Genomic DNA, 144,179 nt, shown 5'->3' on the forward strand with positions numbered 1-144,179 from the left:
CTCTATGCAGGTTCCACATCTTGATTAAACACTGGCATTATAAACAGGGCAGCTGTCACTTCCCTTGTCAACCTCATAAGGGCGGCTATATGATGCAATCTTAGAATGTATCATTGCCTTCATCCCTACATTCACTGCTGACTAATATTATTTATTCACTAATATCAATTTAATGGTTCTATCCCTCCCCCTCACCCCTGGAGAAATGCGGCACCTGTAATGATAGCATATGTTTGAAATAGATTATGTAAACACATATCACAATCTCTCCATGCCAACTATTTCTCAACTATTGCAGTTTCCATTGAAGCACTTTCCAGCTTTGATCCGATTTTTCCATTTACAGGGCCCAAACTATAGAAGTCTGCTTGGCATTGGTCTTACCTGCCTGCCTCTGGAGCTGCCTTCAAAGCACACTCCAGCACTGAGGTCATTTACATTTTATTTTAATTTGATTCCGCACAGAAAGCATAAAGTCTTATATGAGTGTAAGCCACCACTTATAGGTGTAGGTTATAAAATGACAATCTGCATGAATACATGGTGCTAGTTAGATTTATAAGTCAGCCAGTTCTGCAAACCTACACCTGTATTCCCAGCCAGTTTAATAATCCTCTTGATCCAATTTTCTCTTTCTGGCATCATTCCCCTCCTCTCCCCCCTCCACACCATTGGCTGACATCTTCCTGCATCTATGTCTTTCTGTTTGGAAATTGCAGATAGAGAAGCCATTTTAAATCATTATTTTGCTCGCCCCTCCTCTTTTAAAAAAAAAATACAATAAAGCTGATGTCTAGATAAGACACCATTCTGTATATTGTATGTTCATGGCCAATAAGGTTACTTCCTTTAATTCAGGATTGCTAAAATAGCTCTAGGAGCATCACAGCATCATGGCTTGGTCTTTTAAGAAGTACCTTACAGAAAAGTAAATGTTTTAATTGGACTATAAAAAGTGACTATAAATTTAAGTGGCCCCATGATTATAATGTTATCGCCCTAAGGCTGGGAGTTATCAATACCACACAAGGTTATTTATGAAAGGGTTTTTTAAAACACAGATTTATCATTAAAACTAACCTGGATGTGCTTGGTATATAGGAATGAGACTTATTATAGGCAAGTTTTTCTTAATTCCTCAGGATCATTAACTTGTAGTGAGGATTGTGATGAGACACCTGCACTAGTGGTTAAGCTAGGGTTACCAGACATCCTCCTTTTGAGGACATGTCTGGGCATCCGGATGTCTTTTCAAACCCGGCACTTTGTCCGGGTTTTGAAAAGCTGTGTTGGGCAGGTAGGAAATCTGCGCATGTGCAGCCGTCATGCGATGATAAAACGTAGCGCCCACACAGGCGTGGACTTCCTTCCTGCCCGACACGAGCAGGCAGTAGGGGCGGGGCTAGGGTGGGCTTGGGGGCGTGATCAGGGTGGGGATTGATGTAACTAGGCGGGCATGGGGGTGGGGCTAGGTTGTCCGGATTTTCCGAAAGGAAAATCTGGCAACCCTAGGTTAAGCATACAATATGCAGAAAGGGGGAAATTCTATAAATGGCAGCTCATAGGTATCCTCCTCGCATCTCTTCCTATGCTCCTCCCCGTGAACTTTGTTCATTGAGTAAGTGTTTCTTATCTGTACTCTTCTCCTCTACTGCCAACTCCAGACTCCGCCCCTTCTATCTTGCTATACCATATGCCTGGATCAGACTGCCTGAGTCAGTACATCAAGCTAAAAATCATTGACAAGATGCGGGAATATAAATATAAAATAAAGGAGAAGCATAGGTTATATTATTCCAACTTGATAGGACAGAATGTACTTGATACTAGACTACTAGAGAGTTGTTTAGATTAGTTTCAAATTTGACAGATGTCTCTATTTGTAAATGTTCATTTCGAGACCGCTTTCTCTCTCTTGATTCTTTGGCATTTTATTTTTGTTCTAAAGTGAGAGAATTGAGAAGAGCTTTTACTCAATCCTCTGAATATGCTTCAAATTCATTGAATGTTATAGAGTGTTCTGATCGAGATAATATGTCCTAGAGTTTGTTTAAAGAACCAGATTGGTTGCTATTTAAACAGCTCTATAATAAATATGCAAATTCTTATTTGCCTATAGATATTTGCCCTGCTGCTCTAATGAGATATGCTTCTTCTAGGTTTCTTGTTGATTTATATACTTGGATAGTGGAACTGTTGGAAAAAGGAATTTTTCCCATGGATAGGGACCACATTATAGTAACATCAATTATTAAGGACAATAAAAAAATCAATCTCTCAGGTAGAAAATTATAGACTTATAGCGTTGATTCCTCTTTTTATCAAGGTGATGGAAGGATTAGTCCATAATCGATTAATGGATCATGTGAAACAATTTCTTCTGTTGCATGATTCTCAGTTAGGCTTTAGGCCACTTTATAGTACAGAAACAGTTCTTGCATCACTTTTGAATGATATGTATGGAATATTAAGTAGAGGTTTAAACGCTTTGGTGTTACAATTAGATTTTAAGTTGTGCATTTGACTTTGTGGACCATGATTTATTACTATTGTGATTAGATTCATTTGGATTGTCTGGTAATGTTCTCCAATGGTTGAGAGGATTATTGCCAACTCATAGTTGTCAAGTAAAATGGGAGATTTATTCTTACAGATGGAGAAATCCATGTAGTCTTCCCCAAGGCTCTCCTTTATCTCCCCTCCTTTTTAATATCTATCTTTCTTCCTTGGGTGTATGTGTAGCAGATTTATACTCCCCCTTTTATGAAGCTGCATTAGCGCTTTTTAATCGCCGGCCATGGGATAAAAGCTCCAATGCTCAAAGAATTCCAATGAGTGGTGGAACTTTTATCACAGCACCGGTGATAAACCCCCCCCCCCCCCCCCCACTAATGTAACTTCATAAAATATGGGATTAGATATTAAAAATTATAGTTATGCTGATAATATCACAATTGTCTTTCTGGTCACTTTTCTTTCACTTTCTGAGATTCTAAAGATGGAATTTGTTTTTATCAACTATAGAATGGATGTCTGACTTGGTTGAAGTAGTTGGCGAAAATTTTGTTTTTTCTCTATTCAAGTTTAACTAAGTCTGATATCGACAGTATAACTTTAGGAGGGAATATTTATCCTTTAGTTTCTTCTATTAGAATCTTTAGGGTATCCTATATAATAAAAAGCTAGCCGCGCATGCGCACTTCTATTTGCGTGTTCCGTGCGCTGTAGGTCTGTGGCCGAAGGAGTGTGCATGCGCGCTTATACGTCACCAGCTGATCGCCTCCACAAGCAGGACCGCAGTCAGCCGCCGATCTCCGTTCCTCCTGCACCATGGCACGCCAGGCATGTCCCTGCCTCCCCCGCCGCCGGCCTCGGGCTTCTGGGGGCCGGCGGTGCGAGCCGCCCGGCCGGTGCCGAGGCCTTGCCTCCCCGCTTCCGCCCTACACGGCGCCACCAGACCCGACAAAATGGCCCTACACTCACAGACCCGCGAACAGGGTTGCCATGGAAACCCAGCCGGAATAACATGCAGTCGCGCAAAGGTCAGTGAGAGGGGAGCAGGAGCTAAAGAGAGAATGAAAAAAACAAACAAACAACAGTGGACAAGGAGAGAGAGACACACAGACAGTCACAGAAGGACAGGGGGCTAAAGAGACAGATTGAAAAAATAACAAAACACAGAGGACAAGGAGAGAGAGAGAGACACAGGAAAAAAATGATAAACAGACATACAGCAGCCAAGGAGACAGACATACTTACATACAGCGTCCAAGTAGACAGACAGAGAGACAGTGGGCAAGGAGACAGCAAAAAAAAATACAAACAGCCAAGGAGACAAACAGAAAAAAATAAAAAATACAATGCCCAAGGATAAATTCAGGGAAAAAAAACATACAGACATGCAGTGGCCAAGGAGTAAGACTGCAAAAAAGACATACAGACATACAGCAGCTAATGAGACAGACAGACTGACAGCGACCAAGTAGACAATCAGCAAAAAAACACAAACAAATACAGAAAGCAAAAAAAGATAAACATACAGTGGCCAAGGAGACAGGCATGCAACAAATAGGAACAATATAAAAACTTTTAATAAATCAACCATACGTAAAGAAGGAATAAAAAAAAAAAGGAAGAGACACCTACAGGGAAACACAGGATCAAGAGCATACAGAGAAAACAGAAGTTTGCAGGAATCAGGAACATATAGAGAAAGGAGAGCAGAGACCCCTGCAAGAAGAGAAAAATAGCAAAGAGACTGGGGATGAGAAAGAGAGCAGAGATGCTTGCAGGGAGAAAAAGCTAAGCAGTAATGTTACAGCTTGAGAGTGCAGACTGAGGAAGAAAGCAGAGACAGCGCTACACAGGGAAATGGAGGGAGGAAAGAGACAGAAAGAAAAATACAGACAGACATAAATTCTAGCACCCGTTAATGTAACGGGCTTAACGACTAGTGTGTTAATAAAAATCTATCTATGTTGTTGCAAGCTGATCATGTGCAAAATGGATTTTTATGCTGTGGAAACTAAGATCTAATAGATCTTATTTTGATAGAGTTCCTTTTCAATTACTTATTCAATTGTTAGTACTGACTTTTTAAGACTGCTATTCTGACAGGTAAACAATATTACAATAATCTCTTTTGGTAAATTATGTATTGTTCAGAATACAGCAGTTAGATTCATTTTTAATTTGAAGAAATTTGACCATGTATCTCCATTTTATTGAAAATTGCATTGGCTCCCTATAGAGGGTAGAGTTTTATTTAAACTTGGATACTTTATTTATAAAGCATGATATGGTTTAATACCAAAATATTTGAGGAATCACTCCATCCCCCTGCTGGATGTGCTGAGACTGGAATCGGTCCAGAGAATGGCCACCAGGATGGTCTCGGGACTCAAGGAGCTCCCATACGAGGAGCGGTTAGGGAAGTTGCAGCTCTACTCACTCGAGGAACGTAGAGAGAGGGGAGATATGATCGAGACATTCAAGTATCTCACGGGCCGCATCGAGGTGGAGGAAGATATCTTCTTTTTCAAGGGTCCCGCGGCAACAAGGGGGCATCCGTGGAAAATCAGGGGCGGGAAACTGCACGGTGACACTAGGAAGTTCTTCTTCACTGAAAGGGTGGTTGATCGCTGGAATAGTCTTTCACTCCAGGTTATTGAGGCCAGCAGTGTGCCAGATGGGATAGACATGTGGAATCTGTCCGCAAAGATAGATAGGGAGGGTCATTAGAGTGGGCAGACTTGATGGGCCATGGCCCTTATCTGCCGTCTATTTCTATGTTTCTATGTTACTATAAAGTCACACAAGTGGTTGCCACGCGGTAACGGCCCTGAAGCCCATAGAGATTTAAAGGGCATCGGGGCTGTTGCCACTTGGCAGCCGCTAGTGTGGCTTTGTAAAAGAGGGTTTGCTTCTCAGGGTTTGCTTCTCAGGGTTTGCTTCTCAGGGTTGTCCTTTGCATAATTTAATTTCCTTCAAGTTCTCTGCAGTTAAAGGATTTATAAACCGGCAATTATTTTACCAAGCTGCACATTGGGACTCTGAGTTTGGGCCATTGGTTAGAAAGTCTACAACTTATGTGCATTTTAGAAAGATTTTAAAAATGTATCTATTTTCTAAATATTTGTAGTTTATTAATGATATTGTAAGTGTGATTTAAATATAATTTGCAAATAATGTTCAATTTTATTTTTGTGTATACCACATAGAGCCATCAGGTATTTGCGGTATAGAAATAAATTTTTATTTTATGTTATGCACACCTACAGTACAGGCATGAATGTGGTGTAGATGGGCTGGGTGGAGCACTGGTCAAAGACCAGTGCCCTAACTGAGACTAGCCTTACCTGCGTACGTTCCGGTTTAGCAGGAACATGTCTAACTTTGTCTTGAATCCCTGGAGGGTGTTTTCCCCTGTAACAGCCTCCGGAAGAGTGTTCCAGTTTTCCACCACTCTCTGGGTGAGGAAGAACTTCCGAAGTCTATTCCCTTCAGTATTTTGAACGTTTCAATCAAGTCTCCTCTTTTCAAGGGAAAAGAGGCCCAGTTTCTCCAATCTCTCACTGTACGGCAACTCCTCCAGCCCCTTAACCATTTTAGTCACACTTTTCTGGACCCTTTCGAGTAGTACTGTGTCCTTCTTCATGTATGGTGACCAGTGCTGAATGTAGTATTCCAGTTGGGGGCTTACCATGGCCCGGTACAGTGGCATGATAACCTTCTCTGATCTGTTTGTGATCCCCTTCTTAATCATTCCTAGCATTATGTTTGCCCTTTTCGCCGCCTCTGCACATTGCCTGGACAGCTTCTTCATCTTGTCTCTCCGAGTACCGCACCGAACATCCTGTATTCGTGTATAAGATTTCTGTTACCGACATGCATCACCTTACATTTATCCATGTTAAATCTCATTTGCCATGTCGTGGCCCATTTCTCAAGCGTGTTTATGTCACGTTGCAGGTCTTTGCAATCCTTTTGCATCTTCACTACTCTGAATAATTTTGTATCATCCGCAAATTTAATCACCTCGCTCATCGTACCAATTTTCAGGTCATTTATAAATATGTTGAGGGGCACGCGTCCAAGCACTGAACCCTGTGGCACTCCACTTGTGACGCTTTTCCAATCCGAGTATTGTCCATTTACCCCCACTCTCTGTTTCCTATCCACCAACCAGTTTTTAATCCACGTGAGTATTTTACCCTTGATTCCATGGCTCGCAAGTTTTTGAAGTAGTCATTCATGCGGGACCTTGTCCAACGCCTTCTGAAAATCCAGATATACAATGTCGACCAGGTCACCCTGGTCAATCTGCCTGTTTACTTCCTCGAAGAAGAAAAGCAAGTTCATCAAGCAAGATCTTTCTTTGCTGAAGCCATGCTGGCTGGTCCTCACAAGATTGTATCCATCAAGGTGGTCAATGATGCAGTCCTTTATCAGTGCCTCCACCATCTTTCCCAGTATGGAGGTCAGATTCGCTGGTCTGTAGTTTCCTGGATCTCCCCTCGAACCTTTCTTGAAGATCGGCGTAACATTTGCCACTTTCCAATCTTCCGGAATCCTTCACGATTTGATCGACAGATTGGTTATTAGTTGAAGCAGCTCTGCTATAACCCCTTTCAGTTCTTTGATTACCCTCAGATGAATGTCATCTGGTCCAGGGGATTTATTGCTTTTAAGCCTATCAATCTGTCTGCATACCTCTTCTAGACTTACCCGTCAACCCAGTAAGTTTCCCATCTTTGTTTCCTGCATATAGCCTGCTCTGGTGTAATCACTCTGGCATCGCACGATCAAGGCATTTCTGCACCTAGAGTGACCCTGGCACAGCTGGGATAGTACCTTGAGTGAAAGGAAGTCATCAGGGATCGAGAGAGGAGCGAGCAAGGGGTTGACGTGCAAGGACTGATGTTGGAATTTTATTTTTTCATTTCTGGAGGTTACACTTGCAGCTGCACTTCCTTCCTGTGTTTTCTCTATCTCTGTAGCATGAGAAAAACATTGGGGGTGCTCATGCTCCCTCAGCACCCACAGAGCTGGCGCCTATCTCTTCTCAGTCAGACTTACTGTGAGTGCCTATTACAGAATCGTGCCTAACGTAAGACGTAGGTGCCAGTACTTTAGGCCAGGGTTTTAAAGGTCTACATTATAGATGCCTAAGTCCTTTAGAGCAGTGGTTCCCAACCCTATCCTGGAGGACCACCAGCCATGTCAGGTTTTCAAGATAGCCCTAATGAATATGCATGGAGCAGATTTGCATGCCTGTCCACCTCCATTATATGCAAATCTCTCTCATGCATATTCATTAGGGCTATCCCAAATACCTGACTTGGCTGGTGGTCCTCCAGGACAGGATTGGGAACCACTGCTTTAGAGTATTGTGCCTAGCAGTGCCTAAGTCCTTCTCTGCCCCTAAACTCACCTACTTTGGAGTTAGATGCTACTAGGTGCCTATCTTTTGTAGAATCATGCCTACGAAGCTAGGTAGCTATCATCTCATTAGTTTTTATTGTTTTTAAATTATGAGCTTGTTAAAACTCATAATTTAAGTTAATTTACTAATTAAGTTAGGCACCTGTTTATTTAGCGCCTATCTTTAGGTGCATCTTATAGACTCTCCCCCTAAGTGCTATTCTATAAAATGCATGCCCTTTATAGAATAGCGCTTCTTAGCACCAATTCCTGTGCCTAACTGTAGGTGCCAGACTTACCCCTGCTGAAACCTGGTGGTAAATGATGGCACTAAATTATGTAAACTAAGGAAAGAAGGGCGATTTAAATCTAATAAATATCTCAAACACAACCCCACACAGAACAAATGAACCTGCTCAGCAACGCTACAAGGCTTAAACATACATACACCCAACCATCCGCAGCAGGAGAAACACTCAATCAAACAGAACACAGAAAAAGAAGTGGAGAAAAGCCTCAGTTCAGCTTCATTTGGCAAAAAACTCCACTTCACATACACTCCTACACAAACAAACCGGTAGGGTGAAGAAAGCACTGTAATAGCTTGCAAAGTCAATGTTCAAAAGCACCAGGGGTACATAACTCCACACGTGAAAAAAATGTGGCAACAGGGCCCAAAGGCACAGTGATCCGAAATCATAGCATTAGGCCAAAAGAGCACTTAGCTGCCAAAGTCTATCAGATATGTCTCAATCCAGCGTAGTAACACAGCAGCTAGAGTACCCAACGGGGAATCTCCCGTTTTGCCAGTTCTTGCTGCGTCAGGGGTATCCACATGGCTTCATCTGCCAGTCCACGGATCCTTCGGTGCTCCTCTAGTACACCCATCATGTCATGAATCACAAAAAAGGTGCAGGAAAAACAGTAAAGCACACACGCTGAAAAAGCAGCACAAACTCCTCCCCTTGCTGACATCCACCAATCCAGTAACCTTCAGGACCCAAAGAAAGCCACCCACTCAATCCGGCCATTCAATCCATCAGGCTGCACCGATTTTAACAGATAGATCCACCTTTGCTCCTTCTGCCACAGGAGACGTCTCCAGTTACCACGGCGAGTGGAATAAACCACCTGCTCAATCACAGTACATTGTAAAGATCCAAAATCATGACAGAACTCCAGACAGTGTGCTACCAGAGGCTCCTCTATACGCCGAGTGTTCAAGCAAGATCTATGCTCAATCAATCTGATCTTCAGCTGTCGATATGTGTGTCCCACGTATATTTTCAAACAGGGACAAACAATAATATATATCACCCCTTCTGTCAAACATGAGGTGAACCGGCGTAGTTTAAACACCCGACCAGTCTGGGGATGAATAAACACATCAGATACAATCATCATGGAGCACACTGAACAATGGCCACAACAACGGTGACCCCCTGGAGTCACTGTTTGTGAATCTGACAAACCAGGTCTCAATGTACTTGGACTTAAAATGTCACTCAAATTTTGATTACGCCCATATGAAAATAAAATCCTAAGATGTTGAAGGCTGGGATGTAATTGCAAAATGGGTGTCGATGAATTACTCCCTGAGATCTCCTGGACAAATGATTAAAAGTAGACACAAAGGGGACCCTATCTTGGATAGACCGTGCAGTACGATATTCCAATAAAGCCTCCCGATGGTTATTCAGGGCTCTTTTCCGGGAGGCTTTATTGGAATATCGTACTGCACGGTCTATCCAAGATAGGGTCCCCTTTGTGTCTACTTTTAATCATTTGTCCAGGAGATCTCAGGGAGTAATTTGTCGACACTTACCCATTTTGCAATTACATCCTAGCCTGCAACATCTTAGGATTTTATTTTCATATGGGCGTAATCAAAATTTGAGTGACATTTTAAGTCCAAGTACATTGAGACCTGTTTTGTCAGATTTGTAGGAGTGTATGTGAAGTAGAGTTTTTTGCCAAATGAAGCTGAACTGAGGCTTTTTCTCCACTTCTTTTTCTGTGTTCTGTTTGATTGAGTGTTTCTCCTGCTGTGGATGGTTGGGTGTATATATGTTTAAGCCTTGTAGCGTTGCTGAGCAGGTTCGTTTGTTCTGTGTGGGGTTGTGTTTGAGGTAAATGATGGCACCCAAGTTAGGCACATTGAGGCAATATTCTGTCACTATGTGACTACAACTTTCCATAAACCCCCCTGACATGCCCATGGCCAAGCTTCCTTCTGAATTACATTAAGTATTATGCTGACATTATATTATTTATTTATTATTAGTATTTAAATACCACTTAAAGCCTAAGTGGTTCATATTCAGGTACTCAAGCATTTTCCCTATCTGTCCTGGTGGGCTCATACTCTACCTAAAGTACTTAGGACAACGGGAGATTAAGAGACTTGCCCAGGGTCACAAAGAGCAGCATGGGATTTGAACCCACAGCACCAGGGTGCTGAGACTGTAGCTCTAACCACTGAGCCACACACTCAAATGATATTTCTCTTATTTGAATTTCAGTGTTGTCAAATAAGTATATATTTTTTTGAAACTGTTTCATGGTAGTCCTATTATTAAGTTTCAATTTGCTGATTTTAAGTTGATCTCTTTCGTTGTATTTATAATTGGTCATTTTTCTATTGTTATGCTGTTATCAAAATTGTAAGTTATGTTGACCTGTACTTGCTGTTCACCATCGTGAGTGAATCTCTTTATAAAGGTGGTTTAATCAAACATCTTTGGGCTTATGCCAGTATTCTATAATGATGTTCGTGCATACAGATGCCACTGTAGAGCTAGTGTTCAGCACCCCCCTCCCCCCCCCCCCCTTTATGGTGCCTAACACATGTTGCCTAGTTCTAGAATTGCTCCTAAGGCATAGTTTGCTCATCGATTGGAATTATTATTAACACCTTTTCACTGTGTTAATAATAATAATAGTATGAAACCTTAGGTATTTAAAAAATATATTTATTCTCATATGCTATTAGAGCCCTTTGTATATATGAGGGGATGCTGAAAATTTCTCAGCCCAACTTAGAAGAGAATGATGTGGATATGGTTCAATCAATTATCTGAAACAATGTCAAAAACATAGAATTTTGTTTCTGCAAATTAGCACTTAATGAAATAAGATAACACTCTTTTTGATACAGTGACAAAATAAAGCTCAGCATTTAGGAAGTTGGTGGGTTGGGCTGAGAATTTTTCAACACCCCCTTGTATGTAATAAAAGTGAGCCAAGTATAGGACAATCAAGCCATTGTGACATCACTGATTAGGTTGGCTCTTAGACATTGGTGGAATGAAGCATTATGACATCACAGTCTAAGCTCTGGAATGTTGCTATGAGGGGGGTGCTGAAAAGTTCTCAGCCCATGAAGAGAATGACATGGATATGGTTCAAACAATGATCTAAAACTACTAGTACTATTACTACTATTCATTATTTCTATAGCGCTACCAGATGCAGGCAGCGCTGTACAACAATGTCAAAAACATAGCATTTCATTTCTGCAAATTGGCACTTAACAAAATAAGGTAACACTCTTTTCAGCTAGAGTGGCAAAATAATGTTCAGAATTTAGGAAGTTGGTTGGTTGGGCTGAGAACTTTATAGAAGCCGCTCATATTGACAGTGCTATAGACAGTGGCGTACCTAGGGTATGTGGCACCCGGGGCCCATAATTTTTTGACGCCCCCCCCCCCACATGTAAAAAAATATTTTTTGTAATAACCATGAAACTGAATAAATGGTCATAATAGAAACAGGCAGTGAAAATTTTCTTTTATTGAACCTCATATATGTAACCATTATTCCAAACATACCATAACATAACATAAATTATGTCTGAATTGTCATGACATCAGAAGTATATATGGAGTAATTGCAGGTGATGCTTGGGACAGTTCTGATTGTGTTAGTTCAGTTTTATGTGTTTTTTGAATGGAAGGGTTTTTATTTCTTTTTTGAAGGTTTTGTAGTTTGTGGTCGAGGTCAATAGGTTGTAGAGTTGGGGGTCGAGTGTTAGGAGGTTGTCGAACAGTTTTTTTCTTTTGACGTTTTTGGTTGGAGGGTGTGTGAATGGTGTGTGAGTTCTCCTATGTCTGGTTGAGGTGGATTTATTCAGCTGAAGAAATTAGTTACCCCTCCCCCCCCTCAATTCCACACACATTAATTCTCTTCCATTTTTGTTCCCATTATAAAAAACACTGATAAGTTCTCAGAAAAAAAATACATTAAAATAAGAAGTGAATACAAAGGCCCCTACAGATGAGAACATAACATAAGAATAGCCTAACTGGGTCAGACCAATGGTCCATCATGCCCAGTAACCCATTCTCATGGAAGCCAATCCAGGTCACTAGTACCTGGTCAAAACCCAAAGAGTAGCAACATTCCATGCTACCGATCCAGGGCAAGCAGATGTTTCCCCCATGTCTTAATAACAGACTATGGACTTTTCCTCCAGGAATTTGTCCAAACCTTTCTTAAAACCAGCTACGCTATCTGCTTTTACCATAACTTCTGCCCACTTCATTTTTAAGCTTAGATCTTTCCTTCCAAACAGAGACTTTGCTAGATGTCAAATACAGTACAAGGTAACTTCACATGGACTTAGCTGTGCAGGAAATGTGAATCTCCTCATACACCCACCATATAGTGCAAAAATGTGCAAAGGTCTGGTTTTTTCTTTCGATCACTACATAGACTAATGCCACACAAGCAGCGCTGTTACAAACATATTCTGTAGGTCAGTGCTAAGGTTAACAAAGTTTCCTTCCTTGGACCAGAAGGAGATACTGACAAACCACTGGAAGAGATCCCAAAACAACTACCCAGGAACAACACCCAAAGACCCACTCAGTGTGTGAACCAGTTGAGTGGAGTGGACTAACTGGGGGATGGAAATGGGCCCGGAGTTTACTCAGCAGAATTTCCCAGATCACCTCTTCCTCTCAACACATTGACACGCTGCAACCACCACCACTAGGAACACCTCACTTGGTAGGCCAGCAATGCTATAAACTTTATAAAACACATTATTATATTTTCTTATAAAGCACATATTTTAACTGAACTCTGACATTTTCAGTCTTTCCATTCACAAAAATAGAAGGAAGAAAAGTTCCCATTTCCTGCTGTCTCATGTCCCCGGCCTATACAATATTTTTCTTCTGCAGAGTGCAGACCCTTCAAAAATCTGACCAAATCCTCATTTCACTTGCATTATAAAGTACTGAGGATGCCATCTCTCCCCAATCCCAGGTCCCAGTAGCGCAAACTAGTGCTGCCAGATTCAGGAAAAAAATTTCGATTCGATTCAGCCTATTGAATTGGTTTATCAATTCGATTTTCCTGCCCAATTGGGTTTTTTTTCAAACATCCCGGTGGGTTTATTTTATAGCTTTTTCACCCCCCTTTGGCTTCTCCTAACCACACTGGCGCTGTGGTGTAAATAAAATAAAGAAACAAAAAGGACTTTTCCTCTCTCTGTTAAATCCTAGCTCACGTTTGCGGTCTAACACCAGCTCTGGCAGGATACACATTTCAAATCTGACATATTGTAATCACAAAACAGAAAATAAAATTAGTTTTTCTACCTTTTTGTTGTCTGGTTATTTTTCAAATCTTGTTGGTCCAAGGCTCTGGTTGTCTTCTGATAACTTGCTTGCCAGGGTCTCCTTCTTTCTTCTTTCTCCGTGCTAACCATCCATCTGCCATCTCTGTCCTCCCCTTCCATTTCCCTTCTCTCCCCCGGATGTCTGGCATCTTTCCTTTTTTTGTCTCCCTCCACAGATCCACCTTTTCTTAACTACCCTTTCATCCAGCAGCTCTCCCTCCTTCCCCACCACCCCAGGGTCCACCATCTCTCCCTTTCTTTTCCCAACTACCCTCCTAACCAGTATCTCTATCCCCCCCCTCCACACCATCCCTTGTGTCCAATTTCTCTCCCTTTCTGTTCCTTCCCTCCCTAAAACCCATGTCCATCATCTCTCTCTCTCCTCTATTTTCAGACCCATTATTTCTTCACACCCAAAGTCCAGCATATGCACATCTCTTTGAACCCCTCCCCCTTCCCTCCGTGTACTTCTACACCAGGGCCCTCCCTCCCCTGAAGGCCTGTCCTCCCCTTAAAGGTCTGCATCCCACCCCTGAAGGCCTGTCCCCCCTTGAAGGCCTGCCTGCTTGCTCCCCTTGAAGGCCTGCCCCCCTGAAGGCCTGTCCCCCCCCTTGAAGGCCTGCAACCCCCCCAAAGGCCTGCATCCCCCCGAAGGCCTACACCCCCCTCGATGGCCTGTCCCCCCCTTGAAGGCCTGCCTGCCTGTTCCCCTTGAAGGCTTGCCCCCCTGAAGGCCTGCCTCCCCAAAGGCCTGCACCCCCCGAAGGCCTACACCCCCCTCAAAGGCCTGCCCCCCCTTGAAGGCCTGCACCACCCCGAAGGCCCACACCCCCCTCGAAAGCCTGTTCCCCCCTTGAAGGTCTGTGCCCTCGCTTGAAGGCCTTCCCCCCCGAAGGCCTGCACCCCCTCCCGAAGGCTTGTCCCCCCTTTGAAGACTTGCCTGCCTGTTCTTCATGAAGGCCTGTCCCCCTGAAGGCCTGTCTCCCCCCCTCAACAAGGTCTGCCTGCCTGCCCCACCCTGAAGGCCTGCTGCCCCCCCCCCCACTACCTCGAAGGATCGCTCGGCTTGGCTCGGCCCCACCACCACCACCACAAAGCACTGCTCATTCCCCCGGCCTCCACGCTTCATTTCCCTGGGGAAACAGCCTGCAGCAAGATCGCACGATGCCAGCGATCTTTGCTTGCTTCGGCTGTTTCCTCCGTCGCGGTCCCGCCCCTCCTCTGTTTCCAGACACGACACTCGGTGCAGGAGGGGGAACCGGACCGGACCAGGAGCACCCCCTCAGGGCTTGGCACCCGGGGCGGACCGCACCCCACGCCCCCCCCTTGGTACGCCACTGGCTATAGACCCTGATTCTATGGCCTTTGAACCTTCAAACTAGAGAATGACACGGTGACAAATTCATCACCGTTCCTGTCCCCGCGGATAACCGCGGGAAACCATCTTCATGTCATTCTTTAAGGAGAGAGGGAAGAATCAGAGCATGAATGGCCACAACCACTGACCCACAAGTTTTGCTTTGAAGAATGCTGGTGTAGAAGGACTGAGGTTGAAATAGGCACTAGAAAATGACATAGGATTATTTCCCGCGGTTATCCGCGGGGACGGGAATGGTGATGAATTTTGTCACCATGTCATTCTCTACTTCAAACATCTGCTTAGATGCACAGTGTCTCATTGTTTAGCACTGTGTAAGCCTGGCTTTAACCCACAAAAAATCAGAATTGCCTGGTTTTGGTAGAGGAAAATTAGTCCAGTAATGGCACTCAGTTCTTGGTAGCACTATCACCCTATAAGAGTATATAATTACCCTGGTGATTTGGACTGACTCTGATCTTACTGACTAGCCCCTCAGTCTCAAAGTTAGGCCAATCCTCCCCCACCCCCCCTTGAAATGGAGTGATCATCAACATTCCAAAACACTAATGGAAAGCATTCCTGAGGCTGTCGTCATGCAGACTTTCATTACATACTTAGGGCTCCTTTTATCAAGGTGCGGTAGGTGGTTAACGCGCGGAATACCGCGTGTTCAACCGCCTGCCGCGCTAGTCGCTAACGCCTCCATTGACGAGGCGTTAGTTATTTTGCTTGCCGCAGGGGTTAGCGCGTGATGAAATGTCCGACGCGCTAACCCCCGTAGTGCACCTTGATAAAAGGAGCCCTTAATTTTCATTCAGTACTGGATTAAAATAGTCTAAGATCTATAGGCATAGAAGAGGGTTTCTCCAAACTTAATCTTTGCGACCCCCCTCTTAGGTCCCATAATATGCAGATAAATTAGACTCTGATATAATATATGCTTCATGAATATTCACTGTGTTGAGCCTAAAAACGATCAGCTGTGAGGCTCCATAGAACTGAATTTGGGGAAAGTGTACTGTATGTCAATTAGACCAGCAATGTGAAAACAGAATACAGACATAATTAAGAAAAAGTGATACAGAGTACAGAAGTAATAAACACTGCTGAGATTTAAGAGGCAGACTTAAATCAAATTGGGAGGCAAGGGGGATTTAACTAGCAAGAAGAAAACAAGAGGTAATTTAAGTGGAAACATTTTTCCCTATTGCTTTTAAATAGCCAACTAATCGCTTACATCACACTCAGTTACCACGAGCAGACATTAATTACAAGTAACTCATTCCTTTATGACACTGTGTATCTCCAGGCATCTTGTTTACTTGGAAACTTTCATTTTGTAGCCATTTCAACAAATTAATCTGCACAAGAAAGGGGATATTTTCTGTTTATCTGATCCTGTTGGTGGCTGTGGCTCTCATTTCTTTGGGAAGGGGTAAAACGCGGACCTCACGGACCTCGCGGATCTAAAACCGCTCGTCCTTAAAAATCTGAGGTCCGTGCCACTTATAGTTTCAGGCTCTGACAGACCTCGATGACAATTTAGCGCTGACGGATCCATGTCAGCATAAGGAGGGAAAAGTATTAGGATCCGTCAGCACTAAAATGTCATAGAGGTCTGTCAGAGCCGCAGACCTCAGATTTTTTAATTTACTGGGGCTGCAGGAAACTGGTTTAAAGGATTCGTTTTAGAGCCGCTCCAGCACTAGTCTCTGGCTCTGACAGACCGCGACATTTTAGCGCTGACAGATCCTAATAATAGCCATCGGAACTGGGGTTGACAGCATTTAAAGAATAGAATGGGAATGGTGGTTGAAGTGAATTGGGGTGGAGATGGAGGTGGGTATGGAGAGGGATAGGAATATGATGCATTTAAGATCTGGTGTTAAAATGATCATAATAATTACAAGTCAAAGATCTTGATGCTTTTTTGGAGTATGTTTCTGTTTCTCTCTATGCTTATTTTTATCTCTATTTTGTTTACTTTAATTATTATTTTAATTCTATCTTTAAATTATTTATTCATTACTTGTTGGAATATTTAATTTCTATCTCTGTCTTTTTTATTTTTATTTTTCATACTATTTCTTCAGGTACTTTAGTTAGATTGTGAGCCTTTGGGACAGTTAGGGAACTTCCAAGTATCTATCTTATTTATTTAGTTTTTATTTATTGTATCTTTAATGCATCATTTTTGTAAACCGCTTAGAAACCTCACGGTTATTAGCGATATATAAGAATTAAATTAAATTAAAATTAAATTATATTTAGATATCCAGAGCTCTGGTGGCACCCAGAAGTTAGCCGGGTACAGTCAATATTCAGTCACATTCCCACACAGCTAACTGGGCAAAATTAGGATTGTTTTACCCAGTTATCTATGTGGACAGCTACACTTAATATTGCCAGTGTTTGCATAACCCCTTGCTTTGCCCTGACTCCATTCATGGACTTCCATGGCACCAACTGAAAGTGCCATAGTGGTTAAAGCAGGCAATCAGGGACACTGTCCTGTAAAGTTCTCCGTAATATCCACTAATAACTCACTCAGCATGACTGAACTAGAAAAGAGTCTCTCCTGCCCGGTTAACCTCAAGGTGACAAAATTGGAATGGGGTTTGAGCCTAAAAGGCTAGCCTGTAGCCTAGAGAAAATGAGGGATAGGGGAGTCTACAAAATTCTGAGTGGAGTAGAAAGGGTACAAGTGCATTGATTTTTCACTCCATCAAAAATTATATTGACTAGGGGACATTCAATTAAGTTACAGGAAAATACTTCTAAAACCTATAGGAGGAAATATTTTTTCACTCAGAGAATAGTTAAGCTCTGGCATGTGTTGTCAGAGGTTGTGGTAAGAGTGGATAATGTAGCTGGTTTTAAGAAAGGTTTGGACAATTTCTTGGAGGAAAAGTCCATAGTCTGTTATTGAGAAAGACATGGGGGAAGCCACTGCTTGCCCTGAATCGGTAGCATGGAATGTTGGTACTCTTTGGGATTCTAGAATCTTGCTACTCTTTGGGGATTCTGCATGGAATGTTGCTACTATTTGGGGTTCCGGAATCTTGCTTACTCTGAGATAATGGAACTCTTTGGGTTTCGGCTAGGTACTAGTGACCTGGATTGGCCACTGTAAGAAAAGGCTACTGGGCTTGATGGACCATTGGTCTGACCCTGTAAGGCTATTCTTATGTTCCTATGAGGCAAATGTTTGTATCTCAATACCTTTCAAGTATTTAAACAAATCTTTTCCAGAGATTTATCATTTAGTTTTCATTCTTCCCCTTTCCCAGGGATGGGAAGACAGTAGAACTAAAGAACATGTATTAAGGTTGCAGAGTGGTAGACTTAGAACTAATACCAGGAAATAGTTTTTCATCAAGAGTGTGGTGGATGGCTGGAATACCCTCATGGTGGAGGTTATGAAGACAAAAGCAGTGAAGGAATTCCAAAATGCATGAGGTAAACACAGAAGATTCCTATATAGAAAGAGAACGGATACAACGCAAAACATATGATCTCATGGCAGTTGATAAGAAGATAACAATTGCCGCTGCTGGGTCAGACCAGTGGTCCATCCTGCCCAGCAGTCCACTCATGCGGCGGCCCTCAGGTCAAAGACCAATGCTCTAAATGAGTCCAGCCTCACCTGCGTACGTTCCAGTTTAGCAGGAACTTGTCCAACTTTGTCTTGAAACAGACTCCGGAAGAGCATTCCAGTTTTCACCACTCTCTGGGTGAAGAAGAATTTCCTTATGTTTGTATAGAATCTCGTTCTCCCTACCTTGGAGAGGGTGAACAGTCTGTCTTTATCTACTAAGTTTATTCCCTTCAGTATTTTGAATGTTTCAATCAAGACTCCTCTCAGTCTCCTCTTTTCAAGGGAGAAGAGGCCCAGTTTCTCCAATCGCTCACTGTACGGCAACTCCTCCAGCCCCTTAACCATTTTAGTCGCTCTTCTCTGGACCCTTTCGAGTAGTACCGTGTCCTTCTTCGTGTACTGCGACCAGTGCTGGACGTGCTATGAGGGACAGGAATGGTGTTTAGAAGGCAACTTCAGTAGTAAGGGAAGTAAGGAAAGTAAGGAAACCACCAGGCAGACTTTCACGGTTTGTGTGCTGAAATGGCAAAAGACAGACTGGCAAAGACAGATCCAGAATTTGCTGGAGTGGGCGTCAACTGCAACTCCAGTATTTGGGAAGAAAGGCCAGTTCCAGGTAGACTTATACAGCTGGTGTCTTGAAAATGGTATAGACAGATCAGGACCAAGTAGATATATTTTATTCTACCTTGTAAGGCAGACTGGATAGACCTTGGAGGTCATTTTCTCTATGTTAAGGTCAGTGGAATCAGTAGCTGCAGCATTGAGGGGGAGGGGAGTTATCAATGTAGTTTATTGTTAAGTTAGGTTATCATAGATTATTTTTGCAGAGGGTTTCACTGCATAAAATGTGAGTCTGTGCTGAAATAACCCACCTTATCAGTAGCCCATATTGATTACTTATTTAGAAGGGGGGGGCAGTTATCAATCAAACAACCAAAACAAACCAGTAAGCTGGGTAACTGGGTTTTCTACCTGCTCCTTTCCCTACTGTGTTTAACAGCACCTGTGGATGGAGGTCTCTGCCATGTGTCACCAATCTCATCTGGCAAGGCATCCAATGTATATAGCTTGCATAATATGGTGCAAATTATAAGTCTAAGTTAATGTCCCTCAGAGTAAATGTCACTGTTTGCTAAACAGATTGTTCTTCAAGCAGGATTAATATTAATATCCCAGGCAAAATGTCTGCCTTAAAAAAGCATATAATTCTTCATTCAGAATTAGATGAACAAGCACACACACACTCAAAAAGCTTTTTCTGTGCACAAATTTTTCAGAGATGGAAATTTCCAAAGCCATGTGCCGAGTTATGGTGGACTCTAAGGAGAACAAGCTATGGTTAAAGCCAGTGGTCTCAAACTCAAACACTTTTTCAGGGCCACATTTTAGATTTGTAGGTACTTGGAGGGCAGCAGAAAAAAATAGTTAATGTTTTTTTTAAAGAAATGACAATTTTGCATGAGTTAAAACTCTTTATAGTTTATAAATCTTTCCTTTAACTGTTAATGGAAAGCAGTACCCTTTCTTTCTTCCCCCCCTGTCCAGCAGTACCCCATCTCCCTTCCCTGCTCCCCCTGTCCAGCAGTACCCCTTCTCCCTTCCTCCCCTCCTCACCTGTTCAGCAATACCTGTACTTTGCAGCCACAGTCTGTATGCGATCTCACACACAGGGTATGAAGAGAGGCTCTGGTGCCAGCATCAGCTGACTTGCAACTTCCAGCTGCCATCGCATATGCCGGGACTCCTGCCTTAATGTATCCAGCAGATATATGAAGGCAGGAGTCCCGGCATATACGACGGCAGCAGGAAGTTGCAAGCCAGTTGACGCCAGCGCCAGAGCCTTTCTTCCTGCCCAGCGTGTGAGATTGTGCCGGCATCCGCTGACTTGCAACTTCCTGCTGCCATCGCAAATGCCAGGACTCCTGCCAGAGCATCTCTTTGTGCCCAGAGTGTGAGATCACGGGCACAAAGAGTGTGAGACCACGAGTTGCAAAATAGCACTTGGGGGGCCACAAGCGGCCCATGGGCCGCGAGTTTGAGACTGCTGGTTAAAGCCGATTGGATCCCTGCCCACTGTAGCAAAGGCAGTCATGCACAGTTAATTATACCAAAAACTTGGAGCAATTCAAAATAGAGTCTCACAGTCTCTCCAGTTGTAGTCGATAAGTAATTGCTGAAAGTACTTTTAAGTGCATTACTGTTATAGATATATGTATGATGATTGTATTGGGTCACGGTGTAACAGTTTGTCCATATTTTTATGTGTGTTATCTTGGAAACAGCTGAGATTTTTGGCGGTATAAATTTTTTAAAAAATAAATAAATAAGTGTTGAAACCCAATCGCATCTGCTTATTGTTTCAGCACTTAAACTGTGAGACTCTTTTTTGAATTGCTACAAGTTTTTGGTATAATTAACTGTGCATGACTGCCTTTGCTACCACGGGCAGGGATTCTTTAATGTTATCCTTCTCCACTTCAATTTGATTTTTGGTGATATTTTGCCACACTGGTAGAGTTGAGAGAATGTATGACCGATTTTCCTGAACAAGGGTTCAAATATTTTGTCTTGTGGACAGGATGTTTAAAGCAGTGTGGAGTTTTGGGAGCCTATGATTAAGATGTATATGCTTGACTACTTCAGGCTTTTGCTTGAATTGAGCATTGCACTGTAGACACTGAGGTCTTTTTTTCTCCACTGTTTATCTGCATTGGGCAGGGATTTGAACCCTTTCAGAAGAGAGTACAGGCTGTGATTTGTTGATTGATGTCTTAGTGTCCCCCATGGAAAGCCAAATATTAGTGCTTACCACAGCTTAGTAAAGGTCCCTCTAGAGCAGACATGGGCAAACTACGGCCCGTGGGTCATATCCAGCCCGTTTAGTTTTTTAATCTGTCCCGCCGACTGCAAGCCCTATATACCTCTCTCCAGAGCAGTGTTGGGCTGGCAGCACTCTAAACAGGCTACTTCGTGGCCTTCTCTCATCGCGGAATTCCCTCTGCCGCATCACTGATGATGTTATCAGTAACGTGGCACAAGGAAGGCCTCGATGAGAGAAGGCCGCGAAGCAGCCTGTTTAGAGTGCTGCCGGCCCAACGCTGCCCTGGCTGGGCAAGGGTTCTGCTGCACAGGGGGGATGGAGGGATAGAAAGATGCTCTTGGTCCAGCCCCTCTGTCAAATTTAAGAACCCATTGTGGCCCACGAGTCAAAAAGTTTGCCTACCCCTGCTCCAGAGTGCTGGTAAGTCCTGCTGCAATATCCCCTAAAGATTCCTGAATTCATAATCCATTCAAACCCAACTTCCCCACACAGAAGACCGAGAAAAAAACCAAACAAACCTTTACTAACCACATCAGTACTTGTGTGGAAAGTTTGCAAGTAATAATACTACAACAATATAAATAAATACAAATAAAATAAATCCTGGGTATCAACAAAATTGCAAAAGAAATATCAGTGACCAATTTCCAAATAAAAAAAAAAAATCCACACATACACACAGACTGCTACTTTTTTGAAATTAAGGCAAGAGAAGTATCACTAACTGCTTGATGTATTTTTGAAGTCCTGAGTAATTATTTTCTTTCTTAAGAAATCTGTCTATTGATTTTGTAACATAAATGAAAAGCAGATGACATGTGTAGAACAGTCTATAAAGGTATGAGAAAGTAGCAAGGAATGTAGTTTCCCACACTGCACGGTTTTAGGTAGAGACCGCGTCATTATCGATTGGAAGGGTGGAATTTCAAAAGGACTTAATTGGCAGCACAACATCTCTCCATTACCACTGAACTTGAAGCCATTTGCTGTTCGATTTCTCTGTTATGTGAAAGGTCAAATTAATTAATCATTATAAAATTCACTCTAGGAGTTCATTTGCACAATTTAGTCTGCATTAAAATCAAGGAAGTTAGAGCAGGGACACTAAGAATATTATTATTTTGCTCAAAATTGGTATCTGAAGCAAAGAATGAAAAGACCTCACCTATTTGCTTTAAGATTTACTGTATTTTTTTCCCTTAGCTACACATGTGTTTATACCTCCTGGTTAGATATACAAATCACGGACAAGGAAGTGGGGCTTGAGATATGCTGATATTCATAGAAGCCCCATGCAGGCTTCACTCTAATACATATGGAGGGGCATAATCGAGAGTGTGCCTAAGTCTGAGGTTGGACATTTTGGGCAAGACGTCCACAAATACAGCAGAAAAAATGTCCATTTTCAAAGTTGCCAAATTTGTCTATCTTTTATTTTTCAAAATGAGCTAGGTATAAGGTTTGGTCCTTAGGATGTCTACCTTTTTTGCCCATTTTCAAAAATTAAAAAAATCCACGTGAAAAAGATACAAAAGCAAGTTTTGTAAATGTATCCACCAACTACCATGTCTGATCGCGGCAGAGGAATCCCCATCAGCTGAGCGGGTTTCAGGAATTCCTGGCGGCTCAGCTGATGGGGATTCCCTCTGCCAGGATCAGCTGAGCTGCGGAACCCTACAACCCTCCCCCGACATCCCCGATATCCTGCTGATATTTGAACCAATCAAGGCCTTTGGCCCCTCCCACTGCATCCCAAGATGCATTGGGAAGGGGAAGTCCCATCATTTGCAGCATATGACCCTGTAGGCAGGAGGGAGTGGGCTTCCCTCCTGCCATTTTCTCATCTGAAGGTACGGGGGTAAGTGTTCGGGGATGTGGGAGGGGCCCAGGAATGTTGGGGGGATATGGGGGTAGAGATGTCAGAGGATGTCGGGAGAGGTCGAGATATCAGCAAGATATCAGGGATGTCAGGGGGATGTCAGGGAGAGGGTTGTAGGGCTCCACAGCTCAACTGATCCTGGCAGGGGGGGAATCCCCATCAGCTGAGTCACCAGGAATCCCTGAAATCGACTTAGCTATTGGGGATTCCTCTGCAGCAATCACCTGAATGGAAGCCTACGGGTTGTTTTGGGTTTTTTTTGCTCTTTGGGTGGTGGGAGGGGGTCGTGAACACTGGGGGAGTAAGGGGTGGTCATACCTTAAATCCTCCAGTGGTCTTCTTGTCAGTTTGGGCACCTTTGTGGAACTTAGACGCAACTCAAACAGGTCTAACTGTCAGCGTCTAAGTTCCCTCTAGGAAAACTTTGATTATGGCTGCAGTATATCCAGGTTGAAGCCCACCCGATTCCCGCCCATAACATACCTCCCAACATGCCCCTATGATCTCTGGATGCAAAGCAGCTTGGAAGTCTGCTGCACATCCAGAAAGTTGGTTTTGATTATTGACACTTGAATATGAGCCCCATACAGTATGAATACAGCACAGACAGCTGAAGAGTGGATCTTTACCATGGTCCCAAACTCCACCACACATACACATAGGGAAACAATCTCAAAGCTGATATGAAGTTATCTGAATATACATGTTGAAAAAGTAAACAACATTATTTACACAATCTGGAACTGATGCAGAAAGTTGACGCCAACTTAGCTGAGTGGATACCACGCAGCTAATGCAGAAAGCAGATTGAGCATGGGTTTACCATGTGTGGTACATATGGCCACACATTGTATACAAATGAATACATATGAGCCATGGTGGGGCATAATCAAAAGATATGTCTAAGTCTGATTTGGATGTCGCCCAAATGTGGCAGCGGCAAAATGTCTATTCTTGAAAAGTACATCCAAAATACTGAATATCCTACTTTATGTGGCAAATTGTCTCCCATGCAGTGAAATATGATATCAGCACTTAACCACCCAGGTGACACTGCACATAACTGTGAGTCATGCTGTCCGATATGGCTGCTTAATCTAGGCGGTTAAGTGCTGAATATCATACTTGACCATATAAGATATAGCTAGTCAAATAAATCATGATGTTCAGTGCCATTTAAGTCTCCACTTATATCCCACTTTACACCAAAGCAGGTTTCAACAGTACATATACAGTTTAAAACAATTTATATATATATAAAAACTCAAATAAAATATTATTACCACATCGATTTAAATAAGCCAAAATGAATAAGCCGTATGGAGAGATTAACAATATATAAAAAATATATACAAACATTAAAAATTCAAAATTGCTATAAAGAATAAAATTTGTTAAACAAAAATCCTTCAATTTTCTCTGAAAGCTCAGATAACCTGTTCCTGTTCTTACACTTTGAGGTTAAACTATTCCAAATAGAAACTGAATAAAAATTAAACATGCAGCTGAACTGACACATACAATGCAAACCCTTAGCAGAAGGGTTTCTTAAGACTGACATAAACTAAATCCTTGATGATGAGAAAAATGAAAAAGAAAGAAGAGGGATTAGTGAAGAAAAGGAATGAATGTGAAGAAAATGATAAACCAAGCAAGCTGTTTTAAAACTAATACATGTTTCACAGGGAGTTAATGAGGTTTCTTGGCACACTTACGGAAGAAATATCTGGATGTATAGAAGGGATTCTTAAAACCTTAGTGCAGAAATCAAATAGCTTCAGGTCATACAAGGCACCAAGGACTTCCTGAGCAAGTTAAATAATATCAAGCAGCTATAACCCGGCATAATGAATGTAGAATCTCTATACAGCAAAATTTCCCATGCAGATGGCATTGTTGCATGGGAAAAATTCCTAAAAACATCTACCCTGGACCACCAACACTCACCAGAAGCTATTACAGCATTAATCAAATTCATTCTAACTTACAACTATTTCCGCTTTAATAATGTCATCTATCTACAAATCATGGGCACCAGGATGGCACCACACTCTTTATATCCTTTATCTTTCCAGACTCCAGGATGGCTGCTTTCTGTAACATGGCATGAACCAAGTCTAAATAGCAATGTCTATCTTTTTAGACTTGGGCACCCATTTTCCCTTCTGTGACTGGAGTTGGATGTCCATATTTTGGACCCTCCCTAGTCCAACCCAAAACACGCTCAGACCAAACCCCATTATCATGTCGTCATACTGTAGTGTTCAATGCCCACATCCTGACTTTGTAAAAATGGAATTTGGATATCCATGCAGTATGGACATGCAGATGTCAATTTTTAAACATCCAAAATAAGAATACAGCTTCTAAAATAACCACCATTGACAGATAGATGGAGAAAAAGGGGTTAGACAGAAAATAAGGATGACCAACTTAGGAAAAAATTGGACACGAAGTCAGGAGGTGAAAGAAAATGATCCCAGCTAGAATATGAGTGGATAAGCAAGTCCTGCTACAGTGTGTGCAGCTGGTGTTAGTCCTTGCTTGTGTTACAAGCTAGGGAGTTGTTTCTTCCATAAAAGGCTTGGGGGAAAAGTCAAGCGTTCACCTTCTTCCTGAAATAGAGAAAGTTTTACATTAATTGAAGCCTTTCGGGGGGTGTGCTCTAGAACGGGGGAGGGCAACTCAGAAGGATTGTTGGCAGGCATCACATGGTGTGATTTCCTTTGGAGAGGATCTGGTTAGGGAAATTCCTTGGGAGGATCTTAGCGACCTTGGAGGGAGGGAGGGAGGGAGGGAGGGAGATTCTTTCTTGAGTTTTCAATTTAGCCATGCATTGTACTGGTAGCAAGTGAAGTTTTTCCAGATATGAGATGATGTCACCAAGTCACTTAAGATCTTAGCAAATATTGGCTCATTAACAGTGGTAAAGATGCTGTCAGACAGCTCAAGGTACGAGGACCTATTCATGTTCAGATAACAGTATGACCAAAGAAATAATAAAGCTATCATCCACACTGCAACACTATTTCATTATGACAGCTTGATACTTCTTTTTCTACTCTGAACTTTTGTAAAACATTATTTGTGGCATCAGCCTTTAAGGGTTAGTACATTTTCCAGGCTTAGAAGACTTTTTCTACAGGTAAAGGTTGAGTCCATCAATCAGCATTGGTTAGATCTAACTTTTTGCACCATGCATTAATCATATCTATTGAACAGATAAAATGCATCCTTTCCCAATAATCCATTTCAAAGATGGGAAAAACGAAAACTGGGAAAAGCAGAAAGTCACTGGGTTCCAAGTGAATAGAAATACGCAATCCTTAGACAAAAAAGGTGGAATAAAGTATTTTATTCTGAATTTATAAACTGGCATGTAGCACGTTGAAATGAACATTTCTGATATTTTGCATTTCCGTTTATATTTCTCTAGTATTGTTCTATAAGCAGAATCCAAAGCCTTGAAGTTTCCAGTTCAGTTTTCTGTCTTCATATCTCTACTACTGATGCGTGGTCCCTTGTTTTATATTAGTTGTGGGTCTGTCTGTAGTTTGCCTATACGATCAAGATGTGGGTATTCTGCTAATGAGGGGCATTTTGAAAATGGCCATTTCTCAGGCGTGTTTGTCCTCAGTGTGTCTATCTTTTTGAACACATCTAAAAGAAAGATGCATAAGACAAGTCATTGGGATGTGGTGGTGGTGGTGTTGGGAGCAGCATTTTTAGTAGACCAGCCTAGCAGAGAAATGAGGCACCTTAGAGGGTTCTGTAGCGAACTTCACATAAAAAAGCCAAGGTACACATATCTCACCATAACCCCCTCATGATGTATGGTGAGGCCTCCAAAACCTACTTGACCCAAATGTATAGATAAATAGCCCATCATCTATATGTAGGTACAGTGGGATTAGAGTGAATTTTGGCAGGCTCATATATTCCACCATAAGTGTAGTACTTAAAGTGGGAAATGGGCCTGAGTCTCCATCTCTATGGTTGACTACACTGCCCACTAGGCTACTCCAGGAACCTGCTTGCTGCTCTGCTAGGACTGGCCATAACATCTGAAGCTATCATACATGTAGGTATGTACTTTTTCATTCACATATTAGGGGCGGGAGGGGGGGTCAGTGATTACTAGGGGAGTGTGGGTGTCGTGCCTTAATCCTTCCAGTGCGTGAGAGAGGGACAGAGAAAAGACTGGCTGAAGGCAAATGGGATGTGATAGAGAAAAGAGGTAGACTGGCTGTAAGCTAGTGGGATATGAGAAAGAGAATGATAGGACTAGGGAGAAGCAGACTTGCTGAGGGCAAATGGAACGTGAGAGAGAGAGAAAAAAAAGAGACTGGCTTATGGCTAATGGGATATGTGAAGAAAAGAGGCAGACTGGATGCAGGTCTCTGTGTAGGCATAGTATCATCCTTGAACTTTTTTTCAATCCACTTAATTTAAATTTACTTACCTGAGAGACCACTTTACTTTCTGACATTTGAAACATACCTTTTATTAAATTACGATATTAGATATTACCTGCAACTATTTTGCTGACCTTTCTTTCTGCATGTTATCAGACATTTATGGACTCAGGCCTTGCTCTGTCCCCATCCTCGCCCCTGTCCTGTCCCAACCTACCCATTTTAGCCTCCCCAGATAACTGAGCCACTGACAGCCTATGGTTCATTCCCCTTCTGTGATCAATCTGCCCTTTAACCTTGTGGTAGATGCCTTTGACTAGGCACCTACCATCCAATTAAATGCAATTAATGTCAATTGAGAGCTGTTACTTGACAATTATTGGCACTGATTAAGCCTTTTAAACAATTAATTTAGGTGCCTAGATCAGCTAGGCACACCAATCAAAGCAGCTGCCTTTAGGTGTCATTTAGAGATGTGGAACTTTTGTGTTTTTATAAAATCACTCACTGGAAAGCTGCTACGCAAAGTTACACCTGACTCCACATGCGTTATAATACTGTGCATAGATGTGCTAGTATGAATAAATGCTTAGTCATATATTTTATATCGCATACAAGTACTGATTCTACCTTAGCTCCTCCAAGCATTAGCCCTCAGGAGTGCCTATGACTATACCAGTACGAGTATATGCTATCCATTGGCAGTGCCTACTTTTATTCATGTATACCCGGCAGGCATCTTAGAGGTGCCTACTTCTATATGTGAAATGTTGTTTTATAGTTTAAAAAAAAAAAAGTTCATAAAATTTTCTCCAGAATGATTTTAATATTTATTTATTTAAAAAGCTTCTAGCCCGCTTAAATCCTTAGCGGGTTACAAAATCATACACATAAAATACACAGAGAAGCGAGGGTTAAGTCCAGAGACTAAGAAAGAGGCAGCACACAACCAATGTATCAATGTGTTATAATTATAACTCATTCACTCTGTATCATAACTATTATAACTATTACATAATATAACTATTATAACTGTATTATAACTAGTCACGCTCTATTCAGTTCATCCGTCATGCCCCTTCCTTTACCTTGTTTAAAAGCAGACTGAAAGCCCACCTTTTTTGATTTAGCCTTCAGTCCATAGCCCTACTCCCCTCTGCCTGCTGCTCACGACCCTAGCCAGCAGATTAATCACCTCCCTCCCCTAACTGTATCCCTACCATGGCATCCTCTTTTGAGCAGGGACTGTACAGTGCTGCGTACGTCTGGTAGCACTTTAAAAATAATAGTAGTATCATCCAATCCTGATCTACAGGAAGGGGTCCATCCTGGTGGAGTAATAGCTAGCCTCCCTCCACCCCTATGCTGCTTGTTCATTATTACCAGACACTAAGTGCAAAGGCTAGCAAATTGACCATTAAAACCTTATCCTCCAAAAGATGAGTGCATTTTTTTGTTCAGTTTTTATTAAAAGAGGCAATGTGCCCTGCAGATCCTGACTGCTGGACCGGGTGGATATGAGGGAACAAGATGCAAGGGAAGGGTACAGAAAAGTGGGGAAAGTTATTGTGAAACTAAGGGTAGGAGAAAGTTAATGGAATTATGATTAGACTCTATATTGTGAAACCTCTGACAACCTCAAGGGCTAACAAGGACAAACCACAGAATGGAGACACACTGCTAATTAAGAAACATTTCAGTGGTTCATTGTAAAGGAGACTTTTGCTTACCTATTGGAATCAATGTGATCTTCCATTCTTTGCAAAGTGCACAAATCATAAAATATAATATTGATTGCAGCTGGGATATGAGCCTGCTGCTTTTTGCTGTAAATCAAACAAGCAAAACAAAATAAACATAAAATTGCTTTGCTCCATAAAATCACCCCTTGCAGAGGTGAAAAAGTGCTAATATTTAGCAGGTTATAAGAACTTTCTAAGCCAATTAGATTGGTGAGGTTCTATTTTAATGAAATGTGCTTGAAAAGGTATAGTTTTTACATATTTCAGTGTTGACACTAAAAATATTTCAAAAGCGTAGCTCTCAAGTGTACCAAATATCCAAGTGATTAAAGCTACCATTGCTGCAGGCACCAATTGTAAGAGGTGTAATAGAGAGGGATTAACTAGGCACAGAGACTAAAGGAGCCTTTAACTAAGCAGCAGTAAAAAGTAGCTTTAGCCGGAGTGGGGGGAGACCACCCCGAGCGTCATCTTGTTGGGGGCACTGGCACCTCTCCAACCCCCCACGCCACACTCATGCCCTGTACCTATTTAAAATCTTCACCAGTGTGAGCAACTACTTCTAGTCTGCTGCTCACACTGGCCTGGCTCCCTCTGAAATCACTTCTGGGTCGCAGGGCCAGGAAGTAACATCAGAGGGAAAGCCAGCGCGAGCAGCACGCAGGAGAAGCCACTCGTACTGGCAAACATTTTAAGAAGTGCGGGGGTGGGAGGGGAGGGCACGAGTGTGGTGCAGAAGGAGAGAGAGGGGTGGAGAGGAGGCTTTGGGGGTGGGGTTGGCATGGAACATATGGGGAGCGGAGAGGGGTGAGAAGAGCACGTGAGTGTGCCACCGCCACGGTAGCCTCCTACTCTCACTATGCCACGGGCTTTAGCACACCCTGACACATGTCTTTTCAGCATGCTAAGGCCATTTTTACCATGAGTAAAATGGCTGAATTTCTTAGTTTTCTTTTATTAACGATCATGCCCTAATTTTGCCGTTAGCATGTGGCCACTAAAACAAATTAGTGTGTGAGCCCTTAGCACCACCCATTAACTAGACAGTATGGGATCACATGCTAATCACACATTAATCAATAACGCACAGCAATGTAGCTGCACTAACCAATTAGCACAGAACATGCCCACTATTTGCACCATAAAATAACTTTTATTTTTTAGCATATGGGTAGCGCATGCACATTAACACAACGAGAATGGGACGTGAGGTAAACGGTAAAATCCCAGCAGAAACTAATCCTCATTCGTCATAGATAAATCTCACACAACTTGCATTGTAGATTTTCTTCTTATTCAAAAATCCAGACAGACAATATAGATAATTCTTAATCTGTATCTTTATTGAGTGTTGCTTGCCCCAACATAAAAGGATTAGTTTCTGCTGGGATTTTAGCGCATGCACATCCCATAATTACTTGTAAGACCGGGAGACTAGACATCTAAATGGCAGATGATATTTAATGTGAACAAATGCAATCTGATGCATCTGAGAAAGAGGAACCTGAACTCTAGCTACGTGTTGCAGGGTTCCACGTTAGGAATCACCGCCCAGGAAAAGGATCTAGTTGTTATCGCTGAGGATACATTTAAACCCTCAGCTCAGTGTGCGGCAATAGCGAAGAAACCAAACAGAATGTTAGGAATAATCAGGAAAGGAATGGGAAACAAAGATGAAAATGTTATGCAGGCAGTCCCCGGGTTACAAATGTATTTATTTATTCAATTTTCTATACCATTCTCCCAGGAGATCACAGAATGGTTTACATGAATTTATTCAGGTATTCAAGTGCTTTTCCCTGTCTGTCCTGGCAGGTTCACAGTCTATCTAATATACCTGGGGCAATGGGGGACCAGATGACTTACCCTGAGTCACAAGGAGCAGTGTGGGTTTGAAACCCCAACCTCAGAATGCTGAGGCTGTAGCTCTATACTAGTGTTATCAGATGTCCGGATTTATGGGGACATGTCCTCTTTCTAGAGGACATGTCTGGGCGTCCGGATGGCTTTTCAAAACCTGGCACTTTGTCCAGGTTTTGAAAAGCTTCCGTCTCGGGACACGGTGATGTAACATCATCGCGTTGCATCCACGCATGCGCAGATGCTCTCCTGACGTGATCCTGAGGACGAGAGCAGGTTGAGGAGCGGGACGTGACTTGGGCATAATGGGGCAGAGCTAAGTGGAACTGGGCGGGCCTAGGCGACAAGGCTATGGGTCCATATTTTACAGAAGTAAAATCTGGTAACCCTACTCTAAACCCTGCAACACACTCTCATATATGGTACGGTAGAAGATAGCATGGCAAACATTGTTGGTCAGAGATGGCAAAACATAGTTAACAGAGCATGGTAAAATATAATATGACAAAACATGGTATGGTGAGACATAGTATGGTAAGTATAGTACAGCAAAACATAACACGTCAAAATAGTATTACAAAGCATGGTTAACACAGTATGGTACCATTTAGCAAAAATGATAAGGTAAGCGTGCATGACACAACCTAGCATGGAAGACATGGAGCGGCAAACATTGTGTGGCCAACATGGCATGAGAGATTGTAGCATGGCAGAGATAGTAAGGCAAAAAAACACAATATGGTAAATATGTCATATAGTATAGTAGATACACACACACAGGAAATTCTACCTCCTCAGGGTAGATCAAAGAAAAGCAAAAGATGCCACCTTGGTGCTCAATCTTTTTATTCATTCAAGATTGAGCACCAAGGTTGCCTCTTTTGCTTCTCTTTGTATAATAGGACAAAGATGGCAAACAGTACGATAGAGTGTGGAAGAACATTTTATGAGAAAGCATGGCATAATCAGTCATAGGATGAAGCACATAACATTTGAAATTTGAGGCAGTGGAGAGTTGGGGCACTTTGTCAGAAGGTGCAGGGAATTTGGATTAGTGTACTCTTAGAAAGTCAGGGGAAGAGATGAGTTTTTATTGCCTTCCTGAAGTTCTGTAGACCTTATAATGATCTTATATGGGTAGGATTCATACTTACCAACACAGTCACCCTCTCCTGTTCCCCTCTCCCTCTCACCACATGGTTCTGGTATCTCAGTTCCTCCCCTCCCCGCAGCCTTCCCAATGTGGTTGCGGCTGGCCGGCAGGAGCAGCACTATAAACAGGACATCTAAGGTCAGTTCCATTGGAGCCTTTCTTTTGCTGTATCTGCATCCTATGGTGTTATTTCCTTTAGGCAGATGCGGCAGAGGAAAAGCCCCAATGGGGCCAACCTTGGGTGTTTCTGGCAATTAGACATCGCCACTATGGGAGGGCAGCAGAGAGGGGAGGAATGGAAATGCGACATCCAAATGTTGAGAGGGAGAGGGGAGAAGGGAGGGGGGTAGAACAGAGAATGTGATAGGAAGATAATGCTGGATTCACACAGGTGGAAGAGGAGGATTGAGCAAAAAGACCAGATCCACAAAGGGGAAGGGGAACACAGAGAGATACTGGATACATAAAGTGGTAGATCAAGGAGAGAGAGATGGAGAGAAATGTTGGACAGGGGAAGGGGAAGGGAAGAGAGAATGACCAAGGCCAAGAAGAGGGGAGAGAAGACTGAATGACCAAGGCCAAGAAGTGCGAGATGCTTGAGATGTTAGACCATAGAGGATGGGGAAAGAAGAGAAGGAAGAGTAGTAGGTATTCAAGATGGCGATGGAAGTGACTGAAAGTAAGTGTAAACCTCCTATCTTTTCTTTCTATTTAAACTTTTGTAAGAACTGTTTCATTAATGTTTTCTGTTATAACTGCCTTGTGGATAAAGGATGGACTTCAAGATGTATTTATATTATATCAGCATTTTTCATCGGCACTGATCATATATAAAGATTTTACTTGGGTAATGTCAATGGATAATCATTATTGTGCCCCACTATAAGTGGGTATCTCTAGGATCTGGAGTGGTACCGGAGGACTAGAGAAGGGTGGATGAGGTCCCTCTCCACAAAAGTAGAAGTAAGGAAGAAGTAGGGAACTACAGGCTGGTAAGTCTGACTTCTGTGGTAAGTAAATTAATGGAAACACTTTTCTTTTTTTTTTTTTTATTATTTATTTATTGTTTTCAACTTAAATTTCAAGTATAACACTTGTACAGAAAGCAAGAATAGAATAGATATCAAATACAATAGTAATATAATTCCTAAATTAAACAAATATACTATTTATGCTCAAGTCCACAATTAAGATCCAAGAATTAAAGAAAATTGGCGAAATTATCAAGAAAGAAAGTACCGTAATAATATTAAGAAACTGAGAGCTATAGCACTGAGATGGGGTCACAATATCCCAAAATATAGGGCTCAAGGATTGTTAACATTCAGACGAGACATAGCCACGAAATTTGTCAATTGTAATGGTTCAAAAAACACATATTTAAGAGTACGGTGATATACAATACATTTACACGGATGTCTCAAATAAAAAGTTGCCCCCAAAGATAAAACCCCAGGTTTCAACAGAAGAAATTCACGGTGGCGCCTTTGCGTCTCCCGTGCCAAATCTGGGAACATTTGTATTTTATACCCAAGGAAGCTTTTTTGTCTATTTTTAAAGAAAAGTTTTAACAACCATGTTTTATCAATTGGCAAAGCTAAAGTAATAATCGTAGTGGCTGGTGATGCTAAATCCTTCTCAGATGTTTCTAAAATCTGTGATATATTTAAGGGTTCTTGATCTGAAGATTTTTCTTTTGGTTGTTGATTTTGTTCTTTATCAGGCAAATAATAAACCCGTGAATGGAAACACTTTTAAAACAGAGAATAATGATGTTTCTGGAATCCAGTTGACTAAGGGACCCAAGGCAACATGGATTCACTAGAGGCAGATATTGTCAAACAAATCAGATCAATTTCTTTGACAGGGTGACCAGAGAATGGGATAGTGGGAGTGCAGTAGATGTGGTGTATTTAGATTTAAGCAAAGTCTTTGACAGTGTTCCATACAAGCATCTAATTAATTTTTATTTATTCAATTTTCTTTATCGTTCTCCCAGGGGAGCTCAGAATAGTTTAAATGAATGTATTCAGGTACTCAAGCATTTTTCCTTGTCTATCCTGGCGGGCTTACAATCTATCCAATGTACCTGGGGCAATGGGGGGGATTAAGGGACTTGCCCAGGGTCACAAGGAGCAGCATGGGTTTGAGCCCGCAACCTTGGTATCCTCGGGATAAGCCCGAAAGTGACAAACTGGATCAGAAACTAGTTGAGTAGAAGGCATCAGAGGGCAATGGTCAATGGATATCTCTGAGGAAAGGGATGTTACCAGCAATCAGGCAAATTGGCTCACCTTGTAATTTGTTTTTTAGATATTTAATAAATAGTGTTTAAAAAAAGAAATGTGCAGAATTTTTTTTTAAGATCCCTTGTATATACTATATTTTTAAAGGCTTTTCAGGTGAATAAGGGCTGGTATGAGGTACCAATGATATCAATAATAGCAGACAGTGCATGTGGCTAGATGGTTGAGCTTGTTCCACTCACTGAATACTACTACAATGCTTTTGATTTATTTTCTTTCTCTTTATTTATTAATATTTTGTGAAATTTTATATGGTTGTATTAGTTTTATTGTACTTTTGATGTGTTTTAGTGTGATGATTTTAAATATTTATGTTGATTGTTATTCACTTAGAACTGTGAATGAGAGTGCTATAAATATTATTAAATATTACATTACATTACATAACTGGCTTATATTCCGCCTGTACCTTCACTTTTTTTGTTGCTTTAGTGCCTATACAAAATATTTCCTTTATTTAAATCAGTTTATTATTTCAATATAATATGATGAAAACCAAAGCAAAAGAACAAAACATATGGTAACTTCACAAATGCCTTTTCATATTGCCTAAATATACTGACCTTATTGCCTATGGGCTCCTTTTACTAAGCCGCATTAGGGCTTTAATGCATGGAATAGTGTGCGCTACATTGCCGTGTGCGCTAGACTTTAATGCCAGCATTGAGCTGGCGTTAGTTCTAGAAGCATAGTGCGCGGTAATTTCCTGCATGCGCTAAACACACAAGCGCACCTTAGGGGTCCTTTTATCAAACTGCGGTAGGGGTTTAACATGCGTAATACCGCATGTTAAACCACCTACAGCGCTAGCTGCTAATGCCTGCATTGAGCAGGCATTAGTTTTTTAGCCAGCCGCGGGGGTTAGCGCGTGATGAAATGTCCGACGCGCTAACCCGCGCGGTTTGATAAAAGGACCCCTTAGTAATAGGAGCCCTATGTGAAAATATAATTTGTTTTGAAAGAAACTAGTCACTATCATCTTTTGCCTCCTTTCTAGTAGAAATGCTCTGCATCTTGAGCAAAGCTAAGAACAATTTTCCATCAACCACACAATTCAAGTGCCAGTCAAGCTGTCAAAATCAGTCTTCCTAGCTATCTCTGTTATTAGAAGTGTTTGTGTCCATTTTCCTGAAGTTGCCTCTGGGCCTCTCCTGTTGCTAGGCTGCTGAAGACCTTCCTGTGTGCCACATCTGGCTGCCATGACTGTGCTCTTTTATGTGATGAGGTGGAAATAACTGTATCTCAACATTCAAGAAACTTCAAATTGCTCATAGAATCTGGGAGAAAATACAGTATGACAAACCCTCAATTATCTACCTACACCCGCATCTTGGGGATGACAAGCAGTTTTAAGACTTATCTACACAATACATTTTTCTTTCTTTGTTTTGACCTGGAAATTTTTTTATGATCCCCTAAGCTCCAGCAGTAACAGGATCTCCCTCTACTGGCTATGGTGTCATATATTTTTATTAGCAACTACTCAAAGTTTTACCTTTTTCATTCTTTCTCATCTTCCTCTCATCTAAAGCAGCTATTGCCATGAGTTTATTGGAGAGCAACCAGGCACTAAGACCACACCCATTCCATGCCCACACCTATTCCATTAGGCGTGAGTTTTTCCAATGGACATCCATGAAATTGCGGATGGGCCTACAAAGTGACATCAACAACCTTTGGATGTCCATGTGCCAATTATCGCTCTTTAAGACCCTTAAATGGCTCATTAACCACTTAGTTTGGATGCATAAGTCACGCTCAGTGTTAGGCGGGATTTAGGCATCCTTTATAGAATTGGGGCCATATTGAATAAAAACCTCCTTAGGTGCCTTAAAAGGAAATTAAAGAAAATTCAATATATGTCAATTAGTAGCTCTCATTTGATTTTCTAAGCCTAACTTTTAAATTCAAAATTATATTATTCGTAATCAAAGATACATGAGTAGACTGTGATGCCGACATTGAAGATTTAATCTCAACTAAAAATTATTTCATAGTGAAAAATTCAGTTTCTTCTTATCCTGGTCATGATATTTCCCCTGTAGAATTTTTATTTGGGGACAAATAGCATGACCTAGTTCAGTGACCACTTCCCAAATGCCTCCATTGTTAGGGGAAATTTCAAGCAAGACAGAGATTTTAGGCAACTGACCTTCATTACTTACACAGAGAGTTGAAATATCCACAGAAGCTGCAGGAGTTTTGATTCTTTTCAACCCTCTGTTGTCTCCACTGACCTGTTTATTAACTCCCTTAGTAGCATCTATCAGTTCCCCTCACTCAGTGGAATAGGTCAAATCTCAATCCCCAGGACTAGCAGCTCATAAACCCTTTGGTAGGGAAATATATAGCAGACTAAGACATCAGAGGAAGTGGTTCAGGCTGATGCAGTAGAGTTCAATGATTTGGGCTAAGAGTGATGTTAGATGCTATGGATGTACTCAGCCCTCCTGTCTTCAAGATCCCTCCAACTACTGTTTCTCTGGCCCATCCAGAACAAGAGACACTATGCTCAACAAAATACACCATCAGACAAATCAGAAGGGAAGTAGGGTTCTTCAGGGATAGACCCTCACTTTGCCCCTTCATTTGCTCATAAAAAGGTAATTGGTTGAAAGAAAGAAAAGTGTCCTTGAGCAGTAACTCAACAATTCTCCATCATGACTGTTCTCCTCAAATTCATTCACTTCTTCAAAGGTTTTTCATTTAAAGATACCTTTTATGTCTGTTTCTTGAGATTTATTATGTCTGTTTCCTCCATCCCACCTTCAGTCAATTTTGCTATTCTCCATTTGTGTCTCTTCAGTACCAGTGGTCTTCTTTTAAGCAGCACTTTCAGAGCTTCTCTCATCCTGCTAGAGAGGAGTGGTCCCATATATGGTTTTTTTTTTTTGTGTGTGTGTGTGTGGGGGGTATAATTTTAACATCCTTTTCATGAATACTTGTTCATATTCTTTCTATATTTGCAATAAAAGTGATATTTTTTAAAAAGTGACCTATTCATTTGACTACAAGTCCTTCCCTAGATTGACTTCTGATATTTTTGCAATATTCATATTTCTCAAATATCTGTATAAAGTAAGGGCCAGTAAAGCAGCATTCCCTAATTTGCTTAAATGTATAATGGAGAGAGCAGCTAAGCAAAAGTAGCTTTCCAGCCCTTCAATATCTCCTCACAAGTGCAATATAAATCAGGACAAATAAAAGGGGAATTATAATGATTTTACTTGTTTTAACTGCCAACTGAATCATTTAAGGAACCATTTTACTAGTACTGCTGTGAAGCTGTGTATTAAGTACTATATTCAAGATCTGATTTATCAAAGGTTTTCTCTCATTCTATACCCATAGGGAAACATTGTCCATAAATCAAGCCTCTACTTTGCTTCATTAACATTCCTCTTCCTATAAATTGCAGAAATTCCATTGTGATAAACTGCCTAAATTATGGAACTTTTCTTTCCAAAGTTGCTATGTAACCAAAAACACTCTCTGAAGAGAGTCTTCTGACAGAAATGAGAAAAGACTTTGACTCCTTCAGATCCTGTCCTCAGGCCCACATTTAATCATAGGTCACATAGCCATTTGCTTCTGGCACTAAATTTTGATAGGCACTAGAACATTATGACCATCTGGACCTGCCTTGTAAACCCCAACTCCCCGTACTAGCTTTGTAGCAGCAACTTGAAAAAAGAAAATTTAGCATGAGACCTGCCAGTTCTTATGTGCTGAAAAGCCTTATAGGTACTTTGACTTTTGCATGGGTTCCCATGGTACAACCCCCTAAAAAAAAACTATGCAGAAGGAGGTGACAGGATGCTGGTGACCCTATGCTGAATCACAGCAAAAAAAACAAAACCCACAATCGGCCTTATTGCACCCTTAGTTGAACTTTGTATGACTTTTAATCATTCTTCCAATGATCTGAGATTTCTTGTATTTGCTGTCATAGAAGCCCCTTGGTAAGGTGGCAACATTGATCAGGTACTTCTGTTACTTACAAGAAGGTGATCTTGTCCTGCTGAAGAACAGCCAAGTGCAGTGTAACAGCTGGCCATTGGGCTTCATTTGCAAAACCTTCCTCAGTGAGGATGGGAAAGTTTGTAAGCTGGAAATTAAGACTGTGAACCAAGGAACAGCGAAGACTTTCATTCAACCAGTGAGGAAGAATCGAGAATAATACCTGCATGAAAATGTAGGCGAAGGAAGAATCAGGAATAAGACCTGAATGAAAATGTAGGCGAAGACTCCTGAGACCCCAAAAAATAAAGTTATACTTCTAAGAGAGACATTGTGCTTATGAATTCAAGCCTCTGGACAATCATATTTCTGCCTGTCAGCAGGAGACAATATGCTCTATGAGAGATTCACCTTTGCTCTAGTAACTGGCAGAGATCTGCTGACTGTGACATCATTGGATAAACTCAAGCAACAGTACAGGATAAAATGTTCTACCAAAGAATTATTAGAACTATTCACAGAACTACAATAAAGCTCAGGACAGAGGAGGCCTGTCCTCAGAAATTATTGTCTTAGTATTAAGAATGCAGTGTCAGGGAAATAGAAAGGTCAGTTTTGACACTAGGTGATGTCATGCTTCAGTATGGCTCCATGATAAGTGTATAGACCATACAGCCAATAGAAATGATGCATGTGACAAACCAATGGAAAGTGAGTATGTAATATGTAACTAGGTGATACCCTAGGCTACTAAACTAAAGTATATCAGTGGCATGCTGGATGGCATAGCCCAGAGAGGCGGGGGAAGGAGAGAAGGAGAATGGATCCATGAACAGAAGCTAGACACTTTGTATGTACGTTATCCTTTTAGCCCAATGTGCTGTACTTTTTTTGTTTCATGTAAGCTGCCTTTTGTTTATTGCTAATAAACAGCAATTGGATTGTTGCGAGGTCAGTTGTTTATGAAAAGATTTGCAGCCTGTATTTTCACCAGTCAAAGAAGTGATCTTCCTGCATCATGAAGGAACATGAGACGAGGACGTCATGAACTGTTGTCAATCCTAGAGACTGAAAGACTATTTCTTTTTCTCTTTTTATGTTTTGTTTGTCTGTGTTGTAAGTCTCATTACAGCTCCTGTGAGACGACCAGAGAGAGCTCATCCACATTGGAGATGACAATACATAGAAACATAGAAAATGATGGCAGTAAAGGGCCATAGCCCATCTAGTCTGCCCACTCTAATGACCCACCCCCCTTGATTCTATCCCCCTAGAGATCCCACATGCATATCCCATTGACTTTTAAAATCTGGCACGCTGCTGGCCATAATCACCTGAAGTGGAAGTTGTGGCCACCAGCATAACCCTGAACAGGGCTTAGTTGCAATTCTGATGGCTACACTAAACAGCACCTAAGCGTGTGACCCGGCCTGGAGTCACCCTGCAGGATCGGATTTTCAAAAGTAAAAAACACCACAAATAAAGTTCCAACACAGGGACAGTTTATATAAATAGATCTCTTTACTTAATCCTTCCAATCAGGTAAGTAATACCTCCATCGATTCAGAATTCCAGACAGAAGTCCAGTAAAGAAAAGAAAAAAACACAACACTGTCAAAATGGCAGGGTAATTGAAGCAGGACTAATTAACTCCAACTTTCCTATTCTCACTGCTTCTTAAGTCTCTCCTATTGTTGAGACCTGGGCGCAGTAGAGAGCTCACTCTGACTGCTACCCAGCAGTCCTTTTCTTTACTCAAAAACAGATACAGTTCAGCTTTCAAGTTTTACTTAGATTCCAGTCCATAACAGAAAATAAGAAAGCCTCTGGCAATTAATAATTAGGGTTGCCAGGAAGAGGAGAGAGTAGTAGGTTTTGCAAAAAATACAGTCTTTCAAACAGACTTTCACATTCCCTCCCAGGTGGAAGCAAAACCTCTCCCTCAATACTCTCTCTAAGCTTTCATACCCAAAAATCAGCATTCAAAAACAAAAGAACAGCACACAAACAGTTTCTTTTTTTTTTTTTTTTTTTAATAATTCTTTATTCATTTTCATAATTACATTAAATGTATATATATATTTAATCACATTAACAGTAAATATATCATTTAACATTCTATTATTTGTGCAGTACATCCTTTTTTCCCCCCTCCCCTTCCCATCCCTCTCTATCATATGTTCTATAATCATATAAATTCTTTATTCATATTCATAAATTACATTAAGTGTTATTTATATCTCTATTCCTCTTCCCTCCCTCCCATCCCTAAACTTCATTTTTGTATGATATATGTTAAAATAAAATATCCCCCCCCTTTCTTCATAAATTAATAAACATAAGGGAAATATTTCTACTTAATCTTGACAATATTGTGTTAATGGTTTCCATACATCCTGAAATTTTTTAAAATATCCCTTTTGTAACGCAGTAAACCTTTCCATTTTATATATGTGGCATAAAGAATTCCACCAAAATGTATAATTTAGTCTTTTCCAATCTTTCAGTTATATGTGATTTGTTGAATGGCAACCCCTGTCATTATTAATAATAATTTATTATTGTTCGCTGAAATCTGACTTTTTTTTCTCATATCCATACCAAATATCACAGTATCATAAGATAATGCCACTGGATTTTCTAATAAATTGTTAATTTGGTCCCAAATTGATTTCCAAAAATTATTAATGTATGGGCAATGAAACAATAAATGATCTAAAGTTCCTGCTTCTAGATGACAATGCCAGCATTTATTAGACAAAGAACTATCTAATTTTTGCAATCTAACAGGGGTCCATAACGCTCTATGCAATAGAAAAAACCATGTTTGTCTCATAGATGCTGATACCGTACATTTCATCCTCCAAGACCAAATTCGTGGCCATTGAGATGCAGTAATTTCATGCTTAATCTCAATACTCCAAATATCTCTTAAACCAGTTTTTAATTTCTTCTTAGTAAGTTCAGTTAATAATTTATACCATTGGGCGGCCTGGTGACCCAAGAAGTCTGTCTGGAAACAAAGAAACTCCATACTATGATGATTATTAAGGTTTTTCCATTCAGGGAACCCCACCTGAATGGCATGCTTCAGTTGCATCCATCTGAAATTTTCTGATTTTTTAAGTCCAAATTTATGTTGCAACTGTGAAAATTCAAGCATAGCACCATTAGAGATGACATCATCCAATATACGTATTCCTGCTATCATCCAATGTTTCCAGACTAGTCTTTCTCCGCCAATTTGAATCTTGGAGTTTACCCATATAGATTGATTTGTAGATTTGTAAATTGGAATAGTTGTTAAGTTACTTATATATCTTAAAGTTTTCCATGTATCTGCTAGTATTTTGTTATCTTTACTATAGTTAGGCATTTTGATACTGAGGACATGGGACAATCGCAATGGAGACATGAGTTGCCATTCTAACCTTAACCAATCTGGGAGTTTTTCCATGAGTTCTGGGAGGATCCAATACATACCATGACGCAAAATATAGGCTTGATGGTACCTATAAAAGTTTGGAAAATTTACCCCTCCCTCTGAAATTGATCTTTGTAAAGATACCAAAGCTACTCTAGGAGTTTTACCCAGCCAAATAAATTTTAACAGAATGCTATTTAATTTTTTATAAAAGGACCCTTGAAAATAAACTGTCAACATGCCCATCTGATAGCAAACCACAGGTAAAATCATCATCTTAATAGTTTGGACTCTCCCCCACCATGAAAGGTGCATAGGATTCCATTGCTCACACATTTCCGTAACCTTTTGTAATAACAGTTTTTCATTAATTTTTATTGTTTCATCTAATGTATTTTAAATCCAAATACCTAAATATTTTATTCCATCTTCCTTCCATAGAAAAGGAAATGTATCAAATAAACCTTTTGTACAATGTACATTGAGTGGAAGAACTTCTGATTTAGACCAATTTATCTTATAACCTGAAAATTTTCCAAAATTCTCAATTAATTTAAGTAAGCAAGGAATGGTTGTCTCAGGATTTTTCAAGTAGAGTAAAATATCATCTGCATAGGCTGAAATCTTATATTCCCGATCTTTATGAGGAATACCCTGTATCTCTTCTATTTGTTGAATGGCTAATAACAAGGGTTCTAATACAATGTCAAAAAGTAGAGGAGATAAAGGACAGCCTTGTCTAACTCCTCGTTGTAACTTGAAAACTTCTGAAAAATTATTATTAATATATAATTTAGCAACAGGGGAGCTATACAAAGTTTGAACCATTTGAACAAATCCTGATCCAATACCAAACCACTCCATCGCTTGATACATAAAGGTCCATTCAACACAATCAAAAGCCTTCTCTGCATCTAAAGATATAGAGAAAACTGGGTCTTTTAAGGTTTTGGACAAAGTTAACATATGTAATGCAAGTCTAGTGTTGTTAGAAGAATGTCTTTGAGCAACGAATCCTGTTTGGTGTATACCAATAATAAAAGGGAGAGCATTGGCTAAACGAATAGCCAAAATCTTAGCTAAAATTTTTCCATCAACATTGATTAAAGAAATTGGCCTGTAGTTTGAAATCAGTGTGGGATCTTTATTTGGCTTTGGCAAAACAATAATTAATGATTCAGCCATGGTACCCGTAATATGTCCTTTAATAAGTTGAGTCTGATATAAATTTAATAAATATGGTAACAGGGTAATTTGAAATGATTTATAAAACTCTACAGTAAAACCATCTCCACCTGGAGCGGATCCAACTCTAAGGGACTTCAAAGCTGTTTGTAATTCGTTTTTTGATATTGGCTTTTCTAAACTTTCTTTTATATGTTCAGGAATTTTCGGTCCCGTAATTGATTTAAAAAATTTTAAACCATCTATTTCCTTATTCAAATAAGGTTCAGAAGAATACAGGTTTTTGTAAAAGTTTAAAAATTGTTTTAAAATCGTTCCAGTTTGAGAATAACTATTTCCCGTTTCATCTTTTATCATTGCTATTTTTGTTTTTCTTTTTTTAGCTTTTAAATAATTTGCCAATAATCTTCCCGCCTTATTTGAATTTCCATAATACAATGTTTGTTGAGAAAATAAATCTTTCCTAATTAACTTAGAAGAAATTTCATTATATTTTCCTTTCGCTTTTAAGAGGTCTTGTAATGTAGAATATTCCCATTTTTGAATTAATTTAGACTCCATTAACTTTATAACTTTTTCCAAACTATAAAATTGTTCTTTAATTTGTTTTTTAATATATGCTGAAAAAGAAATAATTTGACCTCTAATGGTTGCTTTAAAAGCATCCCATAATGTTTCTATTGAAATATCCTTCGTATTGTTAATTTGAAAATATTCTTTTATTTTTATTTGTAATTTCTCGATAAAATTTGGCTCTACAAGCAAAGTATTATCAAATCTCCATATAGGTCTACTATCTTCTTTACCATCTGTTTTAATTTTAATCCACACCCCACCATGGTCCGACAAAATAATTGGATCAATGGAGGCTTGTGTTACTTGTTGAACTAAGGAGTTTGAAACTAGTATATAGTCTATCCTTGAAAAAGATTTATGAACATGGGAATAAAATGAAAATTCCCGCTCATTAAAATGAAATATTCGCCATATATCTTTTAAATCACAATTTGTTACCAAATTATCTAATCCTAATGATTTCATATTTCTACTAGGTTTTTTGTCCATAAAAGGATCTATAACAGCATTAAAATCCCCAGCCACAATTAAATTTGAAGTAGCCAGTGGTATTAACAATTGATGTAGAGTCTTAAAAAATTCAATTTGGTTCATATTGGGTGCGTATACATTGAACAGCTCCATGGTAGTATTTCCCAGAATCATGTTTACATGTAACCATCTTCCCAAAGGGTCACACAAACAGTTTCTAAAACCCACTCACTGTTTGTGGCTCAGAGTCCAGTTCACCTGCATTGGTTCAGGTAGGTTAGCATCCTCACCAGCACAAGACTCTTGGAAGTCCATAAGTTCCTCAGATGGAGTCAAACCCTCTGGTTGTTCAACCTCATCCAGCTCCATAGGTTGGGGCTCTCTGTCCCTGTTTGGCTCGTCAGGGTCCCTAGGGAGGCAAAGCCTAAACTTCCTCCCTAACCGGCTTCTTTCCCTGTTGTCAGGGGCAGGCTTATATACTCTGGGGAAACGCCCTGTTGTATCAGCCCTGGCAGTATTCCAAGGGCCTCTTGGGCTCCCCCGGTGGTCCATGAAATTATTTAATTCAGATCCAACCTGTTCTTTACCAATTCCTACCCGGGATTTCGGTTTCACCTCTTTTCCCTTTATCTTGACTGGGACCTGCGCTGGAAGAATTCCTGGCTGGTCACAAAGTTCATTCCAATGATCAACCACCCTTTCGGTGAAGAAATACTTCCTGGTGTCGCCATGAAATTTCCTGCCCCTGATTTTCAGCGGATGCCCTCTTGTGACCAAGGGTCCTTTAAGAAAGAAGATATCATCTTCCACCTTGATACTGCCCGTGATGTATTTAAATGTCTCAATCATGTCTCCTCTCTCTCTACGTTCCTCGAGTGAGTATAGCTGCAATCTATTCAGCCTTTCCTCATACGAGAGATCCTTGAGCCCCGAGACCATCCTAGTGGCCATTCGTTGAACCGACTCAACTCTCAGTACATCTTTTTGGTAATGTGGCCTCCAGAATTGTACACAATATTCCAGATGAGGTCTCACCATAGATCTGTACAAAGGCATGATGACTTCGGGCTTCCGGCTGACAAAACTTCTACGGATACAACCCATCATTTGTCTAGCCTTGGATGAAGCCTTCTCCACTTGATTGGCAGTTTTCATTTCTTCACTAATGATCACGTTCTACTTTTGTCCTAGTTAAGGTCTCACCATTTAGTGTGACATTTCTGCACGGATTTCTGCTGCCAAGGTGCATGACCTTAAATTTTTTAGCTTTGAAGCCTAGCTGCCAAGTCGATGACCAATGTTCCAACAGAAGTAGGTCCTGCGTCATACTGTCGGGCAAAGTGCTTTTACTTACTATGTTGCATAGTTTGGCGTCATCGGCAAATAATGTTATTTTACCTTTAAGCCCTTGAGTCAGGTCTCCTACGAATATGTTGAAAAGGATCGGGCCCAAGACCGAGCCCTGCGGCACTCCACTGGTCACCTCCGACGTTTTGGAGAGGGTACTGTTTACCACCACTCTCTGAAGTCTACCGCTTAGCCAATCATTTACCCATGCAGTTAATATTTCTCCTAATTCCATCGATTTCATCTTGCTCAATAACCTGCGGTGTGGGACGCTATCAAAAGCTTTACTGAAGTCTAAGTACACGACATCTAGGGATTCCCCCTCATCCAGCTTTCTTGTTACCCAGTCAAAGAAGCTAATTAGATTGGATTGGCAGGACCTTCCCTTGGTAAAACCATGTTGGTGGGGACCCCGTATATTCTCCTCGTCCAGGATCGTATCTAATTTATGTTTAATTAGTGTTTCCATGAGTTTACTCACTATGGATGTGAGACTCACCGGTCTGTAATTCGCAGCCTCTGTACTGCAGCCCTTTTTGTGGAGTGGGATGACATTAGCTGCTTTCCAGTCTAAGGGGACTCTTCCCGTACTCAGGGAAAGATTGAAGAGCACAGATAACGGCTCTGCCAGGACATCACACAACTCTCTAAGTACCCAGAAGTCAACGTCAAGCTTCAATGAGTTATGAACTTTGAGAGAACTGTATGGTACCATTAAGTAAATAGTAATAGTGGTATCTAGCGATACCAGACGGGGAGTATCTGCCCCCATTTTATGTGGGCATTTGCTCAGTTTCTTATATAAGAACTAGTTAAGTGTTTGTAATAGATGTATGAGTAATGTTTGCTCTGTGGACTTAAATTCCCAGAGGGCTTTGCTTTCCCTGAGGGCTGGGCTGTTTTCACAGAGCATGGGCCTGCCTCCTTATTCAGTCTGGGAAGAGCAGTAGCCATATTGCTGAGCACATGTCTGGGTGAGAGCCTGAAAGTAGTGTTGTTCTCCCACCAGGTTTTTTCAACCCTTTAGTTCTAATGATCAAACACAGCTTAGGTTATTTCCTAAGTCTGGAGAACGGTGTCATCTTCACAAGGTGCACAGTCTCAGCATAACCCTGATATGCTGGTAGAGTAAGAATATATGTAACACGCTTGAACTGCATTGAATCCATATGACTGTAAGTTGTTTGCTTCATTTATTAAAGAAACTATTCAATCAATTCAGAGTCTGGCTGGTGACACCAAACCTCTCTTATAATAAGGTGTGCTAACCGATTAGTGAGTACTAAACACTAACGCGTCCATAGACTAACATGCATGCATGTAGCCAGTGGCGTACCAAGGGGGGGCGGTCCGCTCCGGGTGCAAGCCCTGAGGAGTGCTCCCGGCCTTGAAGCCGTTGGCGTCGGGTTCCCCCCGGTCCCCCCCGCACCATTTGTGGTGGAGAAGCAGCCTGCAGCAGGATCGCGATGCCAGCGATCCCTGCGCTGCTTCGGCGCTGCTTCTTCAGCGGCGGTCCCGCCCCTCCTCTGATGTCAGAAGATGGGCGGGACCGCGGTGGAGGAAGCAGTGCCGAAGCAGCACAGGGATCGCTGGCATCGCGATCTTGCTGCGGGCTGCTTCTCTACCGTAGGTGGTGCGGGGAGGCCAGGGGGATGAGCGATCCTTCAAGGTTGGAGGGTGAGCGGTCCTTCGGGATGGGGCGGGGCATCAGGCCTTCAGGGTGGGGTGGGCAGGCAGGCCTTCAAGGGGGGGACAGGCAGGCAGGCCTTCAAGGGGGCAGGCAGGCAGGCCTTCAAGGACAGGCCTTCAAGGGGGACAGGCATTCACGTGGGGGACAGGCCTTCGGGGGGGTGCAGGCCTTAAAAGGGGGGGACAGGCTTTCAAGGGTGGGATGCAGACCTTTAAGGGAGGGACAGGCCTTCAGGGGAGGGGGGGCCCTGGTGTAGAAGTACATGGAGGGAAGGGGGGTTCAAAGAAACACGCATATGCCAGACTTTGGGTGGGAAGAAATAATGGGTCTGAAAATAGAAGAGAGGGAGAGAGATGATGGACTATGGGTTTTAGGGAGGGAAGGAACCGAAAGGGAGAGAAGTTGGACACTAGGGATGGTGTGGAGGGGGGATAGAGATACTGGATAGGAGGGTAGTTGGGAAAAGAAATGGAGAGCTGGTGGACCCTGGGATGGTGGGGAAGGAGGGAGAGATGCTGGATGAAAGGGTAGTTAAGAAAAGATGGATCTGTGGAGGGAGATGAAAAAAGGAAAGATGCCAGACCTCCTGGGGAGGGAAGGGAAACGGGGTGGACAGAGATGGCAGATGGATGGAAAAGAAGGAAGAAGGAGACCCTGGCAAGCAAGTTATCAGAACACAACCACAGCCAACAAGATTTGAAAAATAACCAGACAACAAAAGGTAGAAAAACTAATTTTATTTTCTGTTTTGTGATTACCTTATGTCAGATTTGAAATGTGTATCCTGCCAGAGCTGGTGTTAGACCGCAAACATGAGCTAGGATTTAACAAAGAAAGGAAAAGTCCTTTTCGTTTCTTTATTTTATTTACACCACAGCGGTTAGAAGAAGTCAAAGGGGGGTGAAAAAGCTATAAAATAAACCCACCAGGATGTTTGAAAAAAACACCCAATTGGGCAGGAAAATTGAATCGAAAAACCAATTCAATTGAATCGGGCAGCACTAGTTTGCGCTACTGTCTTAGACTTTAGGACCTGGGATTGTGGAGAGATGGCATCCTCAGTACTTTATAATTCAAGTGAAATGAGGGTTTGGTCAGACTTTTGAAGGGTCTGCAGAAGAAAAATATTGTATAGGTCGGGGACATGAGACAGCAGGAAACGGGAACTTTTCTTCCTTCTATTTTTGTGAATGGCAAGGCTGAAGATGTCATGAGAGTTCAGTTAAAATATGTGCTTTATAAGAAAATATAATAATGTGCTTTATAAAGTTTATAGAACAGCACTATGGTATCTATACTGATAACTGGAATCAATCTATAGTATCATGTCAAGAAAAAATTCCAGTTTAATAGTAATCTCCGAATTCATTCATAAGGAGAAGTTTAGATACTCGATCCTCAGAGGGTCAAATTACCCAATAGTTCAAGTGAGCAAAGCTCACCGAACCCGATCTTCACAGGATCCAAATGTATCTTTTTTATCTTTTATATATATATATACTTTTTTTATCACTTTTTTCTTGTCCATAGATTATAAATATAGAGTATTTTTTACTTAGCTTTATTAATTTTTAAAGGGAAGCGCCTACACCAACATGTCCATGTTTCACACGCTTTCCTCAGGGTTGAGGCTCCCTAATATATCTGTAAAATATTTGAAAATCAAACATTACTCCAAAGCTTATATTGTAATCTCTTTCAAAAAACTCTTATAAATTTATGTAATATATCTTTTGTGACAAATCAAGAACTTTAAAATCTCATTTCAACTTACTCATGCACTCAGTAGAAATCGCTCCATTCGAGTTAATTTCATGCTAGTCGGGAGCGTCTTTCGTCAGTTCCGGTATTTAAACCCTAGAGCTACCATATCTGAAAGAAAACATCATACATCTTACCGAAAGAGACTGAAATATGTAAGAAACGTCAACTTTTTGATTCAAACTAAAGACAACCAGTCAATTTCTTCATTCAATCCGTTAGGAGATAGAGCATTTAATACATAAATCCATCTTTGTTCTTTGATGTTAAGAGCTTTTTTATAATTCCCACCCTCCTTCCCTATTTTTACAGAATCTATAATGCGCCATTTTATATCTTGCCAAGAATGATTTTTATTTATCCAATGGTTCACTATAGGTGCAGTGTCTGTCTCTGTATGAACTCTAGATTTGTGTTCATTCAAATGTATTTTGATCGATTGTTGTGTTCTTCCCACATAAATTTTATCACAAGGGCACTGAATGATGTAGATGACATTAGTGGTGTTACAGTTGGTAGTTTCCTTGGATTGTATAGCCATCCCCATAGTCGGATGAATCCAAATTTCTCCTGGAATAGTTAAAGAACACCACTGGCACTTGCCGCAACCCCCGTGATATCCTTGTTGGTGAGAGGCTAATGGGCTCCGGAGTATCTCTTCTATATTGCGATGTCTCCGAAATGCGAACATGGTCTTTCCGGTATGTCTTCCAATAGACGAACAATATGCCAATGTTTAAGTAATATATATTTTATTTGCATGGATAATGCAGTGTATTTCTGCACATAAATTAAATTTTTGGTACTGTTTTGTCTTCTGGATGATAACAGTAGATCACGATTAGCATATTTTGCCCTTATGTATGCTCTTTTGATGATGTGTATGGGATAACCTCTTAACATCAAAGAACAAAGATGGATTTATGTATTAAACGCTCTATCTCCTAACGGATTGAATGAAGAAATTGACTGGATGTCTTTAGTTTGAATCAAAAAGTTGACGTTTCTTACATATTTCAGTCTCTTCCGGTAAGATGTATGACGTGTTCTTTCAGATATGGTAGCTCTAGGGTTTAAATACCGGAACTGACGAAAGACGCTCCCGACTAGCATGAAATTAACTCGAATGGAGCGATTTCTACTGAGTGCATGAATAAGTTGAAATGAGATTTTAAAGTTCTTGATTAGTCACAAAAGATATATTATATAAATTTATAAGAGTTTTTTGAAAGAGATTACAATATAAGCTTTGGAGTAATGTTTGATTTTCAAATGTTTTGCAGATATATTAGGGAGCCTCGACCCTGAGGAAAGCGTGTGAAACATGGACATGTTGGTAGAGGCACTCCCCTTTAAAAATTAATAAAGCTAAGTAAAAAATACTCTATATTTATAATCTATGGACAAGATAAAAGTGATAAAAAAGTATATATATATAAAAGATAAAAAAGATACATTTGGATCCTGTGAAGATCGGGTTCGGTGAGCTTTGCTCACTTGAACTATTGGGTAATTTGACCCTCTGAGGATCGAGTATCTAAACTTCTCCTTATGAATGAATTCGGAGATTACTATTAAACTGGAATTTTTTCTTGACATGATACTATAGATTGATTCCAGTTATCAGTATAGCCACCATAGTGCTGTTCTATATCTAGGTAATAATGGCACAACAGATGGCTAATCAAGACATTTTCAGCTTTACTGAAGCCCAAAAAAAAACATTAATTCAAAGACCGATTCTAACAGATTATATCACATATGAAGGTTCTAGGAATCAATGGGGAGAATTAGAAATGAAAGTACAACAACTTATTAGAGCGGAGCTACATGGAAACACATTAGCACAATATGTAAAAATGAAGATGATTCCTCGGGGATTACGAATTCAAAAGGGACCCACATTATTTAGGAATGATCAATCTTTCATAGATAAGTGGATTGCTATATTGAATAAATGTAGTATGGACCTCATGTTGTTAATTATTGAAAATATAACCAAACTGGAAAGTGAATTGAAAGAGAAGATAATAGAATTAGAAGAAACTATTCAACAAAATACCGATACTGAACAGTTTCCTATGTAGAAACAAGATACACAACAACGTTTGGATACATTCCGAGAAATGATAAAACTATCTAAAATTAAGAAGCTAAAACGAGATGAAGGAGACTATAATCAAAATCGTATTTATACATGGACTTTCAAATATAAAGACAATAAAAATGTTTCAAAACAATATTTCCAGAGTGACTTATCTTCCACTGATTCGGGTAGTGACAATACTGCCCAAGATAATGCCCCATATGTAGGTGGTCAAAGTATCCGACAACAAAGAGGTAGAAATAAAAATAGGGGTACTTCAATGGGTGGGGTTTCAAGGACGCACGCAGTACAACAGTCGTCCGAACACTCGTTCTCAACAGTGATTGAGCCCTCTATTTTCAATTTATCCTCTATCAAACTTACTACATTACAATTTGAAGTATTGGATTTGGGGCTGGGTTTTGTTCCGACGCCTCGTTATGATGCTTTCCAGACCCGAAGAGAAATTTATAGATTTTTACGTAAGCTCCAGTTAAAAATATTTTTTCAGGAACATAAGTCTAGTGGGGATGGGTCTCTGGTAACATTGAAATCTAATTGGTGTCCCCCGGGACCTTTCAATCATCACATTGAAACTTATAGGGAGTTAATCTTAAGGGACATAGATTTGATAGAGAAAGACACTCCCAGGTTAAAATTCAATATGTCTCATGAACAATGGAAAGCCTTAGAATCCCTACGATGTGATCCTCGACTTGTCATCACTCGAGCAGATAAAGGGGGGGGCCATCGTTATTCAAACCAGAGAAGCCTATCTCCAGGAAGCTTATTCACAACTCAATAAACCTGATATTTATCTACGTCTTCCCTCTGATCCCACTGAAACTCTCAAACAAGAGATCCATGATATTATCGATAAAGCAGTAAAAGAGAACATTTTAACAACTAAGGAAGCTGCTTATTTGGTTGAACAATACCCTCGTCTTCCTAGAATAAAATTCCTTCCAAAAATACATAACAATGAAAAAACTCCTCCAGGCCGACCAATAGTAACAATGCAGGCTTCCATTCTAGAACCATTATCCAAGTTTGTGGACATATTCTTACAACAAATAGCTAAAGAAGTAAGGTCCTTTATTAAAGATTCCACCCACATGATTCATATTCTAAATGATGTGGAAGACATCAATGAACAGGATTGGTTGGTAACTATGGACATTACGTCCTTATATACTATGATCCCAGTGGATAAACTATTGAACATATTGGATGAAATATTCAGGACACATGTATGGATCCCCCGCCTTACTCCCATGTTTCTTCTAACTATCACAACTTTAGTGCTAAAAAGAAATTATTTTATGTTTGAACAAGAATATTTTCTTCAAATACATGGTGTAGCAATGGGGGCGTCCTTAGCTCCATCTGTAGCCACTATATATGTAGCAGATATGGAAGAACGCTACATATATCAACATCCTTCATTTCAAAATGTAAAATTGTGGAAAAGATATCTTGATGATGTCTTATTCATATGGTCGGGACCTAAAGAAGATCTAATACAATTTATTAAATGGATCAATACTATTGATTCTTGCATCACATTCACGGCCAGTATACATCAAGAGGAAATTAATTTTTTGGATATTCATATAAGAAAAACACAAGATATGTTCCATACTTCTTTATTTCGTAAACGAACTGACAGGGCGAGCTTTTTATCTTATCACAGTTTTCACCCTCAAGCATTAAGGTCCAAGCTCCCTACTAGTCAATTTTTGAGAATTTGTCGTTTGTGTTCTTCCCTGGATGATTATAAATCACAAGTAAGACAATTATGGCAACGTTTTTCTCAAAGAGGTTATCCCATACACATCATCAAAAGAGCATACATAAGGGCAAAATATGCTAATCGTGATCTACTGTTATCATCCAGAAGACATAACAGTACCAATGATTTAATTTATGTGCAGAAATACACTGCATTATCCATGCAAATAAACATTGGCATATTGTTCGTCTATTGGAAGACATACCGAAAAGACCTATGTTCGCATTTTGGAGACATCGCAATATAGAAGAGATACTCTCACCAACGAGGATATCACGGGGGTTGCGGCAAGTGCCAGTGGTGTTCTTTAACTATTCCAGGAGAAATTTGGATTCATCTGACTATGGGGATGGCTATACAATCCAAGGAAACTACGAACTGTAACACCACTAATGTCATCTACATCATTCAGTGCCCTTGTGATAAAATTTATGTGTGAAGAACACAACGATCGATCAAAATACGTTTGAATGAACACAAATCTAGAGTTCATACAGAGACAGACACTGCACCTATAGTGAACCATTGGATAAATAAAAATCATTCTTGGCAAGATATAAAATGGTGCATTATAGATTCTGTAAAAATAGGGAAGGAGGGTGGGAATTATAAAAAAGCTCTTAACATCAAAGAACAAAGATGGATTTATGTATTAAACGCTCTATCTCCTAACGGATTGAATGAAGAAATTGACTGGATGTCTTTAGTTTGAATCAAAAAGTTGACGTTTCTTACATATTTCAGTCTCTTCTGGTAAGATGTATGACGTGTTCTTTCAGATATGGTAGCTCTAGGGTTTAAATATCGGAACTGACAAAAGATGCTCCCGACTAGCATGAAATTAACTCAAATGGAGTGATTTCTACTGAGTGCATGAGTAAGTTGAAATGAGATTTTAAAGTTCTTGATTAGTCACAAAATATATATTATATAAATTTATAAGAGTTTTTTGAAAGAGATTACAATATAAGCTTTGGAGTAATGTTTGATATTCAAATGTTTTACAGATATATTAAGGAGCCTCGACCCTGAGGAAAGCATGTGAAACATGGACATGTTGGTGTAGGCGCTTCCCTTTAAAAATTAATAAAGCTAAGTAAAAAATACTCTATATTTATAATCTATGGACAAGATAAAAGTGATAAAAAAAAGTATATATATATAAAAGATAAAAAAGATACATTTGGATCCTGTGAAGATCGGGTTCGGTGAGCTTTGCTCACTTGAACTATTGGGTAATTTGACCCTCTGAGGATCAAGTATCTAAACTTCTCCTTATGAATGAATTCGGAGATTACTATTAAACTGGAATTTTTTCTTGACATGATATTATAAAGTTTATAAGCATTGCTGGCCTACCCGGTGAGGTGTTCCTAATTGTGGTGGTGGTGGCAGCGTGTCAATGTGTTGAGAAGAAGAGGTGGTCTGGGAAATTCTGCTGAGCAAACTCCGGGCCCATTTCCACCCCCAGTTAGTCCACTCCACTCAACTGGTACACACACTGAGTGGGTCTTTGGGTGTTGTGCCTGGGTAGTTGTTTTGAGATCTCTTCCAGTGGTTTGTCAGTATCTCCTTGTGGTCCAAGGAAGGAAACTTTGTTAACCTTAGCATTGACCTTCAGAATATGTTTGTAACAGCGCTGCTTGTGTGGCTGCTTGTGTGGCTATGTAGTGATCGAAAGAAAAAAACAAACCTTTGTACATTTTTGCACTATATGGTGGTTGTATGAGGAGATTCACATTTCCTGCACAGCTAAGTCCTTGTGAAGTTACCTTGTTCTTTTTGTATTTGACATCTAGCAAGGTCTCTGTTTGGAAGGAAAGATCTAAGCTTAAAAATGAAGTGTCCAGAAGTTATGGTAAAAGCATATAGCGTTGCTGGTTTTAAGAAAGGTTTGGACAAATTCCTGGAGGAAAAGTCCATAGTCTGTTATTAAGACATGGGGGGTAAGTGCCTGCTTGCCCTGGATCGGTAGCATGGAATGTTGCTACTCTTTGGGTTTTGACCAGGTACTATTGACCTAGATTGGCTACCATGAGAATAGGCTACTGGGCATGATGGACCATTGGTCTCACCCAGTTAGGCTATTCTTTATATTATTTTCTCATCTGTAGGAGCCTTTGTATTCACTTCTTATTTTAATGTATTTTTTTTCTGGGAACTTATCAGTGTTTTTTATAATGAGAACAAATATTGAAGAGAATTAATGTGTGTGGAATGGGGGGTAACTAATTTCTTCAGCTAAATAATTAAATCCACCTCAACCAGACATAGGAGAACTCACACACCATTCACACACCCTCCAACCAAAAACATCAAAAGAAAAAAACAGTTCAGCAACCTCCTAACACTCGACCCCCAACTCTACAACCTATTGACTTCGACCACAGACTACAAAACCTTCAAAACAGAAATAAAAACCCTTCTATTCAAAAAACACATAAAATCGAACTAACACAATCAGAACTGTCCCAAGCATCACCTGCAACTACTCCATATGTACTTATGATGTCATGACAATTCAGACATAAATTATGTTATGTTTGGAATAATGGTTACATATGAGGTTCAATAAAAGAAAATTTTCACTGCCTGTTTCTATTCTGACCATTTATTCCATTTGATGGTAATTACAAAAAATATTTTTTTACATGGGGGGGGGTGTCAAAAAATGATGGGCCCCCGGTGCCACATACCCTAGGTATGCCACTGCAGTTAGCGCACCTTAGTAAAAAAGGGCCCAAGATTACAAAATTAGGGGTTGGCAGAATAAGGAATGACCAGTAACTCAGAGGAATTCTTGCTTTCAGCACTAAAGCCTGAGATCGATATGCAGTGAGCTGTAGCTATACTATAGTATGATTTGGTCAGCAAAACATCTACGCAAGGAGCAATGTCTCATTTTTGATTTCGATACAATTACCCCAGCAGGTTTAAACAATGAAATTGATTGAACAGTTATTTTTATGATATATATTTAAGTTCTCTTTTTATCATAATTTTTATGATTCTTTATAATGCAGGCTCCATTTCCATCTGGTTTTTTTTAGCTACAAAAGCTTCTAGAATAATGTGATATAATTTTTTAATATATTTTCACCACCACATAATTAAAAAGTTTTTTTAAACGTGATTGACATGTGCACTTTATCACTTTTATATTTAACAAAAAACTAAGGGCTCCTTTTACTAAACGACACTAGAGGTTTTTATTGCGGGCCGGTGAGGTAAATGCTCTGATGCTCATAGAATTCCTATGAGCATTAGAGCATTTACTTTGTTGGCCCATGCTATATATGATGCTAATACTTTTCTATAATACAGCTTATTCTATACCTGAGGGATCAAATGCAGATATTAGATGGGGACATGATGAGTGGTACATAATGTGATGGGATAAACAGATGGGAGGCTAAATTAAAAGCAAATTGTTTACACAGTTAAACATGCAAGGAACTGATTTATGCTGGCTTTTACAAAGCCACAGTAGTGATTTCTACCATGGGCCGGTGAGGTAAATGCCCCATCGATCAGACTATTTACTTCACCGGCCCATGGTAATAGTCTCTACAGTGGCTTTGCAAAAGGGGGGGCCTTAGTTTGATGTTTCATTTATTTATTAATTACTCTTTATTAGGTTCAATTAATTTAATTTATATTTTTTTTTTATTTGTATTTCTTGACCCCTGTGGCAAGCTTTTAGCCAAAACATAGGCTATGTCGGGTCAATTCAATGAAAGAACCCTATGTTTCGGTCTTTAAGGCCAATAGTTTGTTTTTTTTTGCTGTGTCTTCTTGTGTTGCCTTTTTGGTATCCCTTGGTTTTGATTGTTTGGACCCTGTGCTGAACATCATTATATGAATTGCTGCTAAAGGGATGCACAAAGACTTGTAGGAGAGGGAGTTCCTTCGAGATGAAAGAGAAATCATGGGGTGAAGAGAAGAAAATGTATTTCCATTATATTTCAATTTCCTTTATCTTTAAATTTTAATATAACCTTGCCTATACTGTGAGGTCCAACAGGAGATAAGAGCATAAGAATTGCCGCCACTGGGTCAGACCAGTGGTCCATCGTGACCACCAGTCCCCTCTATCAACAGTCAGAACCATAAAGAAAATTGCTTCCTAGGCAATGGGATCCTGTACAAACTCCCCAAACTATATATAACATAAACTGAAAAAAATTATTTTCTTCCTTCTGTTCCCATCAGATATATTTATTTATTTAAAAACTTATACCCACTTAAACAAGCGGTTCACAAGATACATACACAGTTTTGAAAAACAATACAATTAATATTTTTAAAAACATTGCATAGGAAGCTCCAAAAATTTGTATCATAGCTAACTGAAGCTTATGTAGTGTTGCTTGCACTGTAAAACTCCACAGAAAGTTCCAGAAATCTGCTCCGGAAATGATGGAGAACTTAGTCTTCTGAAGTGTGAAATCCAGCAGAGTAAAGAGTCTTTTTCTGTGTGTATCATTGAACCCAAATATTTCTTTCTGCACTAGGTGGAATCAACTTAATTTACAAAGGTTCTGGCTTAATGAAATGATAAGCAAAAATAGCTGTTCTGATAAATTTTTAATTAACTGAAATTAAATTTCTGTAAGAATTGATACGGAGACTTCTTGTACTGTGGGATCAAATGGCAATGTACTCTTGCATGGGAAAAGTAGGTTGTAACTGATTGGCTCATTGTTATTCTGCCAGGTCCAGTAACATCCTCACTACTTTTCTGCTTAATTATTAACAACAGTTTTCAGAGGCATCACCAAGTGGGAAAAGCTTGGCTACAATCACATTCAGAAGCCTCTTTCTCAAAACAGGAATAGAGAGGGGGGCAAACAATTCTGGTCTTGGGTTCATGGAAGTAGATTTTAGAAATGATGCCCAACTAAGAATAATTTCACAACAATAACAAATGTCCCAGAGGATAATGAATAGTTCCAATTGTAAATATCCCTCTATTCCTTTTCTGGAAATGGTGGGTTGCAAAAAAAAAAAAAAAAATTAATCAGTTAAGCAAAAAGCCAATTTAAGATGATTTTATAATTGTTTAATAAATTTTTTTAATGTAACCTCAATGCAATAGTAAAAGCTATAGGCCTCGGAAACCCGAGTGCACAGGCTTATACAATATAGAAAGGGACTATTTCTCACACCACCTTAGTACCATCATAGGTATACATCGAGTGCTTAAATAATAGTGGAAATCACTAAAAAGTGCTATGTGCTAAATGTAACTATCTAATACAAAATTGCAAATCCATCATTTCAGAAAAGAGCTCAAACCAGCGAATTCAAAGTACTTATCTCATGCACTCCTCGGTGGCTTAACAGTTCTCCCCAGATGATTAAATTCCAGTAAATAATCCTGGCGCATGGTCACCGCCAGGCAGGTAACGCTCAACTGTGCCCAGTTTCAAGAAGCCAATTCTAAAAGTTTCCACAAAACTATGTCCGAACACAGCAAGAGAGGAGAACAAACCCAAGAGAAAATCTGTGGCGCCGAGGGGCAGAGACAAAGCTGCAATTTACGCTGAACCTAGCATCATACGTCCATTTGTATTCTCGTACACTGGCAGCTGCCATATCTGTTTTATATGTTCTGTTCTATTTTACTAAAAATTAAATACAAATATTTGAAATCTGAATATTTGTGTTTATTTCAGCCCATGGCTGGAAGTAATTTACCAGCTGCTTATTGCAGTGGGTTAAATAGCAACTTCCTAGTGCCTATTTGCATGTGTGTGCACACCACGGAAAATTATAAGCACATATCAAGCATCTAAAACACTCTTTTCCATATTTAAATCATTTGCAGAATTATCCTCTAAATGTCACTTTGAATGTGCTGGACTAGACTCCAGGTAAAGAAGAGATTGATGAATGGTGATAGCTGTTCACTCTTTCCAATTCCCATAAATTCAATTAAAGCCAAATAAATAGGATCTATTTTTTAAATGGATGATTTCTAAGGATATGCTTTTTTCAGCATACATTTGGCTCATTACTGTTCCTTAGAGAATTTAGTGTACCTAAAGCAAGTTAGTATGAATTAACCTATGAATTAGTGTGCAGTAAGTTAATTAATGCACATTAAAAAGTTCCAAATGCGTGTTACATGTGTTTTATTATTAAAACAAAGTGAGAAAGAAACCCCCAAAATTAAAAAAAAATCAGAAAAAAAGGTCCTGACAAAAATTTTGCCTTATGCACATCTCTACTGAATTAATCAGGCAGAAACAACTAGAAAATCACAATACTTATTCTATATCCAGGAAATTGACATTGTAGATTTTATAGCTAAAGGTAAATTATAGACTTAGCCAATGATTTATATTCTATTTCTAGTTGCTAGGAGACAGCCTGGGGTATTTTCAGAGCAGCTTCCATATATCTTGTGGAAAAGGTTATAATCTGCATGGATTCTATGGGTAGGAAACTGAAGCAGCTTACAAGTGGTCTAGAGCAGTGTTTTTCAACCTTTTTACACCTGTGGACCGGCAGAAATAAAAGAATTATTTTGTGGACCAGCAAACTACTAAGACTGAAATAAAAAAACCACATTTCTGCCCCGTCTCCGCAAGCTCGGTCCCCACAAACCATCTGATCCCATCTGCACAAGCCTCAGTTATGATTTTATATTGAACGTATTTTATTAAAGTATAAAAAGAAACAATATTCTGTACAATTGTCATTTTATAAAGATAAATATACAGAGCAAGGACCAACAAAACCTCTGTCTCCCCTCCCCTTCTTATATATCGCCTCTACTATCAAGAAAACTGAACAAGCCAAGTTATTACAGAATGCTACACAGAAATATCATGCTAACAGAATACTGCAGTCACACATGACAGGAATAGTGTTAGGGGAGTGCCCCCTGGTCAGAGAGAGCCCTAAGCCAGCTGGAAGCTAAAGAAGCACTGCCTGGGATTTGCAGTCCCCAGTTATGTCTCTAGCAGGATATATATTTCAGATCTGATATATTCTAAAGACAAAATAGAAATAAAATTATTTTTTTCTACCTTTTGTGGTCTCTGCTTTCATCTTCTTTTCACTCTTTTCTTTCCAGCATCTGCCCTGTCTCTTCAATCCAGCATCTGCCCGTTCCATCCACTGTCTGCCCTCTCCCCCTTCCATATGTATCTCTCCCCTTTCTATCCAGCCTGTGCCTCCTCTCTCCTTTTTACATCATTCATTCCAGCTTCACTGCTTTCTTCATTTTTATCTCTTCTACACCAGATCTAGAATCTTTATTCCTCTCTCATTTCTCTGCTTACCCCCTTTCCAGCATCAATCTCTCTCTACTTTCTCATTCCTCTGTCTCTCCCCTTTCCCTCATCTGATTCTCCATTCCACCCTAACCCCTTCCCCTCCTGTAATCTCCCTGCCAGCTGTTTCCTTCCTTTTTTCCTATTCCCTTCCCTCCTCCCCCTATCCAACATTAACTCTCTTCCCATCCCTTTCCCTCCTTCCCTCCCCATAGCATCTCTCCTTCTACCTCCCTCCAGGTCCAGTAGCAGCTCTCCCTTAATCCAGCAGCTTCCCAGCCTCCAACAGTGGCCTCCTCTCCTTCCAGTAGCTCTCAGTACTTGCCTGCAGCAGTGATTTACTTAGGCAGCATGGGTCCGTTGCCACCTCTGAGGAAAGGGGAAGTTGTCAAAGTGAATCACTGCCCTGGCAAGTACGAGAGCTGCTGGGAGGGGAGACAGCCACTGTCGAAGGCTCCCCATGATCTTGCTCCTGCGCGCCCTGCACATTTGCGGCCACCCCCAAGCCAGCACAAACAGTGTTGCACCGCAGGCCCTGCTTCCCAAGATGAGCCGGAGACCCCTACCCACTGTATCCCGCACGTGGGCAGACTCTCAGCACAGACGCTCCTGATGGCCCCAATCCACACGCTGACCATTTCCCTTCTACCTGCACCTGCAGCTCTCTCCCATCTGTACCTTCCCCATGGCCCTCTTCGGCAACTCGGCAGGGGCAGCGATCAAGACAGGCTGCCGACATCGGGACCTTCCCTCTCTGATTCCCGCCTATTTTGTTTCAACTTCCTGTTTCTGCATAGGCAAGACTCACAGAGGGAATGCCCGACATTGGCAGCCTGTCTTGATCTCCTGAGGCTGGGAGGAACAGCAGATTTCCGCCAACACTACCGGGGCAGGAAATTTAACCGCATCGATCTTGCCAGCCCTGCGCGGACCGGCAGGATTTTTCTGCGGACCAACACCGGTCCACGGACCGGCGGTTGAAGAACAGTGGTCTAGAGCAGTGATTCTTGGTTCTTCAGCACCCAGCAAGCTAGGATGTTCACAATAACTATGCAAGAAACATAACTGTATATTTGTATATATCGTTACCAACAACTCCCAAATTCTATATATGGTGCTTTGAGTTGCATGTGCAAATTTCAGCATACCCCAATTTACACGTACATCTTAATTGAATAATGAGCCAATTAACACAAACAATTTGCTTTTTAACAAGCAAAACTTATATCAGCATTCATTGGATTTAATTTAAATTTATACATGTAAATTTAGGGACTTCATTTGTGCCTAAATTTTACATATGGCTCCATAAAGGGGACACAGAAATGAGAGGATCAGGGAGGGGTCTTCCTAGAGTCACCAGATTTTTGCTTACAAAAAAAAAAAAAAGAGGATATGTGGCTCCGCCCCATTCTATCCCAGCCCCGCCCCATTCAGCCCACATCCTTACCTCATTCCACCCCCCAACCCTGGCCCCACGCAAACCTTGTCTCTTGAAGGGCATCGGCGCATGAACAGATGTGATGCAGCAATAGCACGCGCATGCGCTCGTGTGTGACATCACCATATGACATCTGAGCATGTCCAGGCACAGCCCCAGTCTCAACGCTTTTCAAAACCCGGACAAAGGGTTTTGAAAAGCTATCCGGACACCTGGACAGTCCTCTAAAAAGAGGACATTTCTGGGTAAATCTGAACATCTGGAAACCCTAGGGGTTCCTCACATTTTCACATGTATGCAGTTATAGAATAGGGGCATCTGCGCCTAACTTTAGGCACAGAAGGAATTTACACCACATTTCTGTTGGTGCAAAAAGGCTGTGCCTAAAGTTGAGCGCAACTTCTGAGCATAAGCGCTATTCTATAAACAGTTGCCTATCTTTAGGTGCCATTTATAGAATAGCGCTAAGGCCCAGCTAATGTAAAAGATGCCTACAGTTAGGAACCTAGATTGGTGAGCCTGGCAGATCTAGATGCTCTTAGAGGCCTTTTTACAAAGCTGTGCTAGGCACTAATATCTGTCTAAAGCAGCTTAAAAGGCTTGCTGTGTGATTCACTCAGGCAGTAAGTGTGGCATTTGCATGTCCACACTGCATGCAAAATAATTCATATTTTTTTAATATTTTTTTTTCATGAAGGGGTGTATCAGCACAGTGAGTGGGCATTTCGGCACTAATTCACGCATCTACATTATTATTAGGATAGGAATAGTGCATGAGCCCTTAAGGTCAGATCCTATAAACAGCGCCTAACTTGGGCAGCACCTCCCGCGTGCCAATCAAAGTTAGATGCCATTTGTAGAATTGCACCTACCAGCGCCAAAACTAATGTGGACACCAGTAGGTACGTACATCTTAGGCACTGGTATACTAAGTCAGGGTTTCTTGGCCTAATATATTGGCGCTTAACTGAATCCATGCCTAAACTCCGCCTTAAATCTGTCCCAAATTAAGCCTATTTGCCAGTCGGCACCTCAACGTAGATACCTACATCTAAGTAGTGGACTGGCTAATTAAATTTTTACTCATTTTAACTGGTTTTTAATGGCACATTCAATTATCAGCGTCAATTAAAGAAATTAAGTTAGGCATCTAGATCGGCTAAGTGCGCTGATCTGGGGGCCCACCTGTAAGGATCTTTTATAGAAGCAAGGCCTTACTGCCTACAAAATAAGTGGTAGCAAGTGTTCACATGTTCATTTTTGTTAAAGGCCGTGCACTAATGACAACATTAGGCCATTAATTGAGAAAATAGAAAATTGGCTAATTTCTGGCTCTGAGAAAAATGGCCTTAGTGCACAAGAAAAACTCATTTAAGGGCATGATAAGGTCAACTTTTCCCACAGCATGGTAAAAAGACCCCTTACTTGAGTGAATTCCCTTTGGGATAAATAATTATACCATCAATAGTACATGAATTTTAAACCTTGGAGATAATATATATAACTACTATTACTACTATTTATCATTTCTATAGTACTACAAGGCATATGCAACACTGTACACTTCCCCCTCCCCCTTAGCGGTTTCGGCAATCGCGATTTCACGTATTCACAATTTTTTGGCGAGGGGGAAAAAAAAGAAAAAACCCCACAGTTTAGCCTTCCCCCCAGCGTCCCGGCCTTACCTGGTGGTCTAGTGGGCTTTCGGGGCAGGAGCGATCTTCCTACGCTCCTGCCTGTGTAGCTCGCCAATAGGAAATGGCTGTGGGGAGTTCCCGTCGTAGTCAGGAAGGGGAATGAACTCCTAACAAAAGAAAAGCTAAGTTATACTATTTATATGTTTATTAAAGAAACAGTAACAGAAAATAAATTATATAAAAATATATAATAAGAAATGGATAAGTACATATGAAAAACAGATGAGGTACCAGGAATGGTGAAGAATCCCACCACCTGTATCTGTGTGATAGGGGTGGAAATCTGAATTCCCAAGAAGTACTCTCTGTATTGAATTTAACTGAAAATGAGTAAAGAATAATACAGATGACATATCCAGCATTATTGTGTTTTGGTTTCAGATTTTTTTTTTTTTAAGTGAGGTTTTCCTCTTGATATATACAAATAACACAGGAAGATGGCCTGTTAGTAAAAATAGTTTCAGGTTTATTCATGGCTTGATATACCATCCATCACATGTATCTGGACAGTTTACAATATTAAACATTAGAAAGGTCTAATAAAATTTTTGATTTAGGAGAGATGAAATAAAAAGAGGATAAACCTAAAACTATGACGAATTAAGACCGATTAGAAACAAGAGGTTTTAGGGGATAGGGAAGTTTTAATTACAATGATAAATAAAAATAAAAGGAAGGGTAGAGGGGATGGGGAGTAATGAGAGGGAAACGGGGAAGTCGCTTCTTAAAAGCTTTTTTTTTTTTTCTTCACTTATTGGTAGGCAACTTTAAAAAGATTTGTTTTTAAATTTGTTTAAGGAATTTTCATTGCAGAGATAAAATGACATTGCATTCCAGAGCGAGGGTGCAATTACTGAGAAAATGGAATTTCTAGTATAGTATAGGTCCTTGATTGAAGGTACTGTCAATAGGTTTTGATTCGCAGATCTAAGGACATGATTCTTTATAGAATGTGAATGCATGATTGACACACGATTGGCAGCAGCTTCTTAAGAAGATGCCGAGATCGGTATCCTTTAGAGCAGGGGTGCCCACACTTTTTGGGCTTGCGAGCTACTTTTAAAATGACCAAGTCAAAATGATCTACCAACAATAAAAATGCTAAACATATATATATATATATATATATATATATATATATATATATATATACACACACCGAGTGTACTTTGTATTTATGTTCAAATATTTTTTTATTATACAGCCCCCTCCCCCGAAGGCCTGACCCCCCCTGAAGGTCTGCACATTCCCCCTCAAAGGTTGACTCCCCCCCTGAAGGCCTGCACTACCCCTTGAAGGACTGCACTCCCCCCCCCCAAGGCCTACCCTCCCCACATCCATTTACCTAATTCCAGCAGGGAGCAGTCTGCAGAGAGGATCGCTGGTACTTTAGCGATCTTTGCAGGTTGCCATAGGCCTCAGGAGCTGTCTTCCCTCTGCCCCAAGCCTGTCTCTGACTTAGAGGAGGGGCAGGACCACGGCAGAGGGAAGACAGCTCCTGAGGCCTATGGCAACCTGTAAGAATTGCTAAAGTACCACCTGCCACCGGCCGTCTCCCATTCGTCCCCTTTGGAGATCCCCACAGGAATAAGGAAGTTAAATTAATAGAATACTTAGGCACAGAAAAACAAAGAAATACTTCCAAGAACTGCCCCATAAGAACTGCCTGTCACAATGCTCATTAGTGGAACTGAATAAAAGACAAGTACAATGGATTTAGAAGGGGGATGATCCGCCCGGGTGCAGGGCTTGGAGGGGTGCACAGCCGGCTAGGTCCGGGTCATCCTGCCTTTCTTTTCCCCCGGTCCGCGCTCGGGGCTTGCGCCTACCTGGTCCCGTGCCGACGCTCGAATGGTGCCGTCAACTCCCGCGAGTCTCGCGATAACCAACAGCACCATTTGGGTGGCGGGTGCAAGCCCCGTGCGCAGACCGGTGGAAAGGAAGGGCAGGAGGACCCGGACGGCTGTGCATCCTTCCAAGCCGTACACCCGGGGCGGGGGCGGACCGCCCCACCTCGGTACGCCACTGATTGGGAGGCCGATTTTGGGGGTTTTAAAATTGTATATCGGGCAGCATTAGGCCTCGCTCTTACCTCAATCATTACAGGCGCTTCTATTTCTTGTGATGCGCTGAGCTCCGTCCCCCACCGACCTTCACCCCGCCCTTCCAGCACTCTGATTGGCCAGCGTTCTTTAAGAGGCGGGCCAGTCAGGAGGGGAAAAAAAGAGAAGGGAACCTGCTGTACGATCGACTGGGGTCGCCTGAGCGAATGACCTGTCGATCACGATCGACGCGTTGGGCACCTCTGCTTTAGAGAATCAGACCCTAAGTGCTATTCTGTAAAGGGCATTCAACCTGAGAATGAGCCACTGGAAAAGCACTGCAGCTTTTAGTTTCAGTTTCCATTAGCTGAAGACCATGTGTGTGGATGCTATTTTGATCAGATATAAAAAAAAATACAGGCCTCCTTTTAGGAAACTACGATAGCAGCTTCTAGTTCCTATGAGCGTCGGGAGTAGCGCTGGCCATTCAGTGCTAGAAACTGCTATCACAGTTTCATAAAAGATGGGGATAGCCTTTTATTATTTAAATTATTATATTCTAGCTTAGAAGCTGGTTCCAACAGCAGCCCTGACAAGTTCACAGTTGCACAACTAAACTTGAGTTTTCAGTTTCAGTTTTGGCTGCTGTTTGGTTTCAGTCGAAAGCTTTCAGACAATTTGGGTGGCAGTTTTAGTTTTTGCTGAAACTTAAAACAGCAGTTTCAGTCAGCCCCTGGTCTTTTTGTTCCATCATCTATTGTATTAAAAACATTAACTCTGTACTATTTGATATGATAGTGAATCTGAGGAAAATTTTCTATTCTCTCCTTTCTGTTTTGCTAGTAAAAGTGGAAGGTGTTAATTTAGCACATATTTTAAAGGCCCCAGCACTTTCTCCCTCAGCTGCAATAATAATACTGTGAAGAGAATTACATCTATATACCAGTTGTTTTACCAATGATTGCCAAAGAGAAACATTAAAATCATATTTCTAAAATATGTCCCATTTTACTCTTAACATAACCTGAGTCCTTAATTAGACTGGAGATAAAATATTCCTGCATCTATTTATTATTATTTTAAAAATGTCTTTCTCGCCTAAGTCCTAGGTAGATTACAGCCAATGTACATAAACTCTTTACAGGCACAAGACATACAGTACTCCCCCGAAATTCACGGGGGTTCCATTCCAGGAACACCCGCGAATTTTGAAAAACTGCAAATGCAGTTTTGAGTCTGTAAAAAGGCAGTAGAGGGTAGCTGGGGTGCCGGCGGGTGCAGTATATCATACCCAGTATGCTCCGGGGGGGGGGGGGGAGGGGGGAGAGGAAGAGGAATCAGCTATGTAGAAGGCTGATTGGTTGACTGGGGAGGGGGGGGGAGAGGAGGAGGAATCGGCTGTGCAGAAGGCTGATTGGTTGACCGGGGGGGGGGAGGGGGAGAGGAGGAGGAATCAGCTGTGCAGAAGGCTGATTCGCGGACTCATTCCCTGTATTTTCTGACCAGAAGAGGCAGTCAGAAAATACTGTGAATGACTGAGTCTGTGATTCGAGAACCACAAATTCACGGGGGAACACTGTACCACTGCATCAGCTCTGCTTTATAATGAACCATCACAACCCTTTATCAAGAAAATGCTTGTAGAAATAACTGTGTTTTAAGTAGGTGACTAAACTGTTCCGTATTCTTACACAGGCGCAAACTACCTGGTCGTGCATTCCATAAAGTCTGCACCCACTATGAAAAATGCTGATGAATTTGTGGCTGCGTAACGTGCAGTGTTTTACCACTACACACCTTGCTGTTTCTGATCTTAGATTCCTATTAGGTACATATACCTTCAATACTTGCTGCAAGTTCCACGATGCATGGCCATATAGGGGTCTGATGTTTCACTCATAGTACCTTGCACTGCACCCTGAAACAAAATGGCAGCCAAAGTAACTGTCTCAAAATTGACATCATATGAGCTTGTTAAGTTTTGCTACTGTATTCTGGATTAGCAATGCTTTAATCTACATTCAGTCACATCTAAACATAGGGCATTGCAATAATCCAGTTTGCAGAGCACTAAACTCTGCAAGACAGTACGAAATCACTTTGTGGCGCCAATAGTCTTAATCTCCTTAATTAATGCAATTGGGGAAAAAAGATGACTGTACAACTTGCGTTGTTTGTGCAGCCATAGTTCATCAGCAATTCAACGCCACTCCTGACAAGCGAAGTTCTTTCCTTCCTGGAACGTCACAATCATCTGATCGCACTTGTGTGGGCCGACAGTTTTCATCTCTTCTCCCCGCAATCATCAGCTCCATTTTTACCACATTCAGCATCAACCTATTTGCACTCATCCATCACTGCCTACTACTCCTTCCTAAGCGATCTGACTAGTGGTGATTACAGGGTATGTTCGGGTAGAGAATTTGGTTCTCAGTTAGGTGTTGTAGGCAGTAGGCACAGGTACTTCTTTATGAGGTGTATTAACCTGATATTATTACACCATTTCTCAGTCATCATCAACCACAGGGACAGATCCTGTAGTGGGGGAAACTATATTATACAAGTACATTCTTCTCTTATTTTAAAGCACTGAAGGGTGCAATGGAAATATATTATGAATGGTGGTGCATTTGTAAAAATCCATTCAGTGGGACAAAAAGACTATCAGGCAAACAGCAGGGATGGATTTAGTGACAGCAACACTTATAGATTAATTAGTTCTAACTTTTCTGTCTTTCTTAACATCCTGTCAGACTAACCTTGAACACTGTGACTCATACAGTATCCAAGCGCTGTGATGGATAGGGGAGGAAATGTGATAAGCCGTGAAAAGCCAAAAGGCTAACAATAAGGACTAAAGTATATATACCTTAATACCACCTCTCGCATTTTTAAAGGCCACATCTCAGGATCTGAAAGGCTACTTCCTTACTCTTGCCATTTCCCTTGAGAGATTGTGTGACTTGGCCCTAGCTTGATATTTCTCCCTCCCTCAAAAAAAAAATAATTCAGACCTTTTTTATGTACCTTAAGGGATATTTTAAACATCTCAAGGTCTTTTATTCTCCACAGTATGTGTATACCTCTGTGAACATGCATATGAGTATGTGTGTTTGAGTGTGTGTACAGTATATCCTTGTATATGTGTGTGGATGTAGGTGAGCGTGCATATATGCACATGTGTTTAGGTGTATGTTTGAATGTGTATGTGTTTGAATGTGTAGAGTGTGAACGTATTAGTGTGTAGTATGTGAATGTTAATGCATATGTGTGTGTGCACATGTGAGTGTTTGCATGAGTGTGAGTGCAGGCATGTATGCATGTGTCAGAGTGTGTGCATGTGTATTTGCATTTTTCCTCCAGAAGGTAAGTGTAGGAGACTTTCTTTCCCCTATCTCAGCCAGATGACCTTGAAGATGTATCCTTAAAAGAAGACATGGCCTCTATCTGCTTTAAAGTTATTTACAAATAAGCTAAATTGAACAAATTCAAAAGAAAGTTAGTAACTTTTTGAGAAATGCACTTATGTCTACAGCATATCATCACCAGCATCTAAGGGAATATATTTAGAAGTGCGAGATGGAAAAGGGACAAAGAGTCATTTTAGTAAGCAGACACCTGCAATTTCAAAATGTGCTTTCTATTGCATCTAGTTCAAGTGAGGAATGGGTCAGATTTCCAACACTGGGAAATGAAGTCCTTTCTTTCTCTCAAGCTTTTCAAAAAGGCAGTGTGTTTTGTGTCAGTTCAGTAAGATACGACTCTTTACCTGTTTGGGTAGAAATAGACAAAGAGCTGGTTATAGTTTTATGTGCTCATCTTTTACAAAACTTCCTTTCTCTTCTTATCACTGCCCTCTACATGTGTCCTAAGCATTAGAGAATGACACGGGGAAAAAATCTGTCCCCGTCACTGCACCGTCCCCGGCCCACCATCCTCTGCACCGCCTCGTCACTGCCGTTCCCTTCACCGCCCCGTCACCGTCACCGCCACTGCCATCCCATTCACCGCCCCGTCACCATCCCCGTCTAGCACCCATCTTCTTCCCTCCGCTCCCCCATAGTCTGGCATCTGTCTTCTTCCCTTCCAGCGTCTTCTCCTCACTCTGCCTTCCACATTTCCTTTCAGGGTCTGTTCCTCTCTACCCTCTTTCAATGTCTGTTCTATTCCTTTCCACCACCACCCTTCCCTCCCTCCTTTACCATCTGTTCCTTTCTACCACCCTTCTTTCATATCTTCTATCAGTCCCCCCACCATCACTAGCAGTCTCTCTTCTCCCTTACCATGAGCAAATAGAACTTCTGAAAATTGTATTGCTGAGGCATTTCTAGAACGCCTTTTTTTCCAGATGGATAATGACATCAATTTTATAATTCTTACTGTCTGCTCTGATTTCATTCACAATTTGGTTTGTGTTTTGTACCTGAGGATTCCATGAGGCATTTAACCTTTTCCTGTCTCTTCTGTGATTTCAAGTTGATTTCTTCAATAATGGAGTCTCAAGGCAGTAGCAGTTTTCTATTTTGGGCTCTTTTGACATTGTTTAAGGGATTTCTTGTACATTTGATGCTGGTCTTCTTTGATGAGGTCACTTCAGAATCTATTTCCAAGGAAGAGAAACTTTTTCCCTTTCACCCCCTCCTTCCTTGTGTGAGCCGGAACACGCGGTCCCCGCAAGCAAGTAATTTTATATCATTTTTATTCTATTCATTCATAAAAATTAATGTCTAGATAATGCCAGTCACATAACAAAACATGATTTTACAAAAATAATTCCCTGCACAGTCAAGCCTGCGAGGATTACTAGATGTCTTTCTCCTCCCTCCCTCCCTCCCCCTTACCTTTGTGGCCAAGTCAAAATGATCTACCAACAATAAAATTTTAAAAAACACAAAGCACGCTGTACGCAGAGAAAATGTTAATTATCATTTATATTCCATGGGTTTTCAAAGAGGTCAAGGCAGATGACTTTATGCAATGTCACCTCAGTAACAACTATACAAAAAATAGACAAATATTCCCCCTCCCTTTTTACTAAACCGCTATTGCGTTTTAGTAAAAGGGGGCCATAGTGCAAAATATAGACAGCAGATATAAATTCTCAAAACGGACACATTTTGATCACTAAGTTGAGGCCTCCTTGGGCTCCCTTTTTGGAGTCAGAGAAGATATGCCATTGAATATACCCTCCGTCATGTTACTCCTCGTTCTCCTGTCTTTACTTGTTCATGTTCAGGTCTCCCTAACCAGGTTCAAACCCATGCTTTTTGAAACAAAGAGCTATTCCATTGCATTTTTCATTTTGTTCCAAATGAATGTATATCTCTAGGAGCTGATACAATATGATGACCATATTTTCACAGCATGACTATCTTTGCTGAACTCATGCCTTAGCTATTAATTTCCATTTTCTCACTTATTCAGAGAACTATGAAAAATACATAGGAGTCCATACAAGAGTAGAAACTGAACTTCATTTGCATTTTTAGAACTGATCTTTACAACAAAGTTAAGGTACATATTGCAGTGTGTACTGTATATATTGTTACAATACTAAGATTACCTGAGAAGAGATTATAAAGCAGCAACTACATCATGGTTTAGGCTAATTACCATAGTCCTGAATAACTACTCCTTTGCAAGCCAGGTATATCACTGTCTAGCCCCTGGAACTGTAAGAATTCACTTTTCACCCTTTTTCAGCCGAGGCCAGAATTAGAAATTATTTCTCTTCTGGCTTCATGCTCCCAGTGAACCCTAAAGTTCTGGCAGGTAAAATTCTAAATCCCTGCACTGCTTTAGTAGAAGGTATTTCAGTCAGATTACAGCCCCAAAGCCTGCTAATTCTTCATGGAAAGGTTGCAGTCCAGAGACAAAGGGCAAGATTCACTAACCTGCCCGATCGTGACCGATCCGGGCAGGTCCGATGGACTCAGAAACCAAAAATATTCTAATGGGGGCGATCGGAGGAATGCCTCCATCCGCCGACATGGATCACAAGTGTGTGATCCTGATGCTTGCGCAGACCATCTGGTTTCTCTGTAGATGGTCTGTGCATGCGTTCATGTTCGTTTCTGCTCTGTTGTGTTGTTGGGGTTTTTTTGCTTTTTTGGGGGGGGGGCCCGACTCTCCTGCTATCAAAAGTTGTCTTGAAAGGTGATCCCCGGCGGCAGCAGCTTCTTTAAACTCACTGGCCCTGACTCTCCTACTTTCTGCCACCTTCTCTGCAATGCGAGCCCCGCTCTAAACACGTGGGCTCACACTGCGGGGAAAGAGGCAGAGAGCAGGAGAGTCTGGGCAGCAGAGAGCAGGGGGAGTTTGGATTTGGGGCAAGAGGAGAATCAGGGCGGCAAGGTTGAAAGTCGGGGCTGAAAGGCAGGGCAATGAGAGGAGCTAAACAATGCGGCCAACAGCCACTGCTCTCCCCCAAATCCAGCCCCAGGGCTTCTGCAGAGCAAAAGGCAGCGAGATCGGGGCAGCAGAGAACAAGGCGGCAATGGAGCTGGAGAGTCGGAAAGGGCCAGACCTTTCAGTTTGCTAAATTTGTTTAGTTAATCGCGTCCTTGCCCTCTTTGCATGTCGTTCCCTTCATTTGCACGCACGGATCAGAATTGGATTGGCAGAGAGATAAGTGAATCGGGCCGGAGTAAAATCGGATCACAAAGGGGTCGCAAACCAATCGGTACACGACTGGTTTGCTTTGTGAATCTAGCCCAAAGTTCATTAGTGTCCAGACACTTAACAGTCTCTCCCTATCAGTTGATGGGAATGCCCGACAGCAAGGAAAGTTTCTTCTCTTATTTGCTTTTCTTTTTTCCCCACATGCACAGCTGAATTTCCCAAGTTCAGACCTGAACTCATCCAAGTCCAAACTCTACTGAGTCCAGTTTGCACAGTTTCTCTCTCTTGCTGTGTACAGGTGACAAAAAGCTATTGTCAGACACACAGAAGATTAGTGAATAGGCTTCTTAGAAATGAATCCTCTGGTCAGACAGCATGTCTCACCAACATGATAACAGAACAAAACACAGTTCATAGCATCATTTGCAAAGCTTGCTCCTATATATCTTCACAGAACAAGAAGGGCCCAACGTGGTAGATAACCTTGACTGTGAACACACACATCTTGTGGATGGACCGTTCAGGTCTTTATCTGCCATCATTTACTATGTTACTATGTTTGTAAAGAAGTCTATAATGTTTCTGGAGAGAAAAAATGGTTCATGGCCTGTTAGGCCTCAAGCCTAAAGCAGGAGTATCCCTACACATATCCACAATGTTTATGCATGAAAGAGATTTGCATATAATAGAGGCACTGTATGTAAATCAATTTCATGCATATTTATTGTGGATATCCTGACAGCCGGACTGACAAGGGGGTGTTCCAGGATTGACTTGGGAAACACTGTCCTATGCTATACCTATGGCCATGTGACAGTGCATATTAATGTCTGTTAACACCAGCCAAGCTTTAGGAAAAGGGCCCCTTTATAATCTATATACTTATTTGCAAACTCCAGCCATTCCCTGGACAAACTGTACCCCTGTACTTACCTACTGACAAACTAGTACCATCTTGTCAACTTGAATAGCTTTAGGCTTTGCAGAATTTTAAAACAGACTATTTATATATATATGTAGCCATATCCATGCAAAAATGATTCTATAAAATTATTCCCATTCTATGCATGTAATAAGCTTGCAGCATGATTAGGAGAACCAAAATACCGTGTGTGATTTGTTACCTGCCCAGTGTGGTGGATGGCATTGCCCTTTACGTCCAAGAAAGAGTAGTAGCGATCAGGGAAGAGAACACAGAGGGGAAATAGAAACTAGAGTCACTCTGGATAAGGATTCCCAGACAGAACGGTGCGGACACAAAAATTGGCCTCTACTATAGACCCCCAGGACAGACGGAGTTAAACAGACGTAGAAATGACAGAAGAAATAAGGCAAGGATGTAGGACAGGCAATGTAACGATCATGGGAGACTTCAACTTCCCGGGGATAGACTGGAACCTAGAAACCACAAGCTGCGGCAAAGAAACAAAGTTCCTGGAAATGATAGGAGACTGCTTCCTTGAGCAAATGGTAGGGGAACCAACAAGAGGGAACGCCACATTGGATTTGATCCTGAACGGCATAACTGGGCAGACAAGAGATGTAGTAGTCACGGTCCCACTGGGGACGAGCGACCACAGCATGATCAACTTTAAACTGGGCATTGGGAAAGGAAAATGAATCAAGACACAATCCACAGCTTTTAACTTCAAAAAAGGAAGATACGACAACATGAGGGACATGGTAAGACAACGTCTCAAGAATAGGATAGCTGAAATAGAAACGGTAGAGCAGGCATGGTCCCTACTAAAAAATGCTATCACCGAAGCTCAGAATTTATACATTCCGCAGATAACCAAGGGAAGGAAACATAAAGGCAAAGGAGAACCAGCTGGGCTAACCAAAGAGGTAAAAGATGTAATAAGGGAAAAAAAGAGCTCATTTAAAATATGGAAACGCAAGAAAACAATCGAGGCTTGGAATAGCCACAAGGTTGACCAGAGGAAGTGTCACAAGGTAGTGAGTGAAGCCAAAAGGAACTATGAGGAAAGGATAGCACAGGAGGCCAAAAACTTCAAACCTTTCTTTAGATACATAAAAGGGAAGAAACCGGCCAAGGAGGCAGTGGGCCCTCTCGACGATCAAGGAAGAAAAGGATACATCAAAGAGGACAAACAGATTGCAGACAGATTAAATTCCTTCTTAGCGTCGGTCTTCACCAATGAAGACACCACATCAGTACCCGAGCCAGTGAAAGCATTCAAGGGAGTAATAGAGGAGAGCCTCAACACAGTAAATGTGGATCTGGACTAGATTTACTATCAGATTGACAAACTAAAAAGTGACAAATCCCCTGGCCCGGATGGAATTCACCCGAGAGTATTAAAGGAGCTAAAGGTAGAAATCGGAGAATTACTGCAATCGCTTGCTAACATGTCAATTAGAACCAGAAAGATACCAGAAGACTGGAGGATAGCAAACGTCATCCCAATCTTCAAAAAAGGTTCAAGAGGAGAACCAGGAAACTACAGACCTGTGAGTCTCACATCAGTCCCTGGGAAGATGGTTGAAGCATTGATCAAGGATAGCATAGTCCAACATCTGGATACCCATGACCTAATGAAAGCTAGTCAACATGGATTTAGGAAGGGGCAGTCATGTTTGAAGAATTTATTTCAGTTTTTTGAGACAGTGAACAAACATATTGATAGCGGAGAACCGGTTGATATAATATACTTGGACTTCCAGAAGGCTTTTGACAAAGTTCCACATGAGCGACTTCTCAGAAAACTTCAAAGTCATGGAATAGAAGGGGACATACTAAGATAGATAGGAATATGGCTGGAAGAGAGAAGACAGAGGGTGAGCGTAAATGGAAAGTTCTCGGACTGGGAGAAAGTAACTAGTGGAGTGCCTCAGGGCTCGATTCTTGGGCCCATCTTGTTCAATATTTACATAAATGACCTGGAAGAAGAAACAACAAGTGAAATCATCAAGTTTGCTGATGACACAAAACTGAGTCGGGCAATCAGGTCACAGACGGACTGCGAGGAACTCCAGAAAGATTTGAGACAACTGGAGAAATGGGCAGAGAAGTGGCAAATGAAGTTTTAAAGTAGAAAAATGCAAAGTGATGCACCTGGGCAGGAAAAACAAGGAGCACCAGTATACCTTATTTGATGCAACTTTGGGCAAAAGCGAACAAGAAAGGGACCTGGGGGTAATGATAGACAGGACCCTGAAGCCATTGTCTCAATGCGCATTGGCGGCAAAAAAAGCAAACAGGATGTTGGGCATGATAAAGAAGGGTATCATGAGTAGATCTGAGGATGTAATAATGCCGTTATACAGAGCGATGGTGAGACCACATTTGGAATACTGTGTCCAACATTGGTCTCCCTATCTAAAGAAGGATATAATAGTACTGGAGAGAGTGCAGAGGTGAGCGACGAAGCTAATAAAAGGTATGGAAAATTTGAGCTACAAAGATCGCCTCAGAAAACTGGGACTTTTCACCCTCGAGAAGAGGAGACTGCGAGGGGATCTGATCGAGACTTTAAAATACTGAAAGGATTCGACAAAATAGAACAGGAAACACCTTTATTCACATTGTCGAAGGTGACTCGGACAAGAGGTCATGGACTGAAGCTGTGGGGAGACAGGGCCAGGACAAATGTCAGAAAGTTCTGCTTCACACAGCGAGTGATGAATGCCTGGAACGCTCTCCCGGAAGAGGTTGTGGAGGAAACCACCATTCCAGGATTGAAGGGCAAGTTGGATGCATATCTTCTTGAAAAACACATTGAGTAACTAAGGTATTCGCCAGGGTAGACCTGGCTGGGCCTCTGTGTGTGCGGATCGCTGGACTAGATGGACTCATGGTCTGATCCAATGCTAGCATTTCTTATGTTCTTATGAATGGCCTATAGATTGTTTTAAATAGATAAATTCCATTCTGTTTCAAAGGAAGATATGATGGTGCACTCTTTTCTATCTTTCCTCCACACGTTGAATAATTTTGATTGAAAAATAAAACAGTGGAGCCAAGAGAAAGTCAATGATGTTTGAAGTAATCTAGGTTAGTAGTCTCGTTTTAACCAAAGTCAATATTTGCATTATGAAGGTCTACAAAGAAAGAGACCTCAGATGCTTCAATTACTGTTTCTGAGTTTCTTTTATGAGGCTAGAAAAACTGAACAGTGGAATGTTGAATATTCAAAAGCACAGTGCTATTGCTACAGAAGAGTTCATCAGACATTAAAGGGGTCTTTTACTAAGGTGGGCTAACCGATTTAGCGTGCGTTAAATGCTAATGCGTCCATAGAATATAATGGGCATATTAGCATTTATCGCACCTTAGTAAAAGACCCCCTAAGGGAGAGAAAAAGGTGGTCCAAGTTTTATTTAAAATTTGTTATATCGCCTATAAAGGATTTCTAGGCGGTGTACAATTAAAAAAAGATGGGTATTTACAACAATATATTCTAGAACACAGTTTAGTAAAACAAACTCACACATACAAGAGGCGAAGGGTAAGAACTACAACATCAGAAAGGAAAGAGACAAAACAGGTATAAACATGAGGAAAGGAATTTTCATGTCGTCCTAAAAAGGATGGTTATATATTGTAGGTGTCCCTTAAATAAAAATGCCTTTAGTTTTGATTTAAAACGTACCAATGATGTTTCTTCTCGTAAGTGAACAGGGGCAGCATTCCATAAAAATGGAGCTGTGACTGAAAAGATGGTTGTGTACATCGTACTACACTTCTCCCTCCGTATTCGTGGTTTCAGTATTCGCAGTTTTGATTATTGGCTCCTCCCCCCAAATTACATTAGCTTGCATAGAGAAATTGCTGATTCCAAGCGTTTACAGAGAAAAGCGCTGATTCCCAGCACTTTCTTCACCGTTTTGCCTCTCCTTCAGGAACAGACCTGGTCTCCCACCATGTTATTTGCGGTTTCACTATATTCACGATGGTTTTTAATGGAAAACAGCGAATAACATATGAAAAAGTTATTTGCGTTTTTTCTGTATTTGCGGTTCTGTTAATCCCCTATCACAGCGAATACGGAGGGAGAAGTGTAATATGGTTTATAGAAGGACTTGTCAAGAGGTGTTGTGAGGCAGATCTTAGAGATCTTAATGGAGTGTATGGAATAAGATATCTATGTATGAATTCTGGACAATTAGAAATACGAGTTTTGAATGTTAATAGAAGGATTTTGTAAGTTATCCTGTGTCCAATTCGTCAGGAAATAGAAACATGATGGCAGATAAATATAAGTAGAGTAGGCATAATGGCTCAGCTGCCTCATGCACCTTCTTACATTTATACACCCTCTTACTGATACACACAGTGGGGTAATAAGGGGGGTGGTCTGCCCTGGGCGCCATGTTGGTGGGGACACCAGCACCCCTTCTCCTCTGTGCCTCCTGTCTCTTCCCACTTCTCCCTTCACCACACGCACGCCCCCTTCCCTTCCCCGTACCTCTAGTCGTTCACCACCATGAGCAAGAACTTCAACATGCTCCTTGCGATCACGTCGTCTCTCCCGCTGTCACTTCTGGGTGCTGTGCATAGGATGCGATGTCAGAGGGAGAGCCAACGCAGTCACAAGGAGCATGTTGAAGTTCTTACTGCTCCCGGTGGTGAACAACTAGAGGTACGGGCGAAGGGGCGCATGCATGGCAGGGGGATCATGGAAGGAGCGAGGGACAGAGATGAGGGTGGGGGAAGGGCGTCACTGCCCTGGGTGCCTCTCGCTCTCATTACACCACTGGCTACATAGCTAATGTTGTTTCTTAAATGGGAATCTGCGGGATGGTCTTTGCTGTTTCAGGCATTCCTAACTGATGTTCTTGCTGTAGGACTTTGACATAAATATTAATCAGTGGAAAACAGAGATGTAGCCTTAGACGAGAGCAATCTAGTATGACCTCCACTGCTGTCAGTACCAAGGACATTAGTTCATAATAAGGGCTTACAGGTTGTTCTGTGTCCTTTGGTAAAGAGAAGAGACTCAGAAGATTTGCCATATTTCATTGATTTTTAAAGCTGTCTTTCATGTTTTGTCTTTATTTCATTTATTTTAATTTTCATAAGAACATAAGAATAGCCTTAATGGGTCAGACCAATGGTCCATCAAGCCCAGTAGCCTGTTCTCACAGTGGCCAATCCAGGTCACTAATACCTGACCAAAACCCAAGGAGTAGCAATATTCCATGCTACCAATACAGGGCAGATAGAAAGAATCACTCTATGGACCTATTCAAAGAGTAAAGTTGATTGAATGATGTAACACAGTTCACCAAAACTTGCTCAGAATCAAGGAGGGGAAAACTGGGGCGAGCCCCAGAAAAACCACCTCACAGCCCAATCATCGCATGGAGGGTAAACGGTATCATTATATCATTCCATGTATGCTTGTATGTTGAAAAAATATTGAGCACTATAATGATTAGATAGTTTTTAAGTCGAAGAACTAAGCAAACTTAACTTATAACTATTCTCTGAGTGAAAAAAAATTTCCTCCAATTGGTTTTAAAAATATTTCCCTGTAATTTCATTGAGTGTCCCCTAGTCTTTGCCCTTACCACCAAATTAATGACCCACTAAGATTGTCCAAATCTCTTCCCCTTATATTTTATCCCATTTGTGGGCTGGTTCTCATCCTCCTGTACGTTCTGCAGCTTACCCATGCTGCTAAATTTCTGCTCAGCAATCAATTCTGTGCATGTGATAAGCTTGCAGCATGATTACAAGAACCAAAATGCCACGTGTGATTTGTTACCTGCCCAAATCCTGCCCATAATAGACAAAAAGTCTAGCAAAAAGTGTAGAAAGTCAGTTTTGAAAATGTCACTTTATGCCATTTCTTGGATGTGTTTCTGTTTTGAAAATGAGCCCCATAGTTTTTAAACTTATTTTTAACACGTTTTAGTAGTTTTGACAATGGGGGTTTTTTTTCAATTTTGAAATTTTTTCAGAATTGATCCTCATAATTAGAACATTTTCAAATGGCATTTTTTTTGCAATCTTTTGAGATTAATGACATCTGTTTTAGAAAATATGAGCTGATTTAAAGTGATACTTTCAAGTTATATGGTTTTTATAAGTATTTATATCCATTTTCAGTGTAGTGAACATAAGAAGATAAGATTTGCCACTGCTAGGTCAGACCATTAGTCCATCGTGCATGCCCAGCAGTCTGCTCACGTGGCGGTCCTTAGGTCTAGCCTTACCTGTGCACATTCTGTTCCAGTAGGAACTTATCCAGTTGTTTCTTGAATCCATGAAGGGTGTTTTTCCCTAAAATAGCCTCTGGAAGAGCATTCCAGGTGTCTACCACTCTGAGTGAAGAACTTCTTTACATTAGTACGGAATCTTTTCCCTTCTAACTTTAGCAAGTGCCCTCCCGTTCTCTTCACCTCGGAGAAGGTGAATAATCTCTCTTTCTCTACTGTCTATTCCCTTCAGTATCTTGAATGTTTCGATCATGTCCCCTCTCAGTCTCCTCTTTTCAAGGGAGAAGAGGCCCAATTTCTCCAGCCTCTCGTTGTACGGCAACTCCCCCAGTCCCTTAACCATTTTTGTTGCTCTTCTCTGGACCCTTTCGAGTAGTACTATGTCCTTTGACTTCCAATATGAGGCATATAAACATGTTAGTTTGAAAGTATTGCTGTTTTACACTGATCCAGGAGGAGTACCGTTTTGAAAAGATACCACTGCGGTTGTGAGTAGCCAAATTTTTGATTTTTATTGGCTCTCTTATTTTTTTTTTATCACACTACTAATAGTACCACTATTTATCATTTCACTAGTATACTGATACTATGCCCACTAAAAACCATATTTTGTTGTTCTAGGTTCTAGCTATACAGTATTATTTACTATTAGGGGAAAGAGTTCTTAGAATCCCTAATAGGTATGTGTCCCTTTTGAGAGATTTATTGTCCAAAGATTTAGAGACTGTTTGGATACATATTTATGTTTTAAAAATTTTATATTTCTATTGAATACTTTTTGCATGTATCTTTATATTTAACTACAAAGGAAGAATAACTTGCAGTGGAGATGACACAAAGACATCTCTTTTCTTCTTTTCACCCTCTTTGGTCTATCCTAGAGAGCTGCACGGGAACGGAGATGACAGGGATCCCGCGGGTTCCCCCTTTGGGTCACAGGGATCCCGTGGGGACGCCTCCGAGGGTCACGGGGTTCCTGTGGGGCTGGATGTATTCAGCTGCGAGGCTCGTCTCCCTACCTGCCCTGCCGCACACAGCCGAACGGAAGTCTTCCTGATGTCAGCGCTGACGTCGGAGGGAGGGCTTAAGCAAAGCCCTCCCTCCCTCCGACGTCAGCGCTGACATCGTGAAGACTTCCGTTCGGCTGTGTACTGCGGCAGGGCAGGCAGGGAAAAGGCAGTGGTACAAGGTGGGGGGCGGTCCACCCCGGGTGCAGCACAGCCAGCCATGTCCCCCGACTGACCGACAACAGGCCCGGTCCGTCAAACCTCCCTGCCCTGTAGCCGCAAATTTAAATTACTTTCTTACAGCAGCTTCAATACTCCAGCTGCTGTAAGAAGGTAATTTAGATTCGCGGCTACAGGGCATGGAGGTTTGTTGGACCGGGCCTGTTCTGTTGTCAGTCAGGCGGGTAAGCGCCACAAAGGTAAGGGGCAGGGAGGGAGAAAGGGAGGAAAGATGGAGTGGAGAGGAAAAGGCGCTTAAGGTAAAACTGAGGGGGGAGAAGGACATTGAAAGCACTGGGGAAGACAAAGGGGTAGAGAAGAACGCTGAAAGGACATGGGGAAGATGGGGGGGAGAAGGACGCTGAAAGGACATGGGGAAGACAAAGGGGTGGAGAAGGACGCTGAAAGCATATGTGGAAGACAAAGGGGTGGAGAAGGACACTGAAAGGACATGGGGAAGACCGGGGGGGGGGGGGAGAAGGACGCTGAAAGGACATGGGGAAGACAGAGGGGGAGAAGGACACTGAAAGCACATGGGGAAGACAGAGGGGGAGAAGGATACTGACAGGACATGGGGAAGATGGGGGGAGAAGGACGCTGAAAAGAAATGGGGAAGAGAGAGTGGGGAGAAGATGCTGGCAGGGAAGAAGACAGAGATGCCAGACTATGGGGGGAGCGGAGGGAAGAAGATGGGTGCCAGACCAATTTGGAAGGGGAGAGAAAGGGAGGCACAGTAACAGAGCAAATGGAAGACGTAGAGAGAAGAGAGACAGTGGATGGAAGGAATTGAATGAGAACATGAGGAAAGCAGAAACCAGGCAACAAAGGTAGGAAAAAAAAATATATTTCTTTTTTTTTTTTTTTTTTTTGCTTTAGGATAAAGTAGTATACTAGTTGTGTTGATAAAAATTTATAAACATTAGAGGCTCTGGTAGAAACCCGTTTACAAAGTATGTATTCTTCCCAATTAATATTTCCAAATTAATAAAGTCTTTTTGCTTATTTGTAAATGGGTTTCTACCAGAGCCTTTAATTCAGTAGCATAATTAAATGAAATAACTATTTCTGTAGTTTATAGGGACGGGTGGGGACGGAAGGGATTCCGGGTGGGGACGGAGGGGATTCCTCACGGGGATGGGTGGGATGGGTGGGACATTGGCGGGAACGGGTGGGGATGGGTGAGATTTCTGTCCCCGCGCAACTCTCTAGTCTATCCACTCTCTATCGTGCCTCCTCCTCTACATTTTTTACCCCTCTTCCTTGCACAGGGCCAGCATCTCTCCATCTTCTCCCATGTTGGTCTGGCATCTCTCTCTGTAAACTCTCTCCCCTAGTCTTCTAAACTTGTGATGGGTGGCCAGCAGAGGCAGCAATTTAAACAAGCTATCTCTGCTTGGCCCTACCAGAGCCTTTCCTCTGCTGCATCCCACCCAAAGGAATTTACATCAGAGGAAGCAGGATTTGGTAGAGAAAAGGCACTGAAAGAGCTGTCAGAAGGCAGCTTGTGGGTTTTTTTTGTTTTTTTTTAATCATCGCCTCTGTGGGCCACCTACTGTGTTTGAAGGACTATGGGAGAGGGTGGAAGAGAGCAAGAGAGATGCAGGATAAAGGGCACCTCAGTATAACCTTAGACAACCCCTACCATTTGGCAGCCCTGGGCTCTCTTCCAGGCTCGCTGAATGGTAGCTACATCACTGGTTGGGAGGAAGGTATTAGTTGGGAAGGGTTGGAGAATGAAGCCTCAGCAGACTCTTTAAAAAAATATAGTGAGTTTAGTCAATAGAGGGGAACAATTTAAAATGAAACCCAAAATTTATGCATTTTTCATTCGATTCATTTCCAAAATAAAGCTAAACAAGAATATTCTGACTTGATGAAGGAAGTGCCAGCTCTCAAAGATATTATAAAAATGTAAGTTAGTGCAATAAAACTGTATCATCTAATATTTATGAGGGGGATGCAGAGTTGTTTTTTATTTGTTAACCTTCATTATTAAACAAAATGTTGTTCACATCTTCTATGTTATTTGAAACCAATATATATAAGGACCCTTTTACTAAATCTTGGCAATCACCTATGGGTCACTTGGTGTTTAGCATATACTAATATCTATTAGCATGCACAAAGCTATAGTTAATAGGTCCCATATTTAATAATGCATTTGAAGGTTACTGTGGGAGAAGGTATATTGGCAAAGATGGCAGTGTGAGGGTAACTCTATAAAGAACCTTCTAATTTTAGGTAGCAAGAATATGCATAAATTCTGGTATTCTAGTCATTGATGTGCACATGTGGATACATATACTGTAGATATAAATGAGCAGTTTCTGGCTAAGTGGTATTCTCTAAGTGCATATCTGAATGTGATGATTTATTCTTTATGGGTGGACGTTCATGGGCAGAGTTTGAGCAGAGCATAGGTAGGGTGCATAAGAACACAGTCCATATTGGGATAGACTGAAGGTCCATCAAGTCCAGTATTCTATTTCTAAAAGCGATCAATCCAGGTCTCAAGTACCTGGCAATATACCAAGACAAAAAGAGATTTTATTCTGCTTATCTAAGAAATGAGCTGTGGATTTTCCCAAGTCTTTCTTAACAATGGCTTAAGGGTTTCTCTTTTAGGGAATTATCCAACCTTTTATAAACCCTGCTAAGCTAACCGCTTTTATCACATTCTCTGGTAATGAATTCCAGAGTTTAATTACATGTCGAGTGAAAAAAATATTTCTTTGATTTGTTTTACATTTACTACTTAGTTGCTTCATTGCATGTCCCTTATAATCTAGGTGTGGTCATCTTAAATCTGAGCATGAGCATTTATACTAGCTCTTTGTCTGGTGTAAGTATTCACGCTACTACTACAACTGCAATTTATCACTTATATAGCGCTCCAGGCTCAGAAGAGCTTACAATCTAACTTGGACAGACAGACATGACATAGAGAGAAGGGGATGCAGAACCCAAGATGAGAAGAGTTAGGAATCAAAAGCACTCTCACAGAGGTGGGCTTTTAAAAAGGCCTTGAACACTGGCAGAGACAGAGCCTGCCGAATGAATTCCGGCAGCTTGTTCCAAGCATATGGTGCAGCAAAGCAAAAGGGATGGAGTCTGGAGTTGGCTGTTGAAGAGAAGGGCACAGAAAGGAGGGACTTACCAGCTGAGCAGAGTTCAGTGGGGGGATCATAAGGGGAGATAAGTGAAGAGAGATAGGGGCGGCTGAGTGAGTGCATTTGTAGGTCAGTAAGAGGAGCTTGAATTGTATTTAGAAATGGATGGAAAGCCAATGAAGTGGCTATAGGAGAGGGGTAATATGAGTAAAGCGGCTCTCCCGGAATATGAGTCTTGCAGCCGAATTCTGGATGAATTGGAGGGGAGCAAGATGACTAAGTTGAAGGCTTGAGAGTAGTGAGTTGCAGTAGTCTAAGTGCGAGGTGATGAGGGCATGGATAAGTGTTTTGGCACCATGTAGAATCACACTTAAGAAGATAGGCATCTATCACCCAATTATGAGCATGTTAAAGCTCATAACTGAAGCCAATTTACTAATTAAGTAGGTGCTTAACCTTAGATGCCTATTTATTTAGGTGTCTATCTTCAGGAGCCTCTTATAGAATTTGTCTTAGGGCCATATTCTATAAACAGTGCCATAAGTTAGACAAAAATAAGTGTCCTTCTGCCATCTAACTTAACTGTTTTAATTGGTGTTAATCAACGGTAACTGATCATGTCAATTAAAACCAATTACAAAGTCAATAAAAAATGTAGGTGCCTATAAAAAAGGATACCATAATCGTCTAAGGTCAAAGTAGGTTTGGTTTATGCCAGAAATGACCTTAGGTGCCACTAGGCTCCTCTGTAGATGTGATTCTTGTCAAACATAGGCGCCGATAATGTAGGTCTGATTCTGCAAACATCACCGTCGCATGATTGGCGTGTGATCTGCAGCATTTTTGTAAGCAGACGCCAATGTAGAATCTGGCCCTTAGTCTAGAACATAAGAACATAAGAACATAAGAAGTTGCCTCCACTGGGTCAGACCGAGGTCCATCTCGCCCAGCGGTCCGCTCCCGCGGCGGCCCATCAGGTCCGTGACCTGTGAAGTGGTTTCTGCCTATTTCTATAAACTACCTCTAGTTATATCTGTACCCCTCTATCTCCTTATCCTCCAGGAACCTATCCAAACCCTCCTTGATCCCCTGTACAGAGTTCTGGCCTATCACATTCTCTGGAAGCGCGTTCCATGTGTCCACCACCCTCTGGGTAAAAAAGAACTTCCTAGCATTTGTTTTAAACCTGTCCCCTTTCAGTTTCTCTGAGTGACCCCTAGTGCTTGTGGCTCCCCACAGTTTGAAAAATCTGTCCTTATTCACTTTCTCTATGCCCTTAAGGATTTTGAAGGTTTCTATCATGTCCCCTCTAAGTCTCCTCTTCTCCAGGGAGAACAGCCCCAGCATTTTTAACCTGTCAGCGTATGAAAAATTTTCCATACCATTTATTAGTTTAGTCGCCCTCCTCTGCACTCCCTCGAGTATCGCCATGTCCTTCTTGAGGTACGGTGACCAGTATTGAACACAGTACTCCAGGTGCGGGCGCACCATTGCGCGATACAGCGGCATGATGACTTCCTTCGTCCTGGTTGTAATACCTTTTTTGATGATGCCCAGCATTCTGTTTGCTTTCTTTGAGGCTGTCGCACATTGCGCCGATGGTTTCAGTGATGTGTCGACCATCACCCCCAGGTCCCTTTCAAGGTTACTCACCCCTAGCAGTGTTCCCCCCATTTTGTAGCTGAACATCGGGTTCTTTTTCCCTACATGCATGACCTTGCATTTTTCTACGTTAAAACTCATTTGCCACTTTTTTGCCCAGTCTTCCAGTTTCGTTAGGTCCCTTTGCAGGTCTTCACAGTCTTCCGTGTTTCTAACCCTGCTGCAGAGTTTGGTGTCATCAGCAAATTTGATAACCTCACATTTTGTCCCTGCCTCCAGATCATTAATAAATATGTTGAACAGTAGAGGTCCCAGCACTGACCCCTGTGGAACTCCGCTCGTGACCCATTGCCAGTCAGAGTATTGGCCTTTTACTCCAACCCTCTGCTTCCTGCCAGCCAACCAGTGTTTGATCCATCGGTAGATAAAGTGCTTGCTTACAGAATTACCCTCTGAGTGACAGATGCCTAAGCTGCTGCTGGTAATGTATTAACAGATCTTTTTTAAATATAATTATAATTAGTTATTTTTCAAGTGCAGGTCAGTGGAACCCTTTAGTTTTCAAAGCTATCAATCTGGTTTTGATTTGATTTGAAAACTTAAAACCTGTCATATTCCTCTTAAAAATGTTTCCCCTGAGCTTCTACAGCCCTCTGCTGCCATGCTTCATCTTCTGTAATACCTCAATTACTCCTGAAACTCTGGGGGGCTTTATTTCTTTTTACATTATTACTATCCATTATAAAACAATAATAGTTGTAAAAATGTACCTTTTATCTACCCAGCATGCCTTCAGCATTTCCAGCTCTTTGGAAGCATTCGTTCTAGACAGGGCCAGATTTACATTTAAACTAGACAAGCTATTATTTAGGGTCTCACATTATAAGAGGCCTCACGCTTCACTAGCATGGGGGAACTATTAAACCTAACATTTACTTCCTGCTTAATCATAGGGGGAGGGGAGGGATCTTAAATGCTACAGCTTAGGGGCCACAATACAAATAAATCTGGCACTGATTCTAGCATGACTGGAAGATACAATAGTGTTATTAGTGCTGTGGATTACTGGAGTACAGGAATATGTACATGAGTCAGCAGCAAGAGTATGGGTAACAGCCCTGTATATTTTGTCTGGACTATGAGGCATGCAATGAAGCTGCTACGGAGTGATTTCTTGAAGCTTCCTTCACCCCTGTACAAATTGAAATGCTGATTTATTATGTTGGTTTAATTACAGTTTCGTTGTATTGTTTTATCATTTATTTTGTATTGTGCTGTTTTACATTTTTATTGTGCCTGTTTTTATTCTAAAACAGATCCACAAAAGGTTAATCAATTGAGAGGAAAAACCATCTAATTAAACGATTTAATTGATTCAATATAATGAAGGAAAGAATCTCAGAATTCCCACTCCAAGGATTATAATAATATCATCCATATACGGAAATGTGGCATGAATATCTTTCATTGATCCAAAACCTTCATGTATCAATGTGACCTAATCTGCCACTGTTATATAAATTTGTAACTACACTACTCAATAATTTTTACTTTTTTCTTAAGTAGTTTTTTTTTACTTTTTTTTCTCTTGAGTTTTTTACTTATTCATTTTTTTAAAAAAACTCTGCAAATAGCATTATTAATTTTTTGTATCTTATTTTCAAAACTGTGCAAATAGCATCATTTACTTGTGCAAATTGCAATAATCCAAAATGTGCAAAATAGCTGTGCAAAAAGGCAATGTAAGCTTATGAATACATAGCATCAATTTACAGCCTTAACTAGGCTAGGCACTTATCTTTCAACTTGATTTATGTTGATTTATGTTGTAAAGTGGCATTGGAAGTGCCGCTGCTTAAGCCCCGTATAGTGTATCCAACGGGAACCCATTTCGCCGCTATCAAGCGGCTTCCTCAGGGTATATAATACGGGTTTTAACGTTAACCATCAGTTTGTTACAAGTAAATGATGCTATTTGCAGAGTTTTGAAAATAAGATACGAAAAATTAATAATGCTATTTGTACAGTTTTTTAAAAAAAATGAATAAATAAAAAACTCAAGAGAAAAAAAGTAGTGTAGTTACAAATTTATATAACAGTGGCAGATTATGATCCTTGGAGTGGCAATTCTGAGATTCTTTCCTTCATTCTATTGAAGTACGGTAATTAAATCATTTAATTAGATGTTTTTTCCTCTCAATTGATTAACCTTTAGTGGATCTGAGTATTTGTGGTTAATTAGTCTTTTTTTGTATTCTTTTTTATTCTAAACCACCCAGACCAGTAAGATAGTGCAGGTTAAAATGTTTTAAATAAAACAAATTTAAAATTGGAGAAAATACTTATTTACTCAGTATGTAGTTAAACTCTGGAATGTGATAAAAGCAGTTAGATTAGTACGATTAAAAAAAAAAAAAAATTTAGACAAGTTTCATAGAGAAAAGACCTTAAACCATTATTTGAATGGACTTGTGAAAATCCACTGCTTATTCCTAGGATAAAATCTTACTAGGTACTTGAGACCAGGATTTGCCACTGTTGGAAACAGGATACTGGGCTCATCGACAGCGGAATGCTGTCCAGTTGGTGCGGGAGTTGGGGCAGGTGCTTCACCCTGGCCTTAGCGGAATCCTGTGGCACCTATCACAAACTTCCAACTCACCCACCTACCTCCTCCCGGTGCTGTATTTTAAATCTTCGAGCAGATGCTGCACAGTGTCAAGGAGCAGGCCTGCTCCGGAAGTAGAATGAAGGGTTCCAGGGCAGATCTGCTCATTGACGGCTACGCGGCAGCTACCTAAAGATTTAAGGTAGAATGCTGGGAGGTTGGTGGACCGGCAGGGAGGCCATGGCCCCTGTGGCCTCTCCTGTTCCGGCGTGTATGACTAAGCTTAATGGACTTTTGGTCTGTCCCAGTATGGCAATACTTATGTACAGTGGCATACCTAGGGTATGTGGCACCCGGGGCCCATCATTTTTTGACACCCCCCCCATGTAAAAAAATATTTTTTGTAATGACCATGAAACGGAATAAATGGTCAGAATAGAAACAGGCAGTGAAAATTTTCTTATATTCCAAACATAACATAACATAAATTATGTCTGAATTGTCATGACATCAGAAGTACATATGGAGTAGTTGCAGGTGATGCTTGGGACAGTTCTGATTGTGTTAGTTCGGTTTTATGTGTTTTTTGAATAGAAGGGTTTTTATTTCTTTTTGAAGGTTTTGCAGTATGTGGTCGATGTCAATTGGTTGTAGGGTTGGGGGTCGAGTGTTGCAGCTCGAATGGCTAGGAGGTTGTCGAACAGTTTTTTTCTTTTGACGTTTTTGGTTGGAGGGTGTGTGAATGGTGCGTGAGTTCTCCTATGTCTGTTTGAAGTGGATTGAATTATTTAGCTGAAGAAATTAGTTACCCCCTCATCCCACACACATTAATTCTCTTCCATTTTTGTTCCCATTATAAAAAACACTGATAAGTTCCCAGAAAAAAATACATTAAAATAAGAAGTGAAAACAAAGGCCCTACAGATGAGAACATAACATAAGAATAGCCTAACTGGGTGAGAACAATGGTCCATTATGCCCAGTAGCCCATTCTCATGGTAGCCAATCCAGGATACTAATACCTGGTCAAAACCCAAAGAGTAGCAACATTCCATGCTACCGATCCAGGGCAAGCAGACACTTCCCCCATGTTTTAATAACAGATTATGAACTTTTCCTCCAGGAATTTGTCCAAATCTTTCTTAAAACCAGCTACACTATCTGCTTTTACCATAACTTCTGGCCACTTCATTTTTAAGTTTAGATCTTTCCTTTCAAACAGAGATCTTGCTAGATGTCAAATACAGCACAAGGTAACTTCACATGGACTTAGCTGTGCAGGAAATGTGAATCTCCTCATACACCCACCATATAGTGCAAAAATGTGCAAAGGTCTGTTTTTTTCTTTCGATCACTACATAGCCTAATGCCACACAAGCAGCGCTGTTACAAACATATTCTGTAGGTCAATGCTAAGGATAACAAAGTTTCCTTCCTTGGACCAGAAGGAGATACTGATAAACCACTGGAAGAGATCCCAACACAACACCCAAAGACCCACTCAGTGTGTGAACCAGTTGAGTGGAGTGGACTAACTGGGGGGTGGAAATGGGCCCGGAGTTTGCTCAGCAGAATTTCCCAGACCACCTCTTCCTCTCAACACATTGACACGCTGCCACCACCACCACTAGAAACACCTCACTGGGTAGGCCAGCTATGCTATAAACTTTATAAAACACATTATTATATTTTCTTATAAAGCACATATTTTAACTGAACTCTCTGACATCCTCAGCCTTTCCATTCACAAAAATAGAAGGAAGAAAAGTTCCCATTTCCTGCTGTTTCATGTCCCCGGCCTATACAATATTTTTTTTTCTGCAGACCCTTCAAAAGTCTGACCAAATCCTCGTTTCACTTGCATTATAAAGTACTGAGGATGCCATCTCTCCCCAATCCCAGGTCCTAAAGTCTAAGACAGTAGCGCAAACTAATGCTGCCAGATTCAAGAAAAAAAATTTCGATTTGATTTTCCTGCCCAGTTGGGTGATGTTTTTCAAAACTCCTGGTGGGTTTTATAGCTTTTTCACCACCTTTGGCTTCTCCTAACCACACTGGCGCTGTGGTGTAAATAAAATAAAGAAACAAAAAGGACTTTTCCTCTCTCTGTTAAATCCTAGCTCACGTTTGCAGTCCAACACCAGCTCTGTCAGGATACACATTTCAAATCTGATATATTATAATCACAAAACAGAAAATAAAATTAATTTTTCTACCTTTTGTTGTCTGGTTATATTTCAAATCTTGTTGGTCCAAGGCTCTGGTTTTCTTCTGATAACTTGCTTGCCAGGGTCTCCTTCTTTCTTCTTTCTGCATGCTAACCATCCATCTGCCAACTCTGTCCTCCCTTTCCATTTCCCTTCCCTCCCCAGGAAGTCTGGTATCTTTCCTTTTTTTCATCTCCCTCCACAGATCCACCTTTTCTTAACTACCCTTTCATCTGGCATCTCTCCCTCCTTCCCCACCACCCCAGAGTCCACCATTTCTCCCTTTCTTTTCCCAATTACCCTCCTATCCAGTATCTCTATCCCTCCTCCACACCATCCCTTGTGTCCAATTTCTCTCCCTTTCAGTTCCTTCCCTCCCTAAATCCCATGGTCCATCATTTCTCTCCCTCTCCTCTATTTTCAGACCCATTATTTCTTCATCCCCCCCCAAAGTTTGGCATATGCACGTCTCTTTGAACACCCCCTTCCCTCTGTGTACTTCTAAACCAGGGTCCCCCTCAAAGGCCTGTCCATCCTTAAAGGTCTGCCTGTCCCCCCTTGAAGGCCTGCACCCCCCTTGAAGGCCTGTCCCACCCCCTTGTAGGCCTGTCCCCCCCTTGAAGGCCTGTCCCTCCCCCTTGTAGGCCTGTCCCCCCCACTTTGAAGACCTGCCTGCCTGTCCCCCCCTTGAAGGCCTGTCCCCCCCCTTGAAGGTCTGCACCCCCCCTGAAGGCCTGTCCCACCCCCTTGTAGGCCTGTCCCCCCCTTGAAGGCCTGCCTGCCTGTCCCCCCCCTTGAAGGCCTGCACCCCCCGAAGTCCTGCACCCCCCTGAAGGCCTGCACCCCCCCTGAAGGCCTGTCCCACCCCCTTGTAGGCCTGCCCACCACCTTGTAGACCTGTCCCCCCTTGTAGACCTGTCCCCCCTTGAAGGCCTGCCTGCCCCCCCCTTGAAGGCCTGTCCCTTCCCCTTGAAGGTCTGCACACCCCCCCTCCCGAAGGCCTGTCCCCCCCCCCTTGAAGGCCTGCCTGCCTGTCACCCCCCTCCCCCTTGAATGCCTGCCTGCCTGCCCACCCGCCCCACCCCGAAGGACCGCTCGCCCCCCTAGCCTCCCCGCACCACCTATGAAGCAGCACTACCTATGCTCTCGGCCTTGCCGTTCAGTCCCCACCACCACCACCACCCCCGAAGGACTGCTCGCCCCACTGACCTTCCTACACCATCTATGAAGCAGCCGCAGCAGGATCACGACGTCAGCTATCCCTGCGCTGCTTAGGCGCTGCTTCCTGCACCGCGTTCCCGCCCCTCCTCTGACATCAGAGGAGGGGCGGGACCGCGGCGCAGGAAGCAGCGTCCAAGCAGCTCAGGGATAGCTGACCTCGCGATCCTGCTGCTTGCTGCTTCACAGGTGGTGCAGGAAGGTCAGTGGGGCGAGCGGTCCTTTGGGGGTGTGGGGGGACTGAACAGCAAGGCCGGGAGCACCCCTTCAGGGCTGGCACCCGGGGCGGACCGCCCCTCCCGCCCCCCCCCCTTGGTACGCCACTGCTTATGTATTTATGCTACGTTCTTAAGCAGAAACTCAGAAATGGCATAGATGCATAGGACAGCTTCCCTATGTATATGGGTAGGGGAAGATGTGAGTTTGGAAATCAGGAAGTCATGGGATAGGCAGAGTGGTTCCTCAGCAGTATTAAAAAGCATGTGTGTAGCAGGTGGAAAAATAAAGACAGTCTTTATCGGCCCACGTAGTCTGAATTTCTGCTTCTGTATCCTGAGAGCAATCTTATCCATGTGGAGTTGTGCACAGCGTTAGTGTGGCATCCATCAACAGCTAGCTAGACCATTAAATTAAGGTTGCAGAGTCTAGGATTAAAGCTGTACACCTTCAGATGTAAGTAATGGGGTTTCTTTCTTGCTGGTAGTCTCATGTTACTGCAGATGTTACTATAGATGGCTAGATTAAATTTTTTACCCCTAGTCACATGTGGGCTAGATTTACTAAAAGAAGCTACTTTATTACAATGTGCAGATTATTAAACTAAACTAAAACTTGGATTTATAGACCGAGTCATCACCAGTTAGGAGCTCAACTCAGTTAACAAAATTGTAAAAATAACAAGAAGGTTTCTAGTTAAAAAGATATAGCAAAAATTCATGTGCAGGAATAGCCAAAATAATCATGCCTTAATTCTTAATAACTAATAAATCATCTAGGAAGGCCCTCTAGATATTTTGTAAACAATAACGTTTTGAAAGTCTTACAAAATAATTGAAAAGAACCCAATCCTCTTATTGCAAAAGGGATTCTATTCCAAATTCTCTGTTAGTTTAAATATATATGATTGATCCAATTTCCAGACATATTTCATTCCCTTTAAGTTAGCTGAACGAGAGTTTATATTTTTGGGTAGTCCTCGCACATTTGAACTGAATCCTAAAATGAACGGGGAGCCAATGAAGCTTTCTCAGTAGCAGGGACACATGATCAAACTTTCCTGAAGATCAATTTAGCTGCAGTGTTTTGTATCAATTGCAGCCTTTGCAGGCTATCCTTGCTCAGGTCCTATTGCATAAAATGGGAGTTGCAGGTATCAGTACCTCACTTTAAAAAATCTAGTTAGATAAACTAAGCAACCTAGCTGGATAATGCTGAAAATAAATACTTCATCTGGCTAATTTACTCTTTCAGGAGTAGCCTAATGCTAAGTACAATTGGATGGGAACTAGGTTCAATTCCCACTGCAGCTCTTTGGGACCCTATGCAAGTCACCTAAACCTCCATTGCGTCAGGTACAATAAAACTCAGATTGTGAGCATATTAGGGAAAAAGCTAGGGTTGCCAGATTTTCCTTTTGGAAAATCCGGATCCCTAGCCCCGCCTCCAGGGCCGCCTATTCTGTCCATCCCCACCCCCAAGTCCGGCCTAGCCACACCCCCGACTGCCTGCTTTTGTCGAGCAGGGAGAAAGGCCGCTCATGCGTGGACTTCCTCCCTGCCCGACACAACTTTTTAAAACCCGGACAAAGTGTCGGGTTTTGAAAAGCCGTCCGGATCCCCGGACATGTCCTCAAAAGGAGGACATATCCGGGGAAATCCAGACATCCAGTAACCCTAGACAAAGCACCTGTGTATAATATGTAAACCGTTTTGGTTATACCACAGAAAGACAATATATCAAATTCATGACACCTCCCTCCATAATCTCCTCCCTGATCCAACCAAGTCTTTTAGACTTTTCATTGTTTTAGTGCAGTGAATCGCAAAGTGTGCCGGGGCAAGATTCTGGGTGTGCCGCCAGGGATTGAAGGGCACATGACATATACCGAGTGCCACTTCTGGCGTTGGCACCTCTCCTCCTCTTTGCCCCCATATGAACCTCATCTCATTTTCTCTGAGCTTGGGGCCATGTCTGGAGGGCCTCTGAGCATGTTGACATCATGCGCATGTGTGTGACATCATTTATTTATTCATTTATTCATTTATTTAGCCCCTCCTCCCAAAGGAGCCCAGAACGGGTTACAAGATTACATTCACGCATGCTCAGAAGCCCTCCAAGCATGGTCCCGAACTCAGGGATCTCTTAGAGAGAGGAAGAGATAACTGTTACTGCGGATGGACAGACTGGTATATAAAAATAAAGTTATTATCATACTACTATTTTAGCCCGTTACATTAATGGGTGCTAGCTGTCTGTCTTTCTTTCCCCCCCACTTCCCTGTGCAGCAGCCGCAGCAGCATCCCCTCCATGTCCCTATGCAGCAGCATTTCCCCCACCCTACTTCCCTGTACAGCAGCATTTCAACCCCCCCCCCACTTCCCTGTGCAGCAGCCACAGCAGCAGCATTCCCTCCCCCCACACCACTTCCCTGTGCAGCAGTAGCATTTCCCTTCCCCCCCTTCCCTTCCTGCGGTCCCTACAAATCTGCCAATTCCAGAAGCGTGTGCAGCACTCTACACATGCTGCTTCGGGGCTTTCTACTGCCCTGATTTACTCTGGCACGTCCCTGATGACATCATCAGAGACGCGGTAGAACAAATCAGGGCAGTAGAAGGCCCCGAAGCAGCATGTGTAGAGTGCTGCACATGCCGCAGGAGTCGGGACCACGAAGAACGTAGTGGCTGGAGTGGTTTTTCGGCACTTCCCTTCCCACCTCGCGAGGTGTTGCCGCGGCTCCTCTCGATCCCTGCCAGCATCGGAAGCCTTCTCCGATGCTGGTGCGGCTGGTGAGAGGAGCCGAATATTGTGGAGAGTCCAGCGCTGGCGGCCAGTCATGTCGGCAGTGTAGGTAGGCGCTGGGAAGAAGGCTGGGGACTCGCTTATGCGCACTCCCGTGGCCACAGACCTACAGATCATGGAAGCACGCAGTTAAGAGTGAGCATGCACGGCTAGGGTTTTATTATATAGATTTTTATGTTTCTTTGTTTCTAAATATTTGTGCCTAGGTTGTGAATGAATCAATGTATACTATAACGGTGCACTTAACTTTTAGGAATGCCCACAATCCACTCATGCTCCTCCCTAGCCATGCCCTCTTTTGAGATTCATTCACTAGAAATAACACACACCATTTTATAGAAGCAAGCTGTATATGCAACTTCTAATTTGTGTCATCTGTTGTCAATTATGAGATATTAATTGTCAATTATCAGTGCCAATTGTTCTTGCTAAACAATTAAGTTGTAATCAAAAATCGGGTGTGCACACTGATTTGTGCACACAACATATGATGCCATATATAGAATTTGGGCCATAATATAAATGGCTTCACAGTTATATAAAAGTCCTTTCCTGCATATGAAATAACCTTTATATGTAAAAAAAGGCTTTATAAAATTCCCTCCCTCTCCCCAAAGAGTGTGCATAATCTTCTAGAAGACACTTTATTAAACTATCAGTCTTCCAGAATAAAACCAAAAAAAGAACTGGCAATAAGAGACTTTTTTTCTCGCTATCTTGACTCAGATAAATATTATTCAAAAGAGATTTTCAGGTTTTGTTGTAAAATCTGTATGAAATTGCCTTAAGGGGCAGTTTAGATTTATGAAAATTATCTAATACGGTACTTTTGGGCAGACTGGATGGATCATTCGGGTCTTTACCTGCTGGCATCTACGATGTTACTATAATTATGTTATGGCCAATCACTAATGCACTACTTTGCACAATTATTTTGTTCATTAACAATTTAGTAATTTTTTTCAATTTTAGTGTTAAGTAAAAAAAAAATTTTTTCTAAATGCCTTCATAATGGAAAACTGCATAAGCAAAAATAGCAGAAGATATGTATTAAAATGTAAACATATAGGGTCCCTTTTATCAAGCTGTGATAGAGATTTTTAGCATGAGCTGGCACAGTGTTCATTGTGGTTTTTGAAAAATATAATAAAACATTTTTGAACTGAAAAAAAAAAAATGCTCCGATGCTCACAGAATTCCTATGAGCATCGGAGCACTTGCCTCGCCCGCCCATGCTAAAAACTTCTAGCACCGCTTGATAAACAGTGGGATAGTTATGCATGTTATTTATTTGGCTTCTGTGCATCTGAACAACTTTTCTTAGTTTAGTACATTGACCCTGAGGAAGCAGATGTCCTACTCTTTGTGGGGATGGAAGAGTGAGGACAATCCAAAATGGTTGAGTTTTCTGGAAATGATGACTGTTTTGCACAGCTCTCCTCAGCTCAGGTGTCAATAAAATCTTTTAACTCCTGAGAACGTGACAGAGGTCGTTCCCCCACCCCTACTTCTGCCTTCTCTGAATGTTAGTATTCTGTGGCAGGATTACCAAAGCTGCTTATCAGCACTCTGCAGTTCTGGCTTCTGTCTGTAACATTACAGTCAGTGTCATTAAAACCTTGTTAATCCGAGTATGTCTAGCCTGTTGAAGCCTTGGCTAAAATTAGTGACTCTCGTTTTTTACCAGCAGGTCAGCTCAGTCATTTCCTAATCTTTAACTATATTTTTCTACAGACTTACATCTGAAGAAGGATTTCAGCCTTGTTACTCTCTCCTAGCATTCCTTTGCTATAGGCCCTGGGCTATGAATGAGATACGAGTATCGCTCCTTTCTGGCTAGGAAGTCCTTCTGCAAAGAAAAATACAATTTGGAGGCGGAAGATGAGGCGTGTTTATAGAGACAAAACGTTTAGACTTTCATTTAACTTTTTATTTATCTGTTTGTTGAGGGCGGGGGAATGGAGGAGATACGAGTAGTAAAGTGAAGGCAATTTGTTTTCTCCCAGCCAAATTAAAATATCCATGCTGTGGCATGGGGGTGGAGGGAGTGGGCGGGGAGGGGCCCAATTCACTAAATTGATTCAGGAAGGAAGAATATTCAAATGGAGGCGATTGGAAGCACGCCCCATCCCCCAACAAGGATCACTAGGTAGCGATCCTGACGCATGCGTAGACCATCTACTTTGCCTGTAGATGGTCTGCGCATGTCTTTGCTGTCAGGTTTTTGTTTTTTTACTAGCCCTGACTCACCTGCTCTCTGTCGCCCTTCCCTGCAGTGCGAGCCCATGGTTTTAACCTGCAGGTTTAATGCAGGTTAAAACCACAGGCTCGCTCTGCAGGAAAGGGCGGCAGAGAGCAGGAGAGGCAGGGGAGGCAGAGAGAGAGAGAATTGGGGATGCAGAGAGCAGGTTTATTTCAGGGCTGCAGGGCTGGCAGGATAGTCAGAAAGGACGAGAGTGACTGGTCCCCAGCAGTCGCTTCTTGTTGATTGGCCAGCCCAGTCGGTGTTCAAGATTTTTGTATAGTGAATCGCTGCCTGCCTACTTTGCATGCCGTTTCCCCTCATTTGCATTGGAGGATTGGATTCGGATCGGCACAGAGGTTAGTGAATCGGATTGGAGGAAAATTGGGTTGCAAACCGATTGGTTTGCTTAGTGAATCTAGCCCTTAGTGTTGCACATTAGAAAAGCTTAAATCAAAATATATATGGTTTTCCTGAAATATCTAATATGGTACTTTTGGGTTTGCTTTGTGACTCTAGCCCTTCATAGAGTAGGGTTCTAACTCAATCATGGAACTGGAAATTAGAGCCAATTAGTGCTAGTTAAGGCCTGTTATTGATAGTGTCATTAAAAGCCAATTAAGGGTTAATTAAGTAATTAAGCTGGTTCTTTTAATTCCAAAGTAACAGTTCTTTTCAAGTTTAACTTTCCTCTTCCAAATCTGGTTCCTGTCCTCTGTCTTGTTGAGTCCTGTAGGGATCAGTACTGCCATCCATTCTTTTCCATATATTTCTGAGTCCGTTAGCAACTTTAATTCAGGAATTTGCTGTTAAAATGCATTTTTTTTAAAGCTGGTTTCTATCCAAGATCTGGCAAATATTCAGGCTTGCATTAATGCAGTAGACAATTGGTTGCAAACCAACCACCTTATCCTTAACCCTTCAAAGAGTATGGCCCTTTGGGTAACAGATCACCCTAACAGTTCTTCCATTACTCCTATACTTTATGGCTCATCCCTGATCCTGGTTAAACTACTTAGATATTTGGGGGTAATGTTAGATAGTTGTTTTTCAATGACTAAATCTCATTTGCTAAATCTTGCTTTATTACATTACACTACATCCATTCCCTCTGTAGTTAAGTATACTGCAAGGCATGTGCAACTCTTCTTTACACCCTTGTAACCTCCAAACTGGACTATTGAAACATTATCTATGCTGGTTTACCAGCTATTATGCGGAAACCCCCCCCCACAAAAAACACAACCTTCCAATTGTTCAAAATACTTCAGTGCAGCTTCTTTCTCATGCCTCTCGCTAGACCCCTGTCTCCCTATTGTTGGTACAACATAATTGGCTCCCCCATTACCTATCATATACAATATAAGAGCCTCACATAAGGTTCTTCACTCAGGGGCCCCATCCCATCTTTCACCAATGATCACTCCTTATAGGCATGTTCATTCTATCCCTCCAATTCAAGACTAGAATCTGCATTCCATTCAGGCTTTTTCCACACTGCATCTTCTTTATGGAACTCCTTACCATTAGATATTCACTCAGAATAATCCTAAAGTAGATTTAAAATTGCATTCGACTCATCTTTTCACCCTGGCTTTCAGTACTGATAAATAGGAACCGCTAGTTGATGGTCGCTCCTAAATTTCTTTACACCTTCACTGAATTTTCTCATTGCGCCTGTGTTCTTACTGACTTGTCAAATATTGTAGTTTGTTTCCTCTTTCTTGGATTTTTAGATTGTATAATGCTTTGATTGTTTACTGGAAAGGTGGTATAGCAAGTATCGAATAGACAGGCACATAAGTTATATGTATAAATGGTACTACTCTACAAATAACTCTAAAAAAGGTCTTTTTAGAGATAGATATTCTTCAGAGTGAAATAATAAACTAGTCAATTCCAAAACATGTATCACTCACTTATTATAATAGTCTTCTTTCACTGCTTGCTTCTTAATTCATATCAATTCTTATCAATTCTTCCCAAATTTATTCCATTGTTCTAATAATTCATCTTAGTATGACCTCAGCGGCTACACCTGGGTTTCATATTTCATGTAAAACCCCGGTTATACCGTAGCCAGCCTCCTCATTGGCCACCTTTAAGATATGGTGTGTTATCTATAAATGGGGATGCTCCTTGAAACAGCTACCTTGCAAAACGCTGAATTCACGTCGGAGCCCCATTCAGTGTATCAACTTTAAGATAAGTTTTTTAATGTTTTTATACGATAAATTATTTGAATGAATTAAATGAAGGAAAATTTAAAATATACTGATGAATTAAGATTAAGATTAAAGATGGCCAATGGGGAGGCTGGCTATGGTATAAACGGGGTTTAACATAGTAGATGACAGAAGATAAAGACCCGAATGGTCCATCCAGCCTGCCCAACCTGATTCAATTTAAATTTTTTCTTGTTAGCTATTTTTGGGCAGGAATCCAAAGCTCTACCCAGTACTGTGCTTGGGTTCCAACTGCCAAAATCTCTGTTAAAACCTACTCCAGCCCATCTAAACCCTCCCAGCCATTGAAGCCCTCTCCAGCCCATCCTCATGAAATATGAAACTCAGGTGTAGCCGCTGAGGTCACATAAAGATGAATTATTAGAACAATGGAATAAATTTGGGAAGAATTGATATGAATTAAGAAGCAAGCACTATTAGAATAAGTGAGTGATATATGTTTTGGAATTGACTACTCTACAAATATGCATGCAAGTTATAGAATTAAGGGATAAGGGATACTGTACACTTCTCCCTCCGTATTCGTGGTTTCAGCATTCGCGGTTTCGATTATTCATGGTTTTTAGCTTGCTGGCTCCTCTCCCCCGAATTACATTAGCTTGCATAGAGAAATCGCCGATTCCAAGCATTTACAGAGAAAATCGCTGATTCCCACCACTTTCTTCACTGTGTTTTGCTTCACCTTCAGGAACAGACCAGGTCTCCCACCATGTTATTCGCAGTTCCACTATATTTGCGATGGTTTTTAATAGAAAACAGCGAATGACATATGAAAAAGTTATTTACGGTTTTTCTGTATTTGCGGTTCTGTTAATCCCCTATCACAGTGAATACGGAGGGAGAAGTGTATATGTACAGAGTCCCAAGTGGTTCAAACACTGGCTGTTCGAATTGCACAAGATTGTTTCTTTGAATATTGACTCATATGACTGTTATACTGTCAGCAGTTCCATGGAGTAACCATTTCCATTTTCGGCCACAACATTTTGTTGACGTTTCTACCAGTTTTAGTCATGCACCATTTCCAAGGAGAATATTCTATATCAGATTTTAAGCATAACCTGACTTTCACATCAAGCACTTTAATATCTGGAAATTACAACTAAAACGGTATATAAACACAGCTTTCTGCCTTTCTCTTCCCGACACTTAAGACTCTTGTGAGCTCTGTAGCTTGTTCCCATCTTCCTAAGCTGATGGAGGCAGTATCTAGAAATAATAATTGTAATTCTGAGTTGAAAAAAAACACTGTCAGTAAAAGCATTCTGTTAGAAATATATATATTTAGCAACCTCTTAGGGAAGGAGCAAATGTAGGGCCGGATGTCCTAAAGGAGTTTTGCAATTTTGTGTCTATGAAAAGAAATGCTGAGTACATCTGGCTTATCATCATTAATTTGCATGTTAATTATCTGACAGGAAATCACCAGACAGAGAACTAGTCCAATATTGCTACTATTCAATCACAATAGGGCAAATTAGAACACAGGAAGATAGTCTTTTTATGTGAAAAAAGGGGGATATAGGAAAGGTAGTACCAAGTTGCAAATAACTTATGGAAGGTGCCATTTATGTGATGGCTTCCTAGAAGGGTGGTTTGTCCAGCTAAGGACAGGTATTCATTTTCTGACCAAAAATAAATAGATGGCTGAATACTGGTAGCATGTGTAATCTCAGTGCAGAATTTGAACTCTGGTTGTGCCATGGTAAATCAGATAAGTAGACTGCTGAACTGAGACACAAATATAAAATGACTTACTAAAAGTCACAGTGACAGATATTGACAGAGTCATGATAAGAATTCTTACAGGCAGAAAAAGTGACTTGCCCAAAGTCAAACAGAATGTCAGTGCTAGAATTAGGATTAAAACCTAGCCACAGGGAGATAAAGTCATTTACTCCAGGATCATAGAGTAAGTAAGAGAACAGGATTAGAACTGAGCAAAGGAAGATGATGCATTGTGTTCATGCTAATGCATCAATGACACTCCCTGTATTAAACTAGGGTACAGGCACAGAGATTTGATCTGAGATCATGTAGAAACTCAGGGCTAGATTAAAAAAAAATATGCTTGAAAAACCAATGGGCTGCTGTTATAGTGGTGATAGGACAATCGCGCGCCAGACACCAGCACGCTGACAATTGAGCGCTGACAATTTGGCGCAAGACACAAGTGCGCCGCGGGAAAACTTAATTTTAAAAAGCTCCGACAGGGGGGGGTGTCAGGGGGAACCCCCCCACACTTTACTGCATACTGTTTGCACTGCTATTGGGGGAGGTGTGGGGGGTGCAACCCCCCCACATTATAGAGAAAACGGAACTTTTCCCGAAAAAATCAAAAAAAGTTCAGTTTCTCTGTAATGGAGGGTTCCAACCCCCCAAATCCTCCCCCCCAACAGCAGCGCGAACACTATTCAGTAAAGTGGGGGGGGGGAGGGGGTTTCCCCACTCACACCCCGCTTTGGAGCTCTTTAAAACTAAGTTTTCCTGTGGCGCGCTGGTGTCTTGCGCTGAATTGCCTGCCCTCCAGTGTCGATGCGCGACTGACTATGAACCATTATAGTAACGATTTTTAAAAAAGCAAGTCGTTCTCTAAAAAATGGTCATGCAAATGAGTTTGGCGGCGAGTAGCAAAGACTTGCAAAATTTGCATGTGCCCATTGCTGGTTATAGTGATGGACAAATGTGCAGAATAAATGGAAAAAAAAGTCCAAACAAACCAAAACACAACAGTGGGAGAGATGCCCAATCTCTCCCGCCGCCAAGAAACACACCTCTAGTACCCCCTATGCAGCAGGAGAGATGCGTAATCTTTTCCACTGCCAACCAATACCCCCCCCCCCATTCCCCAACCCCCCTTGGCAAGTTTCCAAGTTTATTAGAGATTTGATTAAACACCTATCAAATACTAAGCGTTTTACAACAATAAAAATAAGGGGAGAGTTGTCCACATTCTCCCGCTGCCATGCAACACAGTTCCCACCCCCCACCTTCCGATGACCCCCTTACCTTACTTTCAGATGGCTGGCCGGAGGGATGCCTACACCCTCCGGCCAGCTGGTTCGCCTCTTCAAAATGGCGGGCCTTCTCTTCCCCGGTGCATCCTGGGAGGGACATGAGGCTTTGATTGGCCCAGGTTGTTTAAGGCCCCTCCTATAGGCCCCAACACAGAAAAAATTGGCAGGAGGGATACCATTGGGGGGGGGGGGAGTTTCTGCTGGCAGGAGGGAGAGGGCAACCCTTCTACCATTTTTTCTCACATGTTGGAGGGGGGGATCGGCATTCCTCCTGCCATTTTCACTGCCGTGGGGAGGGGTGGTTCCCATTGCTGGTTTGTCAGGGAGAGCCCTCATTGGTGATGGTATGTGTGTGCTTTTTTTCCTTTTTTTAATGGGGGAGATATTGTGCATGTGTAATACACACAGCATCTGTGCCCATTTAAAAAAAAAAAAAAAAGTTTCCTGCACTAAACAGCTGAATGGCAGGAGGCTGCTTTCGGGGCTTCCCCTGTCTCTCAGCTGTTTCGATTTTCCCTACCAATTCTGCACATGTGTGAGAGTTGCTCTCAGAGCCATCAGTCAGAGGGGAGAGATGGAGATTACGATGAACCTCCGCATGATTCATTTGCATGCAAACGTTTTAGTGTATCAATAGCTCTTTTTGAATTGGCAAAAAAATCAGATCGAAGAGACCCACACGGTCTCTTGGATCTTCTTTAGTGCATCTAGACCTGGTTGTTTTTACTATACAAGTTCTTTCTGACTTATTTACCTATATTGTTGAAGTGTGATGGCAAAATAGAAAGGAAAGATTAGAACTTACCCTGCTGAATCGTCTTCCCCTAGGCAGAAGCTTATGGTCTAGTTTGTGAGTACTTACTCTAGATTGTTGGAGCTGACAGTAAGGCAGCCCTTCTGGCTTCAGACATCAGATAGCAATCATTTGCATTCACCACCCCCTAAACCAGGTTTGCAGAGGAGTACCGTATTTTCGCGGATATAACGCGCACCTGTGTAAAACGCGCACAGGGGTATAGCGCGCAGAAATCACGATGATATGTACCAAAACTTTTCTATACCGCGCTCAGGCATATAACGCGCATGATGCCCGACGCTCCTTTCGCCCGCCCTGACTTTCCGTGCGCTGTCCCGACTCTCCGTTCACCCCCCCTGACTTCCGTGCACTGCCCTGACTTTCCGTGCGCTGTCCTGACTCTCCGTTCACCCCCCCTGACTTTCCGTGCACTGTCCCCCCTTGAAGGTCTGTCCCCATCCTGAAAGCCTGATGCCCCCCCCCCGACGTCCGATACATCCCCCCCCGGCAGGACCACTCGCACCCTCACCCCGAAGGACCGCCGACTCCCCAACAATATCGGGCCAGGAGGGAGCCCAAACCCTCCTGGCCACGGCGACCCCCCTAACCCCACCCCGCACTACATTACGGGCAGGAGGGATCCCAGGCCCTCCTGCCCTCAACGCAAACCCCCCTCCCCCCCCAACGACCGCCCCCCCCCAAGAACCTCCGCCCGTCCCCCAGCCGACCCGCGACCCCCCTGGCCGACCCCCACGACACCCCCACCCGCCTTCCCCGTACCTTTGTGTAATTGGGCCAGAAGGGAGCCCAAACCCTCCTGGCCACGGCGACCCCCTAACCCCACCCCGCACTATATTACGGGCAGGAGGGATCCCAGGCCCTCCTGCCCTCGACGCAAACCCCCCCCCCCCCCCCCAACGACCGCCCCCCCCCCAAGAACCTCCGCCCGTCCCCCAGCCGACCCGCGACCCCCCTGGCCGACCCCCACGACCCCCCCACCCCCCTTCCCCGTACCTTTGGAAGTTGGCCGGACAGACGGGAGCCAAACCCGCCTGTCCGGCAGGCAGCCAACGAAGGAATGAGGCCGGATTGGCCCATCCGTCCTAAAGCTCCGCCTACTGGTGGGGCCTAAGGCGCGTGGGCCAATCAGAATAGGCCCTGGAGCATTAGGTCCCACCTGGGGGCGCGGCCTGAGGCACATGGGCCAAACCCGACCATGTGTCTCAGGCCGCGCCCCCAGGTGGGACCTAAGGCTCCAGGGCCTATTCTGATTGGCCCACGCGCCTTAGGCCCCACCAGTAGGCGGAGCTTTAGGACGGATGGGCCAATCCGGCCTCATTCCTTCGTTGGCTGCCTGCCGGACAGGCGGGTTTGGCTCCCGTCTGTCCGGCCAACTTCCAAAGGTACGGGGAAGGGGGGTGGGGAGGTCGTGGGGGTCGGCCAGGGGGGTCGCGGGTCGGCTGGGGGACGGGCGGAGGTTCTTGGGGGGGGCGGTCGTTGGGGGGGGAGGGGGGTTTGCGTCGAGGGCAGGAGGGCCTGGGATCCCTCCTGCCCGTAATGTAGTGCGGGGTGGGGGTAGGGGGTCGCCGTGGCCAGGAGGGTTTGGGCTCCCTCCTGGCCCGATATTGTCGGGAAGTCGGCGGTCCTTCGGGGGGGGGGGATGTATCGGACGTCGGGGAGTCGGCCGGGCAAGAGGGCTTGGGCTCCCTCTTGCTCCGATCGTGGATGCGGGTGCGGGTGGGAGCGCGTGCGAGCGGTCGTTCGGGGTGGGGGTGCGAGCGGTCCTGCTGGGGGGGTGAATCGGGCGTCGGGCGGGGTGGGAACTATGTTTAAAAACTTTTCTATACCACGCTCAGGCATATAACGCGCGAGGGGTATGCGCGGTAGGTAAAATCGCGTATAACGCGCGCGTTATATCCGCGAAAATACGGTATTGCCTCAGTACTGTGGGGAAGGAAACCCTAGTTTCAGTGTTTATTACAGAGGAAGTAGAAGCATCTATGTGCAGGGGTAGGAGCCAAATAAACCATTCTATGACCATGCATCCTCTCATCACTGATTCTATCTATGTTGGGCAAAATATTCTGATTTTACAAAGCCAAGATATGTACATCTAAACCTCAAAAACATGCATATAGCAAGGGGACATGGACTTGGTGAATCAGCTTAATATTTTATTTAGCATTGGTACTAGTGCCCTGATTCTGCAATTGGATCTAAGTAGCGCTTTTGATCTTGTAGATCATGATCTACTGTTGAGCTGTTTAGATTCAATTGGGATCAGGGGTAACGTACAAAACTGGTTTTGTGGCTTTTTAAAAAGTAGTACAACGCTAATGGAGCCTCAGAAATACCACCTAGCACTCATATAAATTCATTGTGTCTGGCTGAATAGTGGTCAGGTACAGCAGCGTTAAGCTTTAGAAAGGGATATGGTGCCTTGATAAAACCCCTTCGGGTGAAACATGTTGGCGGTATAAATCCCTGAAAGCATGACCACAAGTTTTAAGCTAAGTATTTAAACTTTTTATACACTAAGATGGAAAAAAGTATTTATAAAGTATGGAAGATCCGGTGAGGAAGTAGTACATAAAACCTGACACAATGAATTTGTATGAGTGCTAGGTGGTACTTCTGAGGATCTATAAATGTTGTATTACTTACTGTGAAGAGAGTTAGGAGGGGTAAGAGAATATACACCCTTCCAATCTGAAGTTTGGGCTATACTCTCACAGAAAATTTAACTTGAACTATTCTGCTGATTTGTAAATTTTTTTACAAAGTAGAACATACGAAATATTCCTTTTCATGGACGAACTCATGTAGAGTTCCGCACTGTTTAATATAGATTTAGTTTCTTTGGCACATTTACTCCAAAGTTGAAATGTGATCTTTTATAAATATGCAGATGATATTACTATATTATTACCTTGCAAATCTTTCTCGAGTGATTTGATTACTCAGATTTCAAATGTCTTGGAAAAGGTAGAACTGTGGATGTTCAAGCTGAAACTTAATTCTTAAAAAACTAAGATTTTGTTTTAGCTAGCCCTAACGATAAAATCCAGGAAACAACTATCCAATTGAATGGTCAGTGTTTTGAGATAGTATCTAATTTGAAAATTTTGGGAATAACTTTAGACCATAGTTTAACTTTTAGGAAGCATATGGATCTTTTAATTAAAAAATGTTATGCAATACTATGGAAATTGAGGACCATTAAGAAATATTTTGATACAGAATCCTTTCGGCTATTAGTTCAGTCTACCATACTGTCTACCCTGGATTATTGTTAACATCATCTATCTAGGGTTAACAAAAAAGACTTCATTAAGACTTTGATTGGTTCAAAATGCGGTCTGATTTTTGGCCTAAAGAAATATGACCACGTAAGTTCTTTTTATTGCATTGGCTTCCATTTGAGACCAGAGTGATTTTTAAATTTGGATGTATTTGTTACAAGGCACTCTTTGGTTTATTACCTTCTTATCTGGTATCTTATCTGAAATTACTCAAGTCAAATAAATGCACAAGAAACTCCGGTATGTTCATCTTCCCTGGTCTAAAGGACTGTCGTTATGAAACCTTTCTGGACAAGACATTAGCATATCAAGTGGGAAAGATGAACTCCTGGATGTGCCTTTTGATTGTCCAATCTTACTCTTACTCTTATCTCAAATGTAGGAAATGATTGAAAACTTACCTATTCGATAAGCAAGAATGTTAATTTTTAACAATATAAAAACAATGGTGTATTTTAATTAGGTATTCGCATTTTAATTGAATTGTATTTTTTTTTAAATTGATGTTGTATTTAAATTTGTTTAAAGGACTTGGTGGTTGTATGAGACGGCGAAAGCTTGTAGAGGGATATGAGCCTTGAAAAAACCCGTTGGGTGAAACATGTCGACATAGATGTCCCTACAAACTGCCCACCTGAAGGCAAAAAGTTAAAAGCTAAGTACCTTTCTTAGAAATGGTTGTTTGCAAAATGTTTAAAAATAACTTTAAAAAAAATTCAACTAAGGCAGTTGGACCCAGTGAAGATATAGTGCGTTAAGCCAGATACAGTGAAATGTTTTGTGGTGGCACTTCTGAGGGTTGGTGAATATTGAACAAACTTTTGACAAGTGTGAGTCTATAGAAATGGGTGTGGAAGTGACATCCGTTTCACATTTTCAATATACAGTTTTGCTTGCACAAGAGCAATTATATAAAGATATAGTGCTAATCTTCTTATTTAAATTAGGAACATGTTTTTTGAATTGTATTTCTTCACTGAAATGTTTGTTTCTCTTGTTGTGAATCTCCCAGAACTACTGGCAGGGCGGTATACAAGAAAATCAATTATTATTATTATTATTATTGACATGCTTGGATTGGGACTAGTGTGGCAACAAAACATAAATACATACATACATAAAGTGCATTCCTTATTTCAGAAGAGGAATGTGTGTCTGTGTCCACCATGATCAATATAGGGATTTAGATACGCTTCCCAAGATGTCTAGGTTTTAGAAAAGTGCTTGTTTTGTGTATGTGGCAGGCCACTGGAAGAACAACGGTAGGTTGTTATAACCCCCCCCCCCGCTAAAGTGATACCATTCAAAGGTAATTGCCTCTGTGACATTATTCTTCAAAGTTATGTGCACAATTGTAGAATAAGGGGCATCTACACCTATTTTAAGTACATGGTTTTTGTACCCCATCTTTGTTAGTGTAAATGATCATGCCTAAAGTTAGACTCAGCTCCCAGGCATAAGCACTACTCTATAAATGGCGCCTAACTTAGGCAGGGTTTTTTTGACATCAGTTTTTTAAGCTTAATATATAGAATTTAGTCCATGCTGTGTTCTGAAGGCAGTCAGAATTTTGTGGTCTTCTAGCCATGAACTGCCAGTTTAATGGCTGGTATGGATGAGAGGTGATAGAGGGAGTGATAAAGTGTGATAGTCAATAATTAGGCATGATTCCACATAGGTATAAATAAAGGTTCTTCATGCTATGGCCATTGATTTTACTAGAAGAAAAAAAAAAAAAAAAGGTAGGAGGAAACAGCAGTGGCAAAATAATAATAATCATTATAATAAAAAGAATTAAAGAGAAGAAATAAAGAGAATACATTCTAGCCTCTTGCCTACAATTACTTCGGTGGGGAATAAATATGAGCAAACAAAGAGAGGGTGAATCTCCAGAGAAATAAGAGAAGGTATATTAGAATAATCCATAATCAACAAAATATTGTCTAAAAATCAAACCAAGAGACAAAGTGATGAAAACAGCAGGGGATACCCATTCTGCAAACAGGCAGATAAATCTAGAGCAAATTAAAAATTGGTTTCATGAGAAATACTACCCATTAATACACACACGTTTATTTCTTAGTTATGAGATATGTTTGATCTGAAATCTACTTAGGTTGCTGATCTTAGGGCAGAATTTACCTGGCACCTTCTGTGAATATATGTAAATTGGATCTTGGGGGTTTCCTGTGTCATTTTAAGACACGGAGAACAAAAACAGAGGGAAGAAATTTTTCAAAGATTTGGAAACTGAGCAGAAATGAGAGCTGACTCAACTGTGTTTCAGCTTTCAGTTGGAGGTGGGATGGGAGAAAGACATAGAAAAGGAGAAGAGAGAAAGATGTAGTAGCATGAGGTAGAAGAAGCTCATACCCTGGTCAATATTCAGCTAATGGTGATCAGAAATTTTATGTCTGCTGATGGCTGTATTCCTGGATATTCAATGCTGGGCCATGTCTGGGCACCGGCATTGAATATCTGTTGCCAGATAAAACTTAAGCAGTTAAGTGCAGTGTTTATTCTTTAAACACATAAAAGACAAATTGCATAGAGGTAGGATTGCTTTTTATGTGGCCATGGGAGGGGCCTTTGCTATCTGGCCAATCGGAATCTTAGGCCTCTCTCAGTGCATCCCAGAATGCACTGGGAAGAATGCCTAATACTCCGGTTGGGTGCCATATATAGAATTCCCTAGTAAGTATTTTCATATTAGCAGTCATAACATGAACAGAGAATGTGCATGGAAGGGTTAGCCAGATATTGTGCTGCACTTACCATGGGCTAATGCACAGTTAGGGCTAGATTCAGTAAACAGTGCTCGACAATCATCGAAAAATGAATAGAGTACATCTCTGCAAAAGACATCCAACCAAAACACCAGTGGAAGAAAGTCAAACCAGTGAAGAGTAAGAAACCACTAGAAGAAACATGCAATGCCTCTAGTTTTATTGAAGAAAGATCATATTTATTGAAGAACTTGACCTGGCCAAGTTTCAGCTACAGCTTGCTTCAGAGGTCATCAAAAACTTGGGAATTCAAAAAACACAATTATAGTATCTGGAGATAACAGGGTTGCACCTTCTGGGTAGGCAGCTGCAATGTTATGGGGCAGGTCCTCTGGCAATGCATTGCAGCAGTGTGGGTAGTGCAGGAAGGAAGCAACTCCAGGCTAGAGGATTTGCCCCATTATGTGGCAGTTGCCTTCCCAGGAGGAGTCTCCTCAGTGGCGTAGCAAGGGTGAGTGGCGCCTGGGATGGTGGTGCCCCTCCCTACCCTCTTTTTCACCCCTGCTCCTTACCGATCCCCCCTACCGCACGTGCCCGCCTCTTCCCTTCTCCGTACCTCTTTAATTTCCCAGACGTTAGCAGTATCATGAACTTGCTGCCTGCATTGTGTTGGCTCTCCCTCTGATGTCACTTCCTAGGTGCAGAACCCGGAAGTGATGTCAGAGAGAGCCAACACCAACGTGGGCAGTAAGTTTGTGATACTGCTCACGCCGGAAAAATTAAAGAGGAATGAGGAAAGGGAAGAGGCACATGCACGCAGAAGAGGGGGATGTCAGGAAGGAGTGGGGGAAGATAGGGGGATAGGTGCTGGTGCCCCCACCAAGACGATGCCTGGGGCATAATGCCCCCCCCCGGCACTCCCCTTACTATGACACTGAATCCCCTATTATTTTTGTGTTTATTATAATCGTGTCTTGAATTCCCAAGTTCTGTTTGATAGCTCAACAATCATCACACCCCCCAAAAATTGGCAGCCATTATAGAATAGCATTGAGTGTTGATTTTGGCACTAGGACTTGAACATGCTGCAACCAGGTGTAATTCACAACACCTAATTTGAGTGCACATCCTTAATATTGTATAAAATTGTGTTCAAATTTTAGGAATGTCCTTGACCTGCCCATGCACCTCTCATGACCACATCCCCTTATGAGTGTGCATTATTTATTTATTCAATTTTCTATACCATTCTCCCAGGGGAGCTCAGAATGCTTTACATTAATTTATTCATGTACTCAAGCATTTTTCTCTGTCTGTTCCAGTGGACTCACAGTTTATCTAATGTACCCAGGGCAATGGGGTGATTAAGTGATTTGTCCAGAGTCACAGTTAGCAGTGTGGGTTTGAACCCACAACATCAAGGTGCTGAAGCTGTAGCTTTAACCACAGTGCCACCCTGCACTACTTGGGTGCACATTGTTATAGAATAGTGCAGGGGTGACCAGTAGATTGCGATTGACCAGTAGATCGAAAAGGCAACGCAAGTCGATCACATTGCTTTTGCGATCTTTACTTACTTCCTCCCCATGCCAGGCACGTACAAGCACTGGACCCACAAGACCTCACCTCCGACTTCAATTCTGATGTTGGAGAGGAAGTTCTGGGCCAGCCAAATGCCTGGCTGGCCTGTAACTTCCTCTCCGACATCTGAATTGACGTCGGAGGTGAAGGCTTGTGGGCCCGGTGCTTGTACGTGCCAGGCCTGGCTCGGGGAAGCAGGGAGAAATCGGCATGGTGGCTTAGGGGGAGGGGAAGAGGGGCGGCAGGGAGAGAGAAAAAGAAAGAGAGACAGAAAGAAAAGGGGAGGGGGCAGAAAGAAAGAAAGACAGAAAGAAATATTGGATTTACAGAAGAAGGAAGTGCAACTAGAAACTCATAAAATCACCAGACAAAAAGGGAAATGATTTTATTTTCAATTTAGTGATCAAAATGTGTCCATTTTGAGAATTTATATCTGCTGTCTATATTTTGCACTATGGCCCCCTTTTACTAAACCGCGATAGTGGTTTTTAGCGTCGGGAGCTGCTAGGGGCATTCAGCGCAGCTCCCTGCACTAAAAAACCACTATCACGGTTTAGTAAAAGGGGAAGGGGTATATTTGTCTATTTTTGTATAGTTGTTACTGAGGTGACATTGCATATTTTAAAGTCATCTGCCTTGACCTCTGAAAAAAAAAAAAAACGAATACAAATGATAATTAACATTTCTCTGCGTAGAGTGTGTTTTGTATTTTTTCATTTTTATTGTTGGTAGATCATTTTGACTTGGTCATTTTAAAAGTAGTTCACAAGCCCAAAAAGTGTGGGCGCCCCTGGAATGGTGCATAACAAGATGTGCACAAAAATCCAAATTGGCACCAATTAGTGTCACTAATTGGCTGACCTAACCAATTTAGTTGTGCACACCTCTTGGATTGGCACCCAAATAGCAGTACCTTGTTTTGGGCACAATATATAGAATCCAAGGATTAATGTGTTATCACTTATAGCCTCCTAAATAAGAGGCCCTAAGAACCACATACTGTAATTGGTGCCTATTTCATATCAATCGCACTTAGGCACCCTTTAAAGAATTGTGCTTAGCGGTACCTAACTTAAATCTTAACTGCTCGTAATATAGGCAAGGGTTTTAAAGGCCTACATTATAGGCGCATAAGTCATTTAGAGAATTGTGTCTAGTGGCGCCTAAGGGCTCCTTTTATCAAGGTGCGCTACGGGGTTAGCGCATCGGACATTTCATCACACACTAACCCCCGCAGCAAGCCAAAAAAACTAACGCCTCGTCAATGGAGGCGTTAGAGACTAGCGCGGCAGGCGGTTGAACGTGCGGTATTCCGCGCGTTAACCGCCTACCGCACCTTGATAAAAGGAGCCCTAAATCTTTCTCCACCCCTAAACACATCTACTTTGGTGTTAGGCGCCTTGTGATACGCACTTTTCTTTTGTAGAATCAAGCCTAAGAAGATAGGCACCTATCTCTTAATTAAATTTTATTTTTCTCAATTTTGAGCTTGTTAAAAAGCTCATTATTTAAACAAATTTACTAATTGAGTAGGGCACCCAACTTTAGGCGTCTCTTATAGAATTTCCCCTTAAATGCTTCTGTATTAACTGTGGCCAGCTACTCCGCACTAATTGGCACTTTAATGTAGGACCTGCATATGAAAATGCTGGTTCCTTTCTTCCTTGGGTTGCCATCTAAAATATGCAGCTACTGCTTGGTAAAGTATGGTAAATTGAAAATTTTACCACATTTTAATAAAAAAGCCTCTAGGTGTCTCACTCCTACTGAAGCCCATCTTTAGAATATATTATTTTTATATTTTATACAATTACCTTTATTAAAACTCTGAGGGATAAACCACTGCCTGATGCATAACTCATCAAATTCTTGATGATTTCACAGCTCTGTTCAGGCTGACCTTTAAAATATATCAAGTGCTGCTAACTCAAGCAGGCAGTTCCCTTAACTCTTTTAATTGGGAATGTCTTTGTTGAGTTCTCTTCAATTTTTTAAATGCAGCTTTTCATTAGTGCAAAGAAAATATTTAGGTGGCCCAAATGCCCATCCTCACCCTCTCTGCTTCAGCTGTTGTGTGCATAACAACTTTAAAATTCATCTGACATTAATAGAAGAATAAATGCACACTGGGTAAGCTGGGCAATAACTAATTAATTCTTCAAGGCAGCCAAGTGTCAAAGGATATTCAAGAACAGATGAACCCAAGCTTGCTCTGGTACCAGAAGAGGAGAGCAGGCTGAAAGAGAACATAGTTAGGGTCAAGTGGCCTCCCCAAAAATTGTCTGGCATTAGGGGGAGCAAACAGGGCAGCTGCCCTATCTTCAACTGTAGCCTGCTTGCCCTATCTTCAACTGTAGCCTGACTTCACCCATGCTCAGGAGCTTACCAGCTTCCTGACCCTTTTCGTCCAAAATCGGAAGTTATGTTATGAGGGGGGAGGGAGGAGAAGTGAAGCCGGTAAGTACAGTGTTAGAGCCCCAGAGTATGGGCGCAGAGCAGGTTTGGCTTGCTGGCTATGGTAGGAGATAGGGCAGGAAGGGAAGGAAGTGTACAACTCGCTGCTCCTGCTTGCTTCGGGCCTTCCACGCTGCCGGGTCCTGCCTTCACAGAAATGGAAAATAGATGGGACCTAGCAGCGAGGAAGACCTGAAGCAAGCAGGAACACCGAGTTGTGAATGCTGCCCTGCCGACAGTTGTGTGAGATGGGGGGGAGAGGGAAGTGAAATGCTGCTGTACTCAATTGGGGAGAGAGAGGGAAAGAGGGAGAAGGAAGACAAGGGACGGGAGAGGAGAGGAACGAGAGATGCCAAGTCCATAGGAGGGAGGGAAAGGAAAGGAAATACCAGATCATGGAGGGGTAAGGAGAGATGCCCGGGCATGGGTGGGGGAGGAGACAGATGCCTACTAGGGGAAAGGAAGGAAGGAGGTAAAGAAAGAAAGGAGAGGAGATGCCAGATAATGGAGGGGGAGGGGGAGATGGAAGGAGAGGATAGAGATACCAGGGCATGAGGGGAGGGAAGGGAAACTAAGGAGACAGATGCCAGACCAGAGGGAAAGAAAGGAGGGGAGGTGTCAGAGCATGGAGGGAGAGATAGGAGAGGAGAGGAGAGAGATGCCAGGGCATGGGGGAGGAAAGGAGATAGATATGCCAGATTATGGGGTGGAGTGGGAAGGAAGGACGGAAAGGAGAAGAGAGAGATGCCAGAGCATAGGGGAGGGTGTGGAGACAGATCAATGAAGAGGGGTGAAGCTGAAATGAATCATATACAAAGGAGAGAAGGGTCACAGGATATACAGTTTATTGAAGGGACATAGAAAGAAGGAAGATGCCATATGGAAGAGAGAGGGCTGATACTGAATGGAAAGGGCAGAGAGTGTGGACAGTGGATAGAAGGGGCAGAGAGAGGGTGGAGGAGTGTGTGGCGCAGTGGTTGGAGCTACAGCCTCGGCACCTGGGGTTGTGGGTTCAAACCCCATGCTGCTCCTTGTGACCCTGGGCAAGTCACTCAGTCCTCCATAGCCTCAGGTATGTTAGATAAATTGTGAGCCCTCCGGACAGGTAGGGAAACATACTTGAGTACCTGATTGTAAAACCGCTTAGCTAATCTTGATAGGCGGTATATAAAAACCTAATAAACTTGAAACTTGGACAGTAGATGGAAGGGGTAGAGAGAGAGGGCAGAGGCTGGATGGAAGGGGCAAAGAGAGAGGGCAGATGTTGCATGGAAGTGAGAGAGGACCAACGCCGCATAGAAAGAAGAGAGAGAAGAGAAGATGATTAAAGCAGAAACGATAAAAGGTAGTACATTTTTTGTTGCTTTTTGTAGAATCAAGTAGTATTATATCTGTATTGATAAAAATTTATAAATAGGAAACAGAAATAATGCCATTTTGGGGGTCTAAATCCCTTTCCTCAGGTCAGGACAGGATACCATAACAACAGTATACTATACTGTCCTGAAGAAAGATTTGGCCTCTGAAAGCTAATTGAAAAATGGATTAGTACAATAAAATGGTATTTTCTTATTTCTCATTATTTGTTTTATTTCTATTTGTTAATTTGTAAAGTGGTGATTGTTTTGTATCAGTTTTTTCAAATTTACTACTATTTACATCTACTGTCTTTATATTTTACACAGTATTAGGGGATATGTGTCACTGTTTCTGTGGTGTTGCATTGTATACAGTCTTGCATTTAGGGTTTCATTTTGATATATTAGTATTTTTAGTTTGTGGTCCTATATTTGCTTAGGGGTTATCTGTGTTCTGGTAGGAATGAATGTTTAGAAACATACAGTGTGCTTTGTGTAGTTTAATTTTGTGGTTAACCATTATGTGTTGTTAATAAGATTATATTGTATGTATATATGAAAAATGAATGGAAAAAATGATATCACAATTAGTACCATTATGGGGTGGGGTCTGGGGTGGAGATTGGACGGGGTCAGGGGTGGAGATTTCAGGCCCCCCCAAACAAAAAAGCGTTCCGCTGCCTATGTCTGGTGGTATCATGCATTTATTTATTTTTGTTAGGATTGATTTGCTGTAAATTCATGCAAGGCCTACATATGTCTTCAGGTATGGGATCAATGAGCATCAAATGCAGAATTTAGGGTTCTGTAAGGTGGTAAAAAATTCAATGTTGGTGTCTATACTGATGAGTGGCACAGTTTGTGAAGCCTGAGAGCTTAGCGTTAAGGCTCACATACTACATTATCATTGAATGTTGAATTTTGTCTGTGAAAGGCATGAACCGAGGTGTCTCTCTAAGTCAATAGAACAGCTTCTCATTCCAGCCCACCTTTGTTTTGCTGCCATTGTTATGATAAATGTTCTGTATCACCAGTGATATGTATCTTGTGGTATACTGTATATATTACAGATTTTAAGTATATACATAAGAACATAAGCAGTGCCTCCGCCGGGTCAGACCATAGGTCCATCCTGCCTAGCAGTCCGCTCCCGCAGCGGCCCAAACAGGTCACGACCTGTCTGAATCACCAGAAGGGGCCCCCTTGCCACCTTGGTTTCCCATTGAGTCCTATCTTCCCATCGAAGTCCTAACCCTCCGGTCTTGCACATGCACGACCTGGTTGGGTTTCTATACTTATTACCTGGTTAGCTTTCTATACCTGTGTTACATCCCAGCACCTCTCTCAGTATCCCGTGATCCCTTTATCCTTCAGGAATCCGTCCAATCCCTGTTTGAATCCTTGTACCGTACTCTGCCTGATCACTTCCTCCGGTAGCGCATTCCAGGTGTCCACGACCCTTTGTGTGAAAAAAAACTTTCTTGCATTTGTTTTGAACCTATCTCCCTTCAGTTTCTCTGAATGCCCCCTCGTACCTGTTGTCCCCTTCAGCCTGAAGAATCTGTCCCTATCCACCCTCTCTATGCCCCTCATGATCCTGAAGGTCTCTATCATATCTCCCCTGAGCCTCCTTTTTTCCAGAGAGAAGAGCCCCAGCCTATCCAACCTCTCGGCGTATGGGCAGTGTTCCAGCCCTCTTACCAGTTTCGTTGCTCTCCTTTGGACTCTCTCAAGTACTGCCATGTCCTTCTTGAGGTACGGCGACCAATATTGAACGCAGTATTCCAGATGCGGACGCACCATCGCTCGATACAATGGCATGATGACTTCCCGCGTCCTGGTTGTTATGCCCCTCTTTATGATGCCCAGCATCCTGTTGGCTTTTTTCGAGGCTGCTGCGCACTGTGCAGATGGCTTTAGTGATGCATCCACCAGCACACCCAAGTCTCTCTCTAGACTGCTGACTCCCAACAATGCCCCCCCAATTTGTAGTCGAACAACGGGTTCTTTTTCCCTATATGCATGATCTTGCATTTTTCCATGTTAAAGCGCATTTGCCATTTGTTTGCCCAGTCTTCCAGCTTGTCCAGGTCCCTTTGCAGGTCCTCACACTCCTCCCTGGATCTAGAGGCAAAGAAAATGAGAAAAGACAAAGACCATATGGTATATCAAGTCTGTGCATCACAACCAGTCTCCACAACCCCTTTGTTCAGAGATCTTCAGTGCTTTGTCCTCTGATTTCTTAAATCCTGATACTGTCCTCATGTATTTTCAGCACTTCCACCGGGAAGCAGTTCCACATATCCACCACCTTTTGTTAAAATAACTATTTCCTTAGATTGTTCTTGAGTCTACCCCTCTTGTGCACTTAACATAGGATCCCTCTTTCCAGAGCCTCTTCTTCATAGAAAAAGGCTGACTCCTGTATATTTGTATGTTGGCTTACCAGGATTTACATGCTTAGATTATTAATTCTGTCATCATATTTTTTTTTATAAATGCCAACCATTTTAGTCATTGATTTTTTGAACTGACTTCTTTATATTTATGTCTTTTTAAAAGTTTGAGCTCCAGAATTCCACACAGGCATTGTGAATCATAGAGGGAACCTACAGGGATGTTGTAGAGAAGTCCCATCTCCAGTTTGGTAGCCCCTGTGCTGCCTTGGAGGAGCGAGATCTCCTAGAAGGAGAGCATCACCCTAGTGAAGTAGGAAATAATCCTGTAGTCAGGACCTGCCTACCAGGGGATGCAATATCTTCTTGCACCAAGGATGTGTCTCCAGGAGCTTCCTTTAAGGAAGGAAAGGTTAGGACAGCTATTATAATTAGTGATTCAATCACTAGGCATTTAGATAGCTTGGTGGCTGCTAGGTGTGAAGATCGTTTGGTCACTTGCCTGCCTAGTGTGAAGGTGGCGAACCTCACGCATCACTTAGATAGGATTTTAGATAGTTCTGGGGAGGAGCCAGATATCTTGATACATTGTAGGTACCAATGACATAGGAAAATGTAGGAGGGAGATTCTGGAAGCCAAATTTAGGCTCTTAGGTAGAAAGCTGAAATCCAGATCCTCCAGGGTAGCATTTTCAGAAATGCTTCCAGTTCCATGTGCAGGAGCCAAGAGGCAGGCAGAGCTCCAAAGTTTCAATGTGTGGTTGAGACGATGGTGCAAGGATGAGGGATTTAGATTGTTAGGAACTGGGCTATCTTCTGGGAAAGAGGGATCCTATTCTGAAAGGATGGGCTCCACCTTAACCGGGGTGGAACCAGGCTGCTGACACTAACATTTAAAAAGGAGATAGGGCAGCTGTTAAACTAAGATGGGGGGAGGGGTGAAGCTGGCAGTCGCCCAGGAGCAGATGGTTCGATGTGGAGTATCCCACACCATGCTCGCACCCTCTCTTCCTCCCCGTGCCTCTTTAAATCTTTGCTAGCATGAGCAACTTCTTTGGCCTGCTGCTCGCGCCGGTCTGGTTCCCCTCTGAAATCACTTCCAGGTCGCAGGACCAGGAAGTGATGTCAGAGGGAAAGCCAACAGTGGCATGCACAGGGTGAAGATTTAAAGAGGTACGAGGGAAGGGAGGGTGTGAGTGTGGTGTGAGGGGCAGGGAAAGAGTGGGGGTGCAGAAGAAGTAGGGAGTGGAGAGGAGGGTGCAGGGTGGTGCCATTTCCCCGGGCAACTCCTACCCTCACTACTCCACTGCCATGGGACATATGAGCATGCCCCTTGGTAGTGCATTTTAACCTGTATGCTTTAGTGTGTACTGCTCCTTAGTAAAAGAAACCCTAAGCCAGCTCAGTACAATGATGACCTTTTCCTCCATTCTTTGAACTCTATAGAATCAAATTTTTGATTACTGTTTTATTTCATTGCAAAATTATTTAAAAAAAAAAATGTTTTTGAAGATGTATGCATGGATGACCTACCTCCATTGAAAGGTTTGGCTTCAGGAAACTTTTTTCTCAGTCTGAGTACCAACTGCACACAATATTATTAAATAGCCTAAAGCACTCAGCACATTAAAAGTTCAAAGAGGGATAAAAATAGAAAGCAACATATCACAGATCACAAGAACAAGAGAAACAATTAAAGCAGAGCTTTCTGAGGGCTTTAAATTGGTCCTACATTGTGCAGCAGGCTTCAGAAAATAATTGAGACACTTGAGGCAGTATTTCAAAATTCAGTGCCTGCTGATGTAAGCAGCTGTATTATAAAGCATAATGTTCCCCCCAACTGCCCACACACAAACATACATAGCAGAGTCACAATGCAGAGTCCTCAAAATAGGGTTTCCAGACGTCCTCTTTTTAGAGGACATGTCTGGGTGTCCAGATGGCTTTCAAAACCCAGGACTTTGTCCGGGTTTTGTAAAGCTTCCAGCTGGGAGTGACATCAGGAGAGCATCTGCGCATGCACGGATTTAATGCAGTGATGTCAGGCGCATGCATGTGATGTCATTGTGCCACACCCGCACATGCACAGATGCCCTCCCGACGCTGCTCCAAACAAGTGGGCGAAGCAGAAGTGGGGCTGGGGCGTAACAGGGCATGACTTGGGCAGAATGGGGTGGGGCCATGCAGAACTGAGTGGGCCTGGGGGGGCTTGGCTATAGGTCCAGATTTTACTTCCGTAAGATCTGATAACCCTACCTCAACAGCCATATGAATTTCAGCAGAGTTGAGCAGCAAAGTTATCTAGAAAAAGGTTATCCAAATATTCAATGGGTCTTTTCAGGATAAGTGTGTCACTGAATATACTGTACATAAAAGGCTCCCGCCCACTGATGAACTGGGCACCAATAAGCAGCAGCAGTTGACTGGGCAATGGCACTGAATATCAGCATTAACTGGCCCATTTCTAAAGTGGGCAGGCGAGAGATGTTCCGGAGGTGGAGTTGGGGAGGAAACAAAAGCTATTTGGGTGCTGGCAATAATCTGTGCCAGTGCCAGTGCCAGCAAAACTAAGCAACCAAACAGAACCACATAAGTAGCTGTCCTAGCTTTGGTCATATAGGGGTCCTTTTATTAAGGTGCGCTAACCGGTTTAGTGCACGCTAAAAGCTAAGACGCCCATAGGAATATAATGGATGTCTTAGCATTTAGTACATACTAATCTCTAGCGCCTTAATAAAAGGACCCCTTAATTACATAGGCACAGGCACTGAGTATTTGGTGGCATCTGCATTGCTTCTGGTTAGGTGGTTCTGGATTAGTTCACTGCCCCAACCTAACTTATCCACTATCTTATTTGGTCTAACTATTTCACTGGTCTCTTCATTATTCTGGGGTCATCATTGACTCCTAACATGCCTCCTATAGTACCACTAGAAAATTCCTCCCCCTCTTCTCTTCTAGTCTATGAGCCACTATGGTTCACTGTGTCAAATAACGAAGCACTTCCCTTATTTGGTAGAATGAGCCCTAGAAGTGCATCCAGATGCACTGCCAGGAGTCAATCACCACTATTTTGGAAGAGAGCATGTCCCTGGGATTAGACAGGCATTATTGAAAAAGACCTTAGCAACTTAAAGTTGAATAGAATTCTTTCTATAATTCTCTGCATCTCATTGGTCAGAAATACTTCCTAGTGTATATTTTAAAATGGAAGCTTTTGTGGAAAAGCCAGTTTGCACTAAATAAAGCCTCATTCAAATTTCTTTTTAATACAGTAATAATAAACAAACTTCAAAATGCAACATGCCACTGCGTAGACTAGGGGTGTCCAACCTTATGGCTTCCCTGGGCCGCATTGGCTGAAAAAAATGTTTCTGGGGCCGCACAAACACGCAAATGCTGCAGCAAGACAGAGGAGGGAGCAGGCAAGACGGTAAACACCTGAGGGCAGCAGAGGAAAATACTGCATCGCCCTTGACCAGGACCACACAAAAGACTTCACGAGGCCGCATGTGGCCCTCGGGCCACAGGTTGGACACCCCTGGTGTAGACAATCTCTTGAAAATATCACAAAAGATCTGATATAAATGCCAAAGTGAAACAAAATATTGCAATGTTAAAAGAAAACTGTTATTGTTAAATAGGTCCTGTCCACAACAATCCCATTATAAAATTATTGTTAAACTGGACAGTCCCTACTGCTAATATCCATGCCTCTAGGTGCCCTGTATAATAGGCTTGGGGAGGCTAAGCCTTCCCAGCCCCAAGCACTATCTTTCCCTCCCTGCATGAGTCGGCAAAAACAAATAGGAAGAGTGATTTTCCTTTTCTTGCCACTGTTTCTCCGACTTTGGAGGCTACAAAGAAAATTAAATGAATGTGCAGGGCCAGAGCTCTGTGTGTGCCACTGTCAGCTTTCTCGTCTTCCTCCCGCTTGATGTAGCATCCTGTTTCAGAAAGAGAGGAAGAGGAAGGAGATGAGCAGAGCCAACAGTGGCAAACACAGGGCTTTGGCCCTGCACATAATTTAATTTTCTTTGTAGCCTCCAGAGTCGGGAGACAGCATCAGGGAAGATCACTCTAGCTATGTTATTGCTTTCATGAACTAGTGCAGGCAGTGGCCTGAAGGAGGTATTAGTGAGTGGAGGGGAGGGGAGGGAGAAAAAGAGATGGGGCAATTGTGGGATGAGGGGATGAGATGGAATGATGGTGAAGAATGGGACCTGGGAGGAAAGAAAGAGAAGGACTATTGGGGAGGAGAGAGAGAGATGGTGCGAGCTCATCTGGAGTATTGCGTTCAATTCTGGTCTCCTTATCTCAAGAAAGATATAGTGGCACTAGAAAAGGTTCAAAGAAGAGCAGCCAAGATGGTAAAGGGGATGGAACTCTTCTCATATGAGGAAAGACTAAAACGGTTAGAGCTCTTCAGCTTGGAAAAGAGATGGCTGAGGGAAGATATGATTGAAGTCTACAAAATCCTGAGTGGAGTAGAACGGGTACAAGTGGATTGATTTTTCACTCTGTGTCAAAAATTACAAAGTCTAGGGGACACTCGAAGTTATAGGGAAATACTTTTAAAACCAATTGGAGGAAATTTTTTTCACTCAGAGAATAGTTAAGCTCTGGAACACGTTGCCAGAGGACGTGGTAAGAGCGGATAGCGTATCTGGTTTAAAGAAAGGTTTGGACAAGTTCCTAGAGGAAAAGTCCATAGTCTGTTATTGAGAAAGACATGGGGGAAGCCACTGCTTGCCCTGTATCAGTAGCTTGGAATATTGCTACACCTTTGGTTTTGGCCAGGTACGAATGACCTGGATTGGCCACCGTGAGAATGGGCTACTGGGCTGATGGACCATTGTTCTGACCACGTAAGGCTATACTTATGGTCTTAGATTCTTAGAGGGGGAGAGAGACAGAGGAACTCGCACCCCAGGGATTTTAACTTAGACCACCAGCTAGAACTCCCCCTTCACCCACTTTAGTCCCCCCCAACATCTGAGTCACTAACCACCTATACCCAGTCATTTCTTTTAAATAAATAGGCACAGATATTAAATAACCCTCTAATTCTAATGAAAGGGTTGTAAGCCAATCTAGACAAGGGTAAAAAAAATCTAATATGCCTGAATATGTAGTTCTCCTAGAGTTTGAAAAAAAAAAAGGTGAGCAATGCATCTAAAAAAATGTCCATTTATCTTTAGCTTATTCATCACTGAATATCATCAATCATAAATTACAGAGTTATTGAATGGTGGGATAATTCTGGAGATTCATACTGAAATGCATGGACCACTGATTGGAAGTAAACTCTTTTTCCTGCTGTTTCTTTCAGGATATCAAGTTTTCTTCCGATCTTCATAAAGGGCTCCTTTTACAAATCTGCGTTAGCGGCTTAATGCACGTAATAGCGTGCGCTGAACCGAACCGCCGGATGTGCTAGCCGCTACTGCATCCTCTTGAGTAGGCGGTAGTTTTTCGGCTAGCATAGGGGTAGTGTGTGATTAAGACTCGTGTGCGCTAAAACCGCTAACGCGGCTTTGTAAAAGGAGCCCAAAATGTCTACTAACATAGGAGTTAGGACTGAAATTGCAGCCGTCAGAATAATAACCTTCCAGTGCCCAAACCACACACATTCCTCCCACTGCACTAGCAACTTGTAATGGGGGTAATAAAAGCAATTTCAGGGGTGCTGTGGATGTGATAAAAAGACATCCTGTCCTTGGCTTGAAGATGCTTGTAAGTTCTTAGTTCAAAACATCCCCTGGGTATGATTACCTATGTCATCCATAACCTCACCCACCTGTCATGCCTTACTGCTCAGCTCATATGAATTAAATTTGAGGGACGCATAAAAGATATTGTAGAGAGAAAATGAAAACACTATGCTAATTGTTTCTTATATTTTATGTTCCAAGTACAAATGTTTTGTACACTTTTATGCTCTATACCTTATCAGCTTCTGAGCCACTCTCCCATTACCTCCATGTCCTTTGGGCATCTATTATATAAGGAAGAAAAAAAATTGGGTTTTTTTTTTAGAAAAACAAAAGGCTTACGAAAATTAATCTCTGCATTCATGAACTTCATAAACTATTGATATTATTATAAATAGCAATTAAATAAATGACACTTTTCCTACAGGCATGCATAATTATTGAAACAGGCACATGTGAACCAGAAAAGAGAAGAGGTTTTATTAAATGGATTTTGAATAAAGAGGGAGAAGAAGAAGGCAAAGAAAGAAACAGAGGAGGGAGAGGGAAAGAGATAAATGAAGGAAACAGATGAGATGGAGAAAAAAAGCTTGGGAAAGACAAAGATACAGTAGAGCCATAGCAATTGAGAGGAAGGAACAAAAAACTATGAAGACTTATTTTTCAATATTATTGTACTGAACACTGTGTTCTTGTATAATTACTCTGTACCCTAGAAAGAAGTAAGCGGAAAGAAGCCTAAGGGTTAGAGCATAGGCTATATATCTTGAGAGAAATCATAGTATTTGAGTTCAGAAATATCTTTAGCTCTCAGTGTGACCTTTCTTTCCTGTAATCTCCAGAAACCAGGTGAAAACAAAATTATTTTTGCTTAATCTGTTTTGATCTGGTTAAGAAAATAAATTATGAAAGAAAGATGGCCGTATCTATACAATATTTCCCTGCCTGCATGAGCACCTGTGCTGGCCTTCTAGTCAAACACAGAGCTCTTCTCTGGAATACTGCTGAAAATGTCCCAGTCCTGTAATCTAGCAACGCTCCAAGTGCCTCGTCAGCTTGTCTATAAATATTGTCAGCTTTGTGAACTGCAGGGTGTCACTCAGAAAGATAAACAACTGAAAAATGTGTATTTGTCTCCCCATGTGCTCGTATGATTTACATACTGCATGGGAAACAGGTTTTTAATCAGAGCTCAAGATGTTTATAAGTTGGAGCAGAAAACTATGGAAAAAATATGAATTGCCGCATTTTCTCTGCACATTGCTCCTGCCCAACATCCTTCGGCTGTTGGTATTCTCCAGGTTTGGCACTCTTGTTCATTTCTAGGCTTTCATCTAATTTTGACTCTAGGGGACTAAATCTTGAGCACTTTTAGAGTTTCTGCAAAGTGAGGCTTCCTTGTGAAATGATGCATTGGCAGGGCAACTCCACTGCACTCAATGGAACCTTGACCTTTGAACTGACTGTATTTTGCTGTCAGTTTATATGTCAGCAATATACACTTGAAGAGTGTGGCACAGTGGTTAAAAGTAGAGCCTCAGCAGCCTGAAGTTGTGGGTTCAAACCCTCGCTACTCCTTGTGACTCTGGGCAAGTCACTTAATTCCCCCATTGCCCCAGGTACATTAGATAGACTGTGAGCCCGCAGGAATAGACAGGGGAAAATGCTTGAGTGCCTGAATAAATTCATGTAAAACTGTTCTGAGCTTCCCTGGGAGAACGGTATAGAAAATTGAACGAATAAATAAATGAATATGTATGCTCTGGTAGAGAGGGAGAATATGATGAAACTTAGACATTTAACATTTTTCTACATTGCTATTACTTCATTTTTAGAAAAAGGCAAAAAGTGGGGAATAAAAAAATCAGCAATCTATTTTCAATCTATTTTCAATCTATTTTCAAGAACATTAAATAAAGAGGACTCAACAAGGCCATGTTTTGGTAGACAATATTTTTAAAGAACTAATGCCACATGCACCTCTGACCCACAATATATCACCTGGATCCAATGAGTTCTATTCAATATATGATTTTTTTAGGACACCTCAGCCCCACCACTCCACCGCTGTAATAGTTTGCTACCGCGGGAAGGTTTTGTGGTGCCTCATCATTGGCTGTCCATATTTTAATCAATTTTATAACCGTGTGTCAAAAGTATTCAAAATATCTTCAAAAAGGACTTTTTAGTGTAAATGTTAAACTTTGTAAAAGTATAAATATTTACTTATCTCAGCCACCTTGGGAGTCAGACCAGACATGTATCGCACTGTAAAAGTGCTGTTTCAAGGGTCTCCCTACGAGATAAAGGAAGAAAGCTATAATATCCATTCATAACCTAGCCTCTCCCCACCTAACTTAAAATATCATCTTCTTTTACTCATAAATATGCTACAAAAGAACTCACCGGGGCTGCCGCTGTCATCCGACTCCTATTTCGTTCTGTGTAAGATGTCGGCGGCGTCTCCCGGTGCCATTTAAATATCCCGTCCAATCATATCCTAGCCCTGCCTCCTTGATGACGTCCGCCCGAAAATTAACCTATCAGTGTCCCCCATTCTACTTCGCTATTTAATCCCCGTGGCTCTACAGTGTCAAGTTCAAAAATATAGCGTTGTTCAGTTTCATTAAGTTTTATTTGGTCTTTCCCACCCTCCATACCCGTAATGACATCTATCACACGCCATCTCATATCACCAATCGTATGTTTACGTTTACACCAATGATCAACCAACGGAGCCTGCGCTATCTCATTGTTTATACGTGACTTGTGTTCTGTCAGTCTCACCTTGATTTTCCTATTCATGTGACCTATATAAACAAGATCGCAGGGGCAAACTATTGCATAAATCACATCTTGTGAATTGCAATCTGTGTCAGATCTTGCCCTAAGTATCCTCTGTCTCCCTGGGACTTTCCATGTGTCTCCTTGAATAGTAAAGGGACACCATTGACATTTCCCACATGCTGTGTGGCACCCCCCTCTCTCTCTTGTCCTAACTCCATATCTCTGAAAATTACACCGTTGACCTAATGTAAAATTACATCTAATGTAAAAATTACACCGTTGACCTAATAAAAAAATCATATATTGAATAGAACTCATTGGATCCAGGTGATATATTGTGGGAAATGTATTGATTTCATACTGGACACAAGCATTACACATAACAATATAGCCAGTGATAATAGACATGCACCTCTGAGGCAGTCTTGTACTGTATTTTATGCTCCTGCCAAAAATATTATATTGGTCAGACTAGGCGGGCCATTAAAACCCGCATAGCGGAACATCTGAGCAACATACACTGTGGTAGAGTCACTGCACCTTTAGTTTCCCACTGGCAGGAGTGTAATCATCTACTGGAAGAATTGCAGTACACGGTATTATGGCAGGCATATCATATTCAAGGTGATATTTCTCAATATTTATTAATACGAAAACATCGGTTCATTTTTAGTTGGCAAACTACTCCCCCCATAGGGTTAAATTTGGATTTAGACTGGTTTCAGTTGTAATTTGCCCCTTGGAGGGAGGGGATTTAGAGCGCCGAGTCTGTCCTGCCCTCTTAGTGATGTCACCCTGTTTCAGGATGATTTAAATGCTCCTGCGCATGCCCCTTCTTTGTATCAGCTGTGAATAATCAAAGCCGGTTTGGGTTGCCCGGGCTCCTGGCGAGTCCATGATAAGGTATTGCTTGAGTTGAGTATTATATAGTTTACCGTATATTAGTATTTAAGTGTAATAGTTTTAGTTATATTTCTTATGAGAGTTTTCAGTAAACTAAACTAAACTAAACCTTAGGTTTGTATACTGCGCCATCTCCACAAGGGTAGAGCTCGGCACGGTTTACAGGGTTAGGTTGAAAAGGAGCTACAATGAAAGGTTATAAGAAAGGAGCTAGGAAGATAAAGAGTACCTTACACCATACACTTATATATCATTTTAGGAGTTACCCCTTCTGAAAAAGCTGCTATAATGGCGAAACTCGACTCGATAGAGATGCACATCAAGTTTTAACTACACCACAGCCCGTAACCAAAGGCTGTTCACCATCGAGCCCATCAAGATAAGTGCTTTCTACTTACTTGTTTAAAATTGATTAACAGCAGAGGGATAGTGTTTGCCATGATGGTCCCTCCTGTGACTCAGGATGTTTTTAAGCATGTAGCACTGGATTAGGGTTTGAGCATTCACTAATATCACCAATTTTATAACACTGTTGATTTTCATATATATATATATATATATATTTTAGAGTTTACCCATCCTTCCGAGGGTAATCAAGAAACTGAAAGGGACTATAGCTAAACTGCTTCAACTAATAGCCAATCTGTAGATCAAATCGGGAAGGATTCCAGAAGACTGGAAGGTGGCGAATTGTTACACCGATCTTCAAGAAAGATTCGAGGGGAGATCCAGGAAACTACAGACCGGTGAGTCTGACCTCGGTACCAGGAAAGATGGTAGAGGTGCTGATAAAAGACTGTATATCATTAATCACCTTGACAGACTCAATCTGATGAGGACCAGCCAACAAGGCTTCAGCAAAGAAAGATCTTGCTTGACGAGCTTGCTGCACTTCTTCGAAGCAGTAAACAGGCAGATAGAAAAGGGTGTCCCAGTCGACATTATACATTTGGATTTTCAGAAGGTGTTTGACAAGGTTCCGAATGAACGACTACTTCAAAAAATTGCAAGCCATGGAATCGAGGGTGAAATACTCACGTGGATTAAAAACTGGCTGGCGGGTATTGTCCATTCACTCCCAGAGAGTGGGAGTGAATGGACAATACTCGGACTGGAAAAACGTCACGAGTGAAGTATCACAGGGTTCAGTGCTTGGATCTGTGCTCTTCAACATATTTGTAAATGACCTGGAAATTGGTACAACGAGTGAGGTGATTAAATTTGCAGACAATACAAAGTTATTCAGAGTAGTGAAGACGCAAGGGGATTGCAAAGACCTGCAACGTGACATAAACACGCTCGAAAAATGGGCCACAACATGGCAAATGAGGTTTGACATGGATAAGATTAAGGTGATGCATGTCGGTAACAAAAATCTTATACACGCCTACAGGATGTCCAGTACAGTACTTGGAGAGACCACCCAGGAAAGAGACTTGGGAGTACTGGTCAACAAGTTGAAGCCAAGTGCCAATTTTTGAAGCTGACTTTCTGGACATCTAGTGAGGCATTTTGCCTGCTGTGTGTCCAAAGATCTAGAGGGCATTTTGGAAAGTGTGTAATGGGTAGACTTTGGGTGGGTTAGACTTGGACGTCTTGCGGCGATAAACCTTTCCCAGTATGTCCTAGATGGAACTTAGACATTTTTGTCTAGACCTGTTTTAGAAGAATCTAAGTGCCACAAAGGTACCCAAACTTACTAGATGACCACTGGAGGGATTAAGTAATGACCCCTACACACTCCTCCAGTGGTCACTAACCCCTTCCACCCAACAAAGATCTGAATGAAACATTACATATCTGTCTCTAGAGCAGCAGCACTTTGTGTGGGAAAGCCAAGTATAACATCACACAGGAGTTTTAATTTACCTTTTACTTCGCCAAGGTGAAATGGGCCACAACATGGCAAATTAGGTTCAACGAGAATAAGTGTAAGGTGATGCATGTCAGTAACAAAAATCTTATACACGAATACAGGATGTCCGGGGCGGTACCCCCCCCCTCCCACCTCCCCCCCGCAGGAAAGAGACTTGGGAGTACTAGTCAACAAGTCAATGAAGCCGTCTGCATTATAAATTTCCTTATCCCATAATTTTAATACCAGGATAAAAAAGATAAATTTTTTTTAAAAAACTATCAACATAACTGATAAGTGCAATAATTTTTAATGTGACTTTGCACTTAATTTTGAAAACACTACTCCAATTAAACAGTCTCTAAGAGAGTTGATACTTTGGGGGTTATTTTTTTCTTCTCTTCAAAGAAGGTTTGGATAGGTTCCTAGAGGATAAAGGAATTGAAGGGTACAGATAAGAGTAGCGGTAGGTTATAGGGATAGTCTGGGACCATTGCTCAGGCAATGGGCCTGATGGGCCGCCGCGGGAGCGGAACGCTGGGCGAGATGGACCTCTGGTCTGCCTCAGCGGAGGCAACTTCTTATGTTCTTATGTTCTTATGTTCTTACAGTTTCTCTGCCATATGGATCCAGGTAAGTAGATTTCTTATTTTTCCTTGTTTTCAGGTTTGACTCTCTTGCGTTGGGTATCTTCTCCTACTCCATATCTATAAAAAAAACAAAAAAAGAAGAAACCTCCTTCTAACTAAATAAAACTATTTCCCTATACTAAACTTTTTTTTAACAAAAATGATAATTCAATTTCCCTAAAACTAATGACACCCACTTTTTATCAAACCAATGTTTAATTAAAAATGAATACAATTCCTTTACAGGATCTATAAATATCCAATAGCAGTTCACAGCCCTGCAACACTAGTGCCCGGTTCTAATTAAAATCTTCCACTCAAACAGATTTTCTTTATGAAGGCTTCAATCACATCAAATAATTTTTAAAAAATATTTTCAACAAAACTGCTTTTTAGGTTTTCTTTGAAAATCTATCATTCAAATGATATCTTCAGGATAATTTCTCTCACCTCAAGTAAGGTTTTCTAAAATCAGAATTAAAGTCACCACTTCTAATAAACTAATATCATAGCTCAAATGTCATAAAACGAATGTCACAGCTCAAATCCCAAAATTTCCAAATCAAAATCAAAGTTACCACCTTGAAAATTTATCTTTAAAAAACCAATTTTACAGAGACAACATATAACAGACACCTGTCTCTGCCAACAAACCAACCCAACTCTCTCCAACTGCGCTCCTTGGCAGTTTTAGAACTCTCTCCAGCACTGCTCACTTCCTGGAGAGAGCTATGCTGTCCAAAATTTTAAAAGTGGCACGCACATACAGCTCAAAATTCTTAAATCTACAGGAATATCTTTTTTTTTTTTTTTTTTTTTTTTTTTTTTATTTATTTATCATTTTAATGCATCCTATACAAGATGTTTAAAGAAATACAGAAATATATTATTCTCTTAGTCATATTACATACCAAGAATTGAAATTTAAACATCCATATAAATCATATAATACAGTCCACAACTTAAGGAGAAGAGACAAGATGAAAGTAAAACCCCTCGGGAAAGGGGAATATACAAAGGAAACTAAAAACTTTAAGAAATAGAGCAGTCAGATCTTACCTATCCAAAATAAACTTAACCGCATTATTAACCTGTATCATTCGGACTGTGTAGAGATACCTTTACCTTCAAGGAAAAAACCTAATTGGGAAGGTTCGAAAAATATATATTTACGGTACTTCCTTGATAGGAAATAAAACATTTACAAGGAAATCACAACTGAAAACTTGCCCCCAAAGCAATCACCTTTGATCTATGTAACAGAAATTCTTTCCTTCTGGACTGCGTCCACCTTGAAACATCAGGAAATATATATACTCTTTCCCCCAAATAGGAAATCTGCTTTAAATTGAAATATAATTTCAGCAACATCTCTTTATCTTGAAGAAATACCAACGAGACCAATAAAGTTGCTCTTCCCTGAATTTCAATGTCAGAAGATTGCAGAATATCAGAAACATCTAATTGAACATTTTCATCTGCTGTAGCTTTTTCTTTCTGCACTTGTTTTATATAGTAAATTCTTTGTATCGGGGGAAGACTTACTTCAGGTACATTTAAGACATTCAACATAAAGTTCTTAAAGAGTTCTTTAGGAGACATAAACTTGGCAACCGGAAAATTAAGAATCCTCAAATTTAAATTTTTCTGCTGATTTTCCAGGTTTTCAATCTTCCTCAAAATCATCATTTTTTCTGTTGTTTGTTTGGTAATTAGATTCTTAGTCTCTGTTGTTGCTTTATCTAAGTTTTTTAATTCCACTTGGTGTTGCTGAGTAATAGTCTCTAAGGAGCTTATCCTGGAGGTAGAATTCTGGGTCATAGTAACAAAGTTAGAACATACCAGGTGAAGATTCTCAATTGCAGTCCAAATGGAGTCCAGAGTAACAGCCTGTGGTTTTACCAACGGTCCAAGGAGGGGGACACCAGCCGACCCAAGCACGGCTCCTGCTCCAGCGATGGAAGTCTGGGCTCCTGCAACCTCCCCACCGCCGGTCACCAACGGCTCCTCTCCCCCAGAACGCTGCCTCTCCAACGTCGGGGTCAGCGTGTCTGCTGCATGTTCCACTTCCGGGTCAACTTCGGAGAGAGAGCAAGCCTCGCCCCACACTCCGGGGGAGCCCTCCCGCCAGCTCCGCTGCAGCGAAGATTCTCTGGGATTGGGAGGGGTATGCGGTCCTCGCGGGCTCAACGAGAGCGACATCTCGCCGTCCAAGCTATGGGTTCCCGATTCCACAGCAGCGGAAACGCCCGACATGGAAGAGGGGACTGTGAATGCTGTTATCACAGTCTGCCTCGGCGTCGAGAAGCCCGGGGTAGGTGGAGGGATACCCCTCGGTTTCCCTCTTCTTTTAGGCATGAATTTGTCGTTTTAGAAGTAGAATAAAGAAATTTTTTCCTTTCAAGACGGGAGTGCTTCTCTCAGCGTCCTGCTCCTGACGCCATCTTGCCTTCTCCTCAGGAATATCTTTTTTAAATTTTATTTATAACCTTGGTTACATTAAGCAACCTGGTGGGTGGGCTAGTGAACCATAGAGAGGAAGAGCCAGGTCCACAAACCACTCCAATCACTACATTTATGGTGGAAAGTGCGAGACCACCAAAAGATTGAGTCTTTGAAATTATTCCTACAAATAATTGCTGGAACCAACCTGTCACTACCACAGACACACCTTGGATGCACTTATACACTACAGTCATTGACTATGATCAGAAGAGAACAATTACTTTCCCCAAGCATTCAAAATTGGGGGTTCATACCTGCAAAATAGAACGTTTGCCTGATTTGTAGTTTTTCTGGAATATTGCCAGATATACCTTGAGTGGCTAGAATCCATCCATTCCAGGTAACATTATAATCTGTTGTGTCTACCCATAGTTTTCTGCTTATGAAGTTAGGAAATATCCCTCCCACCTGTGTAGGTTGTGTTTCTGAAGGTGGGACAGCAACAAGGAGGAAATTAGGTTTGGGCCTAAACATTCTCCTTGAATAGAAGTTTGACCTGTGTGTTCTTGCAGTGGATCTATTATTAAATTCATTGAAAGTGATAGAAGTAATTGTTCTCTTCTGATCATAGTCAATGACTGTAGTGTATAAGTGCATCCAAGGTGTGTCTGTGGTAGTTAATAAACAGATAAAGGAACTAAGCAAAAAATACTTTCCACTTTAGACGGTGCTCAGAATCCAAGATGGAATTGAAGAACTCAAGGTGGGGAATGAGCCCCTACCAGAACTCTTATGGTATCTATCATTGCACCATGATTACTGTGAAAAGTTGTTTGAAACGCTTAGATAATACTGTATAACTTGCACTCTTTCAAATAGCTTGTAGAAATTTGAAAATTCAAAGGTAAGTAACTTAGCTGAAGATTGCTGCTAGCGTTAGTTAAGCTGGGTCCTGACGCGTTTCGCCTCACTGGCTTCCTCAGAGAACCCGCAAACAATCTTGCATTAGTTATTTGTCCTGAATGAAACAGAAGAACATGATACATATGAAAAATAAATTTCATTACATTTATTTTTCATATACATATGAAAAATAAATTTCATTACATTTATTTTTCATATGTATCATGTTCTTCTGTTTCATTCAGGACAAATAACTAATGCAAGATTGTTTGCGGGTTCTCTGAGGAAGCCAGTGAGGCGAAACGCGTCAGGACCCAGCTTAACTAACGCTAGCAGCAATCTTCAGCTAAGTTACTTACCTTTGAATTTTCAAATTTCTACAAGCTATTTGAAAGAGTGCAAGTTATACAGTATTATCTAAGCGTTTCAAACAACTTTTCACAGTAATCATGGTGCAATGATAGATAACATAAGAGTTCTGGTAGGAGCTCATTCCCCACCTTGAGTTCTTCAATTCCATCTTGGATTCTGAGCACCGTCTAAAGTGGAAAGTATTTTTTGCTTAGTTCCTTTATCTGTTTATTAGTTACCTTGTTCTTAGGAACTAGCTTTGCTTTTTTGACCTAACCCAGTCGTTTATATTGGGTGTCTGTGGTAGTGACAGGTTGGTTCCAGCAATTATGTGTAGGAATAATTTCAAAGACCCAACCTGTAATTCTATATTGATCCATGTAAAGGATTGGATGGACTCTGCCTGGGTTTTGTTTAACCCAATCATCAGTAATTTGTTTTAGAGTAATATCAAATTGCTTAGCATTATCAGAAGCAGTAAAGGCCCAATTGTCCATCATTGTGTATTTAAAGTTTAGGAATTGTCTTCTGTTTTTTCGTCTTCTGAATCTTCTTTTTCTGTAGACACGCCTTTTTCTTTTGTAACCACGGTAACGTGGCCTTTTCCTTTTCCACTGCCATATAGGTGCCACATGTAGCCATAAGGACTATTGGGGTACTAAAGTGGGTATAATAGGTGTGGATGGATTTTTCGGGTGCTCACCATATATTATAAGGGCGTTATGATGAGATCTACATCTGACACCCTTTGTGAGAAGTTCATAGCAGTGGGGGTCCTGGCATGAGAGGTTGGTGGGCAGGGGGGAGGTCAGTTCAGTGTGTGGGGGGGGCAGTGGCAAAGGGGAGTGGGCATCCCTCCTGCTGATTTTTTTTTTAAAGTTCAGGGGTAGGGCATGGAGGGATTTGTGGCAGCAGTAGGGAATGGGCATCCCTCTTGCCTCTCTTTATTTTTGTTACGTGGATTGTTGGGGGGGTCATCTGGGGGGGCTTGACTTTTTTATAGGGCAGATATTGTGCATATGTTGCACAGATCCCACAACGGCATTTATTGAACTTTAAAATACATAATTTATAAGTGAAATTTTATAAATAGTAAACTATTTGCTGATTCTATGATCTTCAGTTCCAGCCAACCACCAGCCAAACTATATGGAGGTTTGTTTTGTTTTTAGGCTTTTATTCATCATCAGACCTCTTGACATGTATGACCTTGCTAATATTACATGTTGTCCCTTCTGAAGATGCTCAAGTCTCACTTATTATCTATACCCTTCTCCTCTACTGCCAACTCCAGACTAAGTTCCTTCTCTCTTGCTGGAACAGACTGACTGAGTCTAAGGATTGTTTGGGCTATTTTGGCTCTGAGGACCTTATGTTTTTCCTTGACTGCCCCCCACCCTCCCAAGAGGCTGACCCCTAGATGACCACAGACTCATCCTAATGGTTAAATAGGGCCTGGGGAATGTATTAAGAGTGGGTTGAAGTATGTGCCAGAAAAGTACCAATGATGTGGCTGAAAATAAAGTCTCCATCCTGAGAGACAATGATGACTGTGAGGCAGTAAAACTATGTCACTCCCATAGCTTCATTCAACGTGACTTGACTTAAAAACAACGAGACAGGGTCACAGCAGGAAGGGTGGTCTGAAATTACCAGAGATTTAATGAATATAAAACATTTATGGTTGATCTGTTGCTGCTGGAAATTTTCTCTTGAAGGTTCTTGCTTAAATGCTAATTTTGACATTTTGATTCATATTAAGCTTAAATCAATAATGTTAACTTCGGAAGAGAGTTGCTTAGTTTATGTGTATTTCATACATTTCAGGGCTGATTATGCTGTGGCTAGAGGAAGGAAGCTATGGTGAATCTGTGGTTCTAGTTTGAGGGTCCATTTAGAGCCAGTCCTGGTTTTGCTGCATGGCATGCCTAGATAGCTAGTTCTTATTACCCTAAGAAAAGTAGGATTACTATCCCAAGGACAATATGACAAAACCAGGAAAGAATCAGCCTGTCGTAAGTGACATGGAATCCTAAACATGACCCTGGTCACTAGGTGAATCAATTCCCTATTGAAAGACTAAGGACTGCAGGCGTTTCACAACAGAAACATGCATAATGATCAACGCAAATAAAGCAATATAAAAACATTGCCGATGATACTAAAATCTGCAATAGAGTAGACACCCTGATGGTGTAAATAACACGAGGAAGGACCTATCAAAGCGTGAAGAATGGTCTGAAATTTGGGGGTCCCAACAATTCGTAGGAAGACAATTTGTAGGATAGGGGACAATTGGTAGGACAACAATTGGTTAGAAAATTGTCTGCCTACCAATTGTCACCATACCTATTACAGGTACCTCTTTTGTCTCTCCCTCCCATGGGTTTTTTTGTACCTCTCTGCATAGTTCTACTCCTTCTCTTCCTCCTTGCTAGCTATAAGGACCCCATAGAAATCTATGGGCAGCCGCTGACTGAGAAACATTTCTTCTGACATCAAAGGCTCCCTCTACATCAGAGAGAGATTCCAATGCAGAGGGAACCTCTGTCTGCAGATTTTGAAACAACTGCAGAGGAGGAGGAGGAAAAGAAGGAATAGGCCTACACACTGCTTCTCCTTCTGGATGGGTAAACTGCTGTTTCTTCCAGGGGGTCTTCCAGAGGAGTTGCTGTTAAGCTGCTGTTTCTTATGCGGGGTTGACCCCCATGCTTCCAAGCTTCTTCTTCTTCTTCTGGGAGGTTGGTGAGGATCTTCCAGAGGGGATTCCGCCAAGCTACTGTTTCTACCATATCTAGGCAAATCTTATTGAGTACTGAAGAAGCCTTGCTGAGGAAGTCTTGTAGCCACCTGCATACTCCTCTCAGCATTCTCCAAGCAAGTACCTAGCCATCCCATTCCACCCTAGGTCCCACTCTAGGTACCTCTCCTCTCTCTATGATTCCTGTATACCTCCTCTTCCTGATACTAACTTTTCTCAATCACCTTCAAACTACTAAACTCAACACCGTGTCATACACTCTTCGAATTCATCACCTCTCCTTCCCTTTTGTCGTCTATCATCTTCTCAGCCCTAAAGCTTCAACATGCTCTTCCTCTCATTCAGCCATCCCCACTCTTTCTGCATGTATCTCATCCACAGGGTGCCCCCACCCTTGCCTCTCCTACTCTCAACCATACTCTCTTGCTCCTTCTTTTGCTCTCGGCTGGGGACATCAATCCTAATCCTGGTCCTCCTAATCAACTCTCACCCTATCCTTGTGGGTCACACTGAAACATCTTCAATCTTATTTTTGCTCCTCTCCTCCCCTCCTGTTCACTACCTTTCTCATGTGGCTTGTGGAATACCTGCTCTATCTCCATCCATCCATGACCTCTTTTTCTCTCAAACCCTCCATATACTTCCACTAACCAAGACTTGACTCTACCCTGAAGACTATGCTTCAGCTACCACCCTACGTCATGGAAGTTATCTTTTTTTCCATACACCCGGCCCGACTGATCGCGGCTATTACTCTCATCCGTTTGCACATTTCAACCCCTTCTTCCACCTCAGTCTCACTGTAATTGATGTATCATTGCTGTGTTTGTACTGTCTCTCTTATTGTAAACTGCATTGAACTGTGAGGTATTGTGATCTACAAATAAAGTTGTTAATAATAATAATAATATTTATTCCTTTGAAATCTATTCCATCTGCTTATATGCTCTGCTACCCCTCCATGGTCATTTGCCGTTCCCCTGATTAGTCTTTCTCTTTCTTTCTCACTGACTTTGACTCCTGGCTTTTTTTATTTCTTGAAACTTCATCTCCTTCCCTCATTCTTGGTGACATTAATATTCATGCCAAGACCCCTCTGACTCTTATGCTTCTAGGCTTCTAGCCTTAACATCCTCATTCAGTCTTCAGATGTGCTCCACCATCCCTAAGTACCAGAATGGCCACTGCCTTGATCTTGCCTTCTTCTCTAACTGCTCCATCACAGACTTCTCCATCATAGTTCTTCCCATCTTTAACCATCATCTGATAACTTTCACAATTCATCACCCTCCCCCCAGACCCAGCCAATCTGCATCAATACATTCAGGAATCTTCAGGCTATCAGCCCTTGCACTCTCTCCATTGTGGTCTCACCCCTCCTCTCAACAACTATGCTACACAAGTCTGTAAATGAGGATGTCTCCTTCTATAATACAATTTCCTCCTCTGCTCTTCTTACCCTCGTTCCCCTCACCCCATGTTCTGTAAGACATGTTAAACCCCAGCCCTGGCTAACCTTTAAAATCCGCTACTTTTGTTCCTTTGCAAGGTCTGCTGACTTCATACAGTTCAAATTCTTCCTGACCTCCTAGTCTGCTCTTTCACTTGCGAAACAGGATTACTACACCCATTTGACTAACTGTCTCAGCTCTACCCCTCGCTGTCTCTTTGCCACACTGAACTCTCTACTCAGAGTCCACTGACCTCCAACCCCTCCATCACTCTCCCCGCATAATATGGCTGAGTACTTCTATGACTAGGTTCACAAGATCAACCTTGAGTTATCAACCAAGCCACCTCTCCTTCCCCCAGTCCACTCTGTCAACCCTGCTTCAGTCCCTGGCACCTTTTCTCTCTTTCCTGAAAACACTGAAGAAACTGCACATTTTCTTTCCTCCTCCAAATCACTACCTGCTCCTCTGATCCAATTCCCACCCATTTACTCTGCACTATGTCTCCTTAATCTATCATTTTCTCTGAAGCTGTCCCTGATGTCTTCAAACATGCCGTAGTTACACCACTCCTCAACTTAACTGGAGCCTACATGACCTTCTAACTATCGCTCCATCTCCCTCCTCTCCTTCTTATCCAAGTTACTTAAGTGTGCTGTTCACCACCATTGCCTTGACTTTCTATCATCCCTAGCTATTCTCAGTCCCCTCCAATCAGGCTTTTGCCTCCTTCACTCTATGGAAACTGCCCTTGTTAAAGTCTCCAATGACCTATTCCTGGCCAGATCCAAAAGCCTCTATTCTATCCTCATCCTTCATGATCTATCTCTGCCTTTGACACTGTAGATACCACCTGTTCCTTGATACCCTATCCTCACTTGGATTTTAGGGCCTTGTTCTTTCTTAGTTCTATTCTTATCTTTCACATTGTACCTTTAGTGCATGCATTGGTGGATCCTCAGTCAGGGTACTCCAGGGCTCTATCCTGGGACCTCTACTTTTCTCCACCTATACTCATTCCCTTGGTGCTCTGAATAAAGATTTTTTAATAATAAGGTGCTCTGATCTCCTTCCATGGATTTTAATATCACCTCTACACTGACAATTCCCAGATCTGTCTCTCTACAGGAATCCAGGCCCAAGTCTCAGCCTGCCTGTCCGACAATGTTGCCTGGATGTTTTGCCACCACTTAAAACTGAACATGAAGAAGACTTAACTACTTATCCTTCCCCCTAAATCTATCTCTTCCTTCTCCTCACTCTCTATCTCAGTGGATAACACTCTTATCCTCCCTGTCTCGCCAGCTTGTAAGCGCAGGGTCATCTTTGATTCTTATTTATTTATTTGTTTGTTTGTTTTTAGCCCATCCTCCCAAAAAAGCCCAGAACAGATTACAAGGATACATACACAATATAAATCTTTTTTTTTTTTTAATCTTTATTTAGTTTTCAAATCCAACAAAAAGTGCAATACAATATACATACAAATAACAATAATCAAATAAGCACTTATAATCAATTAATATCAATACAAAAATAAAACTCCCTCTCTCGTCCAACATTTTCCATCACAACATAAATCTAAATATGGATAAGAAAGACAGGTATAGTTACACGAAATCAATACACTATGAACAGGTAATCTTACATGAGATCAATGCACTAAGAACAGGAAATCATGCACAATACTGCATAATATAAACAGGTAATCTTGCATAATAGAATATGAACAGAAGTTGTACACAGCATCAGGGCTCTCTCTTTTTTCTGCAGAAATCCATCAGACTGCCAAAACCTGTCATTTATTTCTCTATAATATCTTCAAAATCCAATTCTTCTTCTCTGAGCATACTACTAAAACAGGTCTAGGAGAGAGGTGATAAGGGTTGATGAAGTAGTAGAAGCACAGTGTTGGCCTATCCTCATCGTGCAGCAAACCTCAGTAAACGACATGTCATGTCCTCTCATGACAGCTCACAGTACTTTGTGCAGTACCATGAGCTGTCACAAGAGCTTATGGCAGATGCAGCAGCCATTTGCTGAGGCACTGAATATTAAGAAACTCTGGTCGACACTGGCTGAATATCGGGGAGGAGGGTATAAGATGATCAAACCCAAACACTTGAATAGTTAAGGAAAAGTGAACTGAAACCAATGGATGAGAGACTGATAGTTGCAGCCCAGGATTATGGATGAGATGGGTCACAGCAACCAGAGAAAAAAACTAGAAAAATCAACATGAAAATTCTGTTAAAAAGTAAAAAAGGGTCAAAAGTTACACATTTCACAGTTGGCAGTAAAGTTCTGATGGGAGAAGGTTTATATACAAAAGGTACAATAAGGTAGCACATCTCATCTATTGGAAAATTTGTGAACATTATGACATCATTGTTCCAGGAAAGCACTGGAATCACAACTCTAAGAAAATTATGGAAAATGAAAATGGTCTGATTATCTGAGACATTCTAATTCTAACCAATAAAAAGATTGATCTAAGAAAACCATACTTAGTGAGAACAGTATTGATAGAGGTGGCAGTGCACCGAGTGAAAAAAGAGAAGATCTTTGAATATTAAGAAATGCAGTCAGAGATCAAGGAAATGTGGCAGAAAGATCCTGAAACATTCCCCATGATTTCAGAGTTATTTAAAGGAATTTTCACAAGCACCTTGATAGGTTGCATATACATGTAACATCGTATGACCTCCATAGGGATGTTCTCTTGAGTATGGTGCAAGTACTATGAAGTGTGTTAACAGTTAATTTTAGAGGCTGAGGTCATATTATCATTGTATGGGCAAAATTAACACACCTAGAGACATTGCCCCATAGAAGGATAGACTGTGGTATCTTGACAGAGTGGTTCAGCTAATGTGGTCTATTCCTGGAGCAATTTTTAAGCATTTCATTTGTAAAAGCCCTAGGAGGGAGTTTTGAGGGGGGAGGGAATAAACTGAGAAGCCAGCAGTGAAATTGACAAGTATAAAGTTTGTTGGACAGAAAGATGTTAAAATAATACTACATTTTTGGCTGTAAAGCAGGGAACTTTTGCAAACTGTAAAGTCCTGATTGCTTTGCATCCCAGCTGTCATGAGTTGGCAAATTTGATTTTAAGAACTCAACACCAGCATCCAAAGGAGAGGTTAAGTACATTTCTTCAGGGAGAGTCCATAAAGAGATGCATACAGTTTGGCATCATTTAGCTACTTGACAACTCAAAGAAGAGTTGCTCTGACTAGAAATGGAATCCAAATTTCTTGCTTGGCAAAGAAAACCAAGGAGCGCATGCCAGTAGGTAGTCCCATATTCACTAATGGGTAGTTACCACCATGCAATAAGAGAAAACGACCCAATGATTCATGCAAAATATTGTTATGTACATGATACAGGCGCAATGCTGTAATAAATGAGTACAAATTTAGGACTGAAAGGAACATTTGTTGCCAAAATAGAAGCAGAGCCAGTTTTAAGAAGCAAGGCATTGCACAGTTTCAGAGTTGCTCAAACTGAGCAACTGGCAGGTGATATTGAAACGGATCAAAATTAATAGTCATTACAAAATATAGGTATGTGTGAGCATGAGGTGGCTAGTCACCTCCTCTCCAGAAAGGCATTCCTTCCAACTTGCTACACAATGTGTCTTCAGAGAGGTGGTCGGGTGACAAGTTGTACATTTGTCAAGAGAGCAAGGAGGAGAAGATTTATAGACTATGATCTATCAATTTCAAATTTTGGATCTACTTATTTCTAAATCAGGTTTATATATCATTTGAACAGGATCTTCTTTTGGTGAGGAAGGTATAATTAGGATTCTAACGTCTTTTACAATGCTATGCTTCAGAATCAACCCATTTGCAGATAGATTCTTCTGGGTTGGGGTGAGGGACAGAATTGTAGCCTGTTTCTAGTGTTTGGACTCAAACAATTTTCAGAAGACGAAAAGGAAAAGCAGACAATGTCACTGAACCATTATTCATCAAGTAAAGTTGGGTTAAAGGAAGCAGTAGTAGACAAAGTACTAAACAGATTTTCCAAGGTTACAGCACTAGTGTTCAATATTTTTTAATTTGGGGACATTTTGGGCCTGATTCTATAAATGTCACTCTAATTGTGGGCGCCTAGCGATGCCTAACTAAAATTTAATTGATTTTTAATGGCTTATATTAGCACCTGTACTTTTCAACCTGACCCTGAATGTATAACATAACATAACATTATACATATAGACCGCGTTACCAAAAAGTTCTACGCGGTTTATAAAAGATTATAAACATTAAACTTAATCGTATATTTGAATGGGTCAGCTAGTCAGTTATTTGGAGAAAAGATAGGTTTTTACCTATTTTCTAAAATGTCTGTAAGAAACAGCTGTGAGCAACAATGATCAAAATTCTTTTTCATGAGAAGTTGCCTGAGATGCTAAAGAGTGATTTAGGAATTTCTTGGTTTTACAACCTTTTGCAGAAGGGAAATTGAACAGAGCATGAGTTTTTCTATTGCATTTGTGCATAGCTATGGAAAAAACTATTAGCCAGATAAGTAGGGGCTGCACCATATAAAACCTCATAACAAAAACAGTCCAACTTGAACTATACGCTGATAATATTCAGATTATTGGGCTACTTCATTGCAACTGCTCCCCATTGTCTAGCATCTGTCCTTATCTCTTCCCTTTCCCCCCTATTCTACCAGATCAAGCATTTATCCTTCTTACTTCCTTGCCCTCACCAAGTACAGCATCTCTCCTTCTACCCCCTCATCAGATCCAGCATTTTACCTTCTCCCTTTTCATTCTCCCTACCACCTCCTTGGATCCACCCTTAACATCCCCCACCAGAGCATCGTCAGACTTTCATAGTGCTCCACATTCAGTAACTTAGTTGACTCAGCATGCTTGTTCTGAACCAGAATTTTAATATTGTCTTTAGAATCAATTTTAACTTCAACTGTGGACAATCATACAAATCCATACACCCTTCAATGTGGCATCCCTTAAGGTTCTATATTAGCACCTGTACTTTTCAACATGACCCTGAATGTACATGCTGATAATATGTACATGCTGTATGTACATGTTGATAATATTCAGATTATTGATTATTGAAACACTTGATTGCAACTGCTCACATGCTATCTCCATACTTACAGTAAACTTTGCTCAAACAACATAGGCTATTGCTTCCTAGAAAGACTCCACCACACCAGTTGTTCCCCTTGAACTAGCAGGCTTCATCATCCCCATAGCTCAGTCTGGAAGAATTTTGGCAATGTGTGTAGACAGACAGCTAAACTTTCAACAGCGTATACCTTACATAGTGCAATATTGCTTTTATAAGCTCTGGTTGCTATACTCTATAAGACACATGTTCAACAAGGAGGCCCATAGAGTTCTGATTCATTCACTTGACATCAATTGATTATTGTAACTCACTCAGGTATCCAAAGATTGCAACTTGTGTAAAACCCATCTGTGACCAAGAAAGTCACTGCCAAGTTTTACACAAGTTGTGATCTTTGGATATCTGATTAAGTTACAATAATCAAGATGACTTACTGTATGTTAAGACTAAAATTCTATACATGGTGCCAAAATATCAGTGCTGATAAAATTTGTGCTAAGCGCTATTCTAAAAACTGTGTTCAGAGTTCGGTGTCATTTAGAGAATAGCATTTGGCACTGGGATCTATGCCAAATTTTAAGTTTGAGGATTTACACCAAGTGAAACCTGCTGCTAATTCTCACACCTAAATTAGTCTATAAAATCGTTTGCAAATGCCCTTCCCATTGCCCTGCTTCCTTTTTGGATTTACACATGAATCCTGGTGCTTAAACATGTACATGTAAGTTTAATTGATGTTAATTAGTGCATAATTGATTGTTAGCGCCCAATTATTGGCACTAACTGGCTTATTATTTAATTAATTGATCCGTAGAAATTGGGTATGCATCCAAATTTCCAAATGCGATTTTGAGCGCCATTTATAGAATTAGGTTGTAAATAAACTTGAATGAAAGGAGCAGCTGGAACAAAAGTATACAGTACACAAAAATCTCTCAAGTAATTCACTTCTGCTCGTAGTTCATCAGTGCTTTACTCCTATAAGTTGCAATGTCTTACCACTGACGGTAGCAGGGATTAAATGTAAGGAAAGAGGTGCATGGTGGGGACAGAGAAGAGGGTGGGTGTGCCACTGCCCCAGGTACTTCCCATCCTCACTTTGCCACTGCCTATACATGCCCACTTCCTTCCTTCTATTTTCTTTCTCCCTTTCTAACGTCCACAAACCCCATTCCTTCTCACCAGTCCTTCTTTCCTCTCCTCTTCACACCTCTCATCTTCTTTAACTACTTTCTTTTCCCACCCCTACCTCCTTGTGGTCTCCCATTACCTAGGGTTACCATATAGCTCCAGAAAAAGGAGGACGTATTGAGACATCTGGAAGTAAAACCCACATGTCCTCATTACTTCCATTGCTTTCGGTGGAAGTAAAACCTGGATGTGTCAATCCGTTCTACTTTTTTATGGAGCCATTTGGCAATCCTACCACTACCATAAACCCTTCCTTCTCTGCCTTTCATCACCTCATAGCACAGTGATTCCCAAACCTGTTTAATGGCACTTACAGACTAGACTGCCATTGAAGAATATAATCAAAATAGCAAATATCAACATCTAAATATTAAACACACTCATTGCCATATAAGTGCTACACATCTCCCTTTCATCACCTTGTAGCCCAGTGATTCTCAAACCTGTCCTGGGGGAACTCCAGCCAATCAGGTTTTCAGGATGGATAGTTTGCCAGGATTTTGATACATCACTATTTCCCTTTAGTATTTTCTCGTAGTTTCTACGTTGATAATTGGATCTTCTCTATGATTGTTGCCTAGTAGAGACTGCCATTGCCTTGCCTCAGCTCACGGGTTGAGCTACTGCCTCTACACCCAGAGGTTGTGAGATCAAATCCCAGTGTCCCTAGCTTTGAAATGCCAGAGCAACAAAAAGACAGGAATTTCTTTCTCTTTTTCTGTAACAAATCATTTGTCATTTATTTCATAAAACTGAGAAATATAGAATAAAACATGCTTCTTTCTTTAAAATATTCTGAAAGTTGACCAAGGTGCCACTTAAACAGTCACATGTCATGGTCCTCAGCAGAGGAGAATATTTACCTGAGGCATTTTTGATACCACTGCTGCTGTGGTTAGTGAGCCCTGTCTGCATTCCTGTGGCTTCTGAAACTTTAATGCCGAGTGCTGGTAGCAGGTACTAAGTAATAAATGTTAAACCAGCATAGATTGCAGTGCCTGTGTAGTCATGATAATTATGTATGAGCTGGCATGCCACTTTGCATCCTAAGCTGTGTCTCTTTGCCTGTGAACCCTTGTTGTAGGGAACAGAGGAAGCCTGTGCATCAAACTGGTCTGAGCCATCACAAATTAGTAGGAAAAGGCGTTTCCACAGACCTGTTCAGCAGTCAATAATGATGGGAACAAAACTACACTGAGAAAAGGTTAAAAAGGTAGTACTTGCCAAATGTTCTTCTAGACACTTAAACTGACAGATAAATGACTTTTTTTTTAAGTTTTAAATGGTACCCTGCCCAAAGGGCATCTTAGAAAAGTGCAAGTAACTGGTGAAATAGAGTCAAGTGAGACGAGGTTGATGCAGTGACTGAATCATTAAAGGTATATTTTAATTTTGATATTTAAAGTTCATTTCAAAGAAGATCAATGTGCGTGTGTGTGTATATACTGTATATACGCATACATGATGAACAGAAAAAAAAGGGGAAACCTATGCATTTTCAGCACCATTTTAGACAGTTCATAGAAGTCGGAATTGAGACGTCCAGGTTTTAAGAACAGAATCTGCTGATGTAGAGGTTGTTCTAAAACACTGGAGAAATGGACATTTATATGCCGAGTGCGGGAGGCACAAGAATCCATTAATGTATACTGTATAATTTTTTCTTTTTTAAAATTCTTTATTAAATTTTCAAACTACAATTATGCATACAA

The sequence above is a fragment of the Geotrypetes seraphini genome, chromosome 13, assembly GCF_902459505.1.
Source record: "Geotrypetes seraphini chromosome 13, aGeoSer1.1, whole genome shotgun sequence".
In the NCBI taxonomy this organism is placed as follows: domain Eukaryota; kingdom Metazoa; phylum Chordata; class Amphibia; order Gymnophiona; family Dermophiidae; genus Geotrypetes; species Geotrypetes seraphini.